The sequence below is a fragment of the Dendropsophus ebraccatus genome, chromosome 6 (assembly GCF_027789765.1).
Source record: "Dendropsophus ebraccatus isolate aDenEbr1 chromosome 6, aDenEbr1.pat, whole genome shotgun sequence".
Lineage (NCBI taxonomy): Eukaryota > Metazoa > Chordata > Amphibia > Anura > Hylidae > Dendropsophus > Dendropsophus ebraccatus.
The window spans coordinates 45,840,282-45,984,460 of NC_091459.1; positions in this window are offsets into that span (position 1 = coordinate 45,840,282).

The following is a 144,179-nucleotide window of genomic DNA, read 5'->3' on the forward strand; positions in this document are numbered from 1 at the left end:
TCCAGAAGCGCTGGGTCCGCTCCATGGCTGCTAAATATTAGGGCTCTATTACTACTTCTGATATGTTCGGATCGTGCCGCAAGCTACAGTAGCTCGGGCAGCGAGGGACCGGAAGAGGGGGTGCTGGTATAAAAGTTATCCCCGTACAGGTGGTGACCTTTATCCAGCAGTGGGAAGATCAGTTCCTGGACGATGTCCCCACTAACTCTGAGGATGGGGGGGGGGGGAGTGGGCATCTGGGGGCTGGATTCGAGTGTCCCTTCCTTCATACACTCTAAGGGTACGTGCACACTGCGGAATCGCGAAGGATAACCCTTTGTGCATTCCGCAGTTGGCACCCGCCGGCGGACTGATGCAGGCGCACGTCTCCGTCCGTGTCGTAGACTCCATTCTATGCACGGGCGGATTCCGCTCTGCGTCCAACGTGTTGATGGAATGACGGATGATGGAATCCGCCCATGCATAGGATAGAGTCTATGACACGGGCGGAGACGCGCCCCTGCATCAGTCCGCCGGCGGGTGCCAGCTGCGGAATGCACGAAGGGTTATCCTTCGCCATTCCGCAGTGTGCACGTACCCTAAATCTGTAAGTGTACCCTGAGGTACTCTCACAGAGTTTGTAGAATTTCACGCCATACCGTCATCTCTTATTGGGACGGTACTGGCGGAAAAGACGTGTCTGGGGGGCAGCGTACGCTACGCTACTCCCAGACACGTCACTGGATGATGAGGAGGATGAGGATGAATGGAGGAACAAAGGACCCCCCATTCATCCTCACTGGCTGTTTCGGTGTCGGAAACAATAATAATGTATGCGTCCGATACCGAAAACACCCTGGGGGCCATCTTTATATGGGGATTGGTATATGGGGTATATTGGGGTATGTAGTGGTGTAGTGTAAAACTTTATTCAATGTAGTGTGGTGTAATGTAGTGTTTTTTTACGTGTTTTTTACAGTAAGTATACAAAAAAAACCTACGCCAAAAATGGTGTTGCTGATGAATGCCGCACTTATGTTCGGCACTTATCAGCAGACCGTGGCAGTAGGATATAAAAAAAAACCACCCTACGCCAAAAAGGAGGAGTTGCTGATTAGCAGCGCACTTTCGTGCCATGCTGATCAACACTCAGCGGCGATAGGGTGCGGAAAATAGAAAAAAAAAAAATTGGGAAATTTTTTTTTTTTTTTACTACATTCTGAACATCCCTGTAGTGGCTGATACGTGTATTACACTTATCAGCCGCTAGGGGGCAGCAGAGCGCAAGATCCGAAAATAGACGACGCTGGAGCCGGAAAAATACGAAAAAAGACGACGCTGGAGCCGGAAAAAGCCGATCGGGACTCACGGAAGAAGCCGAAGTCCCGACAAGATGAAGAGGACGCCGGGAACCCGGAAGACGCCGATCAGGACCCCGGGACAGGTGAGTAATGTACAAATACCTGCTCCGGACCCCTCAGCTACCTAGCTGAGGGGTCCGGAGCAGGTATTTATTACTTGTGGGGACTTTGATCGCCGTGAACGGCCGGCCGGCTGGCCGGACGTTCACGGCGATCGGGACGGTGGTACCGTGACCACCATTACTTTTTACAGTAATGGCGGTCGGTGCCGTCCTCGGACAGCACCGACCGCCATTTTTTTCCGGGTCATCGGGCCACCGATGGCCCGGAAAGGTTCCGATCGCCGCTATGGGCTTATCAGCCAATAGCGGCGATCATCGGCATGGGGGGGGGTTAACAACCCTCCATGCCGACAGGGAGAGATGGCCTGCTATGTATTATAGCAGGCTATCTCCCCCGATCGGGACCCGGCCGGCCGCGGCGCCCGTTTAAAGGGCTGACGTACCGGTACGTCATGGGTCCTTAAGTGACAGTGATCCATGACGTGCCGGTACGTCATGGGTCCTTAAGAGGTTAAAGAGATGGATTTTCAGGTTACTTTTGAAGGTATTGATAGTGGATGAGAGCCAGATGTGTCTGGTGAGTGAGTTCCAGAGTATGGGGGAAGCTCGGGCAAAATCTTAGATTCAGTTGTGTGGAGTGTGAACAAGGGGGGAGAACAAAAGGAGGTTGTTGTTGGATCAGTGGTTGCGTGAGGGACGGTAGCCAGGTATCAGGTCAGAGTTATACAAAGGGCACAGGGTGTGGATGGCATTGCATGTCATGGTCAACAACTTAAAATTAATTTGTTGGCCAATGGCGAGCCAGTGAAGGGATTGGCAAAGGGGAGAGGCAGAGCAAGGGGAGAGGTGGATTAGTCAGGTAGCAGAGTAAAGTATAGTCTAAAGGGGAGAAAGGGTATTAGATGGAAGGCCAGAGAGAAGGATGTTGCAGTAGTCCAAATAGGAGATAATGAGAGCATGGTAGGGTCAAAGGTTACCCCAAGGCAGTGGAGTGCAGCCATTTATTGTGAATCCTGATGATACAGAGGAGGCATGGAAGAACGTCATGTGGTCAGACCATACCATGTCTGTGGATATTGCCTATCTGGACTTCAGCAAAGCTTTTGATACAGTTCCCCATAAAGAGCTGATAGAGAAGTTGGAGATAATGGATGATAATGAGAGCATGGTAGGGTCAAAGGTTACCCCAAGGCAGTGGAGTGCAGCCATTTATTGTGAATCCTGATGATACAGAGGAGGCATGGAAGAACGTCATGTGGTCAGACCATATCATATCTGTAGATATCGCCTATCTTGACTTCAGCAAAGCTTTTGATACAGTTCCCCATAAAGAGCTGATAGAGAAGTTGGAGAAAATTGGACTTAATCCCTGGACAGTTCAGTGGATTTGTGGTTGGCTGAAGGATAGATATCAGAGGGTTGTTGTTAATGGTGTATATTCTGAGCAGAGACTGGTTACAAGTGGTGGCCACATGGGTCTGTTCTGGGTCCTATTCTTTTTAATATGTTTGTAAGTGACATAGGAGAAGGTTTGGTAGGTTTGTCTGTTTGCTGATGACACAAAAGTGTGCAATAGGGTTGATATTCCTGGAGGTGTCAGTAATATGGAAAATGATTTAGCCTTGCTAGATAAGTGGTCCAAACAGTGGAAATTGAAGTTCAATGTTTCCAAATGTAAAATAATGCACTTGGGCAGGAGGAATCCTCTATGCGAGTATCACATCGGCAGTACTGTGTTGGAAAAGACTTCAGAAGAGAAGTATTTAGGGGTAGTGATATCTGACAGCCTTAAAAAGAGTCACCAGTGCAACCAGGCGGTGGGGAAAGCAAATCGTATGCTGGGGTGTATAGCTAGAGGTATAACCAGTAGGAAGAGGGAGGGTGTGATCCCGCTGTATAGAGCTCTAGTGAAACCACATCTGGAATACTGCGTCCAGTTCTGGAGACCTCATCTAAAAAAGGACATTGATAAAATAGAACGGGTCCAAAGACGGGCTACAAAAATGGTGGAGGGTGTGAGGCATAAACCATATCAGGAAAGACTTAAGGATTTGAATCTGTATAGTATGGAGAAAAGAAGGGAAAGGGGGGACATGATTGAAACCTTTAAGTGTGTTAAAGGAATAAATAAGGTTCAAGAGGGGAGTGTTTTTAGTAAAAAAACTGAGCTCAAGAACAAGAGGACACAGTGAGAGATTAGTTGGGGGAAAGATCAGAAGCAACGTGAGAAAATATTATTTTACTGAAAGAGTAGTAGATACCGTGAACAAACTCCCAGCAGAGGTGGTTGGTAAATCTACAATAACAGAATTTAAACACGCCTGGGATAAACATACATCTATCCTAAGATAATAAGAAAGAAAACACTAAAAGGGCAGACAAGATTGACCCAGTGGTCTTTTTCTGCCGACAATTTTCTATGTTTCTATACCAAAAAGGTGTACTTTGGTCTGACCATATGACTTTTTCCCACGCCTCCTCTAGATCCTCCAGATGGTCATTGATAAACTTAAAATGGGCCTCTACGTGTGCCGGTGTGTGCAGGGCGACCTTGCATGTCCTGCAGGATTTTATCCCATGACTGCGTACTGTGCTAATAATTGTAATCTTTTAGACTGTGGTCCCAACTCTCTTGAGGTCATTGACTAGGTCCTCCCATGTAGTTCTGGGCTTATTCCTGACCTTTTTCAGAATCTTTTATACCCCATGAGGTTTTGAGCTTGCCTGGAGCCCAAGGCCAAGAAAGATTGACAGCAAACTTTTCTTTCTTTCATTTTCTAATAATTGTACCACCAGTTGTTGCCTTGTAACCAAGCTACTTGCCTATTGTCCTGTATATATAGATAACTCTTCCCACAGTGGAAGTGTTCCTACAATAAAAAAAATACAGAACTCTCCATTCTTTGTAGGTTCAAAAATATGCAAAATTGCCAGTGTATCAAATACTTATTTCCCCCACTGCACATACACACACATCAAGAGATTTAAAGGGAATGTGTCACAAAGTAAAAAAAAAATAAATAAAATGATAAAATTTAATTGGTATTTATTTTTTTGTTAATTTATATGTTTTTTTTTATTTTTTTACATGTAAGGAAATATGAAAAATTAACTATCTAATTTTTCATATTTCCCAGTGATGGCCTCTAGGGGGAGCTCCAGCAGGAAAACTGCTGGTAAAAGTAACCTGATATATGGCTGTGCTGAAAAAAGAGGCAGTGTCTGATCAACTGCTGTGACATCATCACCTCCCTCCTCTTTTCACAGGAGAACAAAGAGGGGAAAGGTGACAATATGTGTACTGCTGGGCAGCGCCATTTTGTTGTTTTCTGCATAGAAGTTCACCTACAACAAGTGTGTCCCTACCCTTTCATAATACACCGCAGTGTCACACATTACACAGGTAGAGGAGCTATATAATACAGGAGGGTACAGTCTATTGTTCTCTGGTATCAGTAGTGTCACATGTTACGCAGGTAGGATATATATATAATACAGGAGAGTACAGGCTATTGTTCTCTGGTATCAGTAGTGTCACATGTTACAGAGGTAGGATATACAGTGGTGCCCTGGATTACGAGCATAATTCGTTCCAGGATGGCGCTTCTAATCCAAATCCAATCTTATATCAAAGCAAATTTTCCCATAAGAAATCACTCAAATGCAGACAATTGGTTCCACACCCCAAAAATAATAATAATTTATTATTCTGAATAATATGTAGCACAGATGAAACAAACATTCAGAAACAGCAGAATCTGTGATATTATAGGTTACTGTACAGTAATGGAGAGGATGGGAAACACAAGGGCTGACAGAGACTGCAGGGGGCAGGAAGAAATGAGCAGGGCAGATGTGGGCACATACATGCAGCACTCTCTGTCCGGGGAGAAAGGGGTTACAGCTATGACGAGATTACCTCCACAGTCCTGTCCCCTGATGTAAGCCCCAGCCTGAAGTGGATCTGCTATGATTTGGAAGGTGAGGGAGACTTCCTGGGTCAGAGTACAGGGCGATGTAGCAGAGCTGAGAGGGCGACGTAGCAGAGCTGAGAGGGCTGGGTGAGTTGCAATGGGTTGTGGATGTCAGGTGGCCCAGCGCTCTACTGGGGGGGGAGGGGCTGTAGTCACCGGTGAGCTGCGGGTGGTGGTGGGGGGTTGGAGGGATCGAGCGCGCTGCCGTGGGCTCTAATGAGGGGGGGATGGGGGGACCGCTTGAGTGCTGGGGGGGGGGGGAACTGCACTCACTAGTGTCACACATGGAGAGGAGGTATATAATACAGGAGAGTACAGGCTATTGTTCTCGGGCGTCCGCAGTGTCACATGTTACGCAGGTAGGGGAGATATATACACAGGAGAGTACAGCCTATTGCTCTCTTGTGTCACACATGGAGAGGAGGTATATAATACAGGAGAGTACAGGCTATTGCTCTCTGGTGTCACACATGGAGAGAAGGTATATAATACAGGAGAATACAGGCTATGGTGAGTGTGTATAGGGGCTAATTGTACCAATTCCGAGATTTGCAGAAAGGCCTGTGCTTTGCTATGTACAGCCACCTCAGTGAGACAGCCGCAGCTGCTGGTGATAAGTGACTGGGGCTCCTATGCTGGGTCAGTGACTGGGGCTCCTATGCTGGGTCAGTGACTGGGGCTCCTATGCTGGGTCAGTGACTGGTTACATTAGGAGCCCCTACAGCTGTATGAGTTGCTCCTGTGCTGGGAGCGAATACATTATATATTAATATATATATATATATATTTCTCTATAGTAAAAGAAAATCACTGCGGCACTCCAATACAGCTCGTGTTCAAATCGTAAGGTTTATTTCTCCCACAAAGTGCATTAGCGACGTTTCAGCTCAATCCTTATGAGCTTTTCTCAAGCTGTGCAATATACATGTGTAACATCAAGCCTTAAATAGGTACAAAGTGGTTACTCCCACATATCACGTGATCAATCCAAAAAGCAGTAAAAAAGACATAGATCGCATCTAAAAAGTACAAATATACAAAACTTAATTTACGTGAAATGAGACATGATTTACATGTCATAAGGTATACATATCAGTAATGTGCTACAGTATAGTGTCCATAAATGATAAAAGTCCTTTAGACATTCACAATTGAAGACAGGTGGGATGATCGCTCACCAGATCGCGTCACTGGGCCAAACACGAGACATATGGACAACCTCGTGGACTCAGCTTGTAAACAAGATCACAGCGCATGCGCCAATTGAAGCCGACCAGAATGGATGACGTGGCAAGGTCGGATAGGCGCAGAGGCATCGAGTGTAGCGTGACGTGTGGCGTGACGAAACCCATATGGAAATCAGCAGGGCAGCTTAGCGGGTAACCATGGAGACCAGACGCTATAACCGGACTTCACAGGGTTTTAACCCATTGCTGGTAGACGGCATCTCTTCAGTCACCTGTCGGGAATCATAATGGCCGAGGAAACATGGTCCAATAAGCGGGCGGGTTCCTGCATAGGGCTGCGCCCTCAGACCAATGTCAGTCCAAGACAATCCAGGACTGTCACGATTCCTGTGTCGGCCTCATCCCAGGGACTGTAGTATAGCCAATAACCTTGCGCCGGCACGTCTAATTCAAACCACATCACAGGATACCGCTTCATTGCCGCCGTCACAACCGCACCATGTGAATAGCGATGTAAAGATAGAAATCCAGAAAATATGATCAGGCCTAGACGTCGATCAGGTGAGTGTCCCACTCTGCTTCACTGAAAAGACAGCTTGTTACTGCAAATGAAAAATAAGAAATATATGATAAACATATTGTAACATGTTGTTAATAATACTCAGAAAAATAGTTTTTACACATGTATATCTGGGACCAGAAATAAAGAAGGGGAGAGGTAACTGGAGTTAAAGCCACAAGGTGAACTAATGTAAAGTGTTAGTACGAAATAAAATTCATCTGCAATAACTCGGTAAAATTTTAAAGTCTACATTGAGACCATTGGGTCTCAGTGTATTAAATTTGTCAATCCAAAATAATTCCCTTCTTTTTAATGATACTTGTCTGTTGCCACCTCTGCGTGGTACTGGTATTTGCTCAAATACAATGGCCTTCAAATCGCTCTCTCTATGCCCCTTTTCTAAAAAGTGTTTTGAGACAGGTAGGTCAGTTCTCTGTTTGCGTATACTGTAACGGTGTTGTACAAGACGGGTCTTGAAATCCAGTGTTGTCTCGCCAATGTACAGTAAATTGCAGGGGCATATCAGGATATAAATCACCCAATCACTCTCACAGGTCAAATGTTGCTTGATCTGTACGACCTGTCCTGATGTGGGGTGTGTGAACTGGTCACACTTAACAACGTGTCTACAGTTCACACACCTCCGACAAGGATAACAGCCATTTTTTAAAGGACCCAAGAGGAACTGTGTGCCTTTTTCTTGGTGTGTGGCTGTCTTTACCAAGAAATCTTTGAGGTTTTTCGGTCTCCTGTAAGACATGAGGGGACGGTTATTAAATTCAGGGATAGCAGGAAAACTATTGCCCAAAGTTTGATATCGGGGTCGATGGAGTTGAGATACCGGAGAAAATCAAGAAGCTCCTCCTCCGAACCCCTCCATGCCAAAAAAATGTCATCGATGTATCTCCACCAGCCCACAATGTTGTGGGCATGGTGGGACACATCGATGTAGGTGCCTTCAAGGTGGGCGACAAAGAGGTTGGCGAAGGCAGGTGCCACATTAGACCCCATTGCCGTTCCCTTGCATTGTAAAAAAAATTTGGTTATCAAACATGAAGAAATTACCTGTAAGAATTAACTCCAATAGAGAAAGCAAAAATTGTTGACAACTGTCAGAGTATGTCGTTTTCTGTAGTGCTACAGCTACCGCTTGAATGCCCTTAGTGTGTGCAATTGAAGTATAAAGGCTAGCAATGTCCATTGAAGCTATGTATGTGACTTCTTCAGAGCGTAAGTTCTGTATTTTAGTAAGAAAATGTGTCGTGTCTTGTAAATAGGGTCCCAGCCAGATAAGCTGAAAGTACATGCACTATCCTCCACAGTGACTATACCAACTCTCCTGTCAGCTCCCGAGCTCCTCTGCTAACAGACGCCCCTCCCCCGCGATACAGCAGGGCAAGGCAGCGGGACAGATAAGAGGCCGGGCTGCAGTACAGAACACCTTACACACAGTTAGCCCGTCCATCAATCTCCCCATCCCCCGACCTCTACATCCTCCTGACAGATCCCGGAGCTCCTCTGCTAACCCCCCCAGCAGAGAGGGACAGAGAAGAGGCCGGCTCCAGTCCTGTACATAACTCCTCACATTGTGCGGCCGTCCAGCTACCTCCTCATCTGCCTGCTGTCCCCGCTGTCTGGCCGCACATACAGAGCCCGGGCACTGATGTCGCTCCCTCACTGCACCTCCGGCCGCACACAGGACCTCTCACAGGACTTTCTGTAAGTTGTGCACTTCAGTAAGATGGCGCCCCCACTCTCCCACAGCTGTGTACTGCGCATGTCTTTGGACATGTGCAGCACACAGCTTAGGAAACACAGTGTAAGTGAACGGGACGGACTCGGTCCCGTTCACTTCAATGCTGTGTGTATGCCGTACAGCATCTGTGTGGATGTCGTAAAATGACGTCATACACAGATGCTCCCCAACATGGCAGCCCATGGCAGCCAAAACAAAAAATACTAAACCACTTATCTTTTATGCTTACATTTTTTTTGTAAAGGAAAAAAAAAAAGCGACACTATCCCTTTAAAGTTTTTTTTTTTATACTTTTTAAGTAGTAATTTATGTATATAAAATGGATGCATTTTCTTAAATTACCAAAAATATCATTTTTTTCTGAAGTTTGGTTATAGCTGGAAACATTCAGAATAGAAGTCAACAATGATGTTCTCTGCTTTTGTTCTAACTACTGTAGCTTATAGCAACATATTAGACACGGGTAAACCGTAAAGTTTGTAATTTGGTTGAAATAAAATAAAAGGCTGTTTGGAAACTTAGAGGAAGACGATAGATACTTTTTAGTAATGAAGTGTAAACCTGCTGGATAGAACAATGCATGATTCTATGAATTGCCACAGAAGGAGGCATTTTAATTGATTGCCATATTGGGCAAAAATAAAGCCCAAGAGAGCTGGTGTATTTCTATATATTTCAAGTATGGCTGGACGATGCAGTGGAGTGTATAAAACAAAGTACTCTAGTTCTGATACTTTACATTAATATTAAATGAGGGATTTTATAAGGGAACTGGGTTTTATAGAGGGACTTTTATCACTCCCAGCTGTTCCGATATTGAAAAGGCAACGAACAATACACGACAAAGCTATTGATTTCTTTTTTCTTTTTTTTCCCAATGGCAGCACATATGTTTTTTTCATTAAACCATTTGCTCTAAAAAACATTTCATCCCACATAGGCAAATAGACTACAAGTTATTTGTTAAGTTTCATGTGCATTTAGTCATGCTCATTGAATTTGGAAATCACAATGATTTTTTTTTTGTTTGTTTGTTTTGTTTTGTTTTTGCTTAGCAAATGACTTTGGGCTTTGCAAATGAAAATACTTTGACTAGTAAAACTACATTTGTTTGGTTGTACACATCAGACCAATTTTCCAACTAATTTGTTTAGAAACATTTGAAGAGAAAATTAAGGCAATGAAATAAAAGCAACTTCTTTTTATGGTGTTTAATTGGTACTTAATTGACAAAATAGGACATTGAGTTTATATCGTTGTCAAATTCTTTTTATTCTTATGTTGGATTCACTCCTGGCAGATTACTTTGCAGAAATTTCTGCAACTGTCAAATTCATGTGAATGAAATGTAGAATACTTGTGCTTACCACCGAAATAATGGCACTCAGACAAATCCAAATTATTTCCAGGTTAAGTCCTTAGGGAACTCAGAACTGTAACTTCTTTACCCTAGTACGAAATATTTATCTACTCTATACTGACTGGTATTGTGCCAGGGGACTGGCATAAGGCAAATGTAGTGCATATCATATATAGTGCAAAAAGGGTTCTAGGATTTACCCGGGTAACTATAGACCGGTAAAGGGGCTTAGAAGGACTAAATACAGGAATATGTAGGAGTTAATAGTATTAAAAGTGATAACAAGCATGGTTTTACTAATTAGAGAAGTTACCAAACCAATCTGTTTTTATGAAGTGGGGAGTATAAGCCTGGATAGGGGGATGGCTGTGGATATAATGTACCTGGATTTTGCAAAAGCATTTGACACTGTCCCTCATGGGCATCTGATGGTTAAATTAAGCTGTATGGGTTTAAAAAGTTTAGGTTGTAACTGGATTGAAAAATGGCTTAAGGACTGTACCCAGAGAGTGGTGGTCAATGATTCCTGGTTATAAGTGGGGTACTTCAAGGTTCAGTATTGGGCTCCCTTCTGTTTACCTTGTTTATTAATGATATTAAGGATAGAATTAACAGCAATGTTTCTATCTTTGCAGAGGACACCAAGCTTTGCAGTACAGTAGATGCGCAGATGTTACAAGCTGACTTAGGGTGGTATTACACAGGCCGATGGGGGCCCGAAAATACCTGTAAACGAGCCCCGATCTGCTAGATCGGCGCTCGTTTACTGGATCTATAACATGGCCCGATAATCATTTAACAAGGGCTGCAGCCCTTGCTTAAACTATATACTTTACCTATCCACGCTCCAGGGCTGCTCCTGCGGTCCGCTTCTCCCCTGGTCCCACACACTCTAGCTTCAGAGCCAATCGTAGGCCGGGACCACCGCGGCCTGTGATTGTCTAAGCGGCCTGTCAGCTGACAGGCCGCTCTGAAGCTAGAGCGCGCGGGACCCGGGAAGAAGGGGACAGCAGGAGCAGCCCTGGAACATGGATAGGTAATGTATATTGTCAGTTGCGGGCCACGCACCGCTATTACATGTAGCGGTGCACGGTCGGCATCTGACAAATATAGGTTCTAACCTACACTCACCGGCCACTTTATTAGGTACACCATGCTAGTAACGGGTGGTCTTCTGCTGCTGTAGCCCATCTGGCTCAAAGTTCGATGTACTGTGCGTTCAGAGATGCTCTTCTGCCTACCTTGGTTGTAACGGTTGGCTATTTGAGTCACTGTTGCCTTTCTATCAGCTCGAACCAGTCTGCCCATTCTCCTCTGACCTCTGGCATCAACAAGGCATTTCCGCCAACAGAACTGCTGCTCACTGGATGTTTTTTCTTTTTCGGACCATTCTCTGTAAACCCTAGAGATGGTTGTGCGTGAAAATCCCAGTAGATCAGCAGTTTCTGAAATACTCAGACCAGCCCTTCTGGCACCAACAACCATGCCACAGTCAAAGGCCCTCAAATCACCTTTCTTCCCCATACTGATGCTCGGTTTGAACTGCAGGAGATTGTCTTGACCATGTCTACATGCCTTAATGCACTGAGTTGCTGCCATGTGATTGGCTGATTAGAAATTAAGTGGTAACGTGCAGTTGGACAGGTGTACCTAATAAAGTGGCCGGTGAGTGTATATCAACGATCAGCCGATGATCGTTGTCATCGGCCGATCGTTGTATTTATTACGCAGAGCGATAATCGGCCGAATCGGGCCAATTCCGCAGATTATCATTCCGTGTAATAGTACCCTTAGACACATTGAGTGTTTGGTCATCCACTATGCAAATGAGGTTTAATGTAGATAAATGTAGAGTTATACACCTGGGTACTAATAAGCCACATGCATCATATGTCCTAGGGGGAGTTACTCTGGGAAAATGACTGGTAGAGAAGGATCTGGGTGTACTCATATATAATAGACTAAAGAACAGCACACAATGGCAATCAGCTGGCTCTAAGGCCAGCAGGATATTGTAATGTACTTACTGTATTTATTTAAATATATAAATGCTACCTAAAAAATATATGGGGAAAAGATGTTCCAGGTGAAACCCCCTCAAAAGACAAAAGGGCACTACCTTCGCCTGAAGACAAAAAAGGTTCAATCTCTGGAGGCAAAAAGCCTTCTTTACCATGAGAAAGAAGACTTCAAAACAGGTTTAGACAAGTTCTTGGAGCAAAATAACATTATTTTTGTGTATGCGTGTTTTTTCAACCTTACTAACTATGTAATATGAAAGTAATGATAAAACAAGAATGCAAGCAACAACAGCGTGAACTAGGGAATGGGTAAAAAAATGAGATTTAAAAACAATAATAAATACTAAATTGCAAATTAGCAGACAATACAGCAGAAGAAGGACTGAGGACTAATAAATCTTCCAGAACATTCTTTAAAACTTAAATTGTCTGTCACAGTTTTTTCCGTTACAGAATAACTATAATATTTTGTTAGAGGTGTTCAGTAAAAAAAAGTCTTAGTAAAGCCCTGCATTTTGATCAATATTTTTGCTATGTTCATGTCTAAGGTGAGTATGTGAAACACGGACGACTCTGATTTATGACCAGGGTCAGGCATGGCAATCCAAGTATGGCAGTCCAATTAGAATGGCATCGGATTTGTCAGCTAGGTGTAAAATACCTCTGCACTCTAGAGTGAAACCTTCGCTTCATAAGTAAATTAAATGTAATAAATATCAAGCAACAGTTGGTAAGCAAGTCAGCCATCTGTGAAAGGGAAATCAATGAACTGAAAAAGCTTTCAAGACATTTCTGAGATAAATGCCTTTTTAAAATAAACACTGCCCTGTTTGATCTTTTTTTTTTTTTTTTTTTTTTTAATGCAGTCTTACAGGGGCAACAGTTGTACTTAGTAGCATTTGCAGCAACTGGTTTACAGTAAGAAGACTTTTTTTTCCATAGTTTTTTTTTTTATCTAAATTTATCGGACATAGTTGTGTAATGAGAATGTATAATACAAATAAAATATTAATATGTAGAAAGAATATAATTTTTATACTATGTATAAAATTACCTTAATAACTTCAGTGAATTATTTAAAGTGTTTGTATCACCTATATATATTTTCTACTTGCTAAAATCAGATACTGAAACATTTTATTTTTTTAATGCTGTAGTCATCTCACCTCATATAACAGTACTTGCAGATATGCTCTACAGTACTTGCATAAAGATAGGAAATTAGAGAGTACCCTTGCATCTTATCAGCAACTACCTTCAACCTGTTGCACTGTGCAGGGAGGGATATGAGATCAGCAGGGACCATCACATATTTATTTTTATGGAAGAAAGTAGTGGGCGTTCTTTGTGACCTGTGCAAGGGTCAGCGTGGAGGGAAGGGAAGGTTGAGATGTGATCATCACCTTCCATACAAGGAGGGACTTGGTGCATTCTTCAACTTCTCCCGCCTTATTTGTAATGTGCTCCATTCCAGCACTCGGACATATTTAGAGGCATATGTAGTATATTATTGGGATAAATGTAAAAATCATCCAGCATCCTACATTTATCCCAATATAATACCTTGCAGATAAAAATGTCACCAGCCTGGACCAGGCTCACGATACAATCCCTCCATAGGAGAGCGCAACCGATGATGTCCAAAGGCAAACCACTACTACTGCCTCATAATGTGAATTAACATGTAGCACTGCAAATAAGCGCAAAAATAATTAATTTAAGAAATATCCTGAAAATAGCTGTGGAGCTGGAAACAATACAGATTTTGGAGTTCTTCTATTTTCCATTTTGTGTCAGGGGGGAAGCACATAGAAGCACACTGGAGCCAGTACTATTAGTGATTCAAAGATTCGACGATCAACTTCTCTTTATCAGAATAGCAGTGCATATAAAAGTGAATAGCAATTGCGCTGCTATTCTGATGTAGAGGACATGACCCTTGAAATGCGTAAATTGTGCATATTTTAGTATATTAAACTTATTATCTGTTTTTAACTGTTGAAGTTCTTTGGGCAGCACTGACCATTATGGATTAGTCACACACTTTCTTTCTTTTGCATCTGGTTTTTACATTTCTGTACGGGCCCCTACCCTGTTCAGACTATCCTATTAATATGACTTGTTTGTACAGTATCACACAAGGTGCTGCTGTCTGGCTTTTTTCTCTCCCTCTCCTTTAACCAATTGAAAATCCCCCCCCCCCCTTCCATTGTGTCCCTTAATGAAATTATTTAGGTTAAAAAACAAAACATGAAACTTAAAGGCATAATCTACTACTCTGACATTAGGTTTAGAGAGATGCAGTTGCTGAGTCCAGTGACTATGATACATTTGCCTCATTAATAAGAATAAAAGCATCCACACACGATATTCAGCATGTGCCATATAGTTGTGTTCAGTCCAGCATGCAGTTACTTCAATGGGGTGAACCAAACCAAATATTTGCCCACAGTGCATGATAATTTATCTATACCTCTGGTAAAGTCCTGTGCATATTGTGGGCAGAGGGTTACCTCTCCTGTGTGGTCTGCAGCTGCAAGTAAAATGCATTTATGTATGACACATTAGTGAATCAGGATGAAGTGTTACGTGAAGCACTTACTTTCCTGTACTGCTCCCAGTTAGTTATAGGTGCTACAGTAGGTATACATGCTCTGTAAATACAGGAAGAAGCTATCAAGTATCAACACAAATTATGTATGCTCATCCTGCTGAAAACAAACTACAGCAGGACGTAACCAGGAGTAGTCACTAAAGGGGTAGTGTCAAGAATACATTATTATCTCTTTAAGAGGACAAGGTTGCTGGTTACAGTGTACCTGTCGTTTCCAAAAACTTTTAACATTCCATAGAGACATTGGGGGAGATTTATCAAAGGGTGTAAAATTTAGACTGGTGCAAACTTCTCCCAGCAACCAATCACAGCTCCTCTTTCCTTTCACCAGAGCTGGAAGCTGAGCTGTGATTGGTTGCTGTGGCCAGTTTGCACCAGTCTAAATTTTACACCCTTTGATAAATCTTCCCCAGTTTTAATCGGTCCCAAACAAGAAAACAAGTGGGAGAGGACGGCGCTGCAGCGCGTCCTCTCCCCACTCTGTGTAAGAAAAAAAGAGTCTGGCTCCATAGAGCTCCATTACAAGCCCAACTCTGTTTTTCTAACAAAGAATGGGGAGAGGACACTTCTTCTGGCTCGTTCTCCTGATCGTTATGGGTCTGGACACTTAGACCTGGACCGTTCTTTAATGTTGAGTTTGCAGTAGATAGGAACCTGAAACATTTGACTGAATATTTGATGCTCCTTGTATCTTAAAATCGCACTGGGTCTCAGGTTTGAGATTTGGTGCGATCAGAGGACATGTCAAAGTTACTGTGAATGACAGCAACATTTCACTTTGTGGGTTTACATTGCTGCAGCCAATTTTTATTTTTTACTATTCTTCACAATGAAAACTGTACCTTCTTTATTAGAGATGAGCGAATACGATTAGATCGAGCAGGTATTCCATCAAATACTGCGATATTCGAAGGATTTAAATTAAATCGAGTAGTAAGGCGAATACGCGGCAAACATTCCAAAGCCCTCCCATCGCAGTTGGCGCTTTTTTTTTATCCAATGACCCTGCAGGGAGGCCGTGAGGGATGCAAGCAGCGCGAAAACGGCATCTACCCTCATTGGATAGCTGAACCACATGACCTTGAATCTTAAATACTTGGCTCTCACCTATCGACCGCAGATGCGCTTTCAACCTAGCCAGGGAAATATCTTGCAGCAGGGAGAGATACGTTTTAGTAGCGTTTTGGTAAGGCAGACTTACTACAGAGCCCAAAAGTCCTTTTCAAAAGCAAGAAATAGATGATATAACAGCATCATCAGCATCAGCTGGTGTATTCATTCCAGTATCCTGTGTGTACAAGTGACTTATAGTGTCCCTGTTTAACACCACTAAGGGCACGTTATACATACAGTTCCAGTAGCCCACTAAGGGCATCTGATATGTACTGTTTCAGTAGCCCAGTAAAAGGCACGTGATACATATTGTTCCAGTAGCCCAGAAAAAGGCACGTCATACATACTGTTCCAGTAAAGTTCGTACAGCATTACGTGTGATACGCGCGAATAACATGACGCTCTGCGGACGCACATTGGAATCATGTATGTAACACTGCGCAACAAATACGAACGATATGTGTGAACATTGCCATAAATGTTTGTAAAGCGTTCACAAATATTTTTCCTTCGCAACTACAGAGAGTGGCATTATACTGCGATTTTGGGGTGTTGGGTGCACCCAGGCATGCTCCCTCTAATGTCCCAGTGTCATTCCGGAGATGTTTGCATCGTTTAGGGAGGTTTCATGGGGGAATTGGTGACCTCCAAGTGGGCGAATTTTGATTTGCAAGTGCTGCGAGTTTTTTCCCCATAGACTATGAGATCGAATACTCGTTCGAATAGTCAAATATCGGTGCCTATTCTATTCGAATTCTCAAAAGTTGGATATTTTATTACTCGCTCATCTCTATTCTTTATGTCTGACTTTCTTTCTGCATCACACCAATCACAGGCAGCCCAAAAACCATTGGACCAGAAATTATACAAGGCGTGTACTGGGGAAACAGCCATCACCAACCTCTATTCTGCAGCCCCTCATCACTATGCCAGCCAACACAGAATAGGAAATTCTTGTGGAACCCTTCAAGCCATTATGCCCAGAGCTACAGTACATAAACCACAGGAGACAAAGGACTAAAGGTTCTCGCTATCCAGCAGATGTCTCGCTGTAACATTTCTGTTCTCTATGACCTGCTGCAACAGGATCCACAAACAAAATTTTTAAACATTAAAAACTAAATTGCAACTATAAAACATGTCATACAACAGTTTTAAATGCAGAGGATCATTAACACCCCCTTACACAGCCAATGGTATAAACTATGATTAGCTCTTTATGAAAATTACAATGAAGGCAATTAATCACGCAATGCAATTTCCTGCTACGTGTGAGAGAGTCCGGGGCATTGTAATAAGCGCGGATGATCTCATTCTGATAACATTAAATTAAATTAGAAAGGACAATAACATTAAGATCAGGTTGAGATAACATGAAATTAAACCCTAGCTAACTACATAAGGGAGCTTTTTATTACTATTATAGTTTTCTAATCAAATATATAGCCACGGCAAACTTTTCTACATGTTAAATACTTTGAATGACTTAGCTTTTTACCGAGCAGAGTTCAGAGCCATCAAAAAGTAGACATCAGAAATGCCGTTATAATGTAGCTCACTTAAAACATTAGGCGCCTTTGTTACGGTAAATTATTTATCACTAGTGGTAGGACAGGCAGGCAGTTCAGTTCCTGCATAATTAATTTGCAGTGTACTTTATAGCATACCTTTCGCACAGTCGTTTTATATCATACAACTGGCTGTAATACAGAGGAGGACTGATGGCATATCAGCCACGAGTAATGATTTATGTGAACAGTGTGAGACAACAGTCTTAATAATGAATTAGCTATAACAAAGCTGGCAGACTACAAGATGTTTTAAAAGTCTGAAGGAGCAGCCAGTACCGAATGCTCTAAGTGACACGCAATAAATTCCGAGACTAATAGAATTGGATGAGACGACATTACCTGTCTGGAACCTGTCATACTCTTCTGCGGTGTCAACATGCTGTTGTCTTGCATGAATTTGACCTTGGGGTCAGGAGTCATGACAATGGTACCTGAATGACATTTAGAAATGCTTTGAAGATGGGGAATAAAAGAATAAGATAATGCAGATATGAATTCACATAGGCTTTTTGTATTCCACCTGATAAATTAATTGATCTACTGTATGGCAGGGCACTATAACCCTTTCACGACCATGGGTCATTAATTCCTCAATGCCCAGGTCGTTTTTGGACTTCAGCTTATGGGGTTATAATGATACCATAAGCTGTAGTCCCTAGGTCTGCCCCCTCTCCTATGTCATCTGCCGCTGTTAGAAGCCTGTAACAGCGGAATGGGACAGAGGGGACAGAGCTCGCGGCTGCGTTCCGACAGCGGCCACTTGTCGGCCTTCCCTCTCTTCTCCGCCAGCCTTGGTAGCCAGGACATTGGAAGCCTGAGGCTTCCGAGGTTCATGATTGCAGAGCCCTGATGGTTATCACACAGAGAATCTTTCTTCTGCAAAGGGAGACTTCTCTGTCTAAAGCCCTATTGATACTGCTGCTGTGCACCAGAACGGCTAAGGTGGGGACAGTTGCAGCAGTTGACAGCCAGGGCCCACCGCAGATCACACAGGCACAGCTTCCATGTCTGTGTCATCCTGCATCATAAACTAAAGTTGCTGCAGCATTGGGCATAGGCTGCAGCAATGTTATTTTACTGTGCAGCGATGGGAGGGGGTTAAGGTACTATAAAGGAAGACCATGGAGCTGCTAAGGCCTCTTGGAGAGAGGGAGCCCACCCCTATCAACACTGTAAACAAAACAAGGCAAAGGGAAATGAAGACTAAACCTTTCTGTCCTGGAGAGCAAATTCAGATGCCATAATAGGGGGCTGATTTCAACCTTTTCCTATGGGCCCCCCCTGATATATGGAGAAGTAGCTATAAAAATAATTTTCTTTTAAACTCCTTTCTGACACATGATGAATAGTTCTGTTATTATTCAGATGCGCATTAAGGATTCTTTTACAAGGGCAGGCTAGAAACAGTCTGGCAGCCGATAATCGTAATAACAGTAATAAGTGACAGCGATCAGCCAAAGATTGGGCAAACATCTGATTATTGGCCAATCACAGCTTTTGAGCCTGATTTAAAATCTTTATTGACCACACATCTTCCTGTGTAAACAGCAGTTTGTGCATCTAAGAAAAATAAAAGGAAACTAACAGCACTGATATGTATATATCTGTGCTGTTAATTTCCACATCACAAGCAGTCCATACCTACCAGCTACACTGCTTTTGGTTCTGAAGTTCTCTGTCCATTGCCAGAACTTCAGGCCACCGCCTCCAGAATGAAGGACAGCTGCAGGAGGCGGGACCTGAAGATACAGCCGGCGCAAGGCCTGGAAAGCCAGATACTGAATCACAAGCTGCTGGTATGTATAGACTGTTTGTGATCTGGATGTATCACAGAAGGAGACAGCACTTTGTAGATGAAAAAAACAGTGGTTTCATTCACACCCCTGTGACGTTTCGACTACACACACTAGCCTTTCTCAAGCCTAGTATGTGTAGCTGAAACATCACAGGGGTGTGAATAAAACCAAAGATTTTTTCATCTGCAAAGTGCTGTCTCCTTCTGTGATACATTTGGATGGTCCAGACTTCGAGTCCAGTCTGGTGAGGCGTGCATTTTCCTAATTTTTGTTGCGTTTTGCCCATTGGCAGTTGGTGCTGTTACTTCTTTGGACATTATTTGCTTGTGATATGGAAACAGACAGCAGGGATATATACATAGCTGTGCTGTCAGTTTTCAGGGCTGCATGAAGCCCCTCTGCTCAATTTCCCATGCTGTATAAAAACACGGCAAACAAGCCGCAGATCTAGCTGATTGACGCTCATTTGCAGCCCCCATTGCCGAGAAATCGGTCTAAAAAGACCATTATGGTGTAGGCTTGAAAGCCCAGACTCCTGGACACAACTGTTGCTGCTATCTACAATTAGCAACAGCCCTTAAGAACTGGTATTGGAGATCCATCTGATACAAGCTATTTAACTGTATAGATACCACAATCAATTGTGATCGCTGCTTCTATACAGTAATATAGTGCATCACTGGTGGTTCAGGGGTCCGACTGGCACATCTGCTACTACAGCCCTCAGACAGCTCTGTAGAAGAAAAATAAAAAGGTTTTATAGGTAACTGGAGTCTCTAGCCACCACTAACCAATCAATGACTGAGATTGGACAGTGCAGCGGCTAGTGGTTAGCTGAGCGTGCTGTCCCTCTTGTCTTGACACTGGAGAAGAAGGAAACCATTTAGTGATTGGCTGAGCGGGCTGTCACTCTTGTATTGACACTGGTGAAGAAGGAAATCAGGGTAATGCGGAGAGGTAAGTATACTGTAGATACATTTTTGGAACTGGACTAAAACAGCTAAACACCTTCAATCGTTTAGCTTTTTTAGTGTTACACTATAGCCCACACTACAGCAAACCTGCATAACGAAACTTATGAAAAGTTTGCTCATTTATAATTATGAGTTATTGACTCTAAATTTCCAGTGGTGAGACGTTGATGGACTTTTGACCTTTTTTCATCCTTGTGAACGATGCATTTAACTATATATAAAGGGCCGAGCCTCAGGAGAGAATTCTAAACAATTTGAGAATAAAATACAGTATGTTGCCTTCCTTCTTCTTCTTTCCTTTTTACAGCCCCACTGCAACATGTTATAATGAACTCAGTGAAGTTCATATATTTTTTATTAACTCGCAGTATTAAACAGTTTATTGGGTTATTACTAATAAGATGAATCTATGTGTGTTATTATGCTGTTTTCTGCGGCAGAGCTGTTCTGCATTCAGCAACAGGAAAAAAATATGTTAATGATATTGTTTTAATTAGTGTTCCGCTTTGTTTGATGCCTTAATTATTTTTAAAAGGATAAAACATCCACGATTTAGAACCCTAAAGCAAGTTTCTGTTTGGTCTGGATTTTTTCACTAGGTATATTGTATGGACTGAAAAAAAAAAAAAAAAAAAAAAATTCAAATTGTGATCTTCAAGTGTAGTTATATACATTGTACATTGGTGATTTATTAAGTGGCTAGATATCTGATAAATATAGGACTACTGTGGCTAACAGAAGGCTATTATATTTGTAATATATCCTGAATGCAGTCTGGTCTTTATGGTGCGTTTACACAGACAGATTTATCTGACAGATCTTTGAAGCCAAAAAACCAGGAATGGATTTGAAAAGAGGATAGATCCCAGTCTTTCCTTTATGACCTGATCCCTGTTTATAGTCTGGTCCTGGTTTTGGCTTCAAAGATCTGTCAGAAAAATCTGTCTGTGTAAACGCACCATAAGATGCTAATATAGAATGGAGTGTCTGTGTTTTGTGGAGTATTCTTAGAAGGTTCTGGATAGCCTATTTGATCTCACAGTATGTTGTGGCAAAGAGGCTCTTAGCCATCATGGTGTACACTGTACACGTACTCTTTTATGGGTCTTTATAGAAGAATTATTTGTGAATTTACAGTACAATACTGAGCAGATACCCCCCTCATGGCTGCAGGTGTGCGAGTGGATGTTGCCATGTAATGGTAGCCAGGGGTGTTGTTAAAGGTTTATGGATGCAAACACTTGGCTTGTGCTCTTCCCCCTCCTGTCTCCAATGAATACACTTACATGTATATCCCTTTGTTCACAATAAAATAAGCTGCCACAGGAGGAGGCGCAGGCAGAATCAGTGGGGAGCTAAGTGCCTGTAGACCTATGTACCTGTGTGGGCTTGGAGCTCCTCTGCTCCTGTCTGTACAGTCTCTTATTTTGTGTCTTTACTTCTCCGACCTCTAGCTTATGTGACACCTCTGCCCCATCAGTGCTTCTGAACAGACCTCTGTACACTGCCGGCATTGTAGCTAAATTTTAGCAGGTATGGGGGGGGGGGTCTCTGGGGCTCATGACCCCCTGCTGTATGGATCCCAATAGCAACCTTTAGTACTAACCATAGAGTCTGATATTCTTCTTCTTTCCCATGAAATCTGTCATCAAGGAGAACTTGAATAACCCCTTTACACATTACATGATGCTCAAGTGAATTAGACTTTTAATACTGTATTTTCTTTTTTTTTCCTGTCTCAACCCAAAATAAGTAGGGTAAAAGGGCATGAACTTGTAATAACAAGAGGATAAGGAAAGATAGAGGTTTTCAATAATGCACAGATTTAATCACACATTTTATTGCAGCCATTACAGATTTAATTGTGTTTCTATATTAATATGATGTCTTGTAATTACAAGGTATGCAATTAAATCTTGTTATACCATAAAATATATGCAGATATTTAATCATATCTTGCAGCTTATTAGTAAGGATTCAATGAATTAAAGTGTGGTTATTAGGGGCACATGCTCCGCTGGTGTCCTCCTACGTCATCTTCAGATCCCTGTTGAGTGAAAAAATTTCCACTTTCCAGATGAACTTGTCTTGACAGTGAGAGATGCTTAGCCAATTATTGTTCATGGTGCGGTTCACTCTCTGTCAGTGATTGGCTGACCGGGCTGTCAGTGCCCGACAAGTCCGTCTCAGAAGTGGAGAGAGAATCGTTTAGCCAGGGACCCGAAGGTTATCAGGGGGTGCAAGAAAAGGTAAGAATAGGTTGTTTGTTATGTTCTCACCAAGTTAATTTTGAGTGGAATACCCCTTTAATATTGCTGTTCTTTAGAGCAGATTCTTTTTATTTATGTCTGACAGAGTAGGTAAACTATTTTACTATATTTTCAACATTTAAACCTAACATGAAGCATGCTGACCTGATCTGCGGGAAATTCGGTCTGCCACTGGACATTTGTGTATCCATGGGTACGACCACACCGGGCCAGTACTGCACGCAACCCCCATTCTGATTTAATTGGGCTTGTGCACAATGCCGACCCAACGTGGTCTTATCCCTTGATACCTGAACATTTCCTGTGGGACTGTGCAAACTCTGACTTAGATGTAAAAGAAATACTGTATCTACAAATGTCAATATGGATATATAAAATGAGGGAAGCATTATGTTGCGGCATACACTTTCCTACACTGTTCTTTGCATTCATATGTGTTATTATAGGTTGTGTGCACACAGCTTTGTCGCAAATATGAGACCTTAGGGCGTAGCATAATATTATACAACACTCCAAGCCTCATTTAAAAATATCCTTGCAAAAGAAAAGCACTATAGTTTCTCATACAGTTGCTCTGTGCACACACCTTTGCCCCATGTACGAGGGCTTAGACCAGGGGTCCTCAACTGGCGGGGCGCGGTCTTAACCTGGACCGCGAAGGCCAGCTGCCCGGACCCCTAGTCAGACCTCCCAACCGCCCCGTCCTGGGATGGCCCCCATGTGTCCTGCTCCCCCACCGCAATGCCTCCCGCCCCATAGGCGTACTGTCCTTAGATTTCAGTACGCCTTTGGGGCTGGGGGCAGTGTCGGTCCGGCCCCCGGCTGATACGCGCTCTCTGGGGATGTCCCGGGGATTCCCCAGCAGAGCGCACATCAGTGACCTCAGTGTACGCCGCCGTCCTGAATTTCCCGGAAGTACAGGCCAGCGGCGTACACTGAGGTCACTGGTGTGCGCTCTGCTGGGGAATCCCGGGACGTCCTCAGAGAGCACGTATCAGCCGGGGGCCGGGCCGACAGGAGAAGAGAAGAAGACAGGCGCAGCGGGGAATGAGGTGCTAGGTGAGTTGTGGTTTGTTTTTTTTTGTCTAGGGGCCATCTATAAGGGGAGAGCGCACAGTGGGGCTATATACTACTGGAGGGAGCTCACAGGGGGCTATATACTACAGTGAGAGCGCATAGGGGGCTATATACTACTGGGGGAAGCTCACAGGGGGGGCTATATACTACTGGGGGGATATATACTACTGAGGGGAGCGCACAGGGGGGGCTAAATACTACTGGGGGGGCTATACACTACTGGGGGAGCGCACAGGGGGCTATATACTACTGGGGGGAGTGCACAGAGGGGGCTATATACTACTTGGGGGAGCTCACAGGGGGCTATATACTACAGGGGGAGAGTGCACAGGGGGGCTATATACTACTGGGGGAGAGTGCACAGGGAGGCTATATACTACAGGGGGAGAGTGCACAGGGGGGCTATATACTACTGGGGGAGAGCACACAGGGGGGCTATATACTACTGGGGGAGAGCGCACAGGGGGGCTATATACTACTGGGGGAGAGCGCACAGAGTGACTATATACTACTGGGGGGGCAACAGGGGGGCTTTATACTACTGGGGGGAGTGCACAGGGGACTATATACTACTAGGGGGGATATATACTACTGGGGGGAGTGCACAGGGGGCTATATACCACTGAAGGGAGCTCACAGGGGGCTATATACTACAGGGGGAGAGTGCACAGGGGGGCTATATACTACAGGGGGAGAGTGCACAGGGGGGGGCTATATGCTACTGGGGGGAGCTCACCGGGGGCTATAAACTACTGGGTGAGAGTGCACAGGGGGGCTATAAACTACTGGGGGAGAGCGCACAGGGGGGCTATATACTACTGGGGGAGAGCTCACAGGGGGCTATATACTACTGGGGGAGAGCTCACCGGGGGCTATATACTACTGGGTGAGAGCACACAGGGGGGCTATATACTACTGGGTGAGAGCGCACAGGGGGGCTATATACTACTGGGGGAGAGCTCACAGGGGGCTATATACTACTGGGGGGAGCTCACAGGGGGCTATATACTACTGGGTGAAAGCGCACAGGGAGGCTATATACCACAGGGGGAGAGTGCACAGGGGGGCTATATACTACTGGGGGAGAGCACACAGGGGGGCTATATACTACTGGGGGAGAGCGCACAGGGGGGCTATATACTACTGGGGGAGAGCGCACAGAGTGACTATATACTACTGGGGGGGCAACAGGGGGGCTTTATACTACTGGGGGGAGTGCACAGGGGGCTATATACTACTAGGGGGCTATATACTACTGGGGGGAGTGCACAGGGGGCTATATACCACTGGAGGGAGCTCACAGGGGGCTATATACTACAGGGGGAGAGTGCACAGGGGGGCTATATACTACAGGGGGAGAGTGCACAGGGGGGGCTATATACTACTGGGGGGAGCTCACCGGGGGCTATATACTACTGGGTGAGAGCGCACAGGGGGGCTATATACTACTGGGGGAGAGCGCACAGGGGGGCTATATACTACTGGGGGAGAGCTCACAGGGGGCTATATACTACTGGGGGAGAGCTCACCGGGGGCTATATACTACTGGGTGAGAGCACACAGGGGGGCTACATACTACTTGGGGAGAGCGCACAGGGGGGCTATATACTACTGGGGGAGAGCTCACAGGGGGCTATATACTACTGGGGGGAGCTCACCGGGGGCTATATACTACTGGGTGAGAGCGCACAGGGGGGCTATATACTACTGGGGGAGAGCGCACAGGGGGGCTATATACTACTGGGGGAGAGCTCACAGGGGGCTATATACTACTCGGGGAGAGCTCGCAGGGGGATATATACTACTGGGGGAGAGCGCACAGGGTGACTATATGCTACTGGGGTAGCAACAGGGGGGGCTATATACTACACCCCCTTTGTACCCAATATCAAAGTGCTGGTGAGAGAGAAAAAACGCCAGTTTTCCGGCTAATAAGCATCAATTCTGTATGTAAATAGTTGAACGTTTGTGAAAAGTTTGTGAACACGTTTCCTATTGATGTTCAGCTTGGACCTTCACCTGACAATAGACCCCGGTAAGTTGACCTTCACTAAAAGTTGTTGAGTACCCCTGGCTTAGACCACACCATAACAATCTAGATCATGTTAAAGGGGTTCTCCAGCCAACCCTACTTTGTACAGAGCTCACCCACCAGAAATCCCCCGTCACAGCACGGCTGTATTCCATCACCACCATCCTGTGCCTGGACAACAGCTTTACAGGGTGTCATTTTGCTTCAGGCTGTGCCCTAGATATTTCCATAGATATCTCCCACACAAGTCTAATTCCATGCACGAGCCAATAGGGCTAATGAAAATTTACTGTCTCTTCATGGTCAGAACAGGTCTAGTTATTATAGTTGAGTCGTCTAAAGGGTTTTCCATTTTTATATATAAATAAATAAAGCTTATTCATTATATACAGCAATTTTATGCAACCATTCCTCATGATTTTTCAGGTCTATGCCTGTTGTCATTGAAAAAAGGAATTCAGGTGGAAACTATCTCTAAAATATCACAGCACAACTGACTGGTTATTTTAGTGCAGTCATTTGTAAACTATAGGACCACAGCTTAAGACTGGTATTCTTACAGTGTATGGTAATACCTAATAAAACATCACAGGCCTCTTTTATCTGTATTTATTGGTTGGATTGGGAAAAGGCATTTAACTATATAGCATGGCATACATTGAAGTAAAGACTTTATTTAACAAGAGAATATATAATGAAATATACCTCATTTTATAGTCACACAATTGCAAACAGTATATTTTATACCTATTGCAACTAAATGCCCAAAATATCAGGTCAAATGGATTTAACTCGTACCTGGATTTATTATTAAAAAAAAGTACTGTGAAAATGAATACACATATTTATGTAAATAGAACATAATTTTTGGAAAACAGGTATTATCCTTGAATGTTTTGTTTATAAATACAGTACATTTCTATTGTTGACACAATGTGGCATCAGCAGCATTGAACACTAATCTGTTGGGATCATTGACACTAGATAATGGAGGCTTAACATTAATGTGACCCTTACGAAGCACCTCCTCTCTCTTTAATGGATTCTAGCAGTACACAATTATAAAAACATATTTTAAGGGGATAGATGGATAATATTTAAGATAAAGGTAGACCTTCCAGAGTTAATGCCTTTTTTATCATGACCTTTATAAAGAACAAATGTAGGCATATCTTTAACATGCTTTGCAAAGTGTGATCACACATTACCTCATGTACATCAATCATTTCTCCTGAGGAATCTGTGGGGACACAGCGGAAAGTATGGAATTTTCCACAATACACCAGATGGCCACACATATCTATTATGTAATTTATATTTATTCTTGTCAGTTACTGTCTATTGTATACATAGAATAGGGTGTAATTGCTTTTCCGGTCTTTTTCTTTTTAGTGCGTCTGTTCTATTGCAATAAATTCCTTTAAATTATTCTAGTAATGTCTCGGTGTTTTATTTGGTCATTTTTTTATTGTATAATTATACAATAATTTGTCTTTTGATATATGCAAAAACACACGCTATATATACTCGCCGTACATATTATCGTATATATATATCAAATCCAATCTATGCAATGCCTACCTCTCCATCAGTCCTGCTTATCTGTCAACTGGGCAATGACTTGCCTCCATATCAAGCGTGATTAAGTCTGGCAACATCTCCAAGCATTGCAACTTACTAGGCACAACAACCCGGGACAGAATAAAGGACATAGTAGAGGCTTACCGTACATTTCCAGTCAGGGTCTAAGGCTCTGAAACACTATCAGCCCTGCTCTCACCCACTCCACTGCCCTAAATGGCCCCCCCAAACTGGCTAATGGTATGCACAGAAAGGTCAGTAAGGCTGGGTTAAAATGAAAGAGGTTCATGTGAGCAAAAACACAAAGATAGAAAAGCCAAAGGGTCAAAATCACAAAGTCAAATTGTAAAACAGGTTTTGCAGGCTACGCCAATGCTGGGGTCACGTCAGGTATAAGTTGTCAGGCAAAAGTGGTTCAAAGAAATCAGAATACTGGAGAAGTTAAATATTGAACAATTAGAAACTAGTAAGGTTAAGGCTATATTTTTGTATAACTATGGCTGTTGTTGCCTGTTGCCGGCTCTGGCCGCTCGCTCCATAGTATGCAGTGGGGAGTTCTGATGCGGGCGCTCACTCAGTATCGGTCAGGATGATCTTTACAGAGACCGGCCATTCCGTGACCCCGCTGGGTCACGGAACAGTTGGTCTCTCACATAGTCTGCAGATGGCCTAAAGCTGCATTTACACACAATTTATCTGAAAGTTTTTTTTAAAGCCAAAGCCAGGAACAGTCTATAAAAAGAGAGCTGGACATAAATGAAAGATTGAGATTTCTCCTCTTTTCACATCCATTCCTGGCTTTGGCTTCAATAATCTGTCAAATAAATTTGTCTGTGTAAATGCACCCAAGTGCCAAATGCAAGTGTTTAGCTGTTTTTGTGTGGTTCATTAAAGTTCGGTTCAGCAAGAACCCGAACTTTCACATTAAATTTCATTGAACCTGCCAAACCAAACTCTTGAAATATTTGCTCATCTCTACTTTTGAGTTTAGGAATAGTCAGTCTATGACTGAGGGCCAGATAACACACAGTAAAATCGTTGGAATTCCATGGCGGAAAATCTTACCTGCTGTCTGTGTCAATGGGAGGGTTCATGCGCCTCCACTTCCCATATGAATTCTTTGAGCGGAGAGGAGCGGAAACAGAGGTGTGCAAGCCCTCCCATCGACACAGACAGCAGATGGGATTCCGCAGCGGAGAGCTCCGCCGCGGAGTTCTTGTGACCTTACTCTGTGTGAACAGCCCCTTAGGCAGTGGTGACAGGGAAGACTACTATTGGGGTATTTTCCATACAAGACTTTACTCCTGTAGAGAGTCTTGACAACATTGACTAATGCTGAGTTTACACAGAACGATTATCACTCGAATTTTCGCAATAACGATCGCATTAGAGCAATTACTGTTCCGTGTAAACACAGCAAACGATCAAGCGATGAGCGAAAAATCGTTCATTTTGATCTTTCAACATGTTCTCAAATCATCGTTCATCTTTCGCTAAAAATTCGCAGATTGTTTCGTGTAAACAGTCTTTCAAAGATTCACCCTGTGTAAAAGATCGGCTTAAGCGATCTTAAAACAATCGTATTAACGATTTTTATTACAAATTTTCTTATGATTTTTCTAACAATATATTCCTCTAAACGCTGATCGTTCTAAAAACCAAATCGTTGCTTCAAAATCGTTAAACGATTGATTGGGCAAATTATCGCTCAGTGTAAACGTAGCATTAGTGGCAGTAATTTTAGAAGACAACGAGACGACTAGTACTTATGGTAAAGATCCAACCTTGCCATGATAAAACACTTGAAGCAGAACATTCAGGAGCACAAAGTGGAAGCTGGCTAGAACCTTGGCTTTAATCAAAACTGGACCCCTACAAAAGCATTGGGGCACTGTGCCAAGATAATGCAGCTTCTCCAACTCCTGGCTAGGCTTAACTCACCGTGGAACACAGGACTTGACTGAAGACTTGCAGACAAGGTGATTCTCTCAGCATGGACAGACTGGTGTTTTAGCAGTTCATGCTTGAGTAAGCAGGAACACAGTTTTAGGTAGTAGTGGGCTCTGGCCAGTGGCTAGACCCCTGGAAAAAGTCTCTCTGGAACAGGAACAGTCTAGTGCAGTGCTGTAAAATCATTGAGAAAACTGTAGCCATTCTCTGTTGAACTTCTTTTTTCCTTCTCCTGCCAAGCACAGATCTATGTGATCAATGCCAGGCAGTAGAGAAAGTGTGGTGCAATGGGCACACCACATCCAACTTCTTACTATGCAGGAGGAGACCTCCTCCAGTAAGCCAACAAAGTTTAGCCTAGTATACTGTATATATGTTGGTTTATATGTTGCAGGGAAATGATAGAATCAGGGATTTGATCAAATCCCGGGAAATGATGAAATGACCATGTCATTACATCATTTCCATTAAGAAAGTTAGAAAGTTGATCAAATCCCTGACTCCTTTTAGGGAAATGATTAAATTAACTCTATCATTTCCCTGCAACATACAAGTTGTCACAGCATTTGCTTACCCTTATTGGGCCTCCTGCTCGCTATTCCACCCTGCCACCATGCCTGCTGGGAGGTCAAGTGCCATCTTGGGCCTCCTTGCTCCCTGTCCATCCCACCGCCACCGTGCCTGCCGGGAGGAGGTTTGGCTCAATCTTTGGCCTTCTGCTCGCTGTCTGCTGCAGAGCCTGACGGGACACCGGTGCTATCATGGGCCTTTCTGCTCCACGTCCACCCACCTCCACCTTCCGGAAAGTCCGGTGCCATCTTAGGCCTCCTGCTGCTACTGTCCAGCCCACCAGCCATGCCTCCCAAGAGGCCACTGCCATCTTGGGTCCTCCTGCCCCCCACTGCTGTGCCTGGCCTGGGGTGAGTAATAGATGTGGTACTCATAGGCTATGCCCCAGCCCTCGCTCATTTTACACCTCACAGCTCCTGTACCTTAAGTAAATCCTCTCCAAGTAACTCGCGACTAGTTCATTTCATAATTTTTCTGAAAGGGGTCAGGGATTTGATCAAATTTGATTTTTATTTTTGGTCTTCTATTACATTGGAATTCCACATTGGTTTATGGCAGCAGTGCTGAATTCACGCTACCTTTTATCAATTTTTATTTTGTTGCATCTTTATACGGGCCCCTTTTGGGAGTCTGCTGTTACTTCTAGCTTAGCAGCTGCCATTACCCAAACTACCTATCTCAGTCGGACATCCAGTAGCCCTTTTGGGGTGATATGCATCGAGCCGAAGTGGCAACAAGGTGAACGCAATATCTCCCTTCCTATATTCAACAGCACCCTCTGGTATCACATGAGGCGCCGGTGACCTGTTTTTTTATCTCTCCCTTTTAGTTGATTGAATCCTGACTTTGTTAAGGGGAATGATGTAACGGCGTGGTCATTTGATCAAAGCCCTGATTCTATCATTTCCCTGCAACATATATAGTGAAGCACTGTTACAAAACCACTGGTTCTCCAGCTGTTGAAAAACTACAACTCCTTTAATATGTCAGTGTATGATGCTAGAAGCTACAGGTTAGGGTATGCTGCAGTAAAATTAAGGAAAAAAAAACAGTCCTTAACATAATAAAAACACAAATAAATATACATTACAATGCACTACGTAGTAATATGAGGGAACTCACAAAATATTTAGATCATTTCTTCACAAGCGTTATAAGGGCACATTAATGTGTCTGCATTACGGCTGCCGGTCTAACTAACCACGGATCTAATGACCCAAACTGCATCATAGTTATCTATCATAGCAATCTACTATAGAGGTATATGATGCTGTCAGTTTGAGCCATTACACCTGCAGTAAGGCAGGACATTAGGTTATATTACAGTTTTAGAAATGCCCTTATATTTTGTCTGAGAGAAACCGTACTAACTTTAAAGTGTCACTGTCGTTATAACTTTTAAAATCTAAATCAATAGTAGATGGGATATAAAGCAAGTTTGCAATTTACATTTTTTTGTTGTTGTTGTCATGCTGTAAAACAAAGCTGAACTTACCAGAAAATTCAGGTCCAGTCTCCTGAAGGCAGATTTTTAGACTTGTACTGTTTTTTTTTTATTATTATTTATTTATTTTTTTTTAAAACAGACTTAACACAGGAATTCTGTCCAGAAGAGTCACGGCTCCATGTGTCCGTCAATCACATGACTGCCTTCTCTCTGTGATCGCTCAGATGGCCTGGGATACACGGGACTCCCTGTTTTCAGAAATGACACAGACTTGTTTACAGGGTCTATAGGGCAACATAGGCTGCACAAACATCGTTAGTGATATCCTTGCAGCCATTGCCTTTAGTGTAAAGTAATAAGTATTAACTTACCACATTTCCTGGTGTCCTTGGGCCTTCTCCGGAGTCTGCAGGACTCTGCCTTCTGCTCTTTTCTTTTTCAGTCTCTGCACTGACAGGCTGTCGGCTGCTTTGCCAATCACTGGCCGTGGCCTTCCTAGGCCAGTGATTGGCTGAGCATCTGCATGCAGTCAGTGCAGAGACCAGAACAGAAGGGAGCAGAAGGCAGAGCTGCAGAGATCAGAGAAGGCCCCAAGGACACCAGGCAATATGGTAAGGCAAGTTAAAACTTTATTATTTTATACTACAATGATCAGCTGTCGGGCGCACATCGCTATTACACGTACTGATGCACGCCCGACGCCCAATGATTTTAGGTCTGGAGGTAAAGAAACGATCGGCCAATGATTGTTTCATTAGCTGATTGTTCTTTCTATTATACATAGTGATAATCGGCTGAACAGGCCTGATTTGGCTGATTATCACTCTGTGTAATGCGGCCTTTAGTTTCCTCTTTCTTTTGGTAGGTTTGGTTAGTGTCAGTACATTTGCAAACAAAGAGTCTAGCAGAATGAAAAAAAGGCTTTTAAGCTTTGATGGACTTATAAACTAACCTTATTGTACAATGCTATCAGTGATTCAAATGTAACCTTTTTGTATGAGAGATTTTTCCTGGCAAGATTCTTCAAGAGAAGGACGCTGGAGACATATAGAATATGATATTTTAGATATCCTAAGTGCGGTTGCAAAAATAGAAACAGTCAAACTACATCTGTCAGTGGACTAGGAATAAATTAAGGCTCTACTTTGTCCAATGCACTGGATCTGATAAACGTCTCTTGCCATCAAGGAATACAGAATAATGAGTTTGCTATAAAAGACATGGCGTGGCATATTTAAGCTATGCTCTGCCATAAGACACACTACAGCAATAGACACTTTCCAGCTTATTGGTTTGTATTTAATGCAACAAGGGAATTTATCCAAGTCAAGCTTCAAAAGATTCTACAGTATATGCTGTATACCTGAATGCACTTTAGCTATGATTGTTTAATAGCCTTTGTCAAAAGTTTACATTACATTTATAGTAAAAGCTTTCCTACCCTCTGTAAATACCAGGATACTATTATTTAGGTTAGACAGCTAGGTCAAGGGGAGACATACATTAAGCCATAAACCTATATTTTCTAATACATATATTTTTTCCAGTTGTAACACTTAGATTGACATTTTACATTTCTTGCATGTTAGAGGGACAAGATAAATTTGCAATAAATAGATGTAGGTGAAAATGAATGAGATTAATACAGTGTTTGGCTATGTTTACACTACGTCTAACAGGGTCCATTACATAGCAACAGGCGCTGCCAAACTGCCAGCCGTCAGGCTCCATTCAGGACATTCCTGCAGCCGATACCTCTGTATCGGCTGCAGGAACGTTCTCTTTCTACAATTGACTTGTGGGCACTGTCGGGTGTGTCCGCAAATCAATTAAGCATTCACTTCAATGTAAAGTACGGCTGCCAAGTACATTGTGTGAACAGCTATTTTTTCTGGGTGCTGTTTAGTGGACAGGGGCCGGAAATAATAGGTGGGTACATTATTTTAACACCCGTTCTAAATAACTGGTATTAAAATAACAATGTGTGCATACAGTGAACAGCATTGCATTGACTTCAATGCAATGCTGACCCTGCAGTAAAGAACGGGTGCTGATTCTCATTGCATTAAAAAAAAATGTTGTGTGAACATAGCCTTAAATAGCATACTTTATTTGACCACGATCACCACTTCACTCCAACTTGTGACAAGATTTTATATTATTTCTACCTGTATCTGCAACTAAGCACACCAGTCAGGTCACCTGTGTGACAACCTACATGCCTCTGTGGGTCTCCAAGGGCCACCCTCTACCACACAGAATGCTATTTGATTAACTGCGGCTGAATTGGTTGTCTGAAGCTTGCCCCTCAGTAACTGCGGTGATTTGCCACTACTTCATACTCCAGTGACCTGTCCATCACAGTTTTTCTTACACACAGGCCTCCTGGCAAAGACTGGTTCTCAGTTCAAGATTAGAAATGATCAAACATCGGGAAATGTTAGGTTCGATCGAACTTGAACCTTCTCAAATCTTCAGCATTTGATTCCCCATGCCTATCCGTTCCGTGGGGAAGGTGGAGACTGCCCGAGTACTGCCTGGAAAACAGGGATTCAGCCTAGGTAGTACACAATCCTGGTGTCAGTGGGCCGCAATGACCAGCAGAATACTTCTTTGTAAATACTTCCTTACTTAAAGTGACACTGTCACCTCCTTTTTGCATTCTGACATCTCGACACAGGTGTAAAGGGTAAATTAAGTGGTTTTTATACCTTATTTCATATCATATGTCATGTTGTTTGTTAAAGTAAAAAGTGACCTTTTATCAACTGCAGTTTGTATTAAGTGGGCGTGGCCTCGCGGCATTAGCACCACTTAGCCCCGCCTACAACGGCACCGTTGGCTCCGCCTCCTCGCAGGCCATTGAAACAGGCTGGCCAAAAGGTCTAGACCCCACCCCCTTTACATCGGCCAACCAATGGGCGTCAAGGGGGCTGGACCAACTGTGCCGTTGTGGGCAGGGCTAAGTGGTGCTAATACCACGAGGGCACGCCCACTTAATACAATCTGCAGTTGATAAAAGGACACTTTTTACTTGAACAAACACCATGACGTATGATATGAAATAAGGTATGAAAAACGCTAAAGTGTCACTTTAAGGGCACAAGGTTTCTCTCTGCAGGAAAATTTCATATGTCCCTTTCCTAGCATTGAGACAAGTACAAGAGTCAAGATGCAGCTTTGAGGATCTGCAGATGATTTGGAAGACCTATTCTATCCCTTACACTCTGTGCCTCCTTAGTATAATCTGTCTGCTTTCAACTCCACCTCCCAACTGGCATAGTCCCGACTTCTGTCTGTCTGTCTCCCTCCTGCAGGACTGTTGAGCACCTCTTGCAGCCAGACCTTGCCATCTACTGCCCAACTGTCTAAACAGCCATGCCAACTACCACTGATGACCATGCCCACGTCCATTATTTGCCATGCTAATTTCTGGTCTGCTGGGTATTCAGAGCCAATCTCTACATGTGTTTTACCAGACAAAGGCTCTGTTTACATGACCATATTGAAGCTTTGTAGATAAGCTATATATTAAGATCCAAGGCAGGGCTGGTGAAAGTAATCATAGGTCCCTATTGCTAAATTTATAATGTATCCTTGATGCACCACGACCATTTAAGCAGCTAGCTATAAAATGTTAAAGCTTCCAGATTTTCAAGAGACAATGGAATGTATCATAGATATCCCCAGCTGACAATGATTTTTCATCTGCTAATAGCTAATTAGCACAGGTTATTTAGGCATTGAGGTGGGAAAAGGACCACATAGATTATGTACTATTGCCATCTAAGGACACTATGACTTTTAAAAGGAGTTATAAATGTGATCAATAGCTTCTCTGAAGTCTTTATGTATAAGCTAAATGACTTAAAGGGGAAACAAAAAATGGTTCCATGCCTGTGGGTGGTTTAAAAATAATAAACATACCAAGTCCCCCCTCTCTGATGGTCTCAGACTCATCACCTCTCAGCCATTAACTGACTCTAATGGTAGACCACTACAATGATTGAATGAATTAATGAATGGGCTTGTTTCTGTGGGGTCTGGACAAAGAAATTTAGAATAAATGGAAACCAGCAGAGAACTTGTATAAAGGCCACACAGGTGTGCACTGACCCTGCTACCTACAGGTTAAAGGGGTTATCCAGCACTACAAAAATATGGCCACTTTTACCCCACTCTTGCCTCCAGTTCAATGTGTTTTGCAATTAAGCTCCATTTACTTCAATGGAACTGAGTATCAAACCCCACCCAATTTGGAGACAAGAGTGGGGCATAAGTGGCCATGTTTTTGTAGCACTGGATAACCCCTTTAAGGTAACAGCTGGCCAGGCAGGAATGAGGTAGTTGGGGAGATTTATCATCATTATAGACCATTTGTTTGGAGTGAAAATGTCACAAAATTTTGCGCACCCCGCATAGACTGATCATGCCTACTTCAGCTTAAACTGAAAGTAAGCATGATTTATCATGTGCGACTATCTAAAATAGTCGCACATGTGTCGCAAACTCATTTCACACTAGAGGTGGTCTATTTCACCACCTATACTGTGGAGCGGGTTTGCAGTCTGCTCGTATCCCGCCTCCTTCACTGAGTGGCTGAGCGGCCCTGAGATGTAGCGTCTCGGGTGGCGGCAGACACTAGGGAGCGGCCGAGGACCGGGGTGCCGCGATGAGTGACCCGCCGCTGGAACCAGGGAGGTGAGTGGACATCTTTTATTTCAGCCACCTCCTCCCCGGTCCCCCCCAGAAAGTGCCCCCATGCTGAAGCACCTCTTTAACCCCCTGGGAGTCAGACTGTTCTGGCACTGCATCTGCACCAGCAAGGAAGGTGGTTAAGTGCCCCCTTCCTTGCTGGAGCAGATGCAGTGCGCTCTCCAATGAGGGGGGGGGGGGTGATAGGGGCTGGTGGTTACCTGTTCCTGCTTCCTCGCTGTCCCAGTAGGCTCCGCCTCCATGACAGTAACCCCCCCTATCGCGGGCCGGTACGGGGGCGGGGCTTACCGGGACTGCAGAGGAAGCAGCAGCAGGTAACTCTCAGCCCCAACCATCAACCCCCCTTCGGAGAGTGCACTGCACCAACAAGGAAGTGGGTTAAGTGCCCCCTCCTTGCTTGTGCAGTGCACTCTCCAAGGTGGTGATGGTGGTGGTGGGTGATGGTAGGGGTTGGGAGTTACCTGTTGCTGCTTCCTGGGCAGTCCCGGTAAGCCCCTCCCCCGTACCGCCCGTGATGGGGGCGGGGCTTACTGTCATGGAGGCGGAGCCTAGTGGGACAGCGAGGAAGCAGGAACAGGTAACCCTCAGCCCCTATCACCCCCCCCCCAATTGGAGAGCGCACTGCATCTGCTCCAGCAAGGAAGGGGGAACATAACCCCCTTCCTTGCTGGTGCAGGTGCAGTGCCACAACAGTCTGGTCCCCAGGGGGTTAAGTCCTTGGGAGCCAGACTGTAACTCCCATGGCCATGCTGAAGATCACCCAGCTTCCCCAGGATCCTGTACGGGTTAATTTTACAGGATGCTGGGAAATTTGGGTGATCTCCAGCATGGGCATGGGAGTTACAGTCTGGCTCCTAGGGGGTTAACACCTTACTTGTTGTTTGTTTTTGCTTGTGTTTTTACTTTTTTTTTCTTTTTCTTTTTTTTTTCCAGATACAGAGGATTACCGCGGATTTGTTTGGACTACGTTTAATGTTCAATAAAATGGTCAACGAGGGTTGTAGGGGTGTTTTTATTTGAATAAAAAAAATTCTAGGTGTGTTGTATTTTCTTTCATTACTATATAGACTTAGTAGTGGAAGCCGTCTATTAGACGGAATCCATTACTAAGTCAGGGTCTAGTGTTAGCCGGTATAAAATGGCTAACACTAACCCCCCCCATTATTACCCCAGTACCCAGTGCCACCAGGGGTACTGGGAAGATCCGGGTGCCAGTGGTCCCGGAGCATCAAAATTGGCGCTCCTGGACTGGGCGGCAGCAGGCTGGTAATATTTAGGCTGGGGAGGGCCTAAACCAAACCAAACAACAGCAGCCTGGTAACATCATTGTGGGAAGAGCCATTGGTTTAGGCCATCCCCAGCCTAATATTACCAGCCTGCTGCTGCCCAGTCCAGGAGCGCCAATTTTGACGCTCTGGGACCACTGGCACACGGCTCTTCAGAGTACCCCTGGTGGCATTGGGTACTGGGGTAATAATAGGGGGTTAGTGTTAGCCATTTTATACCGGCTAACACTAAGCCCTGACTTATTAATGGATTTCATCTATCAGACAGCTTCCACTACTAAGCCTATAAAGTAATGAAAGAAAACACAAATACACCTAGAAATTTTTTTTATTCAAATAAAAACACCCCCACACCCCTCTTTGACCATTTTATTGCACATTAAAGTGCGCCGGTCATTGACGTAGTCCAAACAAATCCGACATAATCCTCTGCATGTCGGTATCTGAAAAAGAAAGGGAGACGAAAATGCTCATTACCCAGGAGGCGAACCAGGGCCAATGAGACTATTTAGAGACAATTCTGAGATTATTTAGAGACAATTCTGAGCCAAACAAATCAGCACCACAGAAAATAGACCAGGCTTATCCCTAATAGTAAATTGCACTTTAAATAGACCAGTGTATTCTTGCCGAAGCAGAAATAGACCACATCTAGAAAAATCCCTTGTTGATAAATCTCCCACAGTAGGTCTAAACAGTCCAGAGTTGTAGCATGCAGCAGATCCAGTAGTTGGAGCTGATCTGTAGCAGGAGATGTAGCAGAGCTCTAAGGGCCACATGTATCATCCTGCGAACGGATGATTTTCGGCGGAAAGTGCCGATTTGCGTATTTTTTTATACGCAAATGGCCGATTTGCGAATATTCGCAAATCGGCACTTTCCGCCGAGTACGCCAGGGGGGCGTAAAGGGGGCGTGTAGAGGGTGGAATGGAGGGCGCGGACTCAGAGTCCGCGCGATTTACCATCCGTTCTGCCCAAATATACGGCAAAAACCTACTCCAGTCCTCAGCTGGCGTAGATTTTCGGCGGTGCTCAGCGGCGCGCACGGGATTTATGTAGAGGCAGTCCGCCTCTACATAAATCTCCGGAGCGCCGGAGCTGCGGGGGCATTTTTAAGTCCGGCGTAAAAAACGCCGGACTTAATAAATGCCCCCCTAAGTGTTCACTTAGTGATGTAGTGATGTAGCAGAGATGTCCAGGTATCGGCTAGCCAGTTGCTGGAAAAAATGCTCAGTTGACCAGTTCAGGTCATACACAGGCAGGTGAACCAGCAAGGGCATTCACAAAATGCACAAAGATCAGGAAGCTATAATGTAAGGAAACAGACACAGGTCAGATTCACCTCAAATGAACTGGAACAGATGTCTTTGCTATGGTAATGGCTCCCATAAATAGTAAATGTGGAGGAATTTCTGTGTGCCCCAAAACAGCCAAAAACACTAAAAAAAAAAAGTGATGTAGACACAAATCTGGACAAGAGAAAAACAACTTATATTTTCACTGAAAACAACCTATTATATTCGATGGTATATGAAAACAGAAGGAGACATTACACATATGGCAACGGCGAGTTATTTATTATACATTCTCAAGTCTTCTGCCTTCTGTTGAGCTGGTTTAAAACTTCAATGAGAAAGATACTTTTATCACAAACATTCTGAAATAACAGAAAATAAATGATAGCCAGGCGAGACGGATGCCCACTGTATTTGTGGATTTATTTACTTCAAACAAACTTTTGAAGATGAGCAGATTCGTACAATATGGCTTTGTTTTAACAAAGAATAAAGAAAACATACTTGCATTTGTAGGAAATCTATAAAATATAATAAGCTTGCTGTATTTTTGATGGTCTGTCAAGAACTAAAGAAAAGCTTATTTTTCTGTTTTATGCTGTTAAATGTCAATATATAATTACAGAGCGATTAAGAGGTGTGTGCTTGTCAGTAAATGCAGACGAAATTGTCACTTTAAAGCTGCCACCCAACATGGCTGCATCATTTGATCTAATTCTATTTAAATACTTTTAATATGAACCTGTCAAAAGTAAATAATAAACCACAACCATGATCTGTTATGCTCATTGCATGCAAACATGGATGCACCAAAAAAAAACATTTCTGAGTGAAGAGATGTAGTTAAAAGCTACTTCAATGAAATTACTAACTAAGGCTCTGTTCACAATGCATATGAGTCCGTCTGTAGTGCGAACCACGAATATACGCACAAATTTTGAGGTTGATGCGTTCGCTTGAAAGTATATGATATACGGCCACACAATGCACACTACGTATGAGCTTACGGCCGGATCGTATGTGGCGCCGTGAAAAATGAACAAGACCATTGTTTGAGGACGGAAATGTTCCAACTCTGGGCCATGGATTTCCATGCGGTCCCGTACGAAGTACTTATTTCAGCCAAATTGAACTTGATTTTTCGATCCAAAAGGTTCTGTGTGGTTTACGGGGCTGGGGGCGAAGATTTCCAAGTAAATGACCTGCTTCAGATCGCTTCGAAACAAGCTAGGGAAGCATAACTGTATTACGGGCGTATGTTCCCGGTTCGTAGACATCCGGCCGCATGTCGATTTTTTCCCACGCCCGTAGTTTCAGCCGCACATGTACAGCGGCGTACGAAATGCGGCCGGATTCATACGCAGTGTGAACATAGCCTAATATTGTACATTTTTAAGTTTCATTACATGTTCATGATACTATGTTTCCCCAAAAATAGGACCGTGCCTTTTATCAATTTTTGCTCCCAAAGAGGCACTATATCTTATTTTTGGGGGATGCCTTATTTCTTTCTCAACCCCTCCGCCGGGAATACTCATCAATGTCCTCAGTGTGACCAGGAGCCTGCGACAGGACATGCCTCACATGACCTCCGACGTCTGGACGTATAGCTGGACCTCTGGGCCATGGACTAGGTTGCCTGCAGCGCCGGCTGTAAAAGTCCACTAGGGGATTAGGTGAGTCTGGGGAGGAGGGCAGCGGACAGTCTTACTGTCGCCGGGTACCTTACTATCGGGGGGTGCCCTAGTTTAGGGTGGGGGTGCCTTATTTTCAGGGGGATGCCTTACTTTAGGCTAGTTGGGGTGTCTTGTTTTAGGAGTATGTCTCATTTTTGTGGAAACATGGTAGCTTATCTTAAGAACAATATCAGAAACCTTAAAAAGTTTTATGTCAGAGGTTGGAAACGGCTGCTTTTATAGGAATACAATTTATACCATATTTTATTTTTAGCAAAAATATGAAACTATGATTCCTTTATTTTTAACATTTTATACCTTTTGATTAACTAATACTTGTATATGAGTTGTTAAGAGTAGAGATGAGTGCTTGTATTTTCCAATGCTAAAATGCTCAACAAAGTGAAAACAATGAAGACCAGGATATTTAACCAGGTGTCCCCCGCTCGGCAGAGTGGGGGGTACCTGAGTAATTTGAAAGTGACAGTCTGGTCCTCAAGTGGTTAAGCTTATCCCTTGGGGGCCAAACTGTGCTCTCTAGGTGGTGGGGAGCACCTGTAAGGGTGGGTTCACACTACCAAACCTAGATAAGTTCCGGCAGTTTCTGTGGCTTGTACCAGTTCATGGCGGTGTGCATATCCGCCCGTGCCATAGACACCATTCTACCGGCCTGGCCATAGAATGCTGTCTATGGCACGGGCGGATATGCGCACCGCCGTGAACGGGTAGGAGCCACGAAATCCGATAGAACTTATCTAGGTGGATTCCTTAGTATGGACCAACCCTGACTGGCAAACTGATCTTCTATCTGCCTTCACTATCGCTACTCAGCCAAACAGAGGCAGGACACAGAGTCTTGATAGTGAAGACATATAGAAGACCTTCTACCCCCCCCCACACACACACACACAAACAATTTGGGTTGAAGTGTACCTGTCATGTTCAGACCTTTCAGATCAACAATAAGATCTTCTGCTGACTCTAAAAGGTTGAATTCTCATAGATAAAGACACAGTGAAAAGATGCCTTATCATCTGATTGCATCGAAGGATCTATGGAGACCAAACCTTTCAGAATAGCAGAGGATCTCACCACTGGTCTCGAAGAGCTGTTCATGACAGATACTTTTTAAGGCTGGCTTCACACAAAATATATTTCAGCCAGTATTGTGGTCCTCAAATTGCAACCAAAACCAGGAGTAACAACCATGATAAGAAGAAAAGGAGTGCACTCACCCCGTAAAATTGAATACTTCTTTATTCTTTCATCAAAGATTAAAAGCCATCCATGAGTACATCGGGTGGTAGAAACGCCAAGACACTCAAATCACTGAAGACGTGACAGCTGCTTCGAAGCCTTGCTGGCGCTTCTATCAGACGTCGCTGCCCCATTCATGTACACAGGTGAAATATACGCCTGCTGACGTAGATGGGGAGGCGTTACAGAGATAATTAAAAACATGTGATTAACCCTGTGTTACAGAAACATACTGAGGTCTATTCTGTCATTCAATCCACTTGCTCCTTGAGCATTGGTGGCTAGTATCCAACGTGCTTCTTTTTGTAAGAGTAACTTATTTACATCTTGCCCAATTTTTCCTTGCACTTTTTCTAAACCCATAAATTTAATTTGTTTGATGTCGTTGTTGTGTATGTCTTTCATATGCTTAATGAAGCGAGTGGCTCCTATACCTGTGCGGAGTGATCGTACGTGCTGAACCTGCTGAACACTCCAACGCCGTTTCGCACCGCTTCGTCAGGGAGACTCCCTGACGAAGCGGTGCGAAACGGCGTTGGAGTGTGAGGTGGGTGACCAGTGGACTGGGACCTGTAGTACCCATTGGTATTGGTAACTTGCATCCTGATATGTTTTTGCACATGTGCATTATTCTGAGCAGCGTACTGTAGCAGCAAGCACTGGCACTTTACTTTTTGCATCTTATGCTGTAGGAATGTTTACATATGCCTTATATTAGTATCTATGTGGATGCATTGTCACTTTTATAACTTGTCCCAGCAATCTGGTCCACCGCCTCCCCGGGTCTGTTTACACAATGTTGAAATTGAGTGGATTGCAACCATAAAACTGTAAATAACTGCCATTATTTAAATACAACAGCCATTGTTTTAAAATAACAAATATTTGCCATTGCATGACGGCCATCCACTCAATTTCAACATTGTGTGAACATAGCCTATATTTTCAATCCACTCCTGGTTTTGGTTGCAACATGAGGACCACAATACTAACTGAAATATACTATTTGTGAACCCAGCTTAAGGCTATGTTCACACTATGTAAAATAATGTCCGTTGTTTGCGTCGCAAAACTACGGGCGTTGTTTTGAGGTTCCCTATAATGACTGTAATGCAATGTAACTACGGCCCTTGAATTCACACTACGTATCAAATTATGGCCGTTGTTTATACGGCCCAGTGAAAAATGAACATGTCAATTATTTCCGGCCAGTAATACTGCAACAACGGACGTGGATTTCAATGCGGCCGCGAACGTAAAACTTATATCTAATTAAACTTGATTTTGATGTCAAAAATTTTCTGAGTGGTTTTTCGGGCTGGGCGCAGTATTTAGTAAATGACCCGTTTCATCCCGTTTATAAACATACTAGGAATCAAAATTAAACAACGTTGTTTTGGCCTCAAAATAACGGCTGTTGAAAATAATGGCTGTTATGTTACGTAGTGTGAACATAGCCTAAGGCTGTGGAAAAGATTATGCTCAGCAGCCCATCAACAGGTTTTTTGTTAACAAGCACCATGCAGTACTTTTGAGTAACCCGATACTCAAGCGAATACTATACTAAATACAGCATGCTTGCTCATCTCTAGTTAAAGGGAATGTACCATCAGGCCTGGGCTGAAGCACTGGAGGTGGGCTGACCCACACCCAGTGGGAGGAAACCTCTCCCCCTCTATGATTTGACTCCATTAGAATCAATGGAGCAGTGTCATAGAGGGGCGGGGGTTTCCTCCCACTGGGGGTGGGTCAACCCGCCTCAAGTGCTTCAGCCCAGGCTTGATGGTACATTCCCTTTAAGAGCTTTTCCTTATATGCTGTATGTATTACTTCTAACTCTAAAGCTCTTGGGAGAACTGCAAAATAAATGTTATACCTTGTTTTATAATGATATACTCATGTACAAGGTTACATTTTTGAAAGATAAACTGTAACAATGGAACTTGGCTGAAAAGAGTGTAAACTAATGCACATCAGTGAATGTTATTGGTGAAATGTATCCAGTAGGAAAAGTATAACCCATTTTTATGTGGTTTCTTCAGTAGAACTCTATACAAGTTCAAAATGTCTGACAGAGGAACATGTGAGCTAAAGTATGCCCGATCTTGTGTCTGGTTTTAGCAGAGACCCAATGGCTGATTGTGCAAGTGGCAAAATGACAAGATGTAAAGTCATCTTGTCCCTTAGGTTTTGTGTCAGCATTTTTGTTTTGACAGTTAAAAGAGCCTTTTATTTACAGTACATCAAGCAAAAGGAGATACCTAATGAATCTGATTCTTTACTGCCCACATACACTTCAAAAAAGGAAGTATGTAGGTAATTGAGAACAGATGAACAAGGCACATTGAGCTATTAACTGAAATGAAAAATGGCAAATTAATTGCTTTAAACAAGTATGAATAATGTCAAGGTCAAGATGCAAACTTTAAGCAATCCAAAATTACAAACTACTATGAAAACTTAAGTAGGAGAAAAAAGTAGACTTTAGTTAGATTTCATACTCATACATTCAATCAAAACACTTCACTTTGGAAGAAGTAAAGGACAAAAGCAAATAACCATGAAAATTGAGTTATTTCCCAAACCAAATTTACATTTAAAATAATATCAGGGGAATGGAAAAAGGAAGGATACTGATAAGGCATTCTGTATTCATTGCTGTAAATGTCACTTAGTAGAGAGAAGGCAATCTAAACCATGAGCCAGTCACTAAATGATTCCCACTGTGTGGTATGAGCTCATAATGCATTTCTTTTAGATATACTATGCTGGTGAATTTAGTGGGGAGTAGTGAAGTGACCTGTGTGAAGATAGCTCAATTACTTAAATTGCTTTATTTGAAAACTTGATTTTTTTCAGGACTATGTAGTAAATTATGCCTGGTATCTTTGTGTTATTTGCTATTTGTCACAAGTATATGTTGTTGCATATCTTCTTCTTTTTCCTAAGAACAGTTTTTATTATCAATTTGATTTTGTATATTTTTATCTATGTCCCCCCCCCCACAACTAAAGAAAAAATTATAATTACACACACACACTATATAAATCCCTCTCTCTCTATATATATATATATATATTTTATAATATATATATATATATATATATATATATGTGATCGCTCTACTGCTCAAAAAGGGGATATAAGGAAGAAGATACTTAAAATATAATTTGAATGTAGCCCAAGATCAATCTATGTAGGTTTTGTTCTCTGTAACCATGGAAACACGATTCGGTATTCGAACCACAATTTTCCACCAAAGTTTTTTTTAGAACTTGGACTTTGCTCTGTATCCGAACAAACCTTGTGGAGGTAACCATCAGCTGAATTATTGCTTAGCCGACAGTTATTGAAGGTGTTCTGGTACCACTGTTTGGAGCAGGGAATCTCTTTATTAAGAGATTCCCCATTCCACCAAACGGGGTTTCCCGGTCAGGAGCAGAAAATTCTGCTTTGGAGGAGGCCCTGTTTGTACTGCTGCTGTTTAGTCTGCTTAGTTTGGCAGCCACGCAGGGTTAAGTTGTGATGCTGTACACAAAGTCTCCTCTTAACCCTCCAGGAGACTGGTGTCAAACACAGGCCCTCCAGCTGTTAAAAAACTACAATACAATTCTTATCATGCCTGGACAGCCAAAGCTTTAGCTTTGACTGTCCAGGCATAATGGAAATCGTTGTTTTGCAACAGCTGGAGGGCCTGAGTTTGACACCCCTATAATAAGAGGAGCAGAACACCAAAATGATGGGTTTACTGCTCCTCTTGGAAAGGTTTCACTTACCCTTCCTGGCTACTGTCTGTGTATTTATGTGCACAGCAGCCTCTAGTGATGGTCACATGATTGTCACTAGAGACTGCAGAGCATATGGACTTGGCCTGTATGATGCACCAAATGTGGTAATCGGGTTAAAAAAAAAAGGACCATGGCATCGGCTTCCCCGTGCTTGTGTTGTTCTATCCTTGTGACAAACTTAAAGCAAATGTACTGATAGTATATGTGCTTTAAGTGTATCCCAATGGACTAGTTTATTTAAACTCACCTCAACTGTCGAATTATAGTAATTTTACTTGACAGGTAGAGATGAGCGAACCGGGTTCGGGTTCGAGTCCATCCGAACCCGAACGATCGGCATTTGATTAGCAGGGGCTGCTGAAGTTGGATAAAGCTCTAAGCTTGTCTGGAAAACATGACTATATCCATGTTTTCCACATAGCCTTAGGGCTTTATCCAACTTCAGCAGCCACCGATAATCAAATGCCGAAAGTTTGGGTTCGGATGGACTCGAGCATGCTCGAGGTTCGCTCTTCTCTATTGACATGTTAAAAAAAGAAAGTTCTGTGTGTGTCTATTAATTGGGGGATTTCTTTCTTTTGCTCTATAGTTTAAAGAAAAAAGTTAAATCCCGCTACAGTTACTACCCTGAACGGTCTATTCTAGGTCTTTTAGGATCAAAGAAAGTCGAGGTGCTTCTGCCTCCTCCCAGTGTCTGTTCTAGAGCCTTTTAGGACTAAGACATTGCCCCTGATGGGGCTGCCACTTTAGAATGTGTGTTGTCCTGGGATAAAGTGTCATTTAACTTTACTGATCCATCGGCATCCAATGAAGTCCATGGAGAAAAGGTGAGTATACACCACTGATTCACCTATGTCCCTTACTTTCCTAGGATAAAACATGGTTTGATGCAGCTGGTCCACCAATGTCCACTGCTGTCCTGCGAGAAAGTGTCATTTGATGGCTTTCATTTACCAATATCAACTGCTGTTCTGGGAAAAAAATGATATTACACCGCTCATCCACCAAAGTTCCCTTCTGTCCATGGTGGAAATTGAATGACTGACTGGCTAATTTTTTTAATTAAATTGACATTTTCCATTTTTTCACACTGTTAAACAACTTATGTTGCAAAACCCGTTACTCTGTAGCAGTCCCACTATAGTAGCTACTATAGTTTGGCTGTTGGCTGAGATTTGTTTGCATGAGATTCAAGAATTAGCACTTATCTGACCCAAATTTGGGAACCACGAAAAACTAATTTTCAACTGCTTTGCTCATCTTTAATTTCTATTTTGCTCAACAATGTCTACTTTTGTTATTCTATAACAATTTGTAGCAAAAGCAATTCAGTAGCCTTATTCTGTTTCCTCCAGAGACAATTGTGATTTTTGATGAGTTTATCATCCTATTGTTTTGAGGGGAAAAGTTTATGATCATTTGGATGATTCCTAAAATTGGCTATAACTAAATAATTTTTACTATGGCAAGAATTGCTTTTGTATATATATAAATATCCCCCCCCCTATAAATAAAAAAAGAGCATAACAGAATAGGTTCTAATGAGAAAATATGGAGTTATTTTTAAAACACAAACCCTCTCAGCTGCCCCTTAAAATCTGGAGATAAAAGTAAGTGAATATAATACAGATAACATTAATTTCGCGCTCTGCTGCCTGTCCATCTGCTGTCCTGCTGAGAAACAATATACACAGTGTACTAAAATACTAAGACTTCTAGAATTCTGACAGTTTGTTCATTACTTTATTCTCTTTATATCTATCAATGCATAACATAAAAATAATTTAGGAAGCATTTTGGTAAATTTCACTTTGTATATCAAACATGCCTGAATAATTTCTCTTTACAAATTATTAATTTTTAAAAATTCTTTGTACAAAAAAATTAACACTTTGTATTTTCATCTGTTTTATTCATATTTTAAATTGTAATAGAAATATACTAGGACTATAAAAAGATTTTATGCTATCATTATAGGGATAAAAAAAAATATTTCCCAAATCACTATTGTTTCACACTGTTTTCTGCCTCTTTGAATGGATAGGCTCCTGGCCAATGATGTTTTTATGAAAGTAATCTGAAGGTTGGAATAAAAAGTAACAAATTGTCTTTAATATGTATTTGTGGGTATGATGGGCTCAATTTTTGAGCGCTACTCTTCTCTCCTAAAGTAGCCTACACTCGCAGTGTTACGTTGTTTGAGTCTATGCTAAACGTCATTTCCTCTCCGTTATTTCCTCTTCTCACCCAATCAGCGGCTACATTGTTGTCTTGCTGAAGAGATAAATATACTCCCCCAATGCGGTTTAAAATGTACCTTTGATGATTGGCCCTTCCGGATCAGTGGCAAGATCCTCTGCTTGTGTGGAAGGTTGGGTCCCCATGGATATGGATCCGCAGTCAAACCATAGGTACACTTTAAGGCTACACTTTAAAGTCTGTAGAAATGCGCTATGGTTTTTCCACAGTCATAACCCCTAGACAACCAATGATGTACGGGTACGATAGTGGCACCTGTGACCCATAACATACCTGTATGCCAGTATGTGCTATGGCGCTATGAAAAGAGCTCAGGAGCTGACTGTCAGGGGAGTTTTGCTTATCTCTATGCGGTCTGATCGGCAATCTACTCAAACAACCGGCCATAGATAGGCTCCATTTGAAATTTGCCGGTAACACTGATCAATGCTATGCAATGGCATAGCATTTAACAGTATATGCAATCCAATAATTGCATGTAATAGTGCCCTAGGGAGTCTTAAAAATATGCTAAAGCCCCTTCACCAATAAAAGTTAAAATCAACCCTCTTTCCCATTATACAAACAAAACATGTAAAAATAATTAAACATTACATTTGGTAGCACGCATAATGTCTGATCTATTAAAGGGGTAGTGCGGCGCTAAACAATTATTCACAAAATAACACACATTACAAAGTTATACAACTTTGTAATGTCTGTTATGTATGTGACTGGCCCCCTTCCCCGTGTATCCCCCCACCCAAGCTTAATCCGGAAGTGTGGTGCATTACACTCACCGCATCTCATGTCAACCCCCCGTCCGCCATCTTGGGACAATGACGTAGTCTTCGGGAGGCCACCCGAACCGCTCCATCCGTCCCTCATGCCGGCCCCCCTCTGCCGCATTATCAGCAGCTCAGCCGCGATTGGCTGAGCATAACTGTGCTCAGCCAATCGCGGCTGAATACAGTTATGTCGCGGCAGAGGGGGGTCAGCATGAGGGACGGATGGAGCGGTTCGGCCAGCCTCCCGAAGACTACGTCATTGTCCCAAGATGGCGGACGGGGGTCGACACGAGATTTCCTGGTCTAGCGTGGGTGGGGGAAACACGGGGAAGGGGGCCATTCACATACATAACACACATTACAAAGTTGTATAACTTTGTAATTGTGTTATTTTGTGAATAATTGTTTAGCGCCGCACTTCCCCTTTAATATTAATATATAGCAATATCATTCCCATATGGTGAACAGTGTCAATTTGAAGATTGAAAAAAATACCAAGATTCCATATATTTTGTTACATTATATGTAAAAAAAAAAAAGTGGCCAAAAACTTTCAACCTACAAAATATAATAATAAAAACTAGAAATCACGGCGCAAAGAGTGACATCCCTTAAAGCATCTTAGGTGAAAAAATAAAATTGTTATAAGAGTCACAATGGAGACATTTTAATCATAATTATTTGCAAATAAAAAAGTTGTACTGAAAAAACATTAAACAACCTATATAAACATGCATATAGTTGTATTCGGACTGATGTATATAAAAAGATCTCATGTCAGTTTTACTATAAAGTTTATTACGTAGACACAGAAACCCCACAAAAGATACAAAATTGCATTTTTTCACAAATTCACCCCATAAATAATATTTTTGGGGTGCCGTAAGTCATTTTATAGTAGATTAAAAAGGCATCATTACAATGTGCTGCTTTTCCTGAGGGAAAAAAATATATTTTACATGGTCCTGTAGATGGAGAAATAAGAGCACTATAGCTCTTAGAAGGCAAAGAGAAAAAAATAAAAATGCAAAAATGAAGATTGGCCTGATCATTTAGTTAATTTTGGGCTTGGTCATGGAGTTAAATGGAGTGTGTCAGCTGTAATCCCCATTCCAAACTGCTGACAATGTTACATAGCTGTTAGGACTAGGAGCCACATGGCTCCTTTCATATATCCAGCTGTGCCTCTAGGATGTAAAGACATGTTTGTATTCTCTGATAGACTGTGTTCACACAACGTGAAAAATAGAGAAAAGGCTGGCTGCAATGGCAATGCATTGAAGTCAATGGAAAAACGGATGCCCGATGCACACAATGTATTGAATAACGGATGTTTTTGCAACAGACATCAAAATAATTATCATGACAATTATTTTCGGACGTCTTTTGCAATCAGTGGAGAGTTTTTATTAGTTGTTCAAAGTTTTTCTTTTGTCACTGTTCTTGCTCAGTTTTTACTATTAAATTCAATGGACTTTTCAATTAAGCCACACCCAAAGGGCAATTAGTAACACCAAACTAGAATAATGTACCAACAGCTGTCATTGCACTGACCAAAACCAAGACCAAACAGCTAAGTGATGTCCTTAATTTTAGACTCAAAATGACGGATGTAATTTTAAACAGAGCTGAAAAAAAACATTGTGTGATACAAGGAAACAAGGAATAAATAGCTTCTAAATAGCTCAACTAGCTACCTCCTTCTCTTCCCCCTCCCGGCTTGATTGACACCTAGAAGCAGAGTACTACGCAGGGTCAGGTATGGGGGGGGGGGGGAGTAGGTAAAAGTTACAGCTTGATGCACTTCAGGAGCTCCTGAAAGCCTCTGAATCTTTTTAATATATACTAAGGGTACAAACCCACTTGCCGGATCTGCAGCAAGTCTCCTTGCTGCTTTTTTGCAGCGAGACTCGCTGCAGATCCCGGCCCTATACTTTCATTAGCAGAGAAACTGCGATTTTGTCTGCAGCCCTCCCCATTAACCCCCTAGCCGCCGGACATTATACATTACCGGGTCCCCGCTCCTGCTTGCTTCGGGGCTCCCGGTGTCTTCACGGCCTGCCCGGCCAAGCGCACTGATTGGCCGGGCAGAACGTGCCGGGAGCCGCCGAAGCAAGCAGGAGTGGGGACCTGGTAATGTATATCCTGCCCGCTCCCCCTGCAGCCCCGATCGCCCCAGGCCGCATGATCGCCCCCGGCCGCATCCCTGCTGCGAATTTCTCTGCTAATGAAAGTATAGGGCTGGGATCTGCAGCGAGTCTCGCTGCAAAAACGCAGCAAGGAGACTCGCTGCAGACCCGCCAAGTGGGTTTGTACCCTTAAAGCATTTTTCTACATTTTGGAAGCACAGACAGATACATCTAACAGCCATCTACCAGTGTCAGCAGCCTTATCAGCAAGTTTCTTGTTAACAAGCACCTGAGCAGCATGCAGTACTTGCTCAAGTATTCAGTAATTTCGAGTAGCCCGATACTCGAGCGAATGCTATACTTAATACAGCATGCTCACTCATCTCTAAATATAACAGCAGCACTATATCTTTAGTTTTAAAAAGCTATAGCACTCCTGAAATGAATGAAAATCTGCTGCGAGAATGGCGTGCCATAGACTTTAAAGGTAATCAGTTTAACAGCGAATTTCACTAGAAGAAACTTGTAGCATAAAATCCTCTATGATACAGAACTTATTGTGGTATAAATTGTGGTCAGCTCACCTTGCAAAATTTCTGTGCTCTAAGAAAAAAGATGGGTGCACAGTATTCCCGGCTTGTGGCCAGCCGCTTAGAGAAACTCTGGCACTCTGGTAAATAAAAAAAAAAAAACTTTATTCAATTGCAAAAATAGCACCTATACATTTTGTGCTAAAAATGCATAGATCACACGAGGATTTTTTTTTTTTATCTATTTTTGCAATGGTATAAAGTTAATATAAGATACTTGATCAATGTTTGATCAAATTATATATCAACATCCTGGTGTTGGTTTTTAAATATAGCCAAGTGGCATTAGTGTCAGCCATGGGTGTGATGTGCAACAGTTCCTTTCTCTCCATGTCGTATGAAGTTAATATACAGTATTTTAAAAAATTTTTACTGGAGTGCTCGAGACCTTGACTGTTTCCACTCGTGAACATTCTTGCAATACACGGGGACCTCTGATGTACCTGGATTTATGTAGAGGCGTGTGCCTCTGCATTAATCCTGAATGCCTGTGCGCTGGCAGGGAATTTTTTTAAGACCTGTGTGTGTGATGATGAACTTAATAAATGTCCCCCAATGTGTAAAATATTTGATAACCCAAATGATTTCTTTTTCAATTTAACCAACCGGGCGCGTATCTCTTTACTTAATGATTATTTCCTATTTTCAGAATTACTCAAAGATGTGAGTCTTTATAAATAATTGATCTCTGAAGATCTATTTTCTATAGCAGGGAGATACAATAAACTGGAAAGAAAAAAAAATAATGAGCAGCGCATGAAATCCAATTATATGGAACGTTTGAAAGCTTTCTGTATTTCATACAAATTTGTTGTTCAGCAACAGCTATAAAGTCTGGTTTGATATACGTACAGCGCGGCCCGCTGTAATGCCAACTTGGTTTGATTAACATCTCTCCATTCAAGAGTACCCTCTTGACACTCAGGATACATACAGTGCAAGCTATCAATAAAAAACATCACATTATCATTTTCATTATAGTTTTGATAAAATATTGCCTTATTGAAAGGTACAGATAAAAAAAACAAGATATCCTATATTCTATTAAAGCAGAGATAGCAGGATTATTTACTGCCACTAGGTCATATTACCGCAAATCTCTGAAAATATAGAGCTTGAGAGACATCACACTGGGAAGGAAATCACACATCTCTCTAGTAAGTGGCTGTACAAGTTTGGACTACCTAACTCTTCAAAATGATCAGCAGGGGAGAGTTTTTTTGTTTTGTTTTGTTTTTTAAGTCTAGCATTCTGATTGTATTATTAGGTTTCTTCACATCCTGAAAAGATATAGTTCTTTGAATTGTGTTTACACAGTAGCTTCCAGCAATATAAAGAACAAAGTCGTCGAACTCGTCGCTGACAAGTGAATGCTTCCAATATAAAAGGAATCATTACTGTATTGTCTTTCTCTGCTTTATTTTGTTGACATCTTTATTTTAAAAGGGAATGTGTCAGCTGCGATTCATGTTCTAAACTGCTGACATTGTGAGATAGCTGTTAGGTCTAGGAGACACGTGGTACCTTTCTTATATCAGTCTGTGCCTCCATGATGTAGAGAAATGCTTTTATTGTTTGGTACAAGGAGTTAGAGAGGCTTATCCAAGCTCCTGAATAGCTGCAAGCTGGAATGTCTTCTCTTTCTCCCTCCCTGCTTGATTGACACCTGGAAGCTGAGTCCCAAGCAGGAGCAGGTATAGGAGGGGGACTAAGGAGGTGTTACAGCTTGCTGCACTACAAGAGCTCAGGAAAACCTCTTTGACTCTTCTTACTATATAACAAAATAATTTGTGTACAATATGGAAGCACAGACAGGTTGACGAAAGATACCATGTGTTTCTTTGACCTTACAGCTAGCTAACAGTGTCAGCAGTTTAGAATGTGAATTGCAGCTGATAGATTCCTATTAACATATGTAATATCTTCAACTAATAGAATAAATATGTAAGGATAATAAATAGAACGTAAAAAAATGCTTTGGTGTTTATTAAAATAGATAAACCTGGACCTGGGGTTACTATACCTCTGGGCAGTGGCGTCGCTAGGCAGTTTTATTCGGGGCTCAAGCCCCGAATAAAATGCCGGCTGCCCCAGATCTGTTCTGCCCCGCTCTTGCGAGCCAGATGCGGCTCTTTTGAAGGCCGCATCTGGCTCGCAGATCGCCACTTCTGATGCCTGCCTCACCTACTGGCCGCCCGCAGCGCCCAGACATGCTCCTCCATCCAATCAGCAGAGACCGAGAGCGTGGGGCACCACGCTCCCGCTCTGAGCCGATTGAGTTGTAGGAAACATCAGGGCACTACCGGCGGCCAGTAGGTGAGGCAGACAGCAGAAGTGGCGATCTCGGAGGAGGTGAGGAGGCACGGGGAGAGAGAAACACAGGAGAAAAGCATAGGGGAGAGAAACATGGGGGAGAAAGCATAGGGGAGAGAAACGTTGGGGGAGAGAAACGTGGGGGAGAGAAACGTGGGGGAGAGAAACGTGGGGGAGAGAAACATGGGGGAGAGAAACATGGGGGAGAGAAACGGGAAAAAAGCGTGGGGGAGAGAAACAGGAGAGAAAAGCATGGGGAGAAAAGCATGGGGGAGAAAAAAGGGGAGAAAAGCATGGGGGAGAAAAGAATGGGGGATAGAAACAGGGGAGAGAAACAGGGGAGAAAAGCATGGGGGAGAGAAACAGGGAAGAAAAGCATGGGAGAGAGAAACAGGGAAGAAAAGCATGGGGGAGAGAAACAGGGGAGAAAAGCATGGGGGAGAGAAACAGGGGAGAAAAGCATGGGGGAGAGAAACAGGGGAGAAAAGCATGGGGGAGAGAAACAGGGGAGAATAGCATGGGGGAGAAAAGCATGGGGGAAAAACATAGGGGAGATTAACAGGGGAGAAAAGTATGGAGGAGAGAAACAGGGGAGAGAAACATGGGAGAAAAGCATGGTAGAGAAACAGGGGAGAAAAGCTTGGGGAGAGAAAAAGGGGAGAAAAGCATGAGGGAAAAAAGCATGGGGGAGATTAACAGGGGAGAAAAGTATGGGGGAGAGAAACAGGGGAGAGAAACATGGGAGAAAAGCATGGGGAGAGAAACAGGGGAGAAAAGCATGGGGAAAGAAAAAGGGGAGAAAAGCATGAGGGAAAAAAGCATGGGGGGAAAAAGCATGGGGGAGATAAACGGGGGAGATAAACAGGGGAGAAAAGTATGGGGGAGAGAAACAGGGGAGAAAAGCATGGGGGAGAGAAACGGGAGAAAAGCATGGGGGAGAGAAACAGGGGAGAAAAGCATGGGGAGGGAAACATGGGGAGAAAGAATGGGGGAGAGAAACATGGGGAGAAAGCATGGGGGAGAAAAGCATGGAGGGGAGAGAAACATGGGGGAGAGAAACATGGGGGAGATGGGAGAGAAGCATGGAGGAGGCAGGGGAGGGAAGCACGGGGGAGACAGGGGAGAAAAGCATGGGGGAGGTGAATGGTGCTATCTTGATGCATTAAATAGTATGTGTGGGGGGATCAGGTGGGGTTGTGTGTGTGGGGGGGGTCAGGTGGGGTAGTGTGTGTGTGTGTGTGTGTGTGTGGGAGGGGGTCAGGTGGGGTAGTGTGTGTGTGTGTGTGTCAGGTGGGGTAGTGTGTGTGTGGGGGGGTCAGGTGGGGTAGTGTGGGTGGAGAGGGTCAGGTGGGGTAGTGTGTGTGGATGGAAGTCAGGTTAATTGCAGGCAGGAGGGGAACTTTATTACTATGGTATGTACAGCAGGCGCATTATTACTATATAGATAGGAGGCACAGCAGAGGGCATATTACTACTATATGGGAGGCACACTGGTGGGGTAGTCTGTGTGCGTGATGCATCACCTGTGAGTCACTGAATGAGGTTTTTGCATTTTGTATAACTTTATCTGGTAGGAGTTTTCCAAGGTAGAAAAGATTGGGACACACTGGCCTAGAGGATAGGAGCTAGGGCAGACCTCCCAGAGGCTGTGTGTACAGGGGAAGCTGTGAAGGAGCTGTCTGTGTCCACTTAGCCGCAGTTATGAGTGGCGGCAATAGAGCTGGGCTTCTGCACTGGGCTCCTTTGCTAACCACTTATGACGGCACTCAGAGGGCCCGGGCCCCGGATGTTTTAGGACCCTAGCAACGCCCCTGCCTCTGGGTTCTTGTAGACACGGGCTGGGGCATCACTGCCTTGGGTCAAGTCAGACAGTAGGAACCTTTACGATTTGTTCAGTAATAGAAAGTATGGACTTCAGTTCACGACAATGCAGACATTTAATTTTGTATATTCTCGTGCCATCTTCTTATAAGGCTGCATTCCCACGTTCCGTGATCCTGACGGATCACGGACGTGGAATGCATGTACCGGACTCCCCCCATGCCTGGACAGCATCTGTAATTAGATGCTGGGAGCGGGGGAGACTGTATTCATAAGCGCTGCGCTGTAATGAATCAGCCGCGCGGTGCTGTTACTAAAGCGCGGCGCTTATGAATACAGTCTCCCCTGCTCCCAGGATCTAATTACAGATGCTGTCCGGGCGTGGGGGGACTCCGGTACATGCATTCCACGTCCGTGATCCGTCAGGATTACGGAACGTGGGAATGCAGCCTGAGGCTATGTTCACACTATGTATGTGTGCGCCTGTATTTTTTATGCGGCTGTAAATGTGCGGATGAAGCTACGGCCATGGGAAAAAATAGACATGCGGCTGAAAACATACGGTCATTTACTTGGAAATCTGGTTCAACTAAAAAAAACAAATAAAATCTTAAGAAAGTGATGCAAACACCTCTGGAATGCATCTGGGAAAGCAGGGAAACAGTTCACATGAATTGCTATTACCGGGGTTTGCGATCCTCTGCAGTATGCTGATGCCTTTCATGGTTAATATATTGAATTAATAAAACACATTTTTGTTGTAATAAAGTCCCTTTCATTGTTCAATATTTAAATTTAAACGATTCCATCATTTTGCAATGAAATATACTGTTAAAATAAATATATATATATAAATAAATGTATATTTATATATATATTTATTTTTTGACAGTATATTTAATTGCACAATGATGGATTCATTTAAATTAAATTATTGAACAACTAAACTGATTTTATTTCAACGAAAATGTGTTTTATTATTAAATATTAATTAGTACAGGAAGCTCCAGTAAGTCGTTAATTCATATTGCCGGCAATAGAGCTTTCTGTACTAATCATCACTTTACTTTAATTAAAACATCAAATGTTTCTTCTAATTATGTTATCACAATAGCATTATTAGAAGAAACATTTAGAATTATATGTGCGCTCAGCTGATTGGCTGATCGGCTGAGCGCACATATAATTAGCGGGTCCGCAGAACAGTGACTTCATTGTGCTGCGGACCAGCGAAGAGACAACATCGGGGTGAGTATAGAGCTCTCCCCACTCCCTCCCCAGCACTGCACCCCTCCCAGCAAGGAAGGGGGGTCACTTAACCCCTTCCTTGCTGGGAAGGGTGCAGTCTGACATCAGTCTGGCCCCCAAGGGGTTAAGGGGGATGCAATACATCCTCCCTTAACCCCTTGGGGGCCAGACTGTAAGCAGCGGTCTGTAAAGATGCTGCATACTGTAAGGAGCACAACACCGCTCACAATGATGGGTGTTGTGCTCCTGTTTGTGTGTTTTTTTGTGTGTTTCTCCCTTTTTGTTTTTCAGATATCGGTATCCTGGGGATTACGTCGGATTCCGTGGACTACGTCGATGACCAGCGGTTGTTTTTTTTTTTTGTTTTTTTTTTATAAAATGGTCAATGAGGGGTGTGGGGGTGTTTTTATTTGAGTAAAAAAAAAATTTAACTTGTGTCTTGTCTTTATTTCTTTACTCTATAGACTTAGTAGTGGAAGCCGTGTAATAGTTGGAATCCATTACTAAGTCGGGGCCTAGTGTTAGATGGTATAAAATGGCTAACACTAACCCCCCATTATTACCCCAGTACCCAATGCCACCAGGGGTACTGGGAAGAGATGGGTGCCAGTGGTCCCGGAGCGTCAAAATTGGCGCTCCTGGACCGGCTGGTAAGATTTAGGCTGGAGAGGGCCTAAACCAATGGCTCTTCCCACCCTGTTGTTACCAGGCTGCTGTCCTTTGGTTTTTAACCCGGCTGGTTATAAAAATAGCGGGGACCCTATGCGTTTTTTTTTAAATAAATAAATAATAAAAAAAAAAACGCATAGGGTCCCCCCTATTTTAATAACCAGCCGGGTTAAAAACCAAACGACAGCAGCCTGGTAACACCAGGGTGGGAAGAGCCATTGGTTTAGGCCCTCCCCAGCCTAAATCTTACCAGCCTGCTGCCGCCCGGTCCAGGAGCGCCAATTTTGACGCTCCGGGACCACTGGCACCCGGCTCTTCCCAGTACCCCTGGTGGCATTGGGTACTGGGGTAATAATAGGGGGTTAGTGTTAGCCATTTTATACCGGCTAACACTAGGCCCCAACTTAGTAATGGATTCCGTCTATTAGACGGCTTCCACTACTAAGTCTAAAAAGTAAAGAAATAAAGACAAGACACAAGTTAAAAAATTTTTTTATTCAAATAAAAACACCCCCACACCCCTCATTGACCATTTTATAAAAAAAAAAAAAAAAAAAAACAACCGCTAGTCATCGACGTAGTCCATGGAATCCGACGTAATCCCCAGGATATGAAAAACAAAAAGGGAGAAACACACAAAAAACACACAAACAGGAGCACAACACCCATCATTGTGAGCGGTGTTGTGCTCCTTACAGTATGCAGCATCTTTACAGATCGCTGCTTACAGTCTGGCCCCCAAGGGGTTAAGGGAGGATGTATTGCATCCCCCTTAACCCCTTGGGGGCCAGACTGATGTCAGACTGCACCCATCCCAGCAAGGAAGGGGTTAAGTGACCCCCCTTCCTTTCTGGGATGGGTGCAGTGCTGGGGAGGGGGTGGGGAGAGCTGTATACTCACCCCGATGTTGTCTCTTCGCTGGTCCGCAGCACAATGAAGTCACTGTGCTGCGGACCCGCTAATTATATGTGCGCTCAGCCGATCAGCCAATCGGCTGAGCGCACATATAGTTCTAAATTTTTCTTCTAATAATGCTATTGTGATAACATAATTAGAAGAAACATTTGATGTTTTAATTAAAGTAAAGTGATGATTAGTACAGAAAGCTCTATTGCCGGCAATATGAATTAACGGCTTACTGGAGCTTCCTGTACTAATTAATATTTAATTAATAAAACACATTTTCGTTGAAATAAAATCAGTTTTGTTGTTCAATAATTTAATTCTAACGAATCCATTATTGTGCAATTAAATATACTGTCAAAAAATAAATATATATATATATAAATATATATTTATTTATATATATATATTTATTTTAACAGTATATTTAATTGCACAATGATGGATTCGTTAGAATTAAATTATTGAACAACGAAAGGGACTTTATTACAAAGAAAATGTGTTTTATTAATTTAATATATGAACTATTAGAGGCATCGGCATTCAGCATCATTGCCGGCTATTTTTGAAGTACTCCGTACGGACCGCCTGTCAATCCACGGCCGCATTTCCAGCCGCAAACAATGGTCTTGTTCATTTTTTACGGGTCCGTTTACGATAGGGCCGTAGATTCATACATAGTGTGCACTGTGCAGCCGTATATCGTATACTTTCCAGCGTATGCATGAACCACCAAAAATACCGCTGCACAATTACAGCCGCAAATACAGCCGCACAGTTACATAGTCTGAACCTAGCCTGAGTCTGTTAGAATTATCAATACTATTTGCTCCCCAATAACTAGGCCAGGCCTTGTTTGTCATAGATGAACTACTTTGCTCCTGATACTACATTTGAACCTCGTTCGTGAGCTTATTGCTGGTCTTTTTTACACAGGCTAATTGTCAGCAATGATCTTTCATAGCAAAGGGATTGGTCACTCTCTGCTGAGCGGGGGGGGGGGGGCAACCAGTTAAATCTCCTATTGATTTCAATTGGGCTTGTTACTTGAATCAAGCACTGAAAAAAAACTTAAATCGAGTAACATGCACTTAAGAATTTTGGTGCTCGCGTATCACTACTCAGCAGGTTAGCTTCATCCCCTTAACACTGTATCATGGGGCCATGCATATTTAGTGCATGATCAGGATGGCTTGAAAAGTGTCTTCTGTGGGGCATTTTTGGTCTCCAGAGGATCAAGTTAGTCATTGTTTTCTTGCTACATGGTGCATCACTTATAAAAAATAAAAAAAAATGCTGTCCCAAAGATAGTAGAAAAGAAGTAGGAAAGATCGCCAGCCTATCTATAAATTGGAGGAAGTCCTCCTTATTAAAACTGGATGGTACCCCTTTGCATTTTGGTAACGAACTACAGGTCGTAGAAAAGAAGGATCATATAGAATATTTGGGGGTAAAGATATCAGGAGATGCGCATGATTTTGTTAAGTTAAATATTAAACCCCTAATAAATAAATTAGAACGGTCAGTTGCAATGTGGGAGAAATTCCCCCTGGCAATGGCGGACAAGCTAATGCTGATTAAAAGTGTGGTCCTCCCCCAATTCTTATATCTGTTTTGTGCCGCCCCAATGGTTATTAGGGATAAATACTTCAAACAGATTGAAGCAGTAGTCAATTTTTTCATTTGGGGAAGGAAACGTGCGCGGATCAAGCAACACTATTTCTGTCTTCCATGTAATAAAGGAGGATTGGCATTACCTAATTTTCGGTTATATTATTTAGCATCCCAAATAGCACGGATTAGAAGATTCGCCACATCAGATATGGGGAAGCTTTTTATTTCACAATGGGAGAAGGGTGGTTTGAATTTACTGCAATGTTTAGAGAAACAGTATGGGGGTAACAGCTATAATCTCACGTTTGCTGCTCTTCAAAAAAGTTGGAAGGTGTTTAAGAAAATTTTGGGGATCACGGGGGCTTTAGCTGATACTCCTTTATGGAAAAACGCAAGATTAAAAGAATTGGTGAAGATACAAAATTATGGGATTTGGGGGAAAAAGGGGATCACTGTAATATCACAGTTATTTGTAAATGGAGTACTGAAACCATTTCAGTCCCTTAAACATGAGTTTGATTTGTCGGAAAAATATTTTTTTTATTATTTCCAAATTCATAATGCTTGGTGGAAGTCGCAAGAAAAAGATATGTATAATGTACAATCACATAATCTGGTAGAATTTGTGCGGGGCAATATTGGGGACACTAAGAAGGTAGTAGCTAATCTTTATAAAGGGCTGATGTTAATTACAGTAGAAAGAACAAAGCCAAAGAATAAAAGATACTGGGAAAGCTGTTTGGGGGAAATTGCAGAAGAAATGTGGGAGACTATTCTTAGTAATGTCATGAAAGTTTTATTAAATGCCAATCACAGAATAATTCAGTTGAAATTGATATATGGTTTATATTACACTAAAAAATATTAAATAAAATGCAGAGACGAAATGGAGATAGGAAGTGTTGCTTGAGATGCGGCACGGAGGATGTTGATTTTTTTCATATAATGTGGGATTGTGGGTTGACGTGGGACTTTTGGTGGGGAGTAACCGGGGAAATAGGGAAAAGACTAAAAGTGGACATTCCTATGGATCCCAGTTTGATTATTTTGGGATACATGGAGGCGATTATTGGGAGCGAAGATGTAACTCTGGTCGCTAGGCTAATACATTTAGCGAGAGTAGAGATCGTTAGAAATTGGTTAGATACGTCCCCGCCAAAGGTCCAGCGTTGGGAAAGATTAACATCCAAAATTGGTAATTATGAAATACTCTATTATAAGGGGAGGAAGAAGTGGCAGAAATTGGTCAGGGGTTGGAACCTGGTTGCAGTGGGATAGTTGGCTATTATTTTTTTGTCATAATTTTTTTTTTTTTTTTCTTTCTTCATATCGGGCAGGGGTGGGCTGGGTGGGGAGGTTTGTGTTAATGTTATTATATTATTTTTGATGAGGGGCTGCGTCCCTGGTAATTTTATGGAATGGTGTTTTTTTTTTTTTTTTATGGCTTGGAAAATAAAAAAAACTTTTGGAAAAAAATAAAATAAAAAAAGGAAAAGAAAAAAAAAGAAGGAAAAAAAAATAATAATATAAACACTATATAACTGAGAGTGTTCCAAACCCTCAGTGAGGAAACAAAAGTGCATTAAATCACATATACTAAGTGAAAGTTCTTTGCCATCATATACAAAGAACTGACACAATGCTGCGAATCCTCTGCTGTTACATACAAAGAACTGACACATTGTTCCGAACCCCCTGCTATCACTGATACATTGTTATGAACCTTTTAGAGAGGAATAAAAGCATAACAAATATATGATTTACATAATATATGACGATTTGAGATGAAGGAATATAGTACTGGAAGAATGTAATTACTATGCACCTAAGTAGTGTGGATCTCGTCATAATCCTGACAAGGACAACCACAACAGTTGCTGAAATGCGCTGATTGATCTTTTGGCTTAACCGAGGACCAGTACAGAGAGTGACGTCACTGAATCTCCCGGGAAGTTTGAAGTGGACTATCAGCATAGTTCACTGTGGAGTAGTGTGGCTGGTCGGGGCACCTCCAGCATGGACTATACTGCATGGCGAATACAAGGAGTATGCAAACGCACCTATAAACAGCAAAAGACAAAGACTCCATAGGCATCGGTTCACAGATGGAGTGAGATAGTACAAGGAACTCTTCATCATGGACATTGGCACACGGATGGAGAGAGATTCTATCAGGTATTTTTATAACACAACACACTGCATTTTAGACTACTCTTATTCATACTATTTACATATTGATTTTAAGAGAAAAAAAATCTTGATTTTAAGAAAAAAAAATCTTGTTTTCTTTACAAAAAAACCCCACACACTCTGGATAGACCGTTTAATGAACTAAATTCAGCACTAATTGTACAATAAAAAGCTATGAAAAGCTAACAGGAAACTAAAACCAACATTCTCATAAACAAAGAAAATAGAGCAGCGACACTCACCCAGTCTTCTCTTCCAGCTTTACTGTAGTACAAGAGTCATAAAAATCTTGACACGTAACACATAGGTGAGGGAGGACAAACAGAGGTGCACAAAAGCGATGGACCGTTTCATGCGCATGCGCACTTTGTCGCGGCTTGACACGCCCTACGTAATCTGGACCTGTCTATATAATATTGAAGACAACTATACAATAGGTGCAACCTAAATAAAAACGTATACACATTATTTAAACACATTACAAATAAGCATGTAATTAATTTTTATCGTTTAACCCTAGAAAGCTTGTAGCTTTGAAGTAGGAAATTAAGTATATTTTTTTTCTAAGCAGACGTCTATGCCTATTGTCACATCAGCGGCCACGGCACATACTTCTCACCGCGGTCGCGCTGCCACCCCTGGTCGTGGTCACGGTCTCGTTCCTGGCCGCGTGGGTCCTGCTGCCCCATCTCCTGCTCTGTGCCAGGGCTCCTCCTTTTCCTCCCTGTCAGCTCAATGGGTACCTGCCATCTGTCTCAGTTCCAGCCGAGCCTCCTGCTGAATTCTAGCCTGTCTGCCTATTTGTCTCAAACTGCACCTGACCACTGCCACTAGCAAGCCAAGCCAGGGGTAGCAACCTGGGGGTCGCCTGCCGCAGCAAGCCCATCCCGCCTTGCGGCGGGCGCTGGTGAAGACCAGCGACCCCCTAAGGCTCCGCTCCCTGGTGTGGCTTACGTCATCGCTAGGTGTTGACACAGCAGATCCACAAGACCCATTGTTACACCTATCTCCTCCACGCTCGTCTGCATTAACCCTTTCAAGTCCAATGAACTTTAAGCTCATCAGATCACTATCATGTACGCTTTTCATGTGTTCTATGAACCTGGCTGCTCCTTTTCCTATTCTCACTAATGTACAAAGCTCACAAAATCTTACCTGTAATTGCCTGATTTTTACCTATGTAGAAAAATTTACAGCTACAAAACAACGTATACACAACAAAAGTTGTTTTACAGGTAATTAGTTGTTTTATGGTCCAGTGTTTTCCTCTTCTATCACTTTTCAATAGAGGTACTGGTGAACCATGCTTTGTTATTTCTCAACCTAGGTTGACTGGAATATATATATCGCTTTCTTGAGGAGGTCATTCATGGGGGAATTATCTAAAGAAAAATCGAATCTCAGCAGCAGACCAGTATAATAGAGCAATGATCTGATGGATCATTGCTCTATTATATATTATATATTGGCATTCTAGATGTTAATCTGTTGAGGTAAGCTGAAGAAATTGCACCCCACGCTTCTAGAAGCAGCTTCCACAAGTTGAGCACTTCTGGCGTACCATACGGTCAAGCTGCTCCCACAACAGCTCAATGGGGTTCAGATCTGGTGACTGCACTGGCCACTCCATTACCGATAGAATACCAGCTGCTGCTTCTGCTGTAAATAGTTCTTGCACAATTTGGAGGTGTGTTTAGGGTCATTGTCCTGTTGTAGGATGAAATTGGCTCCAATCAAGCGCTGTCCACTGGGTATGGCATGGCGTTGCAGAATTGAGTGATAGCCTTTCTTATTCAGAATCCCTTTTACCCTGTACAAATCTCCAACCTTACCAGCACCAAAGCAACCCCAGACCATCACATTACCTCCACCATGCTTAACAGATGGCGTCCGGTATTCTTCCAGCATCTTTTCATTTGTTCTGCGTCTCACAAACGTTCTTCTTTGTGATCCAAACACCTCAAACTTGGATTCATCCGTCCACAACACTTTTTATGTCTGGTCTTTTGCCAATCTTAATCTTTTTCTTTTATTGGCCAGTCTCAGATATGGCTTTTTCTTTGCCACTCTGCCCTGAAACCCAAAATCCCACAGCTGCCTCTTCACTGTAGATGTTGACACTGGTGTTTTGCGGGTACTATTAAATGAAGATGCCAGTTGGGGACCTGTGAGGCGTCTGTTTCTCAAACTAGAGACTCTAACGTGCTTATCTTCTTGCTTAGTTGTGCAACGCGGCCTCCCACTTCTTTTTCTACTCTGGTTAGAGTCTGTTTGTGCTGTCCTCTGAAAGGAGTAGTACACACCATTGTAGGAAATCTTCAATTTCTTAGCAATTTCTCACATGGAATAGCCTTCATTTCTAAAAACAAGAATAGACTGTCGATGAAAGTTCTCTTTTTCTGGCCATTTTGAGCGTTTAATTGACCCCACAAATGTGATGCTCCAGAAACTCAATCTGCTCAAAGGAAGGTCAGTTTTGTAGCTTCTGTAAAGAGCTAGACTGTTTTTAGATGTGTGAACATGATTGCACAAAGGTTTTCCAATCATCAATTAGTCTTCTGAGCCAATGAGCAAATACATTGTACCATTAGAATACTGGAGTGATAGTTGCTGGCAATGGGCCTCTATACACCTATCTAGATATTGCACCAAAAAACAGACATTTGCAGCTAGAATAGTCATTTACCACATTAGCAATGTATAGAGTGTATTTTTTTAAAGTTAAGACTAGTTTAAAGTTATCTTCATTGAAAAGTACAGTGCTTTTCTTTCAAAAATAAGAACATTTCAATTTGACCCCAAACTTTTGAACGGTAGTGTACACAGCATTGATCTCAATGGGAGATCAGTGCTTTGTATATAGAAGTCCCCCAGGGACTTTATTGTGTATGAAAATAAAATAAAGTGTTTTTATTATTAAAAAATCCCCTCCCCTAATAAAAGTTTAAATCACCCCCCTTTTCCCATTTTATAAGTAAAAATAAATAAACAAACATATTTGGTATTGCCCCGTGCGTAATCGCAGAAACTATTAATTTATCACATTTCTGATCTTGCACAGTAAACGGTGTAAGCGCAAAAACTCGCCAAAGTGAAAAATTGTGCATTTTTGCTTACATCAAATCCAGGAAAAATGTAATAAAAAGTGATCAAAAAGTCGCATATGGGCAATCAAGGTACCGAAAGAAAGAACAGATCATGGTGCAAAAATGACTCCTCAATCGGCCCCATAGACTAAAGAATAAAAGCGTTATAGGCATGGTAATAGAGCGATTTTAGGGAACGTTTATTTTTTGTGAAAGGTTTTATTTTTTTTAAAGCCATTAAATAATATAAAAGTCATGCAAGTTGCATATCGTTTTAATCTTACCGACTTGAGTAACAAACAACATGTCAGTTTTTCCATAGGACTAACGGTATATAAACGTAGCCCCCCCCCCCCAAAGAAAAATAATTGTGTTTTTGTTTCAATTTCACCGCGCATATAATTTTTTTCTGGGTTCGCAGCATATTTTATGCAAAAATTAAGTCTTCCATTGCAAAGTACAATTAGTGACGCAAAAAATAAGGGCTCATGTGGGTTTCTAGGTGACAAAATGCAAGTACTATGGCCTTTAAAACACGAGGAAAAAACGAAAACGCAAAAACTAAAATTGGCTCCGTCCTTAAGGGGTTATTTGTAGTGCATCTCGGGATTCCCTCTGCCCTTTTTTCTGCCCTTTCCAATACTATTAAGGGGTAACCCAGACAGAGGAGTCTATTTTTCAGATCTCTTGCTTGAACTTGGTATGTGTCTGTGTGCTGTTTACCCTCTTTAATCTAAGGAGCTGACCATATGGAATAGCTTCTTTACATCAAAATGTAGATAGGAATTGCTAGCCGTTTGTTTCCAAAGACCTTTAGTGCAAATTATATCATTCTCAATGTATATATTTACATCCAGGAAAATCAATGATTGGTCCCCAAACACTCCCATAAAGAGCATGTTCATATTGTTGACTCTTTTCAGATGCTCGATAAAGTTTGAGGACTCCCTTGCCATGCTGTCCCAAATTATAAGAACATTGTCCATGAATCTGAAAAAACACTTAATAAATTTACAAAAAGGATTATTCATGGAAAAAATAAATTGCAAGCAATAAATTTGCATACGTACGCGACATGGGAGTCCCCATGGCCGTGCCGTACCAAACACTTTCATACTGGAATGTGTTACTAGATAGTATGCATTCTAAAGACTCAAAAATTCACGTACTGCATCAATTCCAATAGTGTGGGGAATGCGAGTATATAAACTCTCAAGAGATACCAGACTATAACCTTGTTGCTGGGAAATTTCCTGCAACTCCAAGAGTAGCTGAGTAGTATCCCTGAGATACATGGGGATGGCAGGGAGGAGAGGTCTAAATAACCAGTCGATATATTTAGATAACAAGATCTCAATCTGTCCATTATTTTAATAATAGGGTCACATGCACGTTTACAGCATAAAATAGTGTCATTGAGCTGTCGAGTCGCTTCAGTTCTATAATCTAAAATTGACATTACCACTGTGCTGCTGCCTTTATTGTCCCTTCTTACTAGAAGATCTGACCTGCCCTGCAACCACTTAAGGGCTCGCTGTTCACCTACTGATAAATTACTTTTAGCTTTAGGATAGAGAATTGATTCAACATCTTTCATCACTAAAATCAGTAAACACCTCAATAGCGCCCCCTGGTTGTAATGGTGGATTAAAAGATGACTTGTTCCCGCCTCATAAATCCTGCAACTCAATCTCTCCAACTGGCATTTCTGGCACACTCTCAGACAGACTTTCTAAACACTCTACGCCTTCCTGATCAAAGGGGTAAAGTTCAGGCACTATTGTGAAACCTAATGGCCCTATCACACTAAAATGCTTTATACATATCCACTTAAACACTGTGCAAAGAAAATTCCTCCATAAGTCCATAGTTCAGTCCCTTAGAAAGCGGTAACAGACAGTCTTTATTCAAAGTTATACCAGAAATATTCACCACAATAGTGTCCTTTTCTAATGGCGCCATGACACTTGTTTGTGCTTCCCATATTTTCCTTTCCCTCTGAAGCCTCCTCTTTCTACCCCCTCTCCTGATCTACCTTCTAAAGGGGATGGTCTTTCATCAGCTGTTTGACTCTCCTCTGATTGACTAGTAACAATCATTCTTATCCCGACAGAATTTCTCTCTTTTTCTCTCTTTTGTTTCTTTCTGTATATTTACCAGTCTTATTTCCTAATTTAGACATCAAATTTGAAAACTGGGATTCTGACAGTCTAGTTCTCAACTGCTTTTTGCACAGGTCCATAGTCACACGTTCGTATTCATTTTTATTCTAGTTTAGTTAATTGCATCTTGTAAATGGGCTACAAATTAAGCATCATCTTGGAACTCAGAAGTACTTTTATAGGAACGGAGCCCTCCTGGAACTATCTGCATATGATTGCAGAGTCCAAAAGAGGCACACCTCTTTCTCTGTCAGAGTAGTTACTCTTTGTTCCAAAATCTTGGGGTTCAGAACCTGTAGCTCATCTTTCAGATTACAAGATGTGAAATATGCACTTGCGTCCTCCCTCCCTGTCTCAAAAGCTTCCTCTGTCATATTTTGGGTTATAGTAAAGTCCATGTCGAATTGCATCTTGCCATATAAATGTGCCTGATTCAGGTGTGCTAAAAGTCCTAAGTACAGTACGTAGAAAGTCCTGTCAATCAAATCCACAAGAAGAAAATAACGAATCAGCACTACCCAATTCACATTCAGCGGCAAGAACACTCCCAAGCCTAAGACGTCTATGGAAGCCAGAGCAAAACAAATAAACATTAAACTCTTAGGGAGGAATATTTTTAGATGAAAAGTTGGTCTTTTCACCCATCTGATTCTACTTATAAACCGGTATTCGACAAGCAAATGTTTTTTAGATGCGATTATTTTTTTGTCTACCAGTTTTGAGCATTTACCCAAAAATTTGCATAATCTGGGATTTGTGCCCAATTTTTTATTTGCAACTTTAAAAAAAAAAAAAAGTAGTAAAAACTGGTGCTGGCTTATGTCTCGTCACTACCAGGTGAATTTTTTTCCACTTTTTATTACCTTTTTACTTAAACGCATGTACTTTGACAATGCAACTTTTCCATATATCACACACGATACATTGGAATAAAATAAACACCAATCAGACACATTAGACTCTATGTAAATGTCCCCCTTAGTTTTTAGGAACATTATTGTGTAGCAAATATTATGAAACACACACTTTTTTTCCATTAAGTTTTTAACATTGCCATTTCTTCTCATTTGTTTACTGAAAATAATGAATACAGAATACAAGAAGTTTCCCAATGAAATGTAGAACAGTTGAACATATTAAAAATGATTCAGAAGAAAATCCTGCATATATTACAATATACAATATTTTAAAAGTAGCCGTCAGTTGAAGTGGGTTCAAGGTGACATCCCATTTAAAGACAGTAAGTCATATATACTTATTAAATATTACATAAAACATTGGCAGTAAGTATTTCATCTCATCAGCTCCATTAATGTAAATTCTGTTGTCCTTCAGTTCAACCTTCAATCTGTCATCCCCAATTATTCCAATTATTCTTTTTTAAAGGGGTTGAACCTTCTAGTGTTCCTCGGAGTTAAGCAATTAAGTCTCCAATAGGTCTTTATTTAACATGACATTTTGGAAAAATGTAGAGAGAAACGAGAAAGAATGTGAAGGTTACAAAGCTGCAAATCTAAAAAGTGCTAAAGGGATTGAACACTATCATATTGTTACAATCACAACAAGTTACACTGTTTTCTATTTCTGAGTGTGTATATAAGACTTAGCTGCTTATTGAATAATAGACAGACTGCATATTGTGCTTTTATGCTTTTGTTTTTAGAAATGGCACAAATATTATAAGTAGAAAAGTATTATTGAAGCTTTTTCTGTATTAAAAAAAAACAAGCTGTATAATTTGCAAAATGTAAAATTCACAATAAGTGACAGTGAGCTAGCAAGGTTGTGAAGGGGTATCTGTCTGTCTATGGATAATTCGCAGCACTTACAATTTTTAGTGCAAAAAATAAAGTGAAGCACAGCAAATAAGATGCAACATTTCAGAATCATCACACAGCCGTCTTTTATAGAACCATCTGTTAGATGGGCACTTGTTTAAAGGGTCCCTGTCATCTGGAAAATTTTTGAATGTGTTCAGACACCATGGTTAATAGAACAAGAGGGGGTAAGCCAATGGCTAAGCGGTCACTCCCCATCTCACTGTGATTTCTCAAGAGATGGACTTACGATGGAGGCCATGTCCTGCAGGAAGCTGAAAAAGGCAATGAGCCCAATGCCCATAAGGCTTTTTTAAATTATTATTTAAAGGATAACTCCGGCTCTGATTTAAAAAAAAAAAAAACTGAAGCCCAGGTGATGTCCTCATTTTATCTTTAATTCCTGGTTTGGGCTTTCCCATGATGCACTTTTTCTCCTGTGATGTCTAACTGACTCCGTAGAACTGTAAGTTACAGCTTGCTCAGTCAATCAGAGCTGAGCAACCTGAATCATCTGACAAAGGGAGGGCTGGCCTAACAGGGTTTAGACCTGCCTCCCTCTTGATGATGTCATTGTCACAAAATGGCTGCCACAGAAAAGCCTGGGGTCAACAGCCATTAGATAAGAATGAGTTTACTTCACTTCCTGGTGGGGAGTTGAGGGAGGGGGATGGGGGCAGATAGGTGATTGAAGCATATTACAAACTTATATAACTTTGTAATGTGTTTCAATTACTGGGAAAAAGAGTTTCGCTGGATTATCCCTTTAAACTGTGGCTACAATTTTAACAATTTTAATGATACATCTTTTTAACTAGAGATGAGCCAATCGCTTATCAAAGCAAAGCAATATGTATGATCAATGCTCCACTCATCAAGCTGATGGAATTTCAACATTGCTCCGCTCCCTGGGAGGTGTTGGGGGACTACACTGCAGGCTCTCCCAGACTCCCAGCACTGCCACCTCCTGCTTAGGTTAACCCCTGCCTGATTGCAGCAGGGCTCCCCAGCTGCAGCTAGTCACCCGCTTCTAAATTATAGTCTGTATAGATTATAATTTAGAAGTAGGTGACTGGCTGCAGCCCTGCTGTGGGCAAATCATACAGCACAGATACACTTTCAACTATTGAGCACTCATCCTGCCATGTTTCAGATTTATTTAATACCAAGTAAATCATAATTTAAATATTCAATAACATAGCTTTTTAACTCTAAAACAAGGTACACAAAGTATTTTTTTTTTTAACTGTGATACATACAGTACATTGAATGTGACAGATAATTACTACTTGGTTACACAAAAGGTGGCAAAACTTGCTGTAATATAAAAGTATCACTGACTATTACTGGATTTAAATTCAAAATTTTAACCTAATAACCAATAGATATAACAACAAATGTACAATATACATAAAAATACAATAGTAAATACAATAAGTCCAGTAAACTCCAAATAACATACTAATACAAATAAGTTAATAAATAAAAAAGCAGGAATGCTCCCAGAACAGTTATTTCAAATATTTGCTTATGTGTAAAAAAAAAAGTGTTGCGCCTTCTTAGTAAGTGTAGTCCATTCATTGCTTAAGATGATGGATAACAGGATAACAGGATTCACATATTGCTCTATAACAAATTACAATAAAACCACATGTTTCTACATATAGTTTTGCTGTGATTGAAAAAAAAAAAAAGTCAGTGTTAATTACAAAAAAGTAGAACTAAAAATAAACACAACTTGAACATTTATTTTAGATGTGTGTGTGAATGGAAATTTTCGAATTAACTTTCACCCACATATACTTAGAATCTGGTTGTCATCAGAATAGGGACAAAATTGGGAAAAAACACTACGTGAACCTAGACGAAAGCTGAATTTTGTATATATTGTCCATAATCAGACTGTATGTAACAGAACTGTCAGAACTTTCTGTACAATAATTCATACAGTGAGCTCAGAAACTGTAAAAAATCTGCATTACTGTACTGACAGCCATGTCAGTTCAGTAGCAAAGAGTTTTAGTAAATGTACTGTACCACTTCGCTTAGTGAAAAAAAATTGTTTATACTACTTGGTCAGAACCTGTGTGTAGATACCGGTGGCGCTGTCTGGTTTTTAAAACTGCTTCCTAGTTCCCGCCATCTATGCTGGTTTCTTGATCTGCAATTCGGTCCGCTTTATGCACTGGAGGTGGTCGCAGCACATACAGTGCACTGATATCCTCTTCCCTCTATGATGCGATCAGTCTTTATTCTTATGGAGTTGTGTCACCCAGGAGAGGAGAGGGAGCGCTGGGCCCACCTCCAGGGTATAAAGTGGGCCAAATTGCAGATTGAGAAATGGGCGCGGATAGCGAGAATCAGGCGGCGGCTTGAAAAATAGACCCGCCACCAGGATCTAAGAGATGGCGCCGACCAGGCTGAAAAATTAAAGTGGCGCACTGTATCACAATGAATTACGATGCAGGAAGTTCCAACAATTAATTTCTAATTAATACAGTTCACTTATGGATCGTATATATGGATCATGTGAATCCAGCCATACTCACAGAGCAGGACATTTAATGGTAACCAAGCTGTCCTTCTACAATCCATTCTCTGGTGCAGTATCAGTCAATGGGGCATGGTCATTCATGAAATTCGAGTTTCCAGCTATCACTGTGGGCAATTCTATGGTGCTTTCTGTTTCCAATGTGCTTTCACAGGAAAGTTCTGCAAGTTCTTCTGGATCTGTTTGGCAAGTTTTAGTACAAGATATGTCAATATATTCAGCAGCATGTTCAAAGAAATCTCCAGAAAAAAGAAATTGTGCCGCCAAACAAGGCGATGAACAAAATGGTTCAGAGGATACAGGTACCGAATCATTTCCTGCATATTGACACATCCGTTTATGACAAGGATTAACATCTCCTATGCCGACATTCTCTAAATAATCAGGCTCATTCGCTGGTAAACTTTTTCCTGCATCTGATTTAGCATTTTCTATTGATGAGAAAGTTGTTTGAAATGTTTCCGAGTTCAGGAGACCTGCAAATGAGAATTTTCTAATATTATATGTGCAAATAAAATGTGCAAAGATAAGTCAAACAAATACAAAAAGCTGTAAGCACGTCATTTATACATAAATATAGCTTTAATAAACATCAATTGTTATGAGAATTTCAGAAAGCAGTACAAGGCTATTTTCACATGTCGTCTCTTTTGGCCTTTTAGAACCATTCACATTTCAGTCCCAGTCTCCATTATGAAATAATGACTGCTATATGGATTCTAAATGTGGGAATTAAACTGTGTATGAGCATAGCCAAAAACTTTTTTTTTCCTTCTGTGTGTGTGTGTGACAGGAACTATCCAAAGCAGGAAAGGTTTTCTATTAGGATTTTCTGCTACTCTGGACAGTTCCTCTCTAAGACAGAGATGGCAGTGGAGAGCACAGTGTCAGACTGGAAAGAATACTCCACTTCCTGCAGGACATACAGTAATGGAAGACTTGAGATTTTAATCCCTTAAAGGCAGAGCCAATCTTAATTTTTGTGCTTTCGTTTTTTCCTTCTCGCGTTCAAAAGGCTATAGCACTTGTATTTTTTAACCTACAGACCCCTGAACCCCTTTTGTTTTGTACCACTATTTGTACTTTGCAATGGCAAGCGTAATGTTTGCATAATATGCGCTGCAAAAAAATTATATGCGCGGTGAAATTGAAAAGAAAAATAAAGAAGAAAACACATTCTTTTTTAATGGGGGGGTGGTGTTTGAGCAGTTTGTTCTATGGTACAACTAACATGTTATAAATGTTGCTCTAGTCGGTACTATTACAACAATATGCAACTTGCAAAACTTTTATTTTATTGCTCCATTCCCAGGCTTATAACACTTATCTTTTGGTCTATGGGGCTGAGTGAGGTGTCATTTTTTTGTGCCATGATCTTTACTTTCTATTGGTAACTTGATTGTGGGTCCACTTCTTTGGAAACATCGGTATGTCCGATATGATGCACATATGATTATATATTGATTGCGTATATGCAACTTTTTGATCACTTTTTATTAGAATTTTTCTGAATTTGATGCAACCAAAAATGCACAATTTTGCACTTTGGAATTTTTTTGCTCTTACGCCGTTTACCATGCAAGATCTAAAATGTGATAATTTAACAGTTCAGGTGATTACAAATGCAGCAATACCAAACATGTTTGTTTATTTCCCCCTGGGGGACTTCTAGTATTACTACACTGATCTCTCATAGGGATCAGTGTAGTATGAATTATACAGCACAGATCCATCAGATCAGTGCTCTATTGGTCTGGTTTGCAGCAGACCAGATCAATAGAATACCAAGCCGGGATCAGCGTCATTCAGACGTTGAGTCCCGGGATGGTAAGCAGAAAGGATACCCCTTCCACAATCATGTACCCCGGCTGAAGACAGCAGTCAGGATCGCGATGCAGCCCCCCTCTGAACTCCCTTAGCCGCACGATGATCTAAATAAATATACATCATTCATCATTAAAGGGTTAAGTAAAAGTATTTTTTGCAAATTTATATTCCTTTTTGACACCAATTGATTTAAAAACATAATTGGAGTATCCCTTTAATGTGATTTTTTTTTATATTGTGGCTCGAAATGGGATTGGAATTCAATGTTAATTGGAAGCAAGATTGTAAAAGTATTAAAAATGTATTTTACCCCACTTCTCTTTTACAAATCCATTAAAACAATGAAATATTGCAATACAACATGACAGCTGACGTATCTAATAATGCATTTCACTATTTTTAAATCTCCATTTTCAACTATGCAACTTGCCATTATGTCTTTGATAATGAGAATATATTTAATAAGCGACTGCATAAGCTCCATGTTAAGAATCACTCAAGAAATGCCATGTGAGTTTTAACAATCTTGTCACAGATGCCTCCTTTGTTTCTTCCTTTTGTTCTATTAATCTTGTAATTTTCATGCTGTGCAAAGCTTTCCATATCTTTTCATCTCTCTGTATATAAGTATTTTACCATATTTTTCAGACTAAAAATCTCAGCTAAATGACGTCTTTGTTACAGTATGCAGTCAGTGGGGCATTACGAATTCTACAGAATCATTAAGAATCTATTAGGGTTTGTTCACACAGAATATTTTACTAGTTTTCTTTGGGATAATGAGTGGATAGCACATTCCTAAGTAATACGTGACATGTCACTTATTCCAGCGTATTTGAATTGTGTGCTACACGAACACTAAAAAAAAAAAAAAAAAATGTGCTGGAATTCATAGTCTAAACTGCAGAGCTTATTTCCATAATAACAATGTGGAGCTTATTGCAATAAATGATTAACCTTATTTGTACCCTGGTCCACCAGGGAATTGAAATGAATCTACACTATTAGCTTAGATCATTGAAGCAATTGAATGGAACAATGCTGTAGTTCTCTGCAAACTCATATGCATTATGCAGGGGAAAACACTGATCAAAATTATGGTATATCCTATATGCCAATATGTCCTGTCCGCACTCCCCCAGCGTCCTTCTGCAGCACCTTCACTTCCAAAACTAACTAACCTTGGGAGTGTTAGCCCGCTCACCCAATCATGATACAGGACAGCGCTGTGACCAGTGATTGGCTGTTATTCCAAAGACAAGTTTATCTCAGAAGTGGAGTTGCTGCAGTCAGAGGGGTACCCCGGAGACACCGCAGGAGGACACTGGGGGGAGCACGGACAGGTAAGCATAGGCTCTTTATTGTTTTCTACATAACAGCTGCACGATTTTATAAGTTATTAAATGCTGGATAATCCATTTAAATGCATATATTTAATACTTGAGAAGAGGAGTAAATATATATAACCTGAACGAAATGCTGATCCAGAGTCCAGATCTGATGAGGTGTTTTTATTTTTGCTTGTATCCATGTCCGTTGGTGCTGAGAAAAACAATGCAGAGACAGTATTTAGTAAAATTACAGTCTAATGCTTTTCTTTTTAACCCCTTTAATTCTTGAATTTTTTCTTCTCATCATTACCTTTGAAAATATAGACCAAAAACAAAAAATGCCCAAAATATATAGTCCTTAATGCATAACAAGATACAAATCAAACAAAAAAGGATCCACAAAGGGATACAAAGAATGCAGGACAATCAAAAATAAATATTCTTGGAATCTTTATTTAAATAATTAATACTTAATAAAATTCATGAAAACAATAAAAAAAAAGATGAAACAGAACCATACAATAAAGAAATTGGTGAGGGGACATACAAATATACTTTATGGAATAATATATTGCACATGCATAGAGAATGCTCATAGGAAAAAGTATGGATGTTGTAATGCCGGCAGCCTCCACTAGATGGCCAACAAATACAAATGCAGGAAGAAAGACATAGAATGGCAAGAGAAAAATAGTTTTTTCTTCAAACAGGCAAAAACCTATAAAGTGCCAAGGGTACTGGATAGGTACCACACAACAGGTGAAGTTACCCAATCATATTACATGTATACTAACCCAGGAGGATGCATGTATTCAGCCAAGTCCCTCTCACCCACTCACTCTCTCACCCTACACACGTTTCACTTAGCTTTATCAAGGGATGTGACCTTTGAAAATATGTTAGAATTATTTTTCCATGTACAGAATCATATGAGGGCTTACTTTTGCAGGACCAGTTTTACTTTAAGTACCTTTTATTTTACTATTTTTTTTAAGTAAATGTGCTTAAAATTGCCTTATTCTGACCACTATAACTTTATATTTCGGTCTGTGATTTAATCACTTTTTATTGTTTTTTTTTTTTTGTTTGTTTTGAGGGATGTGAGTGTGACTAGTGGTGGCAAGCACTAAAATGATCCAGTGCTCATTACTCAACTCGTGTAATAAACCCAAATCAATGGTCCTTTTATAAGAAGCGATAATTCGCCCAATCGATCATTTAAAGAGTCACTGTCGTATTTTTTTTTTTATTTTTTTTTGCAGAAATCAATAGTCCAGGCGATTTTAAGAAACTTTGTAATTGGGTTTATTAGCCAAATCTGCCATTATCTGCATGTAAAAAGCCTTTTCCCAGGTCCCCCCCTCCTTCCTCTTTTTCATCCACTCTGAAAAATCTGAAAATTGTGACTTGTTGCAGGAGACGTACCCTGTCTGTTCTAGGGAGAGGGGAGGGGGGAGGAGGAAGGAGGGAGTTAGCCGGCAGCAGAAAGCAGATAACAGAGGATTACAGGCACAGAGCTGGGTGACAGCTGTAATCCGAGCTCAGACAGGTCACTGGTGACTGTCACAGGAGATATCCCGTGAGGGATTTGCAGATTAACTCTTTGTTGTCCTGTTTTGGTCTTTTCTTTAGCTCTCTCCATAGGAGAACAATGAAGACAGGGGGGAGAGCTTCAAACTGCTTTTTCATGATAAAAATGCATTTTTCGGATAATAAACCCAATTACAAAGTTTCTTAAAATCGCCTGGACTATTGATTTCTGCAAAAAAAAAAAATTCACGACAGTGACACTTTAACAATTTTAAGGCAACAATTTTTTTTTTAATAACGATCAGCATTTAAACGAAGAGATAAATAGTCTGAAAAAATGCAATCGTTTTAAGATTCCTTAGCCTATCTCACACATTAGAGAGAATCTGTGAATTTTCAGCGAACGAGCAACAATTTCAGAGCGTGTTGGAGGTGAGTTTTTAGGATAGTTCAGCATCTGAAATCACTGGGGGGCCCACTGGAGGATCTTCATGATGTGCAGCTGCAGTAAGATCAGGTGTGGGCGGTAGTGATTGTCTCAGGCCCCCCAGGACCTTCGAGTGGCCACCGTAACCACTCCCATTATAATTAGCCTCTTGTCTTGACTTCCATGTTGATGTCGGGTGGGCCCCCAGAATAGTTTTCTATGATGTTCCCCAAGCACCTAAGTCAGAATGTCATGAGAGTCCATAGGTTCCCTCTCCAGGCTGCATATTTAAGTTTGGAGTTCATCCCTCTATGCTCAAGAGCTTCCACCTTTTTCTGCTATTTCTTCACAAAATACAATAATGTAACTACTATATAGTATGGGGAGAGACACATGCAAGAAAATAAACTACTTACTGGTTGGTTGGTTTATTTATGCATTCACGAATGTTACTTTAACTTATGCAAAACTATGATGATGTGATGTACCAAAGAGCCGCAGTCCACAAGAGTCAGCCCATAAATTTATACAGTCTGTGAACACAACTGATTATACAGAAAAGCCAATAAAAGTCTAATCTACTTGGAGCAAATACCACAGTACAATTCTGCATCATCTACATCTGCTTACACAAACAAGAAAGCTGTTATCTGCTGTGCATTCTATGCACTATCCTGACTGGAGCTATTCTTGGACTCGTTTTATAAGGTCATATTTTACAGACCCCGATAAGAAACTCTGTTAACTTGATCAGTTGACCTAGAACATTACCCATCTCCTCAAATAGAAATCGAAAAGAAATAATATTAAATGAAAATAACTAATCACTTTCTTCTTTAAGCATTTCACATCTTCTATAGTGGCCCATTTAGCTATAATGGGTATCTTCAAATAAAGGAGCATTGTACTTATCTGTTTATACTGCTATTTCATAGTGTGTGTGTGTGTGTGTGTGTGTGTGTGTGTGTGTAATCCGACAATGTCAAGATCAAATCCCAAGTTGCAATATATTGTATGTTACACACAATTATTTGTTTGTTTTTGTCATTATCAATAATTAAAAGCACATAGCACATAACCTGTTAAATGTTCTGCTTAGTTTGATATGAAATATGTTTGTGCTATATTGTGTCTAGTATTATAGCGTTACAAAACATAAAGGGTACTCCAGAGAGTAAATAAATAAATTAAACTAGTATCAGAGGCATTTGTAAATTACTACTATTTAAAATATTCCAGTACTTCTGCTGTCTGTGCTGCAGGATGAGATGTATTCTTTCCAGTCTGACACAGTACTCTCTGCTGCTGTCTGCGACAGGAACTGTCCAGAGAAGCAGCTCTGTTTTGCTTTATAGAGTTCCGGACACAGACAGAGGTGGCGGCAGAGATCACTAAGAAAGACTCCACTTGCTATAGGACATACAGCAGCTGATAAGTACTGGAATACTGGAGATGTTTAGAAAGTAGTAATTTGCAAGAAAGTTCTGATACCATTTGATTCAAAGGGAACCTGTCAGCCTGCTCCAGTCATTTTCCATGGACGTCGAACTCATATCTACTGCTTTGCATAACGCACACGCTCAGCTTAGGGCCGTGATTTCTCCGCCTAGGGACCAGATCCAGCAGCTCCACCACGGCATCCCAGCTGACAGGTCCTCTTAAAAGACATGTTTAATCTTGCCAGTATCCCTTTAAGTGTACCTCCACAGTCTTTTGTGTGTGTGTGTGTGTGTGTGTGTGTGTGTGTGTGTGTGTGTGTGTGTGTGTGTGCGTGTGAAATGACCATCGTGCAGCACTGTGGATCACAGTTATTTCGCTAATGTGAATCTATTTTTAATTTGTTGCTGCAACAGACTTTCAAGCACCCCTGCTGCCCGTTCCCTGATGCATGCAGTTATAGCTTATGAAACAGTTCTAGTGAGTCTCTATAGCTCCTGTCTTCAGTGTAACACCCTCTGCCATAGAGTTACATTACACCCATGCATAGAACAAAGTGCTCATGAATAGAACCTGAGATTGAATAGAACCACTGAGATTGTTAACCCCTGCATCCCTGATCTTCTAGCATCACCAATGTCTCCCTGAAATACTGTGGAGAGGTACATAGTAGTGAAAGTAGTAGTGGTTTGTCCCACCATAAAAACATATGTAGGGATGTAAGCGGCTACAAGGAGATATCAGCTGGTTCGTATGCACAAACTTGCATATTGTTTCCCTTTAACCTGATTGAATAGCATGGTTTGATGTATACAGGTTTTATCCTGCCAAGTTACACCCTAAGAACTGGTGCACTCAAAGTATTGGAAAGATTCTGTCATAGTTTAGTAATATAAACAGAGCGGAAAAGGAATTTTTTTATACTTGTATTTTGAAAGTTTTGGCATACTAGGAAGCCAATCCCCAGAACGTGGCAGTTTACAATATTTGGCCGGGTTCACACTGAGCAAAATTAGTGGAATGCCGTTAGCCTCCCTCTCATAATGTGAGTCTATGGGAGGCGCGTGCTGCTGTTCTCACATCGTCTCTCCGCGCTGAAGAATGAACATGTTCATTCTTCAACGCGGACAGAGCAGGAGCACACGCCTCCCATAGATTCCCATAATAATATGTATGAAACGATGATTAAACATGTATTTTGCTTCACTGGATTACCCCTTTAACAAACAGTTCTTGTATATTCTGCTCCTGGGTAGAGATGAGCGAACTTTTCAAAAGTTCGTTCCGACCGGACTTCTGTATTTTTTTGAAAAGTTCGGTTCGACCGAATTTTGGATTTCTTCTGATTTCATGGTTTAAAGCATCTATATGATACAGGGGTAGTGTAATTGGTTCAATTTAGGGCTCTACATATCAGTAACATCATTATCTTTTCAATGTCTCAAAGTCATTTTTTTTTTTTTTTACTTCAATATTCACCATTACAGGGTCTATGCAGGAAATTCACCATTACACGGTCTATGCAGGAAAAACGTTTCATTCTACACACATACACGAGGTATATATTTGTGCCTCGGGAAAACACCTATGTCATATACACTCTGGCAAGGGTCCAACTATAGTACTTGTATATCTGTATAGCACGTTTTTTTTCTGTGCACCCTTTGCTCTCCTATGCCTAATCTATCTACCTATCTATCTTTCGCCCTCTCTATTTTTCTCTCTCAAGCACTATGGGGGGGATTTATCAAAGGGTGTAAAATTTAGACTGGTGCAAACTGGCCACAGCAACCAATCACAGCTCAGCTTCCAGCTCTGGTGAAAGGAAAGAGGAGCTGTGATTGTTTGCTGTGGCCAGTTTGCACCAGTCTAAATTTTACACCCTTTGATAAATCTCCCCCTATATGTTTCTCCTCTCCGCTTGCCTAGTAACCTTTTTGTCTTTGCTTTTGTACAAAATCTTCTCAGTGCAGCAGCAGGGTTTTGTCACTGACGAGCTCTGTGCACTGCTAACAGTCTCCTTCCTCTCTCTGTGCAGACTGTGTCGTGCCCTCTGTGCCCGCTTCTCTTAAAGCAATACCGACGTCACACAGGGGGTGGGCTAGTGCAACATCCCTGCGTTTCCCGTCCAGAACAATTCCTGCTTTCTAAAGTAGCGGCTGCCATTTTAGAAAGCAAGCAAGAAAAAAAAATTCGGAGCAAACTTCCAAAAATTCGAATCCGACAGGACTCTGACTTTTGGAAAAATCCGAACCAGATCCCATAGCGGCTGAACCGATTCGCTCATCTCTACTCCTGGGCCAATAAAAATAGTGCCATGTTCACTCATAGTAAGACACTGGCCATTCAGAGACCCAGCCAGGTTATAAAACAGCCGGTGTCAGAGAAGATCATCTCATTCGGTACTGCAGTAGCGGCTGGATGATCTTCACTGCCGCTGAATTTGAATGCGGGCACATCCGAGCGCACCCTCATCCTAATTCCCCACCGCACACAATGGAGTATGCGGCTTTGTGTGCATTGACAAGTTTTCTTGCGGTGCCGCTAGGGATCCTGGCCAGAGTGTATACTATGGGGGAGATTTATCAGACTGGTGTAAAGTAGAACTGGCCCAGTTGCCCCTAACAACCAATCGGATTCCACCTTTCATTCCCCACAGATTCTTTCGAAAATGAAAGGTGGAATCTTATTGGTTGCTAGGGGCAACTAAGCCAATTCTACTTTACACCAGTTTGATAAATCTCCCCCTTCCTTAGAAGGCAGCACTACGTAAGTTCTTTAGTAATCACAGCTGTTGTTACAACGACCGTGATTACTACGGAACTTACATACTGTAGTGTGAACATAGCCTAAAGAGGATGTGCAGTATTTGCATAGAAAGTTCTGGTTTTCTCCCTGCACTGAGGATATATCATCAGTAAATACTGATACTTTGCAAATTCAAAAAACAAACACAATTGTCAGTATATAATAAAAACATGTATCTATTACATTGCTGTAAGGAAATAACCTCTAAATTACGAGACAAAAATATGGCAAAAACATATTACTGTTAAGCAACTAAATGTAATGCAGCAATACATCTGTAGGTTTGACGGAAGTAATTTGCTGTGGTCGTAATGGTTACATTCATTCATTCTTAGAATTGTGGTGCATTCGCCCATTAACTGTGAAATGTACTTAGGAATGATGCACTGTGCACTTTAGTAATTAGAAACAAAATACATAATATGGATAACTCATTTGAGTTGTTGATTTTCTGTCGTTTTTCCACAAGTTACATAAGGAAAAATAGGTTTGTGACTGTATTCTTTTGCATTGCCATTAATTGGAGGAAATTAATTGTAACACTTCCCTGAAACCATTGTGATAGTTTACATTTATGGAAACATTTACTAAATAAATCAATGTAATTTCTCAAAAGCACAAAGTAATATCACAACCTTCCAAGAGAAGTCATTAGCAAGTGCAAGCTTACCCTTTTTAAGGACTGCATTTCATTCTGGGTGAGAAGGAAGGAATTACGAAAGGAAGGTAACACTTCAACCTTTGTCACATATTCGTATCATTGCTTCTAGCAGTGGCACATTGTCAAAGAAAACTGCCAGTGAATGCAGCTGGAAATATACCCCTAACGTAAGAGCATAACTAAAGTCCTTTGGGTCCTGTGGCAAATCTAATAGGGTATTTAATACTTATTTAATAATGGCAACAAAAAAACACACACACACAAGAGATTTTATATATATATATATATATATATATATATATATATATATATATATATATATATATATATATACACACACACATGCATACACACACACATACATACAAAAATACAAACATAGAACTGGTCCCGGCTGCTGTAGAGATGTCCTGAGAATCTAGGACACCTGTTCCAGATTACCAGTTGAGTGTATCAATCAATTGCCAATCCAAAAAAGTCTTCAGCAGCACTAGAAATAACAGAATGTGGGGTACACGTCTCACCAACCCGGACCCAGGTTCGTATGCAATACCAGAATAGACAAAGAAGACCTTACTGCCAAGGAATTTACACTTTTAAGCACAGCGGTGCAACATTTTGGCTCAATGTATAGCCTTTCTCAAGCGATCAATTATGTTTGCACCTTTAATCCATGATAATAATGCAGAACAAAGAGGTCTAATAATATACAGAAGCTGCACAGTGGGGCCTAACACTATATGAGAGCACATGGATGGTTTGTAAAGAGATGGTGCAGGAGGGTAGACCCTAAAATGTTTGTCTCGCGGATTCTAAAAATATTCTGAATCTAGAAGCTGTGATCTAGGGGGAAATCACTTGTTTAAAGACCAACAGCATTTTTTCCTGGGTTTGATTCTTCAGATGGAAATGGAATATATGGGAATCGAACCCAGAAAAAAAAAAAACCTGTTTATCTTAAGACAGGTGATTTACCCCTAGACCACAGCTACAACAGTTATTTCCCATGAAGTCGAATTCTGTGCATGTACCCTTTAGGTTGCTATAGTGCCAGTATCCCACTGACTTACACAAGGCAGTTAATTAGTAGTCAACAACTTAAAGAGGAATCATCTGCAGGTTAGATGAATCTAACCGAATGTTAGCTCCCTACTGAGGGTAAAGGTAGGTCTTTTGCCTTTATCCTTGACACTGTTCCTGTGCAGTTTTAATGTAGTCCTCTCTCTGGTAAGGTCACTTGGAGCACTGCCCTGCTTCCAGAGCATCCATCTACTTCCAGCTGACCCCTTCTATTTATCAATGAAGCAGGCGGGCTGTATTAGTGCTCTGGGGGCGGGGCAGTGCTTCAAACGACCTTACCGGACCAATTAATACAATAAAACTGCATGGGAACGAGACAGAGGATGAAGGTAAGAGACACACCATCATGAGCGCCCTGTGAGCAAAAGGGTTAGATTCATCTAATTTTATAGTTAAAGATGTCTTAAAGGGCAACTTCTGCAAAAAAAAAAAAAAACTGGTGCCAGAAAGTACCAGAGATTTGTAGCTTACTTTTATTTAAAAAAAAATCTCAAGTCATTCAGTACTTATCAGCTGCTGTATATCATGGACACAGACACAGATATGTAGGACATACAGCAACTGATAAGTACTGGAAGACTTTTCTTAATAGAAGTTAATTACAAATCTCTGCTACAACTTGATTTGAAAGAAAAATAATCACTGGAGTTATCCTTTAAGTACACAACAACAACTGCTGAGGGCTCTTATCCACTATTACCCCAATAGCATATATATTTTTTTTATTAATCCAATTGTCAAAGTTCTCTTTTCTTTTATAGCGATCATATAGGAAAGAACAGTGTTTACAACCCTGAATTTCTGGTTAAAGCTTATGGTGCAAGCAAATATTTGATATGACATTACTTTTAGCACTTAATATTTGCTGATCACTAAAATTAAAGGTTCTGTCTTGTTTGGCACGAGCCGTTTACACATTTAGGTTCATAAGAGGACTAACATACTGAGAGTTTTGTGATGTGTCTGTGTTAGATTTTCTTATTACTCTTCAATTCTGCAACAGGTGACCTTATTGACAGTAGATCTCTAAGCTGTGCCTACCTGCGCAGTAAGTATTATTACTGACATTAACCAACTCCATGACAAGAGTGAGTCTGTAACCATTAATACGGTTTAGTAAAGTCTGGTCACGAATATTCAAGAGTGAACACAAGTTTGAGGAATAGCTCATTTCAACATAGCTACAATTATACAATAAAAACCCTCTACACATTGACTTTATAAAGAAATAAAGCAATTTTGTACAGTTTATTGAAGCTTACTATATTGTAGTAAACACTTCACAACCACTATTGTGGATATATCTGGGGCCACTTATGTAAAGACTGGTGATGCATCATGTATTTAACCCTTTTCCATTCTTCTGTGCCTTACAAAATGAAAGGCCTAGAAGGGGACAGAAGGGAGATCAAGAAGGAAAAGAAGGTGTCCTCCTAGAATGTCCAATTTTGCCTTCTTCCAGAACCATTGCATCCATTCATTGAATGCAGCAGAAAGAGGCAAAATGTTGCATACTGCAGAAAACAAATAAACCAGAGTTGACATCAAGCTACACATGAATAGAGGTCCAACGGTGTGATAAACAGCAAAAGAACCTGCCAAATCAGATTTTTGAAGGGCCACTGCAAACCAACTCTATATGAATTCAAAGGTCAGAAGATTGCAGAGCATCACTAAGCAGAAGAACAATGATCAGAAGAGATTCTTAAAGGGGTTGGCCACTTTATAGTAAAATAGGTCAGTACAAAGTATTAGTAAGTGTACTCACTGTATACACTGACAGAAGCTCCCTCTGTACCTCATGGAGCTAAAATCAGACTCCCCTTTACCAGGCTGGGCTGCCCTGCTCCGATTTGTTTCTGTCCATAAAATGGCCAACATGGAGGAGCATGTGACCATGCCCTATCCCCTGTGTCCTCCATAGAATGATACAGGCTCAGTGGTGGACACTGGGGGGCGGGGCTTGGTCACATGCTCCTCCATGTCCGCAATCTTATGGACCAAAACACCACAGAGCAGGGCAGCACAGCATGGAGGAGGGGATTCTGATATTAGCTCTATGAGGTATACAGGGAGCTGCTGTCAGTATATACAGCGAGTATTACTGATACTGTACACTGAGCAATTTTACTATAAAGTGGCCTACCCCTTTAAAAGTGCCACTGCCCTTATAACTTTCAAAATCTAAAACAGATTTGATATAAAAAAAAATCAGCAATTTCCATTCATTTTCATTATTATTTTTTTCTTAAGTTATCATGCTTTAAAGCGTAACTGTCATGTTTTTTTTTATTGCAGAAATCAGTAGTATAAGCAATTTTAAGAAACTCTGTAATAGGTTTTATCAGCCAAAAAAGCCTCATTCTGAAGAAGCAATCTCCCAGCCTCCCCCTCCCAGCCTCCCCCCCTGACTTCTTATCTGTGCATTATCAGGCAAACACATCTTCATTACAGAGAAGCCAGTGAAGACGGGTTCTGCTCTCTCCATTGTAAGCTTATGAAGGGGGGAGGGGCCGAGGGAGATGAGGGAGCAGGAAGAGGTGACATGAAGGTCAGCTTTTTGTAGACTCTCTGGGCACCTAAAACGCTAAATTCTGGGGTCAGAAAGGTCAGTGCTTATCTATGAATTTACTGAGAGAAGATTGCAATCCTGCTTCATTTGATGTGAGGGGGGAGGCTGGGAGATTGCTTTTTCAGTACAGAAGGAAACTCTTTTAGTACATAAAACTTATTACAGAGTTTCTTAAAATCGCTTGGACTGTTGATATTTAATGTTTTCAGAAAAATGACCCTGAAATGACAGTTACGCTTTAAAACAAAAGTTATACTTACCAGAAATCCAGGTCAGGTCTCCTTAAGGCAGATATTTGGTCTTTTGCTGGTTGGAAAAAAAAAAAAAAAATACTAAACACATGAAGTCCCGGCCACTACAGAGTGACACAGCTCAATGCGTCCATCAATCAAATGACTGCCTTCTCTTTGAGCGCAGGTGACCTAGAAAACACAGGACTTCCGGTGTTTAGACTTTTTTTGGGGAAAAAAAAAAATCTAAAACACAGAAAATGCAGTGTGTTCCATAATAAATTGCAAACTTACTTTATATCACAACTACTGTTGATTAAGATTTTAATGGTTATGACAGTGACACTTAAAAAAATAACTTTTAATAAATAAATACATTGAATATATATATATATATATATATATATATATATATATATATATATATATATATATATATATATATTCACTGATGAATACCTTTTATTATTTCATTTAAAAAAAGTCATCAAATTACTTTGCGCATATATATAGAGAGAGGGAGGTAGAGAGTGAGAGCGTGTGCGCAAGGATGTGTGTGGATATTTAAATTTTTTTTTTTTTAATTAATAAATAAAAAAACACAGTTAATTTTTAACTCTGGATTTTATAAAGATCAAATTGGATAAAAATGTGATAGAACTTCATTTACTTTATGATTTATCTCCCTGTGTTTTCTTTTAACTTGTTCAAAGCTCTTCACAGAGCAGACTTGTATTAGAAGATAATACAAAATACTATGTGCCACATTACATTAAATATCGCATTCAATATCCCAAAATAATTTGCAACACGGACAATGGAAGCTTTAGGAAGAGAACAGTCTTTGATGTTAATCATTGTAATTAAAGTCCATATGATATTGATAACTACATTCAATTTTATGGAAGCCATTGCTGGCAGTAAAGCCATGTATGTTTTGATGTTAATCTCTGTCTTACAAAAAGGGGAGAAAAAAAACAAACAGATTGAAAATAAACAGATGAAAGTGTAGATTATATTGTGCAGGCATCTGCAATTTCCTTTCATGTGCTTTGTTAATGACTGTGTTAAAGCCTGTATTCGTTAACAGGTGCCAAGAAACAAAGCAGAAGCGGAAAAATACAACTCAAACATGACAAAATAATAAAAAATGATATATCATAAAAAAGCAATCATTTCTTTCACTGAATCCCATCTGGAAGTAAGCAACCCCTTTTAACAACTTTCTGTATTAAAAAAAAAAAAAATCTCATTTAAATCTCAATACAGAATATAACATTGGATTTTTTTTTAACCCATCTGCTTCAAATTAAGTTTTTGTTTTCAAATGTCTAATGAAGAGGATTTATCCAAGACAATGGACTTCTAATGCACTCACTTTACATCTCTTATGGCATGTTTGCCCTTTGAGAGCACTTATAACCTGTAAAAGAAAGTAACTTTTTTTACTTTGTGTTGGTTTTTCAGTTCTTGTGAATTATTTTACAGTTGTTATTGTAACCACTGCAACTGTTGATTAGTTAGCAAACTTAAACTGCAGCTAAACATTTAAAGGGGTACTCCAGTGGATTTTTTTTCCAATTTCCTGATTTCAAACTGATTTCAAAAAGTGATACAGATTTGTAATTTACTTTTATTTAAAAATCTCAACTCTTTCAGCACTTATCAGCTGCTGTATGTCCTGCAGGAAATGATGTATTCCTTCCAGTGTGACACAGTGCACTTTGCTGCCCCCCTTGTCAGCTGGGGGTGGACCAAACAGCAGTGTGGTTCTCTCCCCACCATTTCTTATGATCTGTCAGGGTATTAACACTCAGACCTGGACTGATCAAAACTTTTGACATGTCTCTTAGACATAGTACCAGAAGCAAGGGTCCAACAGCACCAACAAATCAAGGTCATAATTGTCCGAACAAGAAATATAACATTAGTAATCCCTCCCGATGAAACATGTAAATGAAAATAGGGAAAAAAACAGAAGAATTGCAGACTCCCCCCCCACCCACCCCCCACACACACACACACATTATCGGGGGGGGGGGGGGGGGGGGAGATTAAAAAAAAAAAACTTGCATCTGCACATATATGATACTAATAAAAACTAAATATAAATGGCACCCCAACCAGCCCTATAGGTGGAAAAAATGGCCTGGACATTAAGGCCAAAATAGGCTGCAGAGGCAAGGGGTTAAAAAAAGGGATACCATGGGGGATGAATGCCAAAGTATAGCATAACTCAAAAGCTCCAGTAACGTCACTGTTTACGTGTGATGTAGTAAACGGACTGGCACCAGGGAGCTAATCAAAGGATGAGTGCAAGTTCTAACAGCCAAAAATACATATATGCCACAAGAAAAAAAGACTGAAAAATTGGACTGCACCTCACAAATGATGTAAATTGATAGAAATTTTATTATACATAAATGCCGGGAACAAACAAAAACCATAAAAACAATTAAAAAATACCACCAAACCACCGGCCCCGATACGGCCAGGTGGCACCTAGACCACTGAAGAATGTATTAGATGATGACCATACTCTTCATCAAGGAATGAATAAATAAATAAATAAATAAATAAATAAATATATAGATGGATATATAAATAAATATGTGAATAAATAACTATAGTGGAACAGATGAATATGTACAATGACCAGACACGGTAATATCTCGAATCCCCTGTGCTGAAACTCACTGAATCACATAAATAAATACATCATGACAATGCAAGTAATCAAAAAGTGCAAGTGCAAGCAAAGTGCAAAGAAGAGGGGGTAAGTGCAATACAACCACTTATGGCCATCTCTCAGTGGGTAGGAGAGAACATTACCGTGTCTGGTCATTGTACATATACTGTTTACGTGTGAACACTATCAATAAAGCTTTCTAAAGACAGAAGTGAAGATCGCTTTTCTCTTTCTCTACAAAGAATGGTACTGCTAACAATGAACTGACATATCTTGAATTAAAATGTGTGTATTTGGGAGACTGTCTGCAATATCACTTTGAAGGGAGGTCAGGAAGAGGTCTGGAAGGCTTCCGCCCTAAAAAGTTCCCATGACATAACAATCACTGAAGGTGGGCCCAATGCACAAAAATCCTGGTAAACTGGGGTCAATGGGCCCCAGTGCACCAAACTAGCACATTTGCATACTCTCCTAATGGAGGAGATCTTGGGAACTAGGCGCTGGTCCGAGGAACGGATGATGCCGTTATAATCTGCTCCGTGGTGCCAATAGGGTTGTATAGCAATCTTATTTTGTGATTCCTAGTGGTACTGTACATTTACCTTAAAAGTAATTTTTTAGATCCCTTTACATTTATTCTCATAAAAATTTATATACTAAGTGAAAACACTCAAAAGGGTGTATTTTAAGTGCAATTGTGCTGCAAACTAGCACTGCAGCTTGGTACTATAATTACTAAGCCACAAACTCTTTTACCAGGGGCATAGCTAGGATTCACGGGGCCCAATAGCAAACAATTTTAAGGGGCCCCCTCCCCAACGCACAACACAAAGCACTGCATATAATATAATATAATATATATATATATATATACACACACACACACACACATATATATATATACACACACACACATATATACACACACTACCGTTCAAAAGTTTGGGGTCACATTGACCATTGAAGGAAAAGCACTGTACTTTTCAATGAAGATAACTTTAAACTAGTCCTCACTTTAAACAAATACACTCTATACACCAATGTAGATATTGCACCAAAAACCAGACATTTGCAGCTAGAATAGTCATTCACCACATTAGCAATGTATAGAGGCCCATTTCCAGCAACTATCACTCCAGTGTTCTAATGGTACAATGTGTTTGCTCATTGGCTCAGAAGGCTAATTGATGATTAGAAAACCCTTGTGCAATCATGTTCACACATTTGAAAACAGTCCAGCTCGTTACAGAAGCTACAAAACTGACCTTCCTTTGGGCAGATTGTGTTTCTGGAGCATCACATTTGTGGGGTCAATTAAACGCTCAAAATGGCCAGAATAAGAGAACTTTCATCTGAAACTCGACAGTCTATTCTTGTTCTTAATAAAGGCTATTCCATGCGAGAAATTGTTAAGAAATTGAAGATTTCCAACGGTGTGTACTACTCCCTTCAGAGGACAGAACAAACAGGCTCTAACCAGAGTAGAAAAAGAAGTGGGAGGCCGCGTTGCACAACTAAGCAAGAAGATAAGCACATTAGAGTCTCTAGTTTGAGAAAGAGACACCTCACAGGTCCCCAACTGGCATCTTCATTAAATAGTACCCGCAAAACACCAGTGTCAACATCTACTGTGAAGAGGCGGCTGCGGGATTTTGGGCTTCAGGGCAGAGTGGCAAAGAAAAAGCCATATCTGAGACTGGCCAATAAAAGAAAATTAAGATGGGCAAAAGAACACAGACATTGGACAGAGGAAGACTGGCAAAAAGTGTTGTGGACGGATTTATCCAAGTTTGAGGTGTTTGGATCACAAAAAACGTTTGTGAGACGCAGAACAAATGAAAAGATGCTGGTAGGAGATTTGTACAGGGTAAAATGGATTCTGAATAAGGAAGGCTTTCACTCAATTTTGCAACGCCATGCCATACCCAGTGGACAGCGCATGATTGGAGCCAATTTCATCCTACTACAGGCCAATGACCCTAAACACACCTCCAAATTGTGCAAGAACTATTTACAGCAGAAGCAGGCAGCTGGTATTCTATCGGTAATGGAGTGGCCAGCGCAGTCACCAGATCTGAACCCTATTGAGCTGTCGTGGGAGCAGCTTGACCGTATGGTACACCAGAAGTGCCCATCCAACCAATCCAACTTGTGGGAGCTGCTTCTAGAAGCGGGGGGTGCAATTTCTCCAGCTTACCTCAACAGATTAATAGCTAGAATGCCGAAGGTGTGCAATGCTGTAATTTCTGCAAAAGGAGGATTCTTTGACGAAAGCAAAGTTTGATGTAAAAACAATGTTATTTCAAATACAAATAATTATTTCTAATTATTAGTGTAGGGACCCATGTGTATCAGATACCTGCACGATGGTACATGGGGCAGTATGGCTTGATCAATTCATACACAAAATTCTGATGTGTTTTTTATTTAGCCTAGGGGCACTAGTATCAGCCATAGGTGTGAGGTGCAGCGTGCTTTTTCTTCCCTGAACCGCAAATAATTATTTCTAACCTTGTCAATGTCTTGGCTCTATTTTCTATTCATTTCACAACATATGGTGGTGAATAAGTGTGACTTTTCATGTGACCCCAAACTTTTGAACGGTAGTATTATATATAATATACTATATATATATATATACATATATATATATAAGCCCACTAGGAGCCCTTATGGTTAAATAAATAGGTGCAGAAGCAGACTATATTTACTTAACCCCTTATATACTGCAGTGTGTGAGTGACCCAATGTTAGAAAGACAATGAGATATCTGCTTTACTGCTCGTGCCCTGATATCCCCTGACCTCTGCACAGAGCCCTGAACATTTTCCTACTTGATTGCAGCAGCAAACAGAGGTCAAAGGCTATCAGGGCAGTGAAGCAGAGATCTCTGTCTTCTGCTTGTTAATCCTTTTTTGTGTTGCAGCATGTAAGTAAACATTGGATCACTTACATACTGCAGTGCATAAGGGGTTAAGCAGAAGGACACGTGCTGTTACCTTCTCCCCAGGCCCCCCCCCCCACTGCATGGGCCCCATTGCAACTGCATACCCTGCCTCTATGGTACAGTAGCTACGCCACAGTCTTTTACTGATTTTTGAAATATACACTTAGAACAGTGATGATAAGCCATGATATATAAGACAGCACACTGCATTCAGATGACATATTTATATTAATAAATAAATACATGTCAAGATTATGTTACTTACAAACATCTTTTGTAGGCTGTGATTTATATGCACTAAGTTACATAGCATAATACTTTACAAAGTGAGGTGACCTCATCTATGTTATCTGAAACCTGTAGATCAGTAAGGATGGGTAACAATTCACTATAAACATGGTATCCATCTCACCCTCATACTGTATGTCATTTACATTAATACGTAGATATTTTTCAGAGACTGAAGAGACTTTTATGGTCTATAAGTAGTTCAGCATCTCTTATTGCTTTTGCCTGGAGAATCACAAGAATCCCTTAAAAACAGTAAATACATGTATTTTAGTGTCAGTCAATGCATTCCTACAAATTTTAGTAGGCTCCAAGGCGGAAGAACAATTTAAATTTTTAGTCTTAAAATAAGTTATTCAATCTTTTATACAGAGCACAGCACACACTAGAAAAGGCAGTGATATTCTTGTAGAATGCAAAGAAAAATTACAAATGCTTTCTTTTTTTCCCCATGGGTCATCAGCCCCTTATTTCATTTTACTAGTAAAGCAAAGTTTATATATATATATATATATATATATATATATATATATATATATATATATATATATATATATATATGAATTTCTCTGTCTATGGAAAAAACTTAAATAAAAGGGGTTGCCACTTTACAGTAAAATTGTCAGGTGCCCAGTATTAGTAAGTGTACTCACTGCACTTACTGACAGCAGCTTCCTGTGTACCCTGACCCCCACCACTGAGCCTGTATCTGCCTATAGAGGACACTGGGGGGAGGGGGGGTTAAGGCGTGGTCACATTTTAGTGTCCCAGAGCCGCTGTGCCACTACTGTCCTAGCACACCAGTCATTTGGTATTATGTGTATTTCTATGTTCTGGGTTGAAGGTTTGCACTTTATTATCTGCCACTAGGTGTCTCACTATTTCTGCACAGTTAAAGGAGGTATATAGGGTTAACACTGCACTTGTGTTCTGATATGTTTGCCACTTTGTTGTCCAAATCTCAAGCTGGGTACCTCACACACTTCAACCTATAACACACCAAGGTGTAGTCTCCTCCAGAAAGTTCCCCACCAATGGGACATTAGTCCTGTCCTTTTCTACAAAGCTCCTTATGGTCCCTGGTGGGTCTTCTAGTCTAGACAATGGGAATGTAGAAAGGCAAATCAGCTCACCATGTGTGCAATAGTCAGTGGTGCTGGTCCTCAATTACGTCTGGAGCAGGTGGAAGGAAACAGAGATTCGGGCCATTTTCCGGTGGCAATAGGTAAAAAGTGGAAGTCCACAGCTCCAAGTAAAATGTAAAGTCTTTATTTAGAAATCCTCTTAAAATCCAAACATAATAAAAAACACGCTGACGCGTTTCAGGACACTGGTCCCTTAATCATGGCCATTACTTGGAGCTGTGGACTTCCACTTTTTACCTTCTAGTCTAGACATGGTTACAAAGAAGAGTCAGGATGTTACAGCAAGTAAGGGTTCATCTGCAGTGGAGTAAAGAGCAACTACAGCCGAAGTACTCTATTGATCTTCATTCGGTCATCTCAGGTAATCTTGAGTGGCTAACTATGTACTAGTTCTGCAAGCCTGGAGCCAGCTCTACCGATCAAGCACTACGTGATCTTTCTGGCAAGAGGCAGCATTCTTCTAAACCGTGAGTACGGGTATCTCTTTTATTAAGTGTGGGCGATACCACACCTAGATAGTAAGAGTAAACGGCAAATTATTTTCTGATACGCGGCAAAAAAGGGCCCTGCACCGCAGTAGAACATTACAATAAGTGGCTAATCAATTATTATATGATTTTATACACCCTATATGAGATAATTTTACGAGAACATTTATTTACTGCTATTTTATTATGTATTTGTATTATGTGCATTTATATCCATAAAGTAGATTATATATATATATATATATATATATATATATATATATATATATATATAAAATTTACTGCAAAACCATAGCACTCCCGTTAGTCAAAAAAAGACTTCCAAAAAATAAATGCAAAAATGTGAATAGGATGAAGCAAAGTTACACGTTCTGTAATCCAAAAAGAACGAACAGTCAATAAAAAAAAGAAAAAGTAACAGCATCCAGGCGGTTTCAATGTGCAAATAGCAAAAAAGTGCTTTTTATTACCTCATGGTACATACAAACAGCGACGTTTCGACCTACATGGTCTTTTTCAAGCTAGAAAAAGACCATGTAGGTAGAAAAGTCGCCGTTTGTATGTACCATGAGGTAATAAAAAGCACTTTTTTGCTATTTGCACATTGAAACCGCCTGGATGCTGTTACTTTTTCTTTTTTTTATATATATATATATATATATATATATATATATATATATATATATATATATATTTATATATTATATAGTACTTATATGTATGAAATATATAAATCAAAAACTTTTAATTGATATCTGTCAAGTGTCTTTTTTGTCCTACATATAGCATCAACACAACAAAATAATTGGTTCTAAACCACTGACATACAGGGACAGGACTAATACACAAGGACATGCAAATCTGCCAGCTATATATTCCAAATCATCAGTGAAAAACAAAGTGAAGAAATTTCAGATCTTAAATAAGATTTGACGTAAAGCATGTATATATATATTTAAGGATTGTATTCTTTACAAATACAGTATTCTAACATACTGTTTTCTTATAAAGATGGATTCCCCAAGAGCTTTAGTTTACTATATTGCTAAGTATTTGGACAATTTACTGAAAATTGATGTAGTGAAACCTTTGTCGACTTCACTTTCATACCTGGGTAATGCCAGACTTGATGTGAGCTGTAATCCGCAGGCAGCTTCTTGTCAACCATTACATTCTCTGGACTGAAACCATTTATATCTCCAATTTCTGCATTACTACTGCTGTTTTCTGGAAAGAATAAAAAAAAGTGTTATACTTGATAAATAAAACCTAAATAAAAAAATGTATAAATAAAACAATTTTATCAAAAAGCTAATTGGGAATATATTCCAGTTTTAAAATAGACAAAACTATAATAAATAGCATGATATGTTCTAATGGTTATACAGAATATTTTATACTGCATACACTATATGTAGTGTTAGTAGAAAACCTATAATATTACAAGAAAAACTATGTAAGAATACAGATTCATGCAGAACATACACACTGAGGCAATAAGCCATTATATTATAGCAACAGGGTTTTTATTTTCTTCTAAATTACCTTCAAGCCTTCTTTTGTTTTGTTTTTCATGAAAATGTTAAAAGAGAGTCAATGAGAACTTCCCCTGGGATTTTCTACATAAGGTATGATGTTCACATTGATAAACTTACTTTAAGGGTCTTTTATGTGGACAGATTATTGACTAGGAGCATTGCTAGAAACACTTATTTGGCCGATAATCGGCCTGTGTAAAACTGACAGTAATCATCTGAGAAGCAAGAAAACACCAGATTCTCAGCTGATCACATCTATAGTGTAGGCTTTAAAATTTATAGTTAACGGCTGAACATCTCCCTATGTAAACAAGACCCAATAACAAAGGGAAACTGACAGCATGTGCTGTCAGTTTCCACTTAAGCAGTGCATACATACCAGGTGCACCATTATGGGATCTGGCATCCTGTCTTGCTCTGTGCCACTGTATCTTTAGGCCGCCTCCTCTAGAGTGATGGAAAACCAGAGAAGGCAAGGCAGCATCCTAGAAATACAGCAGGACCGGAGAGCACAAAGGATATGCACTGCTCATGCGATCTGAAAACTGACAGGACGGATATATGCATATCTGTGCTGTCAATTTTTATGTTCGCATGAATACAAGTATCATTCGTGTGGCCTAGGTGCTAGATTAATTGGCCATCTAAAGGCACTGCAAACTGTTTGAGGCACTGTACCCCCAAGTAACCACAGAGAGAGACATTTTTATTACTAAACAATGACTGAAAAGGTCTTATCCAAAAGGAGGCAGACATTATTGCATGTACTTTGAACATAGTATTCATTCCATACTATTTTTTTCATTCAAGAAATAATACCATTGTAAAATACAGTATAGAATATCATGAAGAATATTCATCTACTCACGTGCTGCATCTTTCATGTGATTAAATATATGAGACTAGAACAATAACCTAGCTTAAGGGGAATGTACCACTAGATTGCTGCATTGCTTTGAGTTTTTTACAGACCAGCGCCAGTGCAGGGATGCAAATGATAAGGTGTTTTTGAACCACCGCCTGGTTCCAGCGCATGGCACCGGTCTATTCCTGCTCCCGCCCCGGAGCACTGGGGACAGCCCACCCCCAGTGTGATGTGGCTTTATTGAGTCTAATGGAGCAGTGTCACAAAGGGGAGGGGTTTCGTCATACTGGGGGCCAGTGGGTCTGCCCTAGTGCTCCAGGATGAACAAGTGCTCGGTAGTTGTACAGCAGTTCAAAAAAAAATCCCACCGGCACCAGTCTGTTCATGTAAAAACCCCAAAGAAACACACCTCGTGGTACATTTGGTTTAAAATACACACTGTATGTACATTGCTTTAAATTTTGTAACCAAACAAAAGAATCCGCAGCAAATTTCATGTATAGATAAAACTTCTGAACTACATGTTTCTGCTCCCTGCATGATCTTCAGATAATTTGTGAAGTGAAGCAGAAAATATATAGCTTTGCAATATTTCAGTAATTTCACGCTGCTAACTTCACAAATGGATGTTGCATGTACTGATTAGATTAAAGGCTATATGCAAATACAGGAACTAAGGTTAGGTGTTGGGCTTTTATCTTATGTAAAGGTGGCTGGCTGCTTTGTTTCATTTCATTAAATAAGGGCAACATAAACTAGTGACAGAAATGCAGAACAGGAACGTGTATTATTTATATCATTCTGTTCAACTATTCTACCAAAATGCAGGTGAACAGGCTTCGTGCTACACCGCTCCCTCAGTCTACCGGCTGTTGATTTCAGCTGTCTGTATATGCAAAGTATGTATATACAGTATGGGCAGACAACTGCCAATCAGTGGACTGTGGGCAGAGGGAACTAGCGCTCATTTATATTAAGGACTACTCAGCACATGCACATAATGGGGAGGATAAGTGTGTGGTGCTGAGAGTCCATGCTATTTGGGAGAATATTTTCAAATAAGCTTCAAGGAGGAAACTAAGTGATACATCCTTTTGCTTAACTTCTCAGTAAATAGGTTATACCACCCTCAGAAAGGGAAGCTACATATGACTAGGCCTGATTTTTAAGGAAAATATTTAAAAGGAGTTGTACAACTACTTCCTCTTCCACCCAAGCTAACATCAGGTGTTGAGATGAACCGTTGAACACTGGATGAAGTTCTGCATACGTTGTATTATGTGTATGATAGAATATGTGGATGGTATTTTATGAGCATCAAATTGTTGCTGTAGCAATCTTCCTGTCTAGCTGATGGAAATATCTACTCTCCCTATGTCAAATTCAGCTGAATAGAGTAAGGCCGCACAACCCCTTTCAAAAGGCTTCAAAATTGGGGACATAGCGTGTGGGGGATTCACTCTAACAATAGCAATTGTGGCAATGTAATTACAGGGTGTGGGCTATTAGCCATGGCAGCCCAAAGCCTCATAGCATAAATCAATGAGAGATGCAGACAAGAAAATGGAAGATCCAGCATTCTGAGATTTTTGTATAGGATTTGTCACAGAATTTCTCATATTCCCTTGTAGTATTAATCTATGAAAAGTTTGTTGAATTTGCTGAACGGTGCCTATTTAAGTATTAGAAAGAAAATATTTTAGTATTGCCTACCTACTATACAATCAATATGAATCACTGATGCCTACTAAGAAAATGGCACCATTATGCCTAATTCTGTGCAACAGCCTGGTTAAAACAAAGGTAGGCATATGGACCACCCAAAAACTGAGCACGACACAGCATGGCAGTGAGAACACAGGGAACCATTTAAACAGAGATAGCATATCATGAACCACCCAAAAATTCAGCCTGACACAGCATGGCGGTGAAAACAGAGCAAACAAGGTAGAAGCGGTAGCCAGTTAGCCTTCCAAAAATTATACCAGACCTAGCATGGTATTGAGCACACAGAGAATCCTTAAAAGTGAGTGAGGAAGCACGTGAGCCTCCCAAAAATTAGGGCAGAAGCAGCATGGCATTGAGCACCCAGAGAACCATTACAAGTCAGTGAGGAAGCAAGTGAGCCTCTCCAAAATTAGGCCAGAAGCAGCATGGCATTGAGCACCCAGAGAACCATTACAAGTGAGTGAGGAAGCAAGTGAGGCTCCCCAAAACTAGGCCAGACACTGCAGGGCCTTGAACACACAGAGAACCATTACAAGTGAGTGAGGAAGCTAGTGAGGCTTCCCAAAACTAGGCCAGACACAGCATGGCAGTGAGGACACAGAGAACCATTACAAGTGAGTGAGGAATCAAGTGAGCCCAACCAAAAATTGAAGTGAGTCCAGGGGCTTGGATATGTAGTGGACATGAACCCTGGTGCTGAAAGCTAACTGGCTAAGCCTGCTGTCAGTCGCCACTCACCATCAAGAGTACACTTGACGCCTCTCGACCGGGGGTGGTGAGGCACCGGCCATGGCTAGACAAAAAAAAACAGCTGGCCGGTTGGCGGGGGCGCGATCGGCGGGCCCCCATTAACCAGTCCTGCTCCTCCGTAGACATAGTGTGACGTCAGAGCATGGCAGTGTGGACACAGAGAACCATTAGAAGTTAGTGAGGAAGCAATTGAGCTTCCCAATAATTAGGCCAGACCCTGCATGGCAGAAGAAGACTTGGCAGTTGGCTGATAATTGTAGGAAGAGGAGGAAGAGGAGGAGAGGAGATACCAAGAATTTTTATGAACGTCAGCCTGTCAACGCTGTCACTGGACAGGCGGGTGCGCTTATCAGTGATGATGGCACCAGCTGCACTGAAGACCCACTCTGACAACACGCTAGCGGCAGGGCAGGCCAGCACCTCCAAGGCGTAAAGCGCTAGTTGGGGCCACATATCCAGCTTTGAAACCCAGTAGTTGTAGGTAGCAGAGTGATCGGGAAAAATGGTGGTATGGTCAGCAAGATACTCCCTCACCATGTTCCTGAAAGCTTCCCCCCTACTCTGTCTAGACTGGGGACGGATGACATAGTCTTGCTGGGGTGCCATGAAACTGTCAAAGGCCTTGGAGAGTGTTCCCCTGCCCCTTTACAAGCTGTCTGCTCCACTGCTCCTCTCCCCCGATCTTTGGCCCACAGAACTACGTCCTCTGGCGCTAGTGGTGTCAGATGGGAAGTACATTTTCAGCTTCTGCACCAGGGCCTGTTGATATTGATTCACTCTCATACTCCGTTCCTCGGCAGGAATGACTGTGGAAAAGTTTGGTTTCTACCAAGGGTCCAGGAGAGTGAACACCCAGTAATCTGTGTTGTCCAAAACCAATAGTCAACATGGATGCCAGTTAAGGCCCAGCAGTAGTCAACATGGATGTCAGTTAAGGCCCAGCAGTAGTCAACATGGATGCCAGTTAAGGTCCAGCAACAAGGATGCAAGGGCAGGCACACCAGTAGTCAACATGGATGCCAATTAAGGCCCAGCAGTAGTCAACATGGATGCCAGTTAATGCCCATCAGTAGTCAACATGGATGTCAGTTAAGGCCCAGCAACGAGGATGCAAGGGCAGGCACACCAGTAGTCAACATGGAAGCCAGTTAAGGCCCAGCAGTAGTAAACATGGATGTCAGTTAAGGCCCAGCAATAGTCAACATGGATGCCAGTTAAGGCCCAGCAGCAGTCAACATGGATGCCAGTTAAGGCCCAGCAGCAGTCAACATGGATGCCAGTTAAGGCCCAGCAACAAGGATGCAAGGGCAGGCCCAGCAGTAGTCAACATGGATGTCAGTTAAGGCCCAGCAGTAGTCAACATGGATGTCAGTTAAGGCCCAGCAGTAGTCAACATGGATGCCAGTTAAGGCCCAGCAGTAGCCAACATGGATGTCAGTTAAGGGGGTTATCCAGTGCTACAAAAACATGGCCACTTTTCCCCCTACTGTTGTCTCCAGTTCAGGTGCAGTTTGCAATTAAGCTCCATTTACTTCAAAGGAAATGAGTTTCAAAACCACACCCAATCTAGAGACAACAGTAGGGGTAATGTGGCCATGTTTTTGTAGCGCTGGATAACCCCTTTAAGGCCCAGCAGTAGTCAACATGGATGCCAGTTAAGGCCCAGCAACAAGGATGCAAGGGCAGGCCCAGCAGTGGTCAACATGGATGCCAGTTAAGGCCCAGCAGTAGTCAACATGGATGCCAGTTAAGGTACAGCAGTAGCCAACATTGAGGCAAGGGCAGGCACACCAGTAGTCAACATGGATGCCAGTTAAGGCCAAGCAGTGGCCAACATGGAGGCAACGGCAGGCACACCAGTAGAGAGCAGTAGTCAACATGGATGCCAGTTGACTTGCGGAAATGTGCACAGATGCACCTTGTTGAGCCAGTCAGCCACATTGGTGTAAGTTTTAAGGAACCGCAGCAACACTAGGTTGAAGAAATGGGCCAGGCATGGTAAATGTGTGAGGCTGCCGAGTTGCAGAGCCGCCACTAGGTTCCGCCCCTTGTCACACGCAACCAAGCTCACTGCTAATTACACACGAACCAGGGATGCCAGTTAAGGCCCAGCAGTAGCCAACAAGGGCAAGGGCAGGCACACCAGTAGACTACATGGATGCCAGTTAAGGCCCAGCAACAACGAGGCAAGGGAAGGCACACCAGTAGTCTACATGGATGTCAGTTAAGGCCCAGCAACAACGAGGCAAGGGCAGGCACACCAGTAGTCAACATGGATGCCAGTAAAGGCCCACCAGTAGCAAACATGGAGGCAAGGGACAGTTGCTGAAGGTACATTTGAACGCTGCGCTTGGACACCTTGCTGGAGGGTGTGGAGCACAGTGGAGGTGAAGGGGTCCGTGTAGGGTGGGAGGCGCTCATAGGCCTGCGCATGCTGGTAGTGGTTAGGCTTTTAGTGGTGGCTCCCCTGCTGATCCTGGCGTGGCACACGTTGCACACTACAGTCCGTCGGTCATCCGCAGTTTTTTTTAAAAAACCTCCAGACTTCGGAACATCTAGCCCTGGCCACGGGAGTTTGACTCCGTGAAACAGTTGTTGATCTACTCGCTCTGCCCCTGCCTCTTCTTTTGCCCACCCCTCTTCCTCTTCCAACCGGTCCTGTGGGTGAACTTGCCTCCCCCTCAGAAGCACGGTCTTCACTAGGCTTATCCACCCAGCTCGGGTCAGTCACCTCGTCCTCATCCACCAGCTCCTCACTGAGTTACACCCATGACAGCAACCTCACTGTCTGACAAACGGGTCTTATCGTCATCATCAGACACCTCTTCCAACCCCGCTTGCAAGTCCCCACTCTCATAACCCACTAACTGCGTGAGATGCATACTTTGAGCATCAGGACAGATCGACTGCTCCGGGTGCTCTGACTCAGGGAAGGGTCCAGAAAACAGTTTCTGGGAGCATAGTGGTGGATCGGAATATCTTCTTTCCCTGGAGGAGCCAGGCTGTGGGGAAGGAGGCTGAGCTAATGGAGCAAGGGTTCCACTCCCTTGGGTAGCGTAGATGGACTGCATTGAAGACTGGGTGGTGGATAAGTTACTGGACACATTATCCACTATCCACGTGATCACCTGTTCACACTGCTGTGGTTTCAATAACTGTCTACCTTGAGACCCTGTAAGTTGGTCAAAGAAGCTAGGGAGTGTTAGTCCGCGGTGTGTCCCTGCTATCTCCTCAACAGGTGCTGCTGTGTCACCCTGCCCTGAAAAACGGCCTCCAGCAACCACATCACTTGGAACCCCACGCCCTCCCCTCGACACTTACCCCTGGTGTTCACCATTTTATGGACACTGCACAGTATGGAACTGAGATAGGCCTTGCGTATGAAATACAGATATCTGGAAAAATAGTTGTAGTAACCAATGGTTTGGTGGGGCTGTACGGTACAATCTGGTATGGGCACCAACTGTGTCAACCCAATACAATGAGCAGTGAAGTTCTATGCAGGATGCATTACAAATCCCAGCAATACAGTGTAGTACACACTAGTTTAGGGGGTGCTATCTGGTATGGGCACCAACTGTACACACTTTCTGTCACCCCAATACAATGAGCAGTGAAGTTCTATGCAGGATGCATTACAAATCCCAGCAATACAGTGTAGTACACACTAGTTTAGGGGGTGCTATCTGGTATGGGCATCAACTGTACACACCTTCTGTCAACCCAATACAATGAGCAGTTAAGTTCTATGCAGGATGCACTACAAATCCCAGAAATACAGTGTAGTACACCAGGACCAAAAGCCCCTAAATCAAACAGGCAGAGCCTGTTTGACTTCCATTGCCAGGACACCGAAGGCCTCAGTCACAGTCTGCGTCAAAGAGCCCCAATGGTGAACAGAGGGAGGTATCTCCCTCTTATAATCCTGCTAGATTGGTCAGACTGAACCCAACATTTTGGGGGTTAACAGTCAAGATCAGAGCATGGTTCAAATCCAAAGAGTTGCTGCAAGTGCCTCAATATCACTCATAGTGGAGACCAGCCGCTTCTGTGCCATCCTGTGTACATGAATTAATGTCGCTTCAACATCAGGCATAGGCTGCAGTAACATTATCTAACTGTCTAACTGTGCAGAGGTGGGTGGGGGTTAATAATACATACAGTATGCAGAGAAAATATATCACCCCTTTTCTTTTTACCCTTTTTTGAAAAAGAAACACAAACACACACACACACACACACACACACACACAACTGCTACCATACTGATACTTTATTAGTTCTAGCTACTGAAGAGTTGACTGACATTTTGTTACTATATGCAAAGTTTACCCTGACAAACTGTAGTAAGTTACTGGTGATATGATTGACCATGTTGTCATTTCTGTAACCCTTGTGCTCTGTCTAATAGATATCTGTAGCTAGCAGAGAGTCTGCTGCAAAGTTTATTCTTTTCCAATATGAGAAGTGAGGCTCCCTTCGGCATACAGATTACTAAGAGATGGCATGTTCTGTAGCCATAATGTATCAGTATTTTACACTAAGGCATGTTTAGCACATGGTGCAATTAAATATAAGCATAGAAAGCTAGATGCAAGAGTTTGAAAAAGTGAAATTAAAACAAAAGTGATAGAAAATAAAGAGAAGTGGTGGAAAGCATAAATAAAAACTTGGAGAAAAAAAGGTAATTTATATAAAAACAAATATTAAAAAAGAACAATTTTAAACACATTTATTTAAAAGTTTTCATTTTTTTTAAAAGAAGTCAAATAAAGTGAAAGTTGTATAAATTGGCTATTACTGTCATCATGCTGACTTGAGGAACATAGATAACATGTCAGTTTTAACGCATAGCAAACGGCATAAAGACAAATGCCACCACCACAGATCTGCAGCATATTTTATGGAAAACTTGAGCATTAAAGTCGCAAAAAAAAATAAAAAAAATAAATCATCATATGGACCTGTAGGCCTTTTAAACACGCAAAAGTGCAAAAATGGAAATATGCTTGATCTCTAAAAGGGTATTTTACTGAAACTTAACACTTCATATGTTGCTGCCCATAATGAGACTAATAATTCATTCTGTACTTGTTATCCATTGAGTCTCCTTCTCCTAATTTTAAGCTGCTGCTTTTTGTAGAGAACACAAAAAAAATGTGTGCAAGCTTTTCTCTGTCTCCTCCCCCCCCCCCCCCTTCTGCCTCCCTTCCGAGATGGCTTATGTAAACAAGTCCTTGGCAGGCTGTATCTGTAACTTCTTTGAAATGCTGGGAGGGTAAATTTGAGGTCAAGTTACTGAGGAACTCAATGTAATTTATCCCCTGGGTATTAGACAGTTGGAGAGGATGTTCACACACATTTTTTGTGTCTTCAGCACAAAGCAGCTCAGAACTAGGTGAAGGTGACTGAATAGATAACAAGTATAAAGTTGTTAGTTGCTGCCCATAGTGAGACTAAGGATGAGTGAGCTGGGCCGAGGTTCAGGTTCATACGAACTATTAGCATTTGAATCCAGCAATCTTCCCACTCTGTGGGGAAGGTGGAGACAGCCAGAGTCCCAACTGGAAAACATGGATACTGCCTAGGTCATAGGCTGTATCCCTGTTTTCCAGGTGTGACTTGGACTGTCTCCACCTTCCCCACGGAGCGGGAAGACAGCATTATTCAAATGCCCATGGTTTGGGTTTCATACAAATCCGAACCTTAGCTCACTGATCTCTAGCTGCAATATATGAAAAGGTATGTTGAAGTGGAATACCCCTTTAAAGAGTTAAATTGAAGCTGTGACCCCCTGACTGCCTACTGATGGATATTAATGAAACATATATCTTTGTTGTCTAAGCACACCCCCCCCAGTGGTTTCCAAATTCTAACTATAGAGTACAATTAGAAATAACCATATCTATAGGGAGGGAATCCACTGGTGCTGTCATGAAGGATTAGTGGAAAGTGAATTACCGGTAATTTTGCATTTCCACTGCATCCCCCTTCATGACAGCACCATGATTGGAGATCTACCAAATTAGTAGCGCCTAGGGTGGGAAGAGAGGCTGTAGGACCTTGTGTTCAAAGGTGCAATCTCTATTAGCCAACTATTGATTGAAAATCTACTCGTAGAATAAACCTCAACTAACAGGACAGGATTTCCCCTCAATGGTCTTAGAAACCTATCGGCACCTATTTGTCCTCTTGACATTGAAAGAACAGACAGTCTTCTACCCCCCAAGAGTTAGAGACTGCTAAATACTGAACAATTATAACATCCAAATAGTTAAATCCCCTCTCTCCCTCCTTGCTGAGGATTTATAAGAGGAAGGGGGGGATGATTTCCTGATTCTTGTGAAAAACTACCACAACTTAGGATTTAGATGAATGATTATGACTGAAAATTAAGAATTTGTTCTCTGTCTGAAAGTCCCTAAAATATACCCTATTTTCCTGGCAGATGTAATGGATACCAGAAAGGCTGCCCTGTAATAAAGATGTTTTAGTAATATCACTGAGAGGTTCTGATGGTCCAGAGGTCATTCACTGGAGGTCTGTATTTAAATGCCAGGAAGGGAAGGTTACTCTACCTGTAGGGTAAATTATGGGTAATGTTTAAAGAACATCTGAATCCTCAAGTAATCTAAATTCAAGATATATCTGGGCAATTTATATCTAGTTGAATATCTGCACACCAGCTAGTACACTTCCTCTAATACTCTAAGCAGATGGAAGAGGTAGTTTCCTACATTTTTAGAGGAGGGTACTAACAACTCAGATTTCTATTTAGCAATGCCTCCCCTCTTCATTAACCAGGCTGCTGGTATTGAACCTCTGGATAGAGAACTAATCCCTTGCTCAGAAGATATCTCCTTACTGAGAGGTGAAAAAAGGACTGTCTTAGGCCTAATGTTCCAGCAGTGGAAACTTTTTTTTTTTTTTTTTTATGTATGACACTACTGAGCAGGTATTACACACCTTTAGAACTTAACCTAGAGCTAGACTTTTGGCCTTACTCTACCAAAGAAATATACAAGTTAACATGACCATATACCGTACTTGGACTAAAAAGCCCTACTCACTGCACCAGGCGATACCAAGGGAATTGAGAATTCAGACCGCTGGTTTGAGTCTATGCTGGCAGCATACAGAGGAGACACGGAGGGAGAGGAGCTGTAGGGATCCAATTTTAAGAGGACCTCCACACCCTCCACATTGATCAGGAACACAGTGATTTCTGAACTACCTCACATCTAGGTTCCCCTGGAACTGAGTCACCTGACATTACTCCATCCTCTGGCATTTCCATGCTGGTGCTGGAACACCAATGATGCTCCTCTTCACCTTCTGCCCTCAGCAGGAGGCATCCCCCTGCACAGCTCATCGCACGACCCAGTGTGGAGAGGAGCTCCTGTCTGTTCTTTTTGGGTTTTCTTATAGGGGCTTTTATACTCTTCTGTATCCTGTCTAGAGATGAGCGAACTTTTTAAAAGTTCGGTCCGACCGGTCTTTCGGATTTCTTCGGATTTCATAGTTTAATGCATCTATATGATACGGGGGTAGTGTATTTGGTTGAATTTAGGGTCTACATGTCAGTAACATAATTATCTTTTCGATATCTCAAAGTCAATTTTTTTTTTAGACTTCAATATTCACCATTACAGGGTCTATGCAGGAAACTCACCATTACAGGGTCTATGCAGGAAATTCACCATTACAGGGTCTATGCAGAAAAAAGGTCACAAATGCAGTGAAGCAGCAGTAGTCATTGGAGGCCAGTGGAGGTCCAGCAATAGTCATTTGAGGCCAGTACAGGAGCAGCAGTAGTCAACAAGGAGGCCAGGCAGGATCAGCAGTTGCCAACATGGAGGGCAGGCAGGATCAGCAGTAGCCAACATGGAGGCCAGGCCATATATAGGACTATGTATATATATAGGACTTGTAATATATAGGACAACTATAGAAATTGTCTATATATATAGCATATAATGCTATACACCTGAATCAGGTATTGTAGTCTCTCAGGATAAGACGGATGTGATATACATACTATCAAAAGTATAGGACTTGTATATCTGTACTGCACGTTTTGGTTCCGTGCACCCTTTTCCTAATAGTGTGTAAGCTGATGCATGCGAGCAGGGCCCTCACTCCTCATGTATGCATAACTATATGCATATCTCTGTATTTTGTCTATGCATGTAACCCCAGAATTGTAAGGTGCTGCGGAATCTGTTGGCGTTATATAAATAAAAATTATTATTATTATTGCTATTATTATTTCTGTCCAATTCCTAATCTATCTATCTTTCGCCCTCTCTATATTTCTCTCTCAATCACTAGATGTTTCTCCTCTCCGCTTTCCTAATCTTTCCTTTCCCACAATATCTTCTCAGTAGTCTGTAGTACACAACAGCAGCTTGCTTCCTCTCTCTCTCCCTCTACACACTGCATGGTGCGGCCATGTGACCACTCCTTTTAAAGCAATACCGACGTCACACAGGGGGTGGGCTAGTACAGGATCCCTGCTGATTGGATGTGTTCCGGGCATCATGGGAAAGCGCTTTTCCCGCCCGGAACACTTCCTGCTTTCTAGAATGGAGCGGATTTTTAAAAAATCTGAATCCGATTGGACTCGGATTTTTGGGAACCGGAACCGGATCATCTCTAATCCTGTCCCTACAGAAATAAGTGGAGCAACCTCCAATCATGGTGCTGTCATGAAGGGGGATGCAGTGGAAATAATCTTTTATTCCCTGGGCCATAGCAACAATATACCTTACTGTATTTGAAAAATCAATACAGCCTACAGTTCATACACAACACCGTGAGATGTAGCGGTGCTGGGGCCAGGGAATAATAGGCTTTTTCACATGTTTCCTCCACTGCGGTATACATAAAACAATGTAAATGTTAAGATACAAGAGTTTACATTCGGAAGGTGAACCAAAAAACACAATCCAGGATGAATATACATAGACATACAATAAAAGGGAACTTTTGAAATCTGTGTAGACCAGGACATAACATTACAGATTAAAAAGTCTTAATACTGAAAGGTAATTTTACGACGGACAGAGAGAGAGAGAGAGAGAGAGAGAGAGAGAGAGAGAGAGAGAGAGAGAGAGAGAGAGAGAGAGAGAGAGAGAGAGAGAGAGAACTCTGGAAATTCAAATTTCTAGTCATTTAAAGGGGTTATCCAGCGCTACAAAAATATGGCCACTTTCTTCCAGAAATAGCCCCACTCTCCAGCTTGGGCAGGGTTTTGCTGCTCAGTTCCATTGAAATGAATGGAGCCTAATTGCAAACCGCACCTGAACTGGAGACAAGAGTCGTGTTGTCTCTGAAAGAAAGTGGCCATGTTTTTGCAGCACTGGATAACCCCTTTAAGGGGAACTATCTGCAGGTTAGACAAATCTATCCTGCTCATAGCTCCCTTTTGAACATGTGGCGCTGGGGATGAAGGTATATCTCTTACCTTAACCTCTTAAGGACATAGGACGTACCGGTACGTCCTATGTCCTCACTTGCACTTCAAAGCGGGGCCGCGCGGCGGCCCCGCTTTGAAGTGCCGCGATCCCGGGTGCCGCGTGTAGCCCGGGACCGCCGCTATTAGCGGGCACGGTCTGATCGCCGTGCCCGCTAATTAGCTAATCGGAGGCAGCTGTCAAAGTTGACAGCTGCCTCCGATTACCGGAGGCAACGTTTCCCTGGTGTCTAGTGGGGGAGATCGCTCCTCCGGGACCTTGTCCCGGAGGAGCGATCTCCGTTACTGATGCCGGCCGAGGACGCGTCCAAGATGGCGCCGTCCTCGGCTCGGCACTCGTTTACTTCCGGCTGCAGCAGCCGAAAGCAAACGAGTGCCGATCTCATGGATCTCTGCAGCATATCTATGCTGCAGAGATCTCAATGAGAGATCCAAGTGTATATACTAGAAGTCCCCCAGGGGGGCTTCTAGTATATGTGTAAAAAAAAAAAAAAAAGTGTTGTTAATAGTAAAAAGCCCCCTCCCCTAATAAAAGTCTGAATCACCCCCCTTTTCCCAGGTTTTAAATAAAAGTAAACAAATAAATAAATAAATAAACATGTTTGCTATCGCCGCGTGCGTAATCGCCCGAACTATTAATTAATCACATTCCTGATCTCGTACGGTAAACGGCGTCAGCGCAAAAAAATCCCAAAGTGCAAAATTGCGCATTTTTGGTCGCATCAAATCCAGAAAAAATGTAATAAAAAGCAATCAAAAAGACGTATATGGGCAATCAAGGTACCGATAGAAAGATCACATCATGGCGCAAAAAATGACACCTCGCACAGCCCCATAGACCAAAGGATAAAAGCGCTATAAGCCTGGGAATGGAGGGATTTTAAGGAACGTATATTGGTTAACAACGGTTTGAATTTTTTACAGGCCATCAGATACAATATAAGTTATACATGTTATATATCGTTTTAATCGTAACGACTTGAGGAACATGCATAACAAGTCAGTTTTACCCCAGGGTGAATGGCGTAAAAACACATTTCCCCCAAATAAAAGAAATGCGTTTTTTTTTTCAATTTCACCACACTTCGAATTTTTTTCTGGTTTCGCAGTGTACTTTATGCAAAAATTCAGCCTGTAATTGCAAAGTACAATTAGTGACGCAAAAATTAAGGGGTCATGTGGGTTTCTAGGTGGAAAAATGCAAGTGCTATGACCTTTTAAACACAAGGAGGAAAAACCGAAAACGTAAAAACGAAAATGGGCCATGTCCTTAAAGGGTTAAAGAGTCACTGTCGTATTTTTTTTTTTTTGCAGAAATTAATAGTCCAGGCGATTTTAAGAAACTTTGTAATTGGGTTTATTAGCCAAATCTGCCATTATCTGCATGTAAAAAGCCTTTTCCCAGGTCCCCCCCCTCCTTCCTCTTTTTCATCCACTCCAAAAAATCTGAAAATTGTGACTTGTTGCAGGAGACGTACCCTGTCTGCTCTAGGGAGAGGGGAGGGGGGAGGAGGAAGGAGGGAGTTAGTCGGCAGCAGAAAGCAGATAACAGAGGATTACAGGCACGGAGCTGGGTGACAGCTGTAATCTGAGCTCAAACAGGTCACTGGTGATGTTCACAGGAGATATCCCGTGAGGGATTTGTAGATTAACTCTTTGTTGTCCTGTTTTGGTCTTTTCTTTAGCTCTCTCCATAGGAGAACAATGAAGACAGGGGGGAGAGCTTCAAACTGCTTTTTCATGATAAAAATGCATTTTTCGGATAATAAACCCAATTACAAAGTTTCTTAAAATCGCCTGGACTATTGATTTCTGCAAAAAAAAATTTCACGACAGTGACACTTTAATCCTTGGCTCCCTTCCTGTGCAGTTTTAATGTAATCCAGTGTCCAGTAGGGCCATTTAGAGCAATACTCCTGGCTAGCCCGTTACTTCTAATGATTATCAGTGGAGCAGGCCAGCCGGGGGCAGACCGGATTGGTGCTCTGAAAGAAGGGGGAAAAAGAGAAAAGAAAAGAGAGAAGAGAAAGGGGGAAGGAAAGGAAGAAAAAAGGAAGGAAAAAGGGAAAGGAAAAAGAAGGGGAAAAAAGAAAAAAAAAGAATTTTTTTTTTTTGTATTTGTAATTTTTTTTTTTTTTTTTGTATTTGTAAATTTTTTTTTTTTTTTTTTGGGCATTTGTAATTTACTCTTGTATATATTTATATTGTATATAAGTTGTATAAATGTGTTTAATTCAACTATTAGCACACACCTGTTAGCATCATGTGATGTTTTTCTCCTCCCTTTTGGGGGGCGTATCCCTTGTAACATACTGGTCATATCCTCTTATAAAAGCTTGTAATATTCAGTATAAATTTGCCATGATTAAGGGACCAGTGTCCTGAAACGCGTCGGCGTGTTTTTTATTGTTATGTTTGGATTTTAAGAGGATTTCTAAATAAAGACTTTACATTTTACTTGGAGCTGTGGACTTCTACATTTTACTTGGAGCTGTGGACTTCCACTTTTTACCTATTGCCACCGGAAAATGGCCCGGATCTCTGTTTCCTTCCACCTGCTCCAGACGTAATTGAGGACCAGCACCACTGACTATTGCACACATTGTGAGCTGATTTGCTTCTCTACATTCCCGCTCTGGGGGAGGACCAGTTCTCCATATGGCCTTACTGGACACAAGATTACATTAAAACTGCACGGGAACGACGCTGAGGATGAAGGAAAGAGACATACCTTTATCCCCATCATCCTGTGCAATAGGGCCATATCAGCAGGATAGATTTTTATAACCTACCAATAGTTCCCCTTTAACACAAAGGCTCAATCTAACGCCTGTGTTTATAAACCATTACATAAAAAAAACTTCACAACTCACATCAGAGTGACACCAGATCCTTGGAATCCTAAATAAACTGTTTCTCTTCTAATTTTAACAAAGTCTTAAGTTTATTACTGTGGCTTATCTGACTGATGTATCCCCCCAGGGTCTTCTAGATGAAGTAAAACACTGACTTGAAGGGAAAGCTACCTTGAAAAAAGAAAAAAAGTGATGTGATGGAGCTGCTTTACATATACTTTCTTCCCAGATGTTTTGATGTAACATATTTTAAAGTTGCTATTTTTAAACATTCATTGACTTGGGGAAGAAGTCTATGTGTAGCTCGTAAATATAATTATTTTAGGGGGGTTAGCCAATAAAGGGAACAGTCCTGAAATACCTTTTTGACACAAACTTATTCAACACCACAGAGTTGTATCACGTTAGCCAGAAAAATCTATCTGTTGCCGTATTTCGTATTATTGTAAGTATGAAAGGCTTTTTTAGTATGAAAGGCCTTTCTAAATTTAAGACTTGTGATAAGACAAAAATGGCATTTACATTTTTACCTTATTGAGAGATATTGAATTTTGTTACGAGTTACAGAGAGTTCTTGACATTCTCCTTCTGTCAAAAAAATTTAGTAGAGCAGGGCATATTCTTTAGGGTAGTTCTGTTTCTAAGAGAAAAGGCTTTCAGATAATATTTTAAATCATGAATACTGATGGAAAACCGTCAGACACTGAATCACTGTCACAAAATGAAAGAAGAGACGAAGACAGCTAAATAAATAAAGAGTAATTATCAGAGAGAAGAAAATGCTAATATAATAAGCTAGAATCTAAATTACAAATGGGATCGTTGTGCAAAATTAAAGTGGAACTCCACATAAAGGAAAACTTGTCTTCTATGAAAAGTACATTAAAAGTTTTATAGATGTCTATATAATGTATAACCATATCTGTACGGTTCTTTCACACTGGTAGCTGATAGAAATCCAAAAAGGAAAAAAATGGCCTCTGTGCAAATCCACATTGTCTCCTGCTCCCTCTTCTCTCCCCGCTTAGGAAAAAAAAGATTCCATGCCTCTGTCTCACATTGTTCGTGTTTTCTGAGCACAGGCTGATGATGCAGACAGGGGGCAGGGTGTGATGCCACAGGAAGCTTGGCTGTATCCCCCCAATCCCCTGAGTGATTCACCATCTCTGACCAGCTAGAAGAAGGTGCTACAACTTCACTTATTGTGCAAAACTCTGCTGTTTTCACACATGTTGGAGTTTAACTGCAGAACTGCAGCATATTCACAAAAATGATGCAGTAACACAATTACATGATGGTAAACAGCACAGAGGATCGGAGCCGGCACTGCCAATCCCATCTGGAGAAAAAACAAGGCATAAACTGTAAATGTACATGTAAGATTATATTGGTTAAAGTCCTTATTGTGAGGCTCAACTTCAAAGATAAAAGATGCTTGATCACAATATGTGCATGGAGATGAAAAAAAAAATAATTCAAAAAGTTCTTTACTTTATTCCAATATTGGCGTTACAGGTAGAGGATACAGTGCACTTTGTGGATGGGACCACAATCAAATGATAAAGTACTGCAAATAATTCAGTAACACAATGAAACTGCAATGTGTGAACACAGCCTAGATGTTCTGCAACAGATTTGGGTGGGAAATATACAGGGTGGAGGACTGTGATGAACAGCTGAGGGAAAGCATTGTACTCTGGAACCTGTAGTACTGTGTACAACTGCTCAACCAGGATGTCCAACCACACAATACAGAACAAAGCCACCCAAAACAAATGGATTTTTGGTAGTTTCAAAACTGGGATAGATAGGTAAGTAAAGGAATGTTTTTTTGCTTCTGCAGAAGGTTCTTTTTTTTTCTACCTCTACCTGGAGTTCCCCTTTAAAAGGAAAGTTGTCTGACAATGCATGCCCATAATTCTTAGTGGTTAAAGGGAACCATTTAATAAGATTAAAGGGAAAATTTATTACTGGCTTTGCGTCTATTTTCAGATGAATAATTGGATTTTTCAACCATTTTTTGGTCTACGTTCTATTTAAGAACCAGTATTCGACAGATGAATATTTTCTAGATGCAACTTTTTTTTTAATCTGCCTGTTTTGAGTATTCAACCATATCCACCCATGTAATCCAATACGCCATTATTTGCTATGAAGCTATGAAGTGAGTTCAGGAGCTAAGCTGTCTTTATAGTGGTTAAGGACCAGCTACTGTCACCAGCCAGGTCCTCACCATAAATGACCGGCAGCAGCACTCGTGCAGCAGCCTGTTATTAACTTAAATGCAGCAATTGCGCCATTGAAGTTTAAGCGACAGGATCAGCTCCTTTTACTTACCAATTAGGATCCTCACAGTGTGATTGCCAGAGGAAGAATACTTACCTCTTACTTGGGTGGTCCAAAAATACTGATCAATGCTATGATATGGCATAGCATTGAACAGTATATGCAATTTAATGATTGTAGATAATAGCCCTCCAGGGGAACTTGTAGGGGGAAGTGTATAAAATAAAAAAAAGTTTTTTTTTTTAAATGTGCCAAAGCCCCTTCCCCAATAAATGTTTAAATCACCCCCTTCCCATTATACAAATAAAACACAAAAAATAACTAAATAAATATATATATAATTTTCTGATCTATTGAAATATAGCAATATTGTTCCAACACGGTGACTGGCGTAAGAAAAGAAAGGGAAAAAAATAACAGGATTGCTGATTTTTTTTGTTACATTATATATAAATATATATATATATATATATACTAATCAAAATAAACATTAATATACATAAGGGCACGTCACACAAGCATATTTTAAATCTGTACTGCACCCATTTTTGCAATATGGGGCCATTGGTAATTTATGGGGCCATTTAAGCAATCTTATAAAACTATGCATTTATTTTAAAAAGCAGCATGTACTACTTTCATCTGTTTTACAGATTAGAAAAACATTAAATTACGTGGAGAGGTTTTAAAATACGGAAGCATCTACATGTGTTCCATATTTGATCCATATGAAACCTGTATAGCTTCTATTTTGCATTTTGATTTTTTTTTATGTAAATCAATTTTCAGTGTAGATGGCAGCCCATCAGCATTTACTATACAGAGTACTGAAATACAAATGCAATTCTGAAGCAATAATGATAAAGTACTAAAGCCATTTCACCTGTAATACATTTGTATTTCAAATCCCTACTGCAGACATTTACCAATATGTGTTAATAATAATAATAATAATAATAATAATAATAATAATAATAATAATAATAATAATAATATTATTATTATTATTATTATTATTAATAATAATAATAATAATAATAATATTATTATTAATATTATTATTATTATTATTATTATTATTATTATTATTATTAATAATAATAATAATAATAATAATAATAATAATAATAATATTTATAGGACATTTACTTTACTCAGTGGGATGGCTTTTATTGTTTATTTTTATTTTATTTTTTTTTATAAAATCACTCATCAAATCATTCACTTCAACACTTTTATATTGCAGTGGATTATAGTAACACTGGTTGAAAACTTTACTAGGATAGCAAACCTGAGTATGCAGAATTTTATTGCTGGTGGTTTAAATTGTCCCTGTCATTATAACTTTCAAAATCTAAATCAACAGTAGATGTGAAATAAAGCAAGTTTGCAAGATACAGTCTTTGTTTTTGTTTGTTGTTGTTTTACAGCATGATAACAACAAATCTGAACTTACCAGAAATCCAGGTCCAGTCTCCAGAAGGCAGATTTTCTGACTTAGACTGGTTGAAAAAAAAGACTAAACACCGGAATTCCGGCCAGTACAGAGTCACAGCTCAATGTGTCCATCAGTCACATGATTGCCTTTTCTCTGTGAGCGCTCAGATGCCCTGGGATACACAGGACTTCCTGTTTTATGACTGTTTCCTTTTCTTTTTGAGAAAAAAAAGTCAGAAAACAGGAAGTCCTGTGTTTTCCATGATAACTAAAATAAAAAATAATAATAGTAAGAAGAAGAATAGTAAATGTAGATTGCAAGCTTTATTTATATCACATCTACTGTTTAGATTTAAAAAGTTATAATGACAGTGACACTTAAAGTAGTTGGATGCAGCCCTAAGGGGTCCCGGAAAACATGGATGCTGCTTATGGCCTATGGCTGTATCAATGTTTTCCAGGCAGTCTCAGGGCTGCATCCAACTTCTTCAGTCACCGGTAATCAAATGCCACATGCTCATTTCTAATATACTTCCATCAAAGAGCCTTCTAAGTTTATAGCAAGAGCTTAATAAATTAATTAGGTTTACTGTCTGTTGTTTCTTGCTATTACAAGTTTACTCAGATCTGTCAGAAGGTCCAGTGTACAATCTTAACAGTTCCCTCACCCATATAATTTATCATTTTAAAAAATGCATGAAATTCTAAACGGATACAGTACAATAGTTACGGGAGGTCTTTGTATTTTCTGCACCTGGATTTCAACAATCTGTTTGAATTTGCAGCATTCATTGTCTCTAAACCATTGTGTGCTTCTGAGGCAATGGCATTGTCATTGTTTCTTTCCAGAACATTCAATGTAATCAACTTTACACAGAAGTTGCATCAAAAATCTCATTTAGAAACCTATGCAGTGGAGCGGATAATTGAAAACATAAGATTTATTCTTTGCCAACACTAAAAGAAAAAATAGGAAAAGAAAGAAGTACGACTCTCCAAAACAAATGGAAGTCCCTAAAATAAGATTTTTTTTATTTAAAGGTAATAACACTCATTTATTTATTTGTTCAATTACATAATGACGAGGGCACACCAACTGAGGTTATGTTATAGTTGGTATCAGAAAAATAATAGCTTTGTTAACACATACAGTATAAACATCTAAAAAGCAGACTAATTTCCCTATCTGCTTAAATATTCAGTAAATACTTAAAATATTAATGAAAGATAAATTTAAGTATATTTTCTTCTGTGATAAGTTAAAGGAGTACTCCAGAGAAAAAAAATGTTTTCAAATCAACTGGTGTCAGAAAGTTATATAAATGTGTAGATTGCTTCTATTTAAAGTCTTCCAGTACTTATCAGCTGCTATATGTCCTGTAGGAAGTGGTGTATTCTTTCAAGTCTGACACAGTGCTCTCTGCTGCCACCTCTGTTCATGTCAGGAACTGCCCAGAGCTGTAACAAATCCCCATTGAAAATATCTCCTGCTCTGGACAGTTCCTGACATGGGCAGAGGTGGTAACAGAGAGCACTGTGTCAGACTGAAGAGAATACACCAATCCCTATAGGTCATACAGCAGCTGACTAGTACTGGAGTGTTTTTTTTATGTTTTTGTTTTTAAATAGAAGTCAATTATACATCTAAATAACTTTCTGACACTAGTTAATTTGAAAACATGTTTTTCCTTCCGGAGTGCCTCTTAATTGCATGCAGTCTACTTACAGAACTAAAAGAAAGTGTCCAATAAATTGCTTACATTTTGCAAAATTCCTTCAGATATTTGCAAAAAAAAAAAAAAAGCTATTTACCTGTTCGCCATACCTAGGTGTCCTCTTCTGTACCTTCAGCCACAAACTCAGGCAATCACTGACTGAGGGACAGCACCAAAGCCAGTGATTGGCTGAGCGGGCTGTCACTTTCAAGACACAAGGGTCTGCTGTCATTCTCCACTCAGCCAATCACTGACCAACTGAGAACAGACAATGCAATGCTTCGCTCAACAGCAGCAGGGTGGAACTGCATAGCTTTTTACTGCCTTTTCTAGTACTGGATAAGTCATATTAGCATAGAGGTAAAAATTTATAAATAATAACATTCTTAGTGTTCTACAGCATTGGAGTGGTGAAACCCATATTAAATCCCTAGGTTGCCATGTCTGCTATAGTAAACATTTAAGTCGGCAAAAAAAATAAATAAATTGCTTACAAAATTACTTACCTATTTCTAAGTCTAGAATAAATTCCAGATCCTTAAGGATTTGTGTGACACTTAACTGAAACAAAAAAAAAAATTAAATAAATTTTCTTTAAAAATCGGCCACATTACATAATTTCTAATGATTTCTAACCTGTTCAATTGCATCTGGAGAAGGGGAACAAATTTCTTTATTTGCAAAATTCTTCTCATTGATAGAACATCTAAATAAAAGATATATTTGGTAAATGTACATCCCCTGTTAGAGACCATCAGAAAACAGTAATAATCTGTCTCCCTTCCAGTATGTCAGAGATAAGTTTCATATAATCCTACTTGGGTGAGACACAACCACCAACATGAAATAAAACATTAAATTATCAAAATGCAACGTCTTCATACTTTACTTCTGTGAACACTATTGCAATTTCCACTTATTTAGTTTTAATGTAACTTTATATTTCTACTATATCCTATTTAACTATATAAGTAACATTATTGGCCATCAGCCCTCCACCACTAGCACATTGAGAACGGTATGAGAGTTAATTTTTGGGTCTAAACTGAAAAAAAAAAAATCTATTTTCCTACCCTGCAATTGATTTTAATTATTACTTTGCACCAGATTACATTGGCAGGAGGGTCAGAGATTACAATAAAATGAGTCAACAGCCCGGAACCTAATGCGACACAGCTGCAGGATAAGAAAAGTATATATAATTAAGTTTTATATTTTGCTTTAACAAGTAGTAAGAACATTAGCTGAAGAGATTATTCTTAAGAAAACCAAATGGTCCAGTAAAGCTTCAGCATAAAACCCAACCACATTTTAAAAAAGTTCTATTTTGCTAGCAGGTGTTTGGAGAGATGACATGTACTAGACCAGAGTGTTAAAAACAAACAAAACAAAAACACTATTTCATGGATTATTGGATTATGCACTAACTGAATCTGCTGTTACTGTGCGGTACAATGGCATATTATCTAAATTCCTCAGGGTGGTACAATTACAAAGATACCCAATGTGTATAAGATGCTTTATGATTTACTATTAAAAATTTTTTTTATATATACATATATATATATATATATATATATATATATATATATATATACATACATACACGCACACACACATATATATATATATATATATATATATATATATATATATATATATATATATATATATATATATTATATAATATATACATATACACACTCACCGGCCACTTTATTAGGTACACCATGCTAGTAACGGATTGGACCCCTTTTGCCTTCAGAACTGCCTCAATTCTTCGTGGCATAGATTCAACAAGGTGCTGGAAGCATTCCTCAGAGATTTTGGTCCATATTGACATGATGGCATCACACAGTTGCCGCAGATTTGTCGGCTGCACATCCATGATGCGAATCTCCCGTTCCACCACATCCCAAAGATGCTCTATTGGATTGAGATCTGGTGACTGTGGAGGCCATTTGAGTACAGTGAACTCATTGTCATGTTCAAGAAACCAGTCTGAGATGATTCTAGCTTTATGACATGGCGCATTATCCTGCTGAAAGTAGCCATCAGATGTTGGGTACATTGTGGTCATAAAGGGATGGACATGGTCAGCAACAATACTCAGGTAGGCTGTGGCGTTGCAACGATGCTCAATTGGTACCAAGGGGCCCAAAGAGTGCCAAGAAAATATTCCCCACACCATGACACCACCACCAGCCTGAACCGTTGATACAAGGCAGGATGGATCCATGCTTTCATGTTGTTGACGCCAAATTCTGACCCTACCCTCCGAATGTCGCAGCAGAAATCGAGACTCATCAGACCAGGCAACGTTTTTCCAATCTTCTACTGTCCAATTTTGATGAGCTTATGCAAAATTGTAGCCTCAGTTTCCTGTTCTTAGCTGAAAGGAGTGGCACCCGGTGTGGTCTTCTGCTGCTGTAGCCCATCTGCCTCAAAGTTCGACGTACTGTGCATTCAGAGATGCTCTTCTGCCTTCCTTGGTTGTAACGGTTGGCTATTTGAGTCACTGTTGCCTTTCTATCAGCTCAAACCAGTCTGCCCATTCTCCTCTGACCTCTGGCATCAACAAGGCATTTCCGCCCACAGAACTGCCGCTCACTGGATGTTTTTTCTTTTTCGGACCATTCTCTGTAAACCCTAGAGATGGTTGTGCGTGAAAATCCCAGTAGATCAGCAGTTTCTGAAATACTTAGACCAGCCCTTCTGGCACCAACAACCATGCCACGTTCAAAAGGCACTCAAATCACCTTTCTTCCCCATACTGATGCTCGGTTTGAACTGCAGGAGATTGTCTTGACCATGTCTACATGCCTAAATGCACTGAGTTGCCACCATGTGATTGGCTGATTAGAAATTAAGTGGTAACGTGCAGTTGGACAGGTGTACCTAATAAAGTGGCCGGTGAGTGTATATATATGTATATATATATATATATATATATATATATATATATATATATATATATATATATATATATTAATGTGTGTGTGTGTGTGTGTGTGTGTGTTGTATTATGTTGTAGAAACTAGAGATGAGCAAGCGCACTTGTTCGTGCTCACTATTAGTTTGAGACTCGCGGTACTCAATACTCGAAAGAGTACCATATGTTGCTCAGATGAAATAGGTAGTTCCCTCTCTGCATGTTTGGCGGCTTTAAATCAGCCTTTAAACATACGGGGAAGAGGCTTGGAGGTCCTGCTACATAGCAACCATGTTGAATGCAATCATAGCAATGACTGGCTAGCTGCCTCAGGTGACCTTGATTTATATAGAGCCAGGTCCCCAGATGCTTGAATCACTTGTGGTCTCTTTGCGGACAGGGAGAGCTGCTGAAGCAAGGACAGAGATGGTGTAGGGCTTAGATTGTAAAGTTAGGTAGGTGATTAAAGGGGTACTCCGGGCAAAATGTATTTTTAGATATGTTATTATGTAAGGAAAGTTATACAAATCCCTAATATATACTAATTATGGGAAATACACATATAGTGCTATTTCCCTCAATTTAGTAGATCTGGCAGACTCACTTCCTTAAAAAAATAGTGATATCAGGTCTCAAGTGTAGGGTCCAGAAGGGGGCGCATGTAGAAGTAGATTAGAATTAGAATCAACGCCTACTCCCTCCCTCTGCCTATCTCCCTCCCCGTCCTATTACACCTGCTGCCCGGTAACAGGCAGCGGGGTGAGCGCTCCTTATCTGACGCTCACCCCTCCTGCACCCCTCGTCCTCTGAATGAGCCTCCTCCCGGGGCCTCAGCGCTTTCCCCGCCCGGAGCAGTGAGCGCTCCTGTTCCTCCCCCTGCCCCACATCTAAGCCTCTCTCGTGGAGGAGCGCTCACCCGCCACCCGGTCCCGGCTGGATGAGCGCTCCTTTTCCCAAGCAGCTCCCCGGATTCCCTCAGATAACCTGCACTGAGGTGCAGCGAGGATGAAGGCGCTGTGTCCTCCATCCTCCCTGCACCTCAGCGCTCACCCCGCCGCCCGCTCCTGCGCTGTGTATCAGCTGCAGGTTAGCTGAGGGAAGCCGGGGAGCTTCTTGGGAGAAGGAGCGCTCACCCAGCCGGGACCGGGTGGCGGGTGAGCGCTCCTCCATGAGAGAGGCTTAGATGTGGGGCAGGGGGGAGGTGCAGGAGCGCTCACCCCGCTGGGATCGGGTGGCGGGTGAGCGCTCCTCTTTGGACCGGGGCGGCAGGGAGCAGGTGCAAAGAGACATGTTGGGCATGGGGAAGGTACAGGAGCCCGGCGGGATGAGCGCTCCTTCTCCCAAGCAGCTCCCCGGCTTCTCTCAGCTAACCTGCAGCTGATACACAGCGCAGGAGCGGGCAGCGGGGTGAGCGCTGAGGTGCAGGGAGGATGGAGGACACAGCGCCTCCATCCTCGCTGCACCTCAGCACAGGTTAGCTGAGGGAAGCCGGGGAGCTGCTTGGGAGAAGGAGCGCTCATCCAACTGGGACCGAGTGGCGGGTGAGCGCTCCTCCACGAGAGAGGCTTAGATGTGGGGCAGGGGGGAGGTGCAGGAGCGCTTACTGCTCCGGGCGGGGAAAGCGCTGAGGCCCCGGGAGGAGGCTCGTTCAGAGGACGAGGGGTGCAGGAGGGGTGAGCGTCAGATAAGGAGCACTCACTCCGCTGCCTGTAACCAGGGAGAGAGATAGGCAGAGGGTGGGAGAAGGCGTTGATTCTAATTCTAATCTACTTCTACATGCGCCCCCTGCTGGACCCTACATTTGAGACGTGACGTCACTAGTTTTTAAGGTAGTGAGTCTGCCAGATCTACTAAATTAGGGAAATAGCACTATATGTGCATTTCCCATAATTAGTGTATATTAGGGATTTGTATAACTTTCCTTACGAAATAACATATTTAAAAATACATTTTGCCCGGAGTACCCCTTTAACTTCCAAACATACCCAACAGTGGATTTAAGGACTAGCAGTAGTAATTAGTGAGTGTGACTGAACAAGCTAAGGGTCCATTTACACAGAAAGATTCTCTGACAGATTATCTGCCAAAGATTTGAAGCCAAAGCCAGGAATGGACTATAAACAGAGATCAGGTAATAAAGGAAAGCATGAGATTTACCTTCTTTTCAAATCCATTCCTGGCTTTGGCTTCAAATCTTTGGCAGATGATCTGTCAGATAATCTTTCTGTGTAAATGGACCCTAATTCCATACAATACAACAGCTAAATCAATACAATAATCTGCCATACAGTATAATACCAGTATCATACAGTTAAACTATTGTCCTACTGCCACCATGAAGTAGTGAGTGGTGCATACTTTTTGCTGACAGTACTATATTCATTACTGTCCAAAAGGTAAATATATTTATTTTTCTAGATAGTGTTATCTTTATCCTTTCTTGAAAACATAGCAATACAAAAAAAAATTCTGCCATGCGGTATGTTACCAATGTTGTACAATCTAACCAGTGTCATAGTAAGATAGTCTAGTGATGGTCTCTTGAAGTAAATGTACAGGAAAGAGTGTTTCCTAACTTTTACCCCCACTTTAAATTGGACTTTATCTTCGAGTGGGTGCACAAGTGGCTTAATTCAGAGACCTAGGAGTCTATTTTTTTTTTCAGGTTTTCAGGTGTACCAGACACCCTAACCGCTGCTGAGTTGAAGGTCCCTGAAAAAAATGCTTGAGTCTTCCAGTAATTTTAACGGTGTTCAATACAAAAATTGATGCACTCGAGCATTGGAAAACACTCAACTCGAATAAAGAGCATTCAAGTATTATAGTACTCGCTCATCTCTAGTAGATACATATCAAGCATTTTTATGTGACTGTGCCAATTTAAAGTGTACCTTACGAACCCATGACATATCGGTACGTCATGGAAGCCTGTCATTTAAGGACCCATGACGTAACGGTAAGCCAGAAGGTCCAGAGGCTCTATGAAGCAAGCTCAGGAGCTCGCTTCATAGATGGTGAGGATTGGCTGCTATGAGCAGTCCTTATTGATATAAAATACCTCTGCTTTAACGGTTGTTTAATGCCCCATGGTGCTGATCATGCTTCCGTATTTCACTCTGAGCAGGTGGGTGAACCCCATTTTATAAATTACATTTGCCTTAAATCAGCTAGCTTATTCAGCTGCAGCAGTGCACAGGGGCGTGTAGAGGGGTGTACAGCTTCTGACCAATCAGCATTTATCTTCATAAGGTCAGTCTGTACAGAGCATAGGGAAAACTGACATCACTTCCTGCATTTGGTCTCTTTTCTGCTGTTACTTAAGGCCACCTGGCATGACGGAGCTTCAACTGTAGTTTTCCAGTAAGATACTAAATCGGGGGCTGAGAAGACTGTCATCCCTGAGATGATTGGGTCTCTAATGTAAAGGTGGGATTGTCTTAGGGGAACACTGAAGGACACAAGGGGAGCATGGAAAGGTAAGCATGACCTCTTTATTGTTTTAGATATTTTTTCAGGGATATAGATACAGTTTTCCTTATCAGGATAAGCCCCCCCCCCCGCCCCCTGATAACTGTAAAGGACACAAGCCTGGCTTTAACACAAGATGACTTACATATTTGCAGACTCCACATGCACAGATGATTTAGCAAACATTTGCAGACATTTTAAGCTTTTGATTTTTGTCAAACAAGAAGTTCTCCTCGACTGAAAAAATCCTAGATTTAAACAAAAATTAAATGTGTTAAATCATTCACACTATTCCCTTCTTTAATAAGCAGCAAAATTATTTAAGCAAAAATTAAATTTATGACAAAAGTGAAAAGTATATCAGATCTATTAGTCAAATGAAACTGTAATGATGAAAAAGTTGTTTAACAGATTCCATCCATTAGTAAGTTAAAGCATGCGTGACTTTGCTAAAACAGTATGTTCTTGCTCCCTTTCGAACGGAGGATCTGCTAATAGGCAGCTGACCTTTGCAAAAAGTGAAAGATAGATGCATTTTACATTGTACTTGTGAGATGTATGTGGGATGCCATTGACATATTGATTCCAACTCTCACATCTTGTTACAGTTGGAAGTCATGGTGTTTTTAAGTCTTTAGTCTATCTTACAGTCCTACAAGTAATTAGACGTAATAATTAAATTTGTTAGTGAAGAGACAACACTGACTATTAATTTATTACACGCTGACATACTCAATATGATTTCCTTTCCAGAATGATTGAATTATTCATGTTAAGGGTATTTTCTTGCGGTCTCCAATTTTAGAGACTTTAACTCTGTAGTCTCTTATACACCAATGTAAAATAATATGCTTTTCCAAAATTAATTTCTTCTCCGATGATGAGCTTTACTGTTTGGAAATTTAACTGGGGAGTGTACTATTAAATCAAGTGAGCAAGTGGATAAGTTATAGTGTGAATTCACATTAGAACAGTGTCAAGAATATACAAAAAGGAGTGATGAAAGACATCATGCATGCAGTTATCCTTTGGATGCAAAAAACTGCTTGATGTACTGGGAGAGAGAAGGATAATGATCAGGCACTGAAGCTAACAAACTTGGAACCAGATAAAACTCTGATACACCAACTAACACATTCAAACAAACTCAAAAGGGTAAATTTTTCAGTTTTCATACCTTATTTTATATCATACGTTGTGCTGCCTGTTCCAGTTAAAAGTGATCTCTTATCATCTGTGGATTGTGCCACTTGGTAGGGGCGTCTCGACTAATCCCCGCCCACAATGGTGTAATAGAAGACGCCCCTCTGTGACATCATAGTTGTCTAGGCTCCGCCCCCTTGACAGCCATTGGAATGCTGAGGGGATGGGGCCTATGCGCTGATGACGTCATGTAGGCGCAATGTGGATGGGGCTAAGTGGCACTGCAGCCGTGAAGGTGTGAAAACTGCAAAATTTACCCTTTACACCTGTGTAGAGAAGTCATAATGCAAAAAGGGGGTGACAGTGTTACTTTAAGTGGCCATGTTTGTCCAAGTGACATAGAAAATCATGATTCCTTTAGTCAAAAGAGCACAAGAATAAGATTTGACCAAGCGGTCAAAAATCGTTGCAAATGGTCAAATAAATTCATATTTCTTTTGGACTATGCTGATGGGAGGCTCAGAATTTAAAGCGACTCTGTACCCACAATCTAACCCCCCCCCCCCCCAAACAGCTTGTACCTTCAGACAGCTGCTTTTAATCCAAGATCTGTCCTGGGGTCTGTTTGGCAGGTGATGCAGTTATTGTCATAAAAAATTACTTTTAAAATTGCAGCTCCATGCCCTACTGGTGTATCTGTCCCCTAACTTTTCACCACCCCTCCGTCCCTCCTTATCATTAGGAATGCTCCAGGCAGATTGCTTCCTATTCCCCACCTGTGTTACCACAGCACATGGACTGGATCATTAAAGGGGTAGTGCGGTGGTAAGCATTTATTCACTAAATAACACACATTACAAAGTTATACAACTTTGTAATGTATGTTATGTTAGTAAATGGCCCCCTTCCCAGTGTTTCCCCCCACCCACGCTAGACCCGGAAGTGTAGTACTCTATGCTCACCTGATTCATGTCGACCCCCGTCCGCCATCTTGTGACAATGATGTAATCTTCGGGCGGCCGGCCGAACCGCTGCGACCGTCCCTCGTGCCGCCCGCCCTCTGCTGCGTCATCAGCTGCTCAGCCGCAGCAGAAGATGACATCATTGTCACAAGATGGCGACGGGGGTCGACACGGATCAGGTGAGTATAGAGCACTACACTTCCAGGTCTAGCGTGGGTGAGGGAAAACACAGGGAAGGGGGCCATTCACTAATATAACATACATTACAAAGTTGTATAACTTTGTAATGTATGTTATATTAGTGAATAATTGCTTACCGCTGCACTACCCCTTTAAGACACCTGTGCAATGTTCAAACAGAAGTAAATGTTCCAGTGGCATTCCTAATGATGAAGAGGGTGGGGAGGAGGGACAGAGGGGGTAGTGCAAAGTTAGGGCACAGATACGCCCGTAGGGCACGGGGCTGCATTTTTAAAATTAAATTTTTATGACAATAACTGCATCACCTGCCAAACGGAACGCAGGACAGATCTTGGATTAAAAGCAGCTATACAAAGGTACAAGTGGTTTTGGGGGGGTCAGATTGTGGGTACAGGCTGGTTAGGTTGTTAGACTGGTGGAGGTTGGGGAATGGTGAACGGAAGGTTTTATAGAAAATCCTGGGTCCTCTAATTCCTGTGGATGCACATTCGACAGATGAACTTATTTAAAGGGGTTGTGTTAGGGTGGGTTCATACTGAGGAATTCTCATAATGTCCGCGGAATTCCGCTGTCTGTCCGCGCGCACGGCCGCGCGCCTTTCCGCCGGCTCCATAGACACCATTCTATGGGCCGGAGCATTCTATGGGCTCACAGGCAGGCTCTATACATAGATCGCCGAAAACACTGATCTTTGCTATGCTATGCTATCCTATGGCATAGTATAGATCAGTATATGCAATCTAATGATTACATATTTTACAGTGAATAAAGGTGTAAAAACAAAAAGAGTAATAAAAAAAGTTTTTAAAAGTATTAAAAACTTCTTATAACCCCCCCTCCCAATAAAAGTTTAAAAGTCCCCCTTGCCAATTATAAAAATAAAAATATAAATAAACAAACATATTACTAGGGATGGTCCGAACCTGTTTCGGACGGGGTTCGTACAAACCCAAACCCTCAGCAACGATTACCGCTGTCTGCCCGCTCCGTGCAGCGTGCGGATCCAGCAGGAGGAACGCCTGGAAAACTGGGATACAGCCATAGCCATAGGCTGTATCCCAGTTTTCCAGGCAGTCCTCCCGCTGTATCCGCTCGCTGCACGGAGCGGGTAGACAGCGGGAATCCGATGCCGAGCGTTCGGGTTCAGCCGAACCCGAACCTCGGCGGGTTCGGACCATCCCTACATATTACATATCGTAGCGTGCGTAATTGTCCAATCTAATAAAATATAACATTGCTCCCGCATGGTGAACGGCGTGAACGGGAAAAAAAAAAAAAACACACCATGTTTGCTGATTTTATTAAATTATATATCACAAAAAAATATTAATAAAAAGCAATCAAAATTTTTCTGTTACACGAATATGATATTATTGTGCTTTCCTGGCCTTAATCTTCATATCTCAATCCTAGAATATGTATTGTGTCCATATAGGTAAATCCTGCAGAATTTCTACACCTAGTGTAATCTACGGTATGACAGATTGCTGAGGTTAAAAGGGTTATCCAGTGAAATTCTTTTTCTTTCTAATTAACTGGCTTTTAAAAAGTTATATAGATTTGTAATTTACTTCTATTTAAAAACCTCAATTATTCCCTTACTTATCAGTAGTGATGAGCGAATTGTGAAATATTCGAATATTCGATATTCGTACAAATATCTTCCCGATATTTGAATGTTCGATCCCATTAAAGTCTATGAGAACAAGTATTCATTTATTGAAAAACATCTATTCGACTACTTGGAGGAAAAAAACGAAAGTGGGGGATTTGAACACTTATCGGATATTTATCGAATACTCTGTGAACTATTTGATAATATTCGATAGATCGAATACCTTACTATTCGATCGAATATCTATTCGATCGAACAGTATTCGCTCATCACTACAGCTGCTGTATGTCCTGCAGGGAGTGATATATTCTTTCCAGTCTGGCACAGTGCTCTCTGCCGACATCTCTGTCTAAGACAGGAACTGTCCAGAGCAGGAGAAGTTTTCTATGGGGATTTGATGCACCTCTGAACAGTGTCGGTCTCGGACAGATATGTTAGCAGAGAGCATTGTGTCATACTGAAAAGAACACGTTTCCTACAGAACATATAGCAGCTGATAAGTATAGGAAGACTTGAGATTTTCAAATATAACTTTCTGAAACCTGATTTAAAAGAAAAAGATTTTCGCTGAATAACCCCTTTAAAGAGAACCTGTCTCACAACAACCCCCCCCCCCCCCCGGCCCCCCGGGACGGAACAGAGCCCGGCTGACCCATTTACTTACCTCTTCCACGAAGTCCCGGTGCCTGTCCCGCCACCGAGAAATCTCTGTCCAAAGCCGCTCGCACGCTCACCAGAGATGACCATAGAGAATGACTGAAGCAGTCATTTTCTATGGCCATCAGATTCATCTCTAATGAGTGCGCCCGCGGCTTCGGGCGTGGATTTCTCGGCGGCAGGACGGCTCCGGGACCGGGACTTTGTGGAAGCAGTAACTATATGGCTCTGCCCCAGCACGGGGGGTGACAGGGTTCCTTTAAGGTTCAAACTGTCTCGTGAATTGTCTTGTAGACTTTTTTTTTTTTACTGATAAGAGACAGATAGTGATACATGTTCATTTCTATATTCAGTTTCTGACTAAATTTTTGTATTCCATTTTTTGCACATTATTATGTGGAAAACCATACTGTATGTCTTAGCTTTTGCTCTGGTAACTGAATCTAGAGATATGCTTTACTGTGGCTACATGAACATAGCAGACTATTCTGGAGACAACTTAACTTCTACGGAAAATTTACTAGGCATGGCCTATAAAGGTTGCATAGGTCATTATACAGAGATGACCTATGATATCAAACATGTGGTAGTAATGATAAATGCACTGCAGGACCAATCAAGCAATAGTAAAGTCTTCTAAGGGGACTAAAAAAGTAACTAAAACTTAAAAATATAATAAATATTTAAAAAGTAACTAAACACAAGAAAAAAAGAAATTGCTTTTGGCCTTAAGAGGTTAACAAACATCTTTTATCCCCACAATTTAGTATTAATTAATGCAGAGGTGTATCCTGCAGATTCAATTTGGTGCCCCCCTCTCCCTGTATGCGCAGTAAGCACAGGGGGGACCATGTATCTATATATATATATTTTTTTTTTTTTTTTTTTAGGGTACAAACACACTTGGCGTATTTGCAGCGGGAAACACGCTGTGGATCCCATGCCTGTTTACTCAATGGCAGACAAAGAGTATGTGCGCAGCCCGCCCCATTAACCCGCCGGCCGCCGAAGGCTATTCATTACCGGGTCTCCGCTCCTGCTTGCTTTGGCGGTTCCCGGCACGTCCCGCTCGGCCAATCAGTGCGCTGCCCCGCCGCAGCGCACTGATTGGCTGAGCATGACGTGAAGGCACTGGGAACCGCCAATCAGTGCGCTGCGGCGGGGCAGCGCACCGATTGGCCGAGCGTGACGTGCCGGGAACCACCGAAGCAAGCAGGAGTGGGGACCCGGTAATGTATAGTGGTCAGCGGGTTAACGGGGCGGACTGCGCACAAACTTGCAGCAGGGATGTACATCCCTCCTGCGTGTTTGTCTGCCCTTGAAAGTATAGTGCCAGAATATGCAGCGAGTCTCGCTGCAAATTTGCAGCGGAAAACTCGCTGCGGATACACCAAGTGTGTTTGTAGCTTTAATGAAGTTTAGATGAGCGATTCGATCATCTCTACTGGCAGCACTAGTGTGGTGTTCACAATATGGGATACATAATGTCATATTTACTGTGTACCTGGAATGTTTCCATTTAAAATTTGGTTCCTAAATACCTTAACGGAGGAGCCGTTGTCTCCGCTCCCTGCTGTCTGTACCTGTGGAGGCGCAGTTGTCTCCGCTCCCTGCTGTCTGTACCTGTGGAGGCGCAGTTGTCTCCGCTCCCTGCTGTCTGTACCTGTGGAGGCGGTTATCTCCGCTCCCTGCTGTCTGTACCTGTGGAGGCGCTGTTGTCTCCGCTCCCTGCTGTCTGTACCTTTGAATTATGAGGGGAAGCTTCCTGATCTATCTCCAGTGTGACACCCAGTGTAATGCGATCCTATGGTGCCCTCTCCTAATGCACAGGTGCGCTCAGCAGTAGAGTTGATCAAACTTTGGGAAATCCTAGGTTCGATTGAACTCGAACACTCACGAACCTGCTGCATTAGATTTCCAATGCCTTCCCGGCCCGTGGGGAAGAAGGAGACTGAGTCAATACAGTATGGGAAATACCTCTTTTGATTAAGTAAAAATCGTCCCCTGCCTCCACACAGAGAGGGCAATACGCTTCCAAGCTGCCTCATCCACTGTCATCCTCTCTCTGCTCCCTGGTCTCGGCGCCCGGGGCAGCTGCCCCCCCACCCCACCCCACCCAGGCTACGGCCCCGATTTATGGTAAGGAGTCTCTTAACAGTGGTGCAGTAATAATACCCTATAATGATGATGTGGGCACAGGAGCCATGCCAATATAATCACTACGAGGGCCAGGCCATGACTGAGTCCTATCACAAAAATAACTCTCAAGATCACAATACATCATGTTAAGATTAACCTGTTAAGATTAAGTGAAGGATAAAGATATTAGCTGACTAAAGCAGAAATACTGTATCTTTCATTCAGATTTGTTCACAACAAAGTCACTATTATGGAAGAAAGCGCCTCATCTTCCATGAAGTGGGAATGAAGCCATCAATTTGTTTAAAGTTGACTTTGCCAGTTATTATAAATCCTTCAACTTTTATATTTCTCAGGCAATTTATGAGAATTTTAATTGTCCGAACATGATGTATCAAGCATTAATAATATAAAAAATGAGAACGTTCTGGATTAAATACATTCAAATATATTGCAATCACTGTTAAAAATTTAGTTATTGGACAATTTTAGTATTGATGTGACAGAGATAAGAATGCTAGAGCTGGCAAAATAAAAGGTTACCTGATAAAATTTAATTTTATGGAAAAAATGAATATTTTTCTGTTTACAAAAATAAACTTACACCTCAGAATACACACAATGCTCTTTGATATACAACAATTCAGCCAGTATTATTTTAATGTGTGGCTACAGAAGTTTTTGTGCTGTGTGACAGAAGAGCTGACCATACAATGCAAGCACCCCCAGGATTTTCTTCTACTAAATGTGGATGCACATCAGCTGTACACATACACAGTGAAGGGATATGTACGTTATATGTCACTCTATGGCATACATCACATGAAGTGATGAGCGAGTACTAAAATGCTCGGGTGCTCGTTACTCGAGACGAATATCTCCTGATATTTGAGTGCTCGTTTCGAGTAACGAACCCCATTGAAGTCAATGGGAGACTCGAGCATTTTTGCAGGGGACCCAAGTTCGGTAGGGGAAAGGTCGTGTGAAAACCTGTCAACCTCAGAAAATGATGGAAACACCATGGAAATGGACAAGAAACAACAGGGGCAGCATGTATGCATGCCTCTGAGGCTGCCTAATGCCACCATTATGCCTAATTCTGTGCAACAGCCTGATTAAAACAGAGGTAGGCATATGGACCACCTGAAAACTCAGCCTGACACAGCATGGCAGTGAGAACACAGAGAATGATTAAAAACAGAGGTAGCATAGCATGAACCAGCCAAAAATTTCATGGCGGTGAGGACAGAGTGAACAAGGTAGAAGCGGTAGCCAGTCAGCCTTCCAAAAATTATACCAAACCTAGCATGGCAGTGAGCACATAGAACCATTAAAAGTGAGTGAGGAAGCAAGTGAGCCTCCAAAAAATTAGGCCAGACATGGCATTGCAAAGCATGGCATTGAGCACACAGAGAACTCCCGGGATCAGCAGTAGCCAACATGGAGGCCAGGCAGGAGCAACAGTAGTCAACATGGAAGCCAGGCAGGATCAGCAGTAGCCAACATGGAGGCAAGGGCAGGCACAGCAGTAGTCAACATGGATACCAGTGAAGGCCCAGCAGTAGCCAACATGGAGGCAAGGGCAGGCACAACAGTAGTCAACATGGATGCCAGTTAAGGCCAAGCAGTAGCCAAAATGGAGTCAAGGGCAGCATGATGGCTCAGTGGTTAGCACTGTAGCCTTGCAGCTCTGGAGCCCTGGGTTCAAATACGACCAAGGAAAACATCTGCAAAGAGTTTGTATGTTCTCTCCGTGTTTGAGTGGGTTTCCTCCGGGTATTTCGGTTTCCTCCCACACCCAAAAACATACAGATGGGTGAAGCACTGTGTAATCTGTGTGCGCTATACAAAAAAAAACAAGGGCAGGTACAGCAGTAGTCAACATGGATGCCAGTAAAGGCCCAGCAGTAGTCAACATGGATGCTAGTGAAGGCCCAGCAATAGCCAACATTGAGACAACGGCAGGCACAGCAGTAGTCAACAGGAATGTCCATTACTGCTCTTGTCAATCCTGCCTTAAAAACGGCTACAACATTGAAAAAAGGTAGAAGCAGTGGCAGTCTTTGGCACCAAGCACCCCAAGGGATCGCTTGGGGCCCCCAACATCCAGGGGGGCCCCCACGCCCCGCTCTTGTGCTCAAGACCGCTGGACAGGGCCGCTGCCCCGCTCGCTGCTGCCATCTGAACTGTAACTATGAGCACTCGTAATGAGCGCTCATAGTTACATGCAGCAGCACTGACAGGGCGGGAGACATTGGCTCCCTTCCTGTCAGTCACTCTTGTGGCCGCAGGAAGTGTTTTGCCTACGGTCACAAGTGGCCGCTCTGTCCTTGTGGTGCCGGCGCTCCAGTGACATCACTGGAGCATCAGCGCCAGGACAAGGGGAGTGCGGCCTCTTGTGATCGCAGGGAAAACCCTTCCTGCGGCCACAAGAGTGAAGAGAAGAGGAGACGCCCGGACCCAGGTGAGTATAAGTGTTTGTTTTATTGTGTTATACACTATAGGGAGGGGGAGCACACAGGGGTCTGCTTAACTGGGGGAGCGCACATCGGGGGTCTATATAAATGGGGGGAGCACACAGGGGGGCTATATAACAGGGGGAGCACACAGGGGGGCTATAGACCACTGGGGCTTCACAGAGGGGTCTATATACTAGTGGGGCAGCACACAGGGGGTCTATATACTACTTGGGGCAGCAGAATGGGGTCTATATACAACTTGGAGAGCACACGGGAGGTCTATATCCAAGTGGGGGAGCACACAGGGGGGCTATATACTACTGGGGGAGCACACAGGGGTCTATATACTACTGGTGGGGCACACAGGGGGTCTATATACTACTGGGGGAACATACAGGGGGTCTATATACTACTTGTGAGGCACACAGGTGGTCTATATATAACTGGGGGAGCACACAGGGGTCTGTATACTACTGGGGCAGCACATAAGGGGACTATATAATACTGGTGGGGCACACAGGGGGTCTATATACTACTGGGGGAACCACACAGGAGGTTTATATACTACTGGAGGAGCACACAGGGGTCTATATCCAAGTGGGGAAGCACACAGGAGGTCTATATCCAAGTGGGGGAGCACACAGGGGGGCTATATACTAGTGGGGGAGCACAGAGGGGGCCTATATACTAGTGGGGGAGAACACAGGGGGTATATACAACTGGGGGCAGCACACAGGAGGTCTATATACTTCTGCGGGAGCACACGGGGGGCTATATATAACTGGGGGAACACACAGGGGTCTATATACTACTGGGGGAAGCAAACAAGGGGTATATACTACTGGAGGCAGGACACAAGGGGTATATAGTATTGGGGGCAGCACACAAGGAGTATATATATTACTGGTGGTAGCGCACTAGGGGTATATACTACTGGGGGCAAAACACTGCAGTCTATTGTTTTGGAACGCGTGTCGAGGGGGGCCCCAGACATAACTTCGCTTGGGGCCCCAGAAATGCCAAGACCGCCCCTGGGTAGAAGGTACTGGTGAAAGAATGGCAGAGGACACCCGTAAGATAAGATGACATCCACAGATAATATGGTTTGAAATGGACAAGACAAGGAAGGTACGAGCAGGCACACCAGTAGTCAACATGGATGCCAGTAATGGCCCAGCAGTAGTCAACATGGATGACAGTTAATTTCCAGCAGTAGCCAACAAGTAGCCTTCTACCCCCAGCACCCTCTTCGATTTTCAATTTGACTGTAGCAGTTGGGTTAACATTCTATTGAAGTTCTATGCAGGTGTGCTACAAATCCCAGCAATACAGTGTAGTACCCACTAATGGGGGGGGGCTGTATGGTACAATCTGGTAGTGGCTGGACCTAGACACACGCTGGGATACCCCCTTACAATGAGCAATGAAGTTTTATGCAGGTGTACTACAAATTCCAGCAATACAGTGTAATACCAACTAGTTTAGGGGGGCTGTGCGGTACAATGTGGTAGTGGCTGGACCTAGAAACACTGTCTGACACCCCTGTCCAATAAGCAGTGAAGTTCTATGCAGGTGTACTACAAATCCCAGCAATCCAATGTAGTACAGCAGCACCACCAGCCCCAAAATCATAAAAAGAGTACACTGAGCACTTCTTAGGGGTCTGTATGCAACACTTAATGTCCCCTTTCTGCCAGCAGCCGATCACCACAGTGTGCTGGTTAAATCGTGGTAGCAACACTGCAAGTCCCAGCCAGCAGTCTGTAGTAATACTATTAAAAAATGATTTGAAGCCCTGAAAAGGGCTGTTTGTTTGTATTGTTAGTATTCCCTGCCTACTGGAACGCTAAATCCTACACTGACGCTCTCCCTTACCAGCAGCAGCTCTGTCCCTGATCTCTCACAGCATGCGTCTGAAGCGAGCACTGCCGGCGCCGAGTTTTATATGGCAGAAACATCTTATCTGGCCAACCAATCGCTGCTAGAGACATGTATGGGTCCCACCTGATCTCAGGATGTACCAAAGAGTCTCCTGCAAGTTTATTGGCTGAGAAATAGCGCCCAAACTTACAGGAAACGGATGATGAGATTTTCTCAAGTATCGCGAGATGCTCGCCGAGTAACACATACCATCGAGTACCCTAATACCCGAGTGAGTACCAAGCCCGGACAAGCATGCTCGCTCATCTCTAATCACATGCTGTATTCAGTCTAAACATAAACTTATTCTTCATGTAAACTTTTTTTTCTTTTTTTTTTTTTTTTGGGGGGGGGGTAGATTTTCCAAACAGCTGGGTAAAAAAATAAATAGAAAAATGGTGCAATTGTAGCTTTTGTATAATTCACCTGTATGCATGAGGCTCTCAAAGTAATCTGAATAAAATCATTATTGAAATGGTTGATGGATTGATTGATTAATACCTATAGTAGTTTGGAGAAACTGCGTGCAATTGGATGGAATAAATAAAATGGAAAATGGACTGGTTAACACACAACACAGTGACAAGGTGAAGTTTACACTGCAGCCACCTGGCCCCCTCAGAGGGCCTAAATCTAGTGGCAGGGCCCCTCAACAGAGCAGATAAGCAGTGTGGTGATGGGCAACTGTGGTGCTGCCTGTTAGTTATTACGCCTTTGACAGTGACTGTGACAACCGGCAGTGCTGGTAGGGGGCCAAAAACTTTCTAGGATTGCTTTTGTTCCTTCAAGGCTTGGGCCCTGGACATTTATACCTAGCAACACCGCTGCATACAGAAGCTGTAAATTATAGATCTATAAAACTTTGACACAAGTTATTTATTTTTATTTTTTTACCAAGCCCCCAAACCTCTTCTAGAGTTATGTAAAATAGACCATAAGCAGGCAAGACAGAGCAGGGTGTGTGGTTCTTAGGATGATGGTTTCAGATGTAGTGCCTGTATCTATCAGGGTAAAATATATCTTGTGTGAATACCCCTCTAAGCCTTACACATGACATATAATGACATGCAGTGGCCCAGCTTCACTATAAACAACTAATTCTTACCGTGCAATTTAAATGAACAGACTTTTAAAGACTGCATCACAATTAGAGATGGGCGCAACTGGAGCATGCTCGAGTCGAATCGTTTGGCATTTAAATACCGTTTGATTATAAGCCCTAGAGAGTTCAGGAAACATGGATACAGCCATCAGCCATAGGCTGTATTTATGTTCTCCAGGACTTCCTAGGGCTACATCCAACTTCTTAGGCCCCCAGTATTCAAATGTCGAACATGAGCATGAGCAGTCGCGCTCATCTCTAATCACAATGATTCATGCTGCTCGATAAATCTGCTGGTTAGTTTAAGTTTAGACCAACTATTAGATGCCTTCAAACTGCACCAAAATAGTACACCAAAAGTCGGGTACAATTTTAGTGCTGCATCTTAATTCACATCCTTTTACAGAGGTTACACCCTCTTTTACTGAAGATATCACCTGTAGGAAGCGGTCACAAAAGTGTCTACAGTCGTAATTTTTTATTTATTTATTTGGGGGGGGGGGGACATTTGCTTCATATGTATTAAGGAGAGGTAAGGGAATCCTTGGCAAAATAGTAAAGAGCTATTGAAACTAATAAAAAAGGTATTAATAAACAAATTGACCCCTCAAGGGCAGAGCCTGAAATGGCCTAAAATGGTTCTTTCCTCCTCGCCTTCTAAGACCCATGCCACGCCATCTAAGACATATATCACACCTTCTAACACCCATAACATAAAACATAATGACGGAACCCCCAAAATATCATTCATGGGGTTAATTTGGGTCAAGATGGGTAAGTGACCGGCCATTGAGGGTGAGGGTCTGGCTGCTAGCAGGTCCTCACCTGCTATGGGTCAAGCTCAGCTCGTGAGCCCAGTACCCCGGTGGGGCGTACATTTACGCCTGTTTGCACCAAGGCCCAGGCAGCGGGGGGCATAAATGTACGCCCCTTGACGTTCAGGGGTTAAAAAATACAAACAACACATACATTCACATATTTTCAGCATAACAAATGCATATCTTTATAGATATTGAACTGTAAAAAGGGCTTTAAATACCAGATTTGTCTTCCTGATGGAAAAAGCTCTGAAGAAGATCTGTGGCGCTGGAGTATTCTGAAAAGCGCTTTGCTTTTAGTTCTTCAAACCATTCCCCAGTTTGCAGTTTTATTGTTTTGTAATCCAGAATCTTCCTCTTGATTTTTCTATAAAATACAGTACATTATTAGCGAACTCAGGATACATTTTGTGTATCCCTATGTTTTTATCACATTTGCCTGCAGCATGCCTTTAGTAGTATTAGTCCGATTGATAACTAGATTGTATATAACAATTTGGATATGCAGCTATATGATAAATGCACCAGAATAAATAAGTTTGGCTGTCAGTATAGGGCCCATCCTATCAAATATCTTTGTCAGTGTGAAGACAGCCTAATGGAACTTGAGGATACCTCTGTTCTCAAACTGGAGCACACTTTGATATGACTTGACCTTAAATGTTGCTACAGGCATAATTTGATGCACTAATAAGTGACTTCTTATCCAGAAAAAAAATCCCCATGATGCACATCATGAACATTCATCCAGTGATGAGTGCTAGAGAGACATTACTCAGGCTAGATTGGTGTAAAGCCTTAGTACTGCCCTCAGTGAAGCAAACCGCCTAATTTACATATGGATTTAAGTTATCAATTATGAAAAACTGTGCTAAGGATTAGAGATGAGCGAACCTAGAGCATGCTCGAGTCCATCCGAACCCGATAGTTCGGCATTTGATTAGCGGGGGCTGCCGGGGGCTGCTGAAATTAGATAAAGCCCTAAGTCTATGTGGAAAACATGGATATAGTCATTGGCTGTATCCATGTTTTCCAGACAACCTTAGAGCTTTATCCAAGTTCAGCAGCCCCAGCTGATCAAATGCCGAACGTTCGGGTTTGGATGGACTCGAGCATGCTCAAGGTTCGCTCATCTCTACTAAGGATGAAAGTATGAAAATTCCCTTTATTCTAAGCGTTCCATGTTTCTATGGAAACATAAAAGCAGTTTAGAGTTTTCAAACTTTTGTTAGTTTTCCTTTAAGGAGAAAGGGGAACAAATTCAACATTTTAAAGTTTGTGGGTGATTACAGATGATACTACACATAGATACTTTAATTCCTTTATTATATAAAGCTCTGATGTCTCAATAGTGATCTCTCCCCTTCAAAGACATTAGCATGGACTTAGCCCAAACAATAGATCATGTTTAACTAAAAATAATTGCAAATCTGATTAAAAAAAAAAAAAAAAACACAGACTCAACATACTGGTAGTATCACAACAGCAGAGAATGAACGCTTCATACATCTGCAAGTGCCCATGCAGACTGTCTAAGCTCATAATTAAAAAGGCTTAACCGATAAGGTCCTAATGTCACTCACATTTATAAAGATCATTTTAACAAGAATTTCCCTAGACTAACTATCTACAAGGTTAACGGAGCATAACAAGACTGTAGTAAAGATAAAAGAACAGTAATTGAACCTTGAGGAGCAGCACTTAGCGCAATACAACAGACAGTAATGTTCATACAGTCCTGAAATCCCCACTAAATTATGGTCCAGTGCTGAGGTTTTCTTCACATGAAATAGATCTCATAGTACAGTATTGCTTTGTTTACTTCTATAAAACAGTAGGAATATATTAGAACTTTTAATCACAGAGAAGCTCAAATTTTTACCAAGGAAAAAAGTTCAAACAGTCGTGCTAACAGAGTTTGTTGTCACACTGGAACAGAGTCCACATGTGGATAGTATCTTGTCAGTTAAAGCGATATACCATTTCCTAACAGATTTTTTTTCCCACTACCTTGTTGGTACAGGGATTCTAATGGAGGCGCGTCACCGAGGGGAGGGGATATAATTACACTGGGGGCACAGGGTCTGCCTCCAGTGCATAGAGGGGAACGGTGCACACAAAGAATAACGGCTCAGAGCACAATAAGTGGGTGGTGTTTTGAAAAATGGGACCCCGTACGATGGTGCTGACAAGGTAGTAAAAATCCAAATGATTCCAAACCACAACTATTCTGGATAGAATTACATGAAGTTGGACTGTTATAATTAGGAAACCCAATATAGGTATGATGGACTTGGAAACACAGGGGGAGATTTATCAAACACGGGATGAAGTGAAACTGGCTCAGTTGCCCCTGAGCCAGTTTCACTTTACACCATGTTTGATAAATCTCCCCCACAATTACCAGTACAAATTGTAATTTAAGAGAGCCTAAAATGCTTAGATAATGTGTGCAAGCTAGACCGGGTCTCAACAGTTTTTGTTTTCTTCTTTTCCTGCTACTATGTTTTCCATTATCTTAGATGGAAACAGAAAAAGAGTGGCTTCCATTAGACGTTCTTTTTGCATATAAATGAAAATGAAAAATAAATAGCACTCTGTGATACAATTTATTTGGTGTTATGTTAGCCCCAGTTATTATATACTATTGAATACTTTTTTGTGGAGTTGTTTTTTTTTTAGCTACATTTCTGTCTTTACAAGCCATGTGATTCTTTGCTTATAAGATTTGAATCTATGACGTGTATGACCATGCAGGAGGTGGAGCCACTTCATGGACCCTTCTCAACCTAGCACCATGCTGCTTTAGTTTTTTTAGTTTTTTTCCTTCTACTTAATAGGATGAAGTAAAATAGCGGAAATAGATAAGTAACAGTATAAGGGAACAGTAGGCAGGTAACGTTACTAATGCCACACCTATCCACAGGTTACATTCTTTATCCCCCTGGAACAGTGATAGGAGGTTGTGATAAAAAAAACACCTTTTTTTTTTACCTCTCTGTGTTTTTGCATTAAAAGAGGCCAAAGGTCAATCTTCCTGGTGTACTAAGGAAGTAGAGTGGTACCTTGGTTTAAAGAGTAACTTGGATTAAGAGCGTTTTGCAAGAAGAGCTCTGCTTTGGTTTAAGAGCATTGCTTTGGTTTAAGAGCTCCCTGTACTGGGTGGGAGGGGGGAGTAGGAGAGGGGCACTGGCGTAACCGCCGTAGCAGCCGCTATGAGGCCCGCCGCATCAGGGGGCCCGATCCTGTAATGGACCGGACCCCTAAGTCCTGCCTGGGACTTTCACTGCGTGTGCTCCTGGTGAGCGCTTGCAGCTCAATGTAAGGCTGGGATTGACAGGGTCAGGAGCCACTGGCTCCGTGCCCTGCCAATCACTCTTCTGACCACCCACAGCGTCTTCCCCAGGGGCACGTGCATCCGCCTTCCCCTGTGCACATCATCCCCAGAGGTGTCCATTCCCCATCATTCCCAGCGGCAAGTCTGTCCCCCTTCCCCCACGCCCATAGTCCCCAGAGGCACATCCACCCCCTTCCCCAGAGACACCCGTTCCCCACCTACCCAAGCAGCAGGGTCCGTCCCCTGTCCCCAGAAGCACCCCACACACACACACACACACACACACACACACACAGTGTCCCCAGCAGCACAGGCCCACCTCCCCCCACACACACACAAACACAGGGTCCCCAGAGGCAGCCCCCCTTCCAGCACAGTTTCCACAGCGGCACAAATGCCCCCCCAGCACCCTTATCACCATCACTCCCCCTCCCCACTAGAACTGAGAGAAGAGCAGAGGAAGGCACAGCAGCCACATGGAACCGGAGGACAGATCAGGAACCAGGACGGGTGAGATTACCCTCAGAGAACTACAATCCCCATTATGTCCTGCTAACAGTTCATGTGGGAGTTGTATAGTTTTGCAGCCTGTGGACATTCAAGTTACAGAACTACAACTCCCATCATGCTCTATTGACAGTTCATAGTGGGGGTTGAAGTACTGCAATGGATTAGAGGTTGACACAGTATAGAAGGGGGGACACAGTGGCACAGTAGAACTACACGGCCTAGCATGCCATGTGGTAATATGCAGGACAACATCTCCCAGCATGCTGTGTGGTAATATGCAGGACTACATCCCCAGCATGCTGTATAGGGTGGGCTGTAGAACTACATCTCCCAGCATGTTGTGTGTGGTAATGTGCAGGACTACATGACATAATAGGAGTTGTAGTTTTGCAAGAGATAAGACAGGGTACACAAGGAGACATTGGCACAGTACACTATCAGTTGTGTTGGTACATGTGTATAAGCAGGGCCCACAACACGTTGCCGGAGGCAGCTGTGCACTTCAAGCCACAAGAGCCCCCATACACATACACATACTTATCTCCCTGGCTCTTGAGTGACACGCCAGGCTAGGTGAGTATTTTGGGGGCATACAGTTTTTTGCTATGGGCCCCCATGAAGCCTAGTTACGCCCCTGGGGAGGGGCATGAGCTGCATAGCGGGGTCTACAGCACTGTAATCTGACCCAGTAAGTCTCCCTCACCTTCCAAATCATGAGTTTCCCATCCTTTCCATTCCCGCTATAATGTGCCTACACTCAGCTATACACACTGCTGCTGTAATTTGCCTGCACTTACACTGACACTGCAGTATAGAAATGTTTCTGTCACTGTCTTCCTGCAAAGCTCTTCCTCTTCCTTATTATACATTATATTCCACATGCTGCTTGGCTATACTCTACAGTAACTTACAATATGACTTAAGCTGTTTCTAAATGTTTGTTGTTACATGTTATTCAGAATAGAAAATCATTATTTTTGGGGTGTGGAACCAATTGTCTGCATTTCAATGATTTTTAATGGAAAAATTTGCTTTGGTTTAGGAGCTATTTGGATCACAAGCCCGGTCCCGGAACGAATTATGCTTGTAATCCAAGGCACCACTGTATTACATTTGGCTAGTTGTTTTAGGTTTCAAGTTAAACTTCCTAATGGAAGAAACTAAATTCATAAACTAGTGTCCTTGTTTACAAAGCAAAGGACATTGTATTAAAATGTTTAATTAAATCGTAATACAAAATCTTTTATGCCTGCAAGCAGAGCACACATACTTAGCTTTTACTATGCAATGTCAATAGATCCTTAGACAATTCACTTTATGGTCCATTACATATAAATAAAGTGATTGTAATCTTTTAACCCCTTGGGGAATAGTTGGTCTACATGCTTTGGCTACCTTAAAAAAAATTATCAAAATTGTGCATACAATTTGTCAAACTTCTAACGTTATTTAGAAAATTAATACACATAGATAGAGAGCATATTATAATTATATAAAAAAGAAAAAAAAAAGTGTGATGGTGTAGAAAAGTTGAAAAAAAGTAAGTTTTGTAAGTTTAGTAGACATGAGCCAATGTACAATAATAACAAAGCAAAACACTTTTCATCAGTCAGCTTCCTTTTAACTCCGGGTGCTGGGAAAAGCTGGATCCAGTTCTGGAAAACTGGGAGAAGTCTTTAACCCCTTAAAATCTTTAACTCTTTAACATAAAATTACATGTACCTGATTTTGCTGTTAGGGGTGCATAAATAATGCTTTTTCACTACTGATGGTCTTATTCATGGTCATACTACCTTTACACCTTATATTCCATTTAAACAGGTTCTGAACACTTTTCTCTCTGAAGCATATAACAATACCTGCAAAGTGTTTGCAGTCCCGACTGCCTTGCATTCCAACATTAAAGGGGTACTCTGGTGCTGATAAAAAAAAAAAACAGTCACAAACAGTTTTTACACTTACCATCCCTCCCATGTCCATCTCCGTTTGAATTTCTTGCTGTTTGCAGGTCCCTGAAGCTCCAGTTGATGTCTTCTTTTTTTCACTTCCTGGTTTGGGGTTTCCCATGATGCACTTTGTCCTCTGTGATGTCTAACTGACCCTGTAAAACTGTTACATGGCTTACAGCTTGCTCAGCCAATCAGAGCTGAGCAACCTGAGTCATGTGACAAAAAGAGGCTGGCTTAACAGGGCTTAGACCAGTTTGCCTTTTGCTGAAATCTTTGTCACAAAATGGCTGCCACAGAAAAGCCTGGGGTCAACAGTCATTAAGTAAGAATGAGTTTACTTCACTTCCTGGTGGGATCGAGGGAGGAAAAGATAGGAAAGAGGGGCAGATAGGTGATTGAAGTACATTACAAAGTTATATAACTTTCTAATGTGTTTCAATTACTGGAAAAAAGCTTTTCGCTTGAGTTCCCCTTTAAGTCCAACTATCATTTACAGGTCATGTGATCAATTAGGTAAATGGTGTGTAGCACACAGTAGGATTTTTGGCCACTTCTTAGATCATGACACCCCTCAGGTACAGTATTCTGCAAATCTTCTGCCTGAGGCAATGAGGGAATAAATTAATTTGGCCTAATAGCAGGAATAGCCTTGCCTGGAACCATCTGTGATCTCAGTGGGAGACATAGAGCTGATTCAGCTTAGTATTACTGCAACCTGTGCTCAGTTACCACAATCCAAACCAGGAAGAAAGAGCGGGACCTGGCGATGCCGAACTGAACAAGTTAGTGGATAATACCCTTTTATTAAATTGCAGAAGGACAGCATACTATAAAGCAAAGCATGCTGTACATAATATCAAGATTGCTTCACAAACATAAGAGGGGTGCTGCATAGAAAATAAAACGCAAGGGTAATTCAAACATTTCGTGCACAGTCCGTGAATACTGTTGATAAGTGATGTGTTAGTGAACGGTATATGGAATGAGTAAATGCCCCTTTACTGTTGGGTTTTCCAATTAATAACAGCCAATATCTGAGGGTCCTAGCAAGGGAACACTTTATAGGCTGGGTTCACACTATGTATATTTGAGGCTGTATTTGGTCCTCATGTCAGGTCCTCATAGCAACCAAAACCAGGAGTGGATTGAAAACACAGAAAGGATCTGTTCACACAATGTTGAAATTGAGTGGATGGCCGCCATATAACAGTAAATAACGGCCATTATTTCAATACCACAGCCGTTGTTTTAAAATAACAGCAAATATTTGCCATTAAATGACGGCCATCCACTCAATTACAACATTATGTGAACAGATCCTTTCTGTGTTTTCAATCCACTCCTGGTTTTGGTTGCTATACAGCCTCACAAATACAGCCTCAAATATACATAGTGTGAACCCAGCTCATAAGTGTATTATTTTAATCAACCCTAGTAAATAGAAATAGTCTAAAGTTATAACCACTTTAAACATGAATGCATATCAGCCTAAAAAATCTGAATACATTACATAATACATGCAGGCTTAAATTTCTGGTTTATTTTTGAACTTTATATTTACTTGTTATGTTAACATGTCTGTCCATAGCGATTCTGAATGTGGTTAGCCATCCTGAATAAACTTTGGTCTATTTCCATCCTCCATCCTGAATCACATTTCAGAGTGTTTATCAAGGATTTGCACTGTGCAGGTGGTCACTGTGGCACACAGTATTCATCAGTCAATGTCAAACTTAATGATAAGCCAAATTGCGTTCACATTGGAAACTGTCCTTCATCCAGCTGTGAAAGCTTAGACACATTAACATCTATCTCCTTCCAAGAGAGCTCTCTTCTCCCTCTAAACATAGTCCCGGTTTAAATATAACAATATGCACCTCTTAACTTTTATCTTTTACATTCTTTTGTTGTATAGAGATGCACTATAACCTAATGCAGTTCAAATACACAGGTTTTAACACATTAAAGGTTTTTCTTGCTGAAACATAAAACTTTGTGGCCCAAGGGGAGACTAACAATTCATTCCATACTTGTTAATATGTATCTTATTCCCCCAGTTCCTAGCTGCTGCTTTCTGCTGAAGACAAAAAAAAAAAAAAAAAAGTGAGATTTCCTCTAAGACTCCCCCCCCCCTTCCCTTTCCCTTCTAAGATGGCTGATGTAAAACAAGTCCCTATCTACAATTTCGTAGCAACTTTGTAAAGCGGGAGAATTAATTACAGTGAGTTTATCGGCAACTTGACCTGAAATTAACCCTGCAAGTAATTAAAAAAAGAACTACAAAGTTGCAGATAAACCGGCTAGGCACTTGTTTATATCACCTGTCTGGAAAGGGAGGGGCAAAACACAGCAATCGCTGAGCTCAGGGAGACCAGCGACAAAAAAAAATCAGATGGAGTACTCACTAAAGAGTCTCCACTGATGCATTGTCCCCTATAAATTTAAATATGCAAAAGAAGGGTCCGTGGAGTCTCAGTTACGAGTCTCAAAACACGGGAATAGCCAGATATCCCTCCAGGGGAGGGAAGCCTATTGCCAAGGGGGTGCCTCCCAGTGGGGAGATCACCAAACCACCCAGATACGTAGCCCCTTAAGTCCCACTCGGTTGCGAGTATTGGAACATAAATAGGGAAATACCAGGGTGGCCCTTTATACGTCAAAGTCTAACTCTGTGGCGAGTATTGCGACATGACAAGGGTTTACCAAGGCAGGCATCCATCCACAGACGATCGTTTCGGGGTAGTTGCCCCTCATCAGTGTGGAGTAGGGGGAGTTAAAATCTCACACACAGTATTTTGTGTCTTCGGCAGAAAACAGCAGCTCAGAACTGGGGGAAGGAGACTGAAAAGCTAAACACATGTAATGAATGAATTGGCATATGAAGAGTTATGTTTAAATGGAATATCGCAGCCAATTATGGCCTCCAGGACAAATCTGACCTGTTTTAAAGGGATTATTCGAAAACATAATCCACTTTGAAAGAAAGTGGCCATGTTTTTCTGAGACAGCACCACTTATGCTTCCAGTTGAGGGTGAGATTTTTCAACTCGGTTCCATTGAAACAAATGGATCTTAAAACTTAAACATAACTTTTGATTTGTTGCTGCCCATCAATGGACTTGGAATGAAGTTGCTTATATATATATATATATATATATATATATATATATATATATATATATATATATATATATATATATATATATATCCTGTGCTTAGAGGTATTGGCTTTCTATTTGTCTATTGGATTTAAATGCCACTGTCATTTTATATAGAGGTATCAAAATGGTTAAATATCCTGCACAGAGGACTGTTCCACACTCTTAGCAGCTGGGAGCTGCCTGGTATAGAGAGGGGTAACGTCGTGAGTAGAGATGAGCGAACTGGGTTCGGGTTCTAGTCCATCCGAACCTGAACGATCGGCATTTTATTAGCGGGGGCTGCTGAAGTTGGAATAAAGCTCT